Below are 144,179 nucleotides of genomic sequence, written 5' to 3' on the forward strand. Positions count from 1 at the left end.
ACTCCAGTTTAAGCTTAAGACTGGAGAAAATGGGAATCGTGCGAAGATTTCTGAATATAGAGCTTGATGTTGATGTAGATGATGTATTGCCATGCCATTAATACTATAGCGGGGGGTGGGCACTGCATTGTTGAGCAGGACATTTTAAGTTGAATGTCTTGAGTTAAAGTTGTGACACGCCAGGTTCAGCATTTAGCAGCATCTCTCTGTTCCAGCTCGAATGAGGCACACCTTGTTCCTCACTTGATTGGTTGATGGGTGGATTGTGCTACTAACAAGGAGGGACTGCAGTTTCTACCAAAGTGACTGAGGGTTGCTATTTCGGAACATTTCTCACATACATTTCCTCTTGAGTTGGCAGTTTGGTTTTAAATACGACGAGAGAGTTTATACAGGACCAAACTGTAGTTCAGAAGGTATTAATAAGACTATTGTGCTCTTATTTGATGTGATTTGTCTTAGAACTGTTCTGAGGTCTGATAGGAGGCTCCAGATGGAGTGGCTGTTGTAGCAGGGGTTGACTTTGTTCCTCTCTGGGTTGACAGGCAGTCAGACAGAAGTATAGCACGGGCACACTGACTGACTGGGATTTAAAATGTGTCACATCTGCCTTTTTAGCTCACATTTTGGGATAAGAATAGTGTTTTTTGACAGTCCCTTATGGCTCAGCCTAGATTGAAAGACTGTAGTTGCAGTTAGTGTGGCGGGGGGCTCTAGCTTTTTGTCTACTCATAGACCCCATGGAGGAGACCTACATATTAGCACCCTCTAGCCTATGTATTTGTCTGTGTATGAGTCGTGTGTGTGTGTGTGTGTGTGTGTGTGTGTGTGTGTGTGTGTGTGTGTGTGTGTGTGTGTGTGTGTGTGTGTGTGTGTGTGTGTGTGTGTGTGTGTGTGTGTGTGTGTGTGTGTGTGTGTCTATTTGGGATTTTGCTCTGTGCTTATCCTTGGTTGTAACTCTGTGTGTGAACGTTTGCTGTCTTTCTGCATAGCATGCATTTCATATCCAGACAAACATTGCATAAATAAGTACCAGCACAAATGATAGGAAGAAGAACACAACTGCAAAATAGTGTTGGTATGGCACTGGAGGGAAGTATCTACTCCCACTGCTGACAGGTCACAGCTGCAGTGAGGTGGGAGGCATGGATTTGCCCATGGCTCTGTACAGCAGTGAACTGATAGAGCACTCTGGCACAGAGCACAGCTATATGGCACAACACACAAATAACATCAGGAACAGATATGATCTGGTATTCAAACAGGTAGGCTTTATGGATTGGTATGACTGCAATGGGAATCTGAGCTTAGAGGTAGATTTTTAGTGTTGTCAGGATATACAGTACCAGTCAAAAGTTTGGACACACCTACTCATTCAAGGGTTTTTCTTTATTTTTACTATTTTCTACATTGTAGAATAATAGTGAAGACATCACAACTATTAAATTACACATATGGAATCATGTAGTCACCAAAAAAGTGTTAAACAAATCCAAATGTATTTTATATTTGAGATTCTTCAAAGTAGCCACCCTTTTCCTTGATGACGGCTTTACACGCTCTTGGCATTCTCTCAACCAGCTTCACCTGGAATGCTTTTCCAACAGTCTTGAAGGAGTTCCCACATATGCTGAGCACTTGTTGCATGCTTTTCCTGTGGTTCAACTCATCCCAAACATCTCAATTGGGTCGAGGTCGGGTGATTGTGGAGGCCAGGTCATCTGATGCTGCACTCCATCACTCTCCTTCCTGGTCAAATAGCCCTTACACAGCCTGGATGTGTGTTGGGTCATTGTCCTGTTGAGAAACAAATGATAGTCCCACTAAGCGCAAACCAGATGGGATGCCATATCTCTGCAGAATGCTGGGGTAGCCATGCTGGTTAAGTGTTCCTTGAATTCTAAATAAATCACAGACAGTGTCACCAGCAAAGCACCCCCACACCATCACACTTCCTCCTCCATGCTTCACGTTGGAAACCACACATGCGGAGATCATCCGTTCGCCTACTCTGCATCTCGCAAAGACACGGCGGTTGGAACCAAAAATCAAATATTTGGACTCATCAGACCAAAGGACAGATTTCCATCAGTCTAATGTCCATTGCTCGTTTTTCTTGGCCCAAGCAAGTCTCTTTTTCTTATTGGTGTCCTTTAGTAGTGGTTTCTTTGCAGCAATTCACCCATAAAGGCCTGATTCACGCAGTCTCCTCTGAACAGTTGATGTTGAGATGTGTCTGTTACTTGAACTCTGTGAAGCATTTATTTGGGCTGCAATCTGAGGTGCAGTTAACTCTAATGAACTTATCCTCTGCAGCAGAGCTAACTCTGGGTCTTCCTTTCCTGTGGTGGTCCTCATGAGAGCCAGTTTCATCATAGCGCTTGATGGTTTTTGCGACTCCACTTGAAGATACTTTCAAAGTCCTTGACATTTTCCGGATTGACTGACTTTCATGTCTTAAAGTAATGATGGACTGTCATTTCTCTTTGCTTATTTGAGCTGTTCTTGCCATAATATGGACTTGGTCTTTCGCCTAATAGGGCTATCTTCTGTATACCACCCCTACCTTGTCACAACACAACTGATTGGCTAAAATGCATTAAGAAGGAAAGAAATTCCACATATTAACTTTTAACAAGGCACACCTGTTAATTGAAATGCATTCCAGGTGACTACCTCATGAAGCTGGTTGAGAGAATGCCAAGAGTGTGCAAAGCTGTCATCAAGGCAAATGGTGGCTACTTTGAAGAATCTCAAATATAAAATATTTTTTGATTTGTTTAACACTTTTTTGGTTGCTACATGATTCCATATGTGTTATTTCATAGTTATTTCATCGTTTCTACAATGTAGAAAATAGTCCAAATAAAGAAAAGCCCTTGAATGAGTAGGTGTGTCTAAACTTTTTACTGGAACTGTAGTGTGAAGACCACTAGGGTTAATAGAATATAACTAGATTTTGATAGGTTGGGATGAGGCCCTCTCTTGGTAGAGACTGGTACCTGGCTGCCGTTTGGGAGGCCTGCAGGCAGCAGCTTCATCAGGTGCATCTCTTTGTCCAACTTCCTTACTGCTGGATAGATGGGATGTTGTTCCAGCGCTTCAGATCATACACAGAGTGCCTGTGCTCACATCTGGGCTGTTTTTGTATAATACCACAAGCAATACAGGAGGATCTTATAAATCACTTACCTGTAGCGGACATTCAAATCAAATCAAAATCAAATCAAATATATTCATTTAAAGCCCTTTTTCCATCAGCAGATGTCACAAAGTGCTGTTGTGTTGCTCTTACACTTGTACAGTAACAATGTATACTAGTAACAGCAATGTATTAACTTGTTGTGACATGTTATTGTTAGATAGCATTTAAGTATTTGCATTATTTGCAGATTAATTGCATAGTAATGGAGTTTAGACTTTTTGAAGTTTGTAGTTGTAAGGCAACAGGGGTTTGCGGATGTCAGAAAGGCCGCTGTGTGATGGACTGGGGGCTGACTTAGCAGTGGGATCCTCAGAAAGGAGTTGTTATTGATTCAGGTCACACATGATGATCAATGTTTGTGTAGGGTGTTGTGTGTGTTCCCTGGGTGATGTATTTATACACTGAGCCTCGCTGCCTCTTTCCTCTACTCTCCAGGGCTCTGTCACCAGCCAGATGTACGACTGCTAGACCACAAGCTACGGGAAAAGAGGGCAGGGCTATTTTCAATGGTCTCTCTCTCCTCTTCCTGGATCGCTCATGCAATTACACTTACTCACATTGACTGATAGACGTGGAGCCACACAATCTATTACTAGTAATGGAATGAGTCAAAAGGAAACCATAGTGAATGAGTACCAACCAGACCATCAAATGAGTGCTTTGACCTTTGATTAAAGGTCGAGAGTAATTAAAGGTTCAAAGGCATAGTAAGAGCTCCGACGAAACAGGGTTCACATGAAGACACAGGGGTTGTTTATGGATAGTGGTTGTTTTTAGATAATGCCACTGACGTGTTTTCTACCATTGGTGAAGGCTAAAGATGATATCTGTAATGATCCCTGGTTTCTAGTGGAATATACAGTGATTTCCCATCACCACAGCAGTCCTGTGAGTCCATGGTGAGACGGAGTGTGTGTCCAGGCCCAGTGGGATCAGAGAGCTTCTGGGGTTATGAGGGATAAGGAGTGATGCTAGGCCAAGCTTCCATAATACTTTGTCATTGACGAGTTGTGAATTCATTTCCACAATGCTTCAGACAGCCCACAAAGGCAATGCTGTGGCTGAGTGAATTCTGATATGAGATATTTAGATGAATCCATTAGCAGAGCTATGTCATTTCTAACTTGTTGCTTCCGCTGCCAGACCGCAACAAGTCGTTGTAGTAATTCCATATCAAGTTTAAAGTTTTCACCGTTCAACGAAGTGCTTACTTGCAGGTTTCTTCTCGACAATGCAGCAACAATAAGAAATAATAAAAGATTAGAATACGAACGCAAAGTAAATGACTCAGTAGAATAGAATAAACATTTTAGTATAAGTATAATACAGGAAGGCACAATTTATAGTCCAATATTTACACTTGTTTTGGAGAAGAGGGATGGGGGGCAAGTGTTTAAATTGTGCAGTATTAATCATAATAACAAGTCTGGTAGCAACAGTTGTGATGTGTGTGTAGTGTGTGTGTGTGGATGTGTGTATTTCTGTGTGGGTGTGTGTGTGCGTGAGTGTATGTGCGCTAAGGTGCGGAAAATCAGAGCAGGTGGTCAGTCCAGTTCAAGTGTTCAGCAGTCTGATGACTTGTAGATAGAAACTGCCTCTGAGCCTGTTGGTATCAGACCTCACGCTCTGATACCCTCTGCCCGACAATAAGGGAGAGAACAACTCGTGTCTGGGGTGTGTGGGATCCTTGATGACGCTGCAGGCCTTCCTCATGCACCGTTTCAAGTAGATATCCTGGATGGGTGAGAGCATGGTCCCAGTAATGTACAGGCCTGTCTTCACCACCCGCTGGAGGGCCTTATGGTCATGGGTGGAGCGATTCCTGTACCAGGCCGTGATGCAACCGGTCAGGACGCTCTTGATGGTGCAGCGGTAGTATTCGGAGAGGACCCATGGCAGCATGTCGAATTTCTTCCACGGCCTTAGGAAGTAGAGACATTGTTGCTCCCTCTTGACAAGAGTGTGGTGTTGTTAGTCCATGTCAAGTCCTCGGTGGTGTGGACGACGAGGAACTTAAAACTGCTGACTCTCTCCACTGCAGTCCGGTTGATGTGGATCGGGCATGTTCCCCCTTCTGCATCCTGAAGTCAACAATCAGCTCCTTTGTTTTGCTGCCGTTGTTGTCATGACATCACAATGCCAGTTCACTTACCTCCTCCCTATAGGCTGACTCGTCGTTGTTGGTTATCAGGCCTACAACTGTGGTGTCGTCAGCAAACCTGATGATGGAGTCGGTGTTGTGGAAAGCCACCCAGTCGTGGGTGAACAGGGAGTACAGCAGAGGACAGAGGACACACACATGGGGGAGTGTTTTTGCCAATCCTCACAGCCTGTGGTCTGCCCATCAGGAAGTACAGGATCCAACTGCAGAGGGTGGTGTCCAGACTCAGGGCTCTGAGCTTGGTGTCGAGCTTGGAGGGAACAATTGTGTTGATTGCTAAACTGTAGTCAATGAACCAAATTCTCACATAGGAGCTCCTCTTGTCCAGATGTGTTATGGCTGTGTGAATAGCGATGGAAATGGCGTCTTCCGTGGATCTGTTGGAGTGGTAGGCAAATTGGAGTGAGTCCAGTGTGTCTGGCTCGCTGGCCTTGATGTGGGCCGTGACCAGCCTCTCGTAGCACTTCACTATCCCTTTGACTGTATTGGATTTATTATTTTAAGCTTCTTATGTATCACAGTTGTTATGTCGAATGCTCCTTTGCTCCTTTCCTATTTCTTTTGATCCGGACAAACTCCCCAGTCCCTGCCGATGACAATCATACCCATAACATGATGGTACCACCGCAATACTTGAAAATAGAGAGGGTTTCACTCTTTGTTGTTTTGTATTGGATTTCGCCCAAAACTGTCGTTTTTAATTTTGGCCAAAAAGTGTATTTATTTGCTGTGTTGTCTTGCAGCATTACTTAATTAAGAGCCTTGTTGCAAACATAATGGATGATTTGGAGTGGATTTTAAACACTGGCTACTTTCTTTTCACTTCGGCATGCAGGCCAGTAATATGGAGTGAATGCAATGTTGTTGATCCCTTTGTATTTTTAAGTATTAAGGTGGCAGCATCATGTTTTGGGTATGCTTGTCACCGGCAGGACCTGGGGAATTTGTTAGGATCAAATGAAATATGAAAGGAGCAAAGCCCAGGTAAAGAGTTAAAGGAAAACAGTCTTTATTATATTATATTTATGCAAACGACAAAACAGAATGGCTTTCCAAGAGGATTTGAATGTTCTTGAGAGGTCTAGTCTCAGTCCTGACTTAAGTTTGCAAAGAAAATCAGAGGCAAGGTTTAAATACCGCTGTTCATCAATGATCCTAAACCAAATTTACTGAGCCTGAGAAATGTTGACAAAAAATAGGTACATACAGTGCCTTCGGAAATTATTCAGACCCATTGACTTTTTCCACATTTTGTTACATTTACAGCCTTATTCTAAAATGGATGAAGAAAAACAAAATCCCTCAGCAATCTACACACACTACCCCATAATGACAAAGCGAAAACAAATGTATTAAACATAAAACAGAAATACCTTATTTACATAAGCTCAGGTGCATCCTGTTTCCATTGATCATCCTTGAGATGTTTCTACAACTTGACTAGAGTCCACCTGTGGTAAATTCAATTGATTGGACATGATTTGGAAAGGCACACACCTGTCTATATAAGGTCCCGCAGTTGACAGTGCATGTCAGAGCAAAAACCAAGCCATGAGGTCGAGGAATTGTCCGTAGAGCTCCGAGACAGAATTGTGTCGAGGCACGGATCTGGGGAAGGGTACCAAAAAATGTCTGCAGCACTGAAGGTCCCCAAGAACACAGTGGCCTCCATCATTCTTAAATGGAAGACTCTTCCTAGAGCTGGCCGCCCGGCCAATCTGAGCAATCAGGAGAGAAGGGCCTTGGTCAGAGAGGTGACCAAGAACCTGATAGTCACTCTGACAGAGCTCTAGAGTTCCTCTGTGGAGATGGGAGAACCTTCCAGAAGGACAACCATCTCTGCAGCACTCCACCAATCAGATCTTTATGGTAGAGTGGCCAGACAGAAACTTGGTGGTGGTAGCAGCATCATGCTGTGGGGATCTTTTTCAGTGGCAGAGACTGGGAGACTTGTCAGGATTGAGGGAAAGATGAACAGAGCAAAGTACAGAGAGATCCATGAGGAAAACCTGTTCCAGAGTGCTCAGGACCTCAGACTGGGCCGAAGGTTCACCTTCCAACAGGACAAAGACCCTAAGCACACAGCCAAGACAATGCAGGAGTGGCTTCGGGACAAGTCTCAATGTCCTTGAGTGGCCCAGCCAGAGCCCGGACTTGAACCCGATCTGACATCTCTGGAGAGACCTGAAAATAGCTGTGCAGCGACGCTCCCCATCCAACCTGACAGAGCTTGAGAGGATCTGCAGAGAATAATTGGAGAAACTCCCCAAATACAGGTGTGCCAAGCTTGTAGCATCATACCAAAGAAGACTCAAGGCTGTAATCACTGCCAAAGGTGCTTCAACAAAGTACTGAGTATAGGGTCTGAATACTTACAGTTGAAGTCGAAAGTTTACATACACTTAGGTTGGAGTCATTAAAACTCATTTTTCGGGGCCTCCCGGGTGGCGCAGTCGTCTAGGGCACTGCATCGCAGCGCTAGCTGTGCCACCAGAGTCTCTGGGTTCGCGCCCAGGCTCTGTCGCAGCCGGCCGCGACCGGGGGGTCCGTGGGGCGACGCACAATTGGCCTAACGTCGTCCGGGTTAGGGAGGGTTTGGCCGGTAGGGATATCCTTGTCTCATCGTGCTCCAGCGACTCCTGTGGCGGGCCGGGCGCAGTGCGCGCTAACCAAGGGGGGCGGGTGCACGGTGTTTCCTCCGACACATTGGTGCTTCCGGGTTGGCTTCCGGGTTGGAGGCGCGCTGTGTTAAGAAGCAGTGCGGCTTGGTTGGGTTGTGCTTCGGAGGACGCATGACTTTCGACCTTCGTCTCTCCCGAGCCCGTACGGGAGTTGTAGCGATGAGACAAGATAGTAATTACTAGCGATTGGATACCACGAAAATTGGGGAGAAAAGGGGGTAAAATGTATTTAAAAAAAATAAAAAATAAAAAATAACTCATTTTTCAACCACTCCACAAATTTCTTGTTAACAAACTATAGTTTTGGCAAGTCGGTTAGGACATCTACTTTGTGCATGACACAAGTAATTTTTCCAACAATTGTTTACAGTCAGATTATTTCACTTATAAGTCACTGCATCACAATTCCAGTGGGTCAGAAGTTCACATACAGTAAATTGACTGTGCCTTTAAACAGCTTGGAAAATTCCAGAAAATGATGTCATGGCTTTAGAAGCTTCTGATAGGCTAATTGACATCATCTGAGTCAATTGGAGGTGTACATGTGGATGTATTTCAAGGCCCACCTTCAAACTCAGTGCCTCTTTGTTTGACATCATGGGAAAATCAAAAGAAATCAGCCAAGACCTCAGAAAAAAAAGTCTGGTTCATCCTTGGGAGCAATTTCCAAACGCCTGAAGGTATCACGTTCATCTGTACAAGCAATAGTGCGCAAATATAAACACCATGGGACCACGCAGCTGTCATACCGCTCAGGAAGGAGACACATTCTGTCTCCTAGAGATAAACGTACTTTGGTACGAAAAGTGAAAATCAATCCCAGAACAACAGCAAAGGACCTTGTGAAGATGCTGGAGGAAACAGGTACAAAAGTATCTATATCCACAGTAAAATGAGTCCTATATCAACATAACCTGAAAGGCCACTCAGCAAGGAAGAATCCACTGCTCCAAAACCGCCATAAAAAAAGCCAGACTACGGGTTGCAATTGCACATGGAGACAAAGATTGTACTTTTGGAGAAATGTCCTCTGGTCTGATGAAACAAAAATAGAACTGTTTGGCCATAATGTTTGGAGGATAAAGGGGGAGGCTTGCAAGCCGAAGAACACCATCCAAACCGTGAAGCACGGGGGTGGCAGCATCATGTTGTGGGGGTGCTTTGCTGCTAGAGGGACTGGCGCACTTCACAAAATAGATGGCATCATGAGGGAGGAAAATTATGTGGATATATTGAAGCAACATATCAAGACATCAGTCAGGATGTTAAAGCTTAGTCGCAAATGGGTCTTCCAAATGGACAATGACCCCAAGCATACTTCCAAAGTTGTGGCAAAATGGTTTAAGGACAACAAAGTCAAGGTATTGGAGTGGCCATCACAAAGCCCTGACCTCAATCCCATAAAACATTTGTGGGCAGAACTGAAAAAGTGTGTGCGAACAAGGAGGCCTACAAACCTGATTCAGTTACACCAGCTCTGTCAGGAGGAATGGGCCAAAATTCACCCAACTTATTGTGGGAAGCTTGTGAAAGGCTACCTGAAACGTTTGACCCAAGTTAAACAATGTAAATGCAATGCTACCAAATACTAATTGGGTGCATGTAAACTTCTGACCCACTGGGAATGTGATGAAATAAATAAAAGCTGAAATAATTCTCTCAACTGTTATTCTGACATTTCACATTCTTAAAATAAAGTGGTGATCCTAACTGACCTAAGACAGGGAATTTTTTACTAAGATTAAATGTCAGGAATTGTGAAAAACTGAGTTGGAATGTATTTGGCTAAGGTGTATGTAAACTTCCGACTTCAACTGTATGTAAATGTTATATTTCTATAAATTCGCAAAATTTCTAAAAAACAGTTTTTGCTTTGTCAGAATGGGGTGTTGTGTGTAGATTGATGATTCAGAAAAAACAATTTAGTCAATTTTAGAATAAGGCTGTCACGTAACAAAATGTGGAAAAGGTCCAAATTTGGCAAAGGTACTTTGCGAAGGCACTCTATGTTGCCCTAAGAGTTAATAAAATGGTAATGAAAATTATTTACATCTGCAAGTAATTTTAAGGCAGCGAAATGTGAACAAAGTTTAAGGGGATGTAGACTTTCTATAGGCACTGTATGTCCATGTAGAACATACTAATGGCAATTGAGAATAACAGGTCCATATGGACAATATTTTGCAGTTTAACAAACAGGAAATGACCTCACGGTTGTTGATGACAGCTGTCATGTTTTACCTATGCTTTTCTTCTTCACGACTCAGTCATTCTTAGCAGACAATGAAGAAAGCATTGCATTCACCACATAGAGGCAGTATATGATCAGGATTCTTGGCAGCCAGGGGGAAACAGATCAAAAAGTTATTTGATTCATGCTGGAATGTCAGTGAAGCTGTTTTCTTCCCTGCCCCACATATTTGAATTCTACTCTACACAAAAGGAAAACGGTGCCCTAGAGCCAACCTGAATGTACAATCCAGCTGTGGCCACAGGACTTACCTCATTAGCTGTTGGCTGCTTGTACTCTTACACAATCACACATATATTTATTTTAGAAGCAGAATATTCAATTTACTCATTTTTTTAGGGGGGGGGGGGGGGGGGGTATACTGTATATTGTTCATGGAAGGCAACACAGAGAGAGGATTTTACCAAGGGTTGTGTTTGTGTGAGAACGTGCCATTTGTTAGGCCTGTGTACGTGTGTGTTTTTGGCTAAACCTTCAGTCATCCAACTCCAGCTGTGCATTAGAATAGCTGTCAATCATGTTGATCCCTCAACAGCCTTGAAGTTCTATTACAGTAGCCCAAGATATGTTTACCTGTTAGTTTCCCTTCATTTTGTGTTTGCTGCATCCAGTAGCCTGAAATGATTGGCCAATGTCCAGCAGTAGCTTGAAGCTGATTGGCCAGTGTCCTATGGTTGTGCTTATTGGCCAGGCTGCTTGGACTAATTGGCCAGTCTCCTGCTGCTTTCCGAAGGCAACTGAAGTTTACCCTCACTCTTTAATTATTCAGTAATTCTCCGCTATCTTGTGCTGCAGTCCCTCCCTTCACAAACTAGCCAGGGAAATATTGAATCAAATATCCAAATCAACCTAAGTGAGCACAGCGTGGAAGGTCTCACAATTTGTTCCTTTGGAGTCAGAGGTGACTCTGTATTTACTCCTACTGTATGTACAGCTATGGTGCCTATTAAAAGTAGCTGACGTGGTAGTCACTTTATGTGATAGTGACTTAGTGTAGCCATTTCAGAATATTGATTCATTTATCTATAGTCTATTTAAGCTAGTGTTATTGATTAAGGTAAGTGGATGAGAGAGAGCATGTTTCTGTGATTAATTGCCGTTGCGCGTGTGTGCGTGTACGTTCGTGCGCATGCATGCATGCATGTTGCACGTGTGTGTATTTGTTGGGGGCCGGAGGTTTGAGTACGAAGGTAGCTGAGAGAATTGATTTACCCCAGCCAGCGCTTTCTGCCCGGAAGCCGCTCATCAACTATTCATCAGTTACTCTGTGTGCCCGGCCACCCGCCTGCCTCCCCACTGCAGTAGACCTCATCCCCATAGATGCCAGTCAGGTGTCAGGCAGATTCACAGGCAGCTAAAGGACAGCACAGTAGGTGACCTTTCATAACTGACTCACTCACTGCTTTCCCCTCTCTCTCTCTCTCTCTCTCTCTCTCTCTCTCTCTCTCTCTCTCTCTCTCTCTCTCTCTCTCTCCCCTTTCTCCCCTCTCTCTCTCACTCTCTCCCCCCTCTCTCCTTTCCCTTTCCGTCTCTCTCCTCTCTCTCTCTCTCCCCTTTCTCTCCTCTCTCTCTCTCCTCTTTCTCTCTCTTTCTCTCTCTCTCCTCTCTCTCTTCTGTCTTCCAGCCTCTGATGTTATTTCTGCTGCCTGTGTGGCTTTCTGCTTTCTACTGTAGTCTCCTGGTCAAACGGCTTCAAGGCAGTTCATCACTCTTTTTCTCTTTCTCTCATAATGGCTTATCAAAACCAGAACCACGATATTTAACATATTTGAGCTCTTTCACTCAAGCTGCAATCACATAAAATTGTTTTTGCCGAACAGATTAAATGTTTCCTTTAATAATGCACTTTTTCATTTTGAGTCGGTTCTCTCTCTCTCTCTCTCTCTCTCTCTCTCTCTCTCTCTCTCCTCTCCTCTTTCTCTCTCACCTTTCTCCTCTCTCTCTCTCTCTCTCTCTCTCTCTCCTTTCTCCTCTCTCTCTCTCTCTTTCTCTCTCTCTCTCCTTTCTCCTCTCTCTCTCTCTCTCTCTCTCTCTCTCTCTCTCTCCTCTCTCTCTCTCTCTCCTCTCTCTCCTCTGTCTTCCAGCCTCTGATGTTATTTCTGCTGCCTGTGTGGCTTTCTGCTTTCTACTGTATTCTCCTGGTCAAACGGCTTCAAGGCACTTCATCACTCTTTTTCTCTTTCTCTCATAATGGCTTAAGCCAGAACCATGATATTTAACATATTTGAGCTCTTTCACTCAAGCTGCAATCACAGAAAATTGTTTTTGCCAAACAGATTAAATGTCTCCTTTTAATGATGCATTTTTTTCATTTTGAGTCGGGTTTTGTTTTCCAGAAGTGATAATACAGCTATATTCTCTCTCAATTCGAGGAGAAATGCATCAAGGAAGTTATAAGCATAGCTTGAATGTCCTGTAAGGTGAGTTAAATATTTGTGTCAGACGTCTTGGCGTCTCATGCTAATCATATAGCCTACTAATTGGGAATATCAGACTTGACAAAATCAGACAATGCAAAAAAAAAAAAAAAAAAAAAGACTTCCTTGTGACGGTTCAATTGCGGACAGACATGGAATCAGATGTTGCAATTCACTGAAACCAGTTATGAAACCTAGATTTCTATATGTAGTAAACCTCTGCAAGTAACACAGATCCCTTTTCAGGACATCCCCCACTCAATATTGTGTAATGATCTGATCAATCTAATAGGAAGGAAAAACCCCTATGGTCATTCATCCACATGATGCGTGTGCATGCACACATGTATACAGTATGTGCTAATCCTTTGAATAATACTGTTTCATTTCCTGTGGGTATGCGTATGCTTGCTAATATGCGTCTGTGTCAAGGTGCTTACTTGAACTTGTTTGTTCACATTTGAATGGTTGTTTATGCATTAGTATAACCGTGCAGACATGAAAGCAAGTGTGCGTATGCATCTGTGTGTGTGTGTGTGTGTGTGTGTGTGTGTGTGTGTGTTTGTGTGTCCGAGTGTGTCCTCCTGACTTGTAATGATAGATGTTCAGAGGAAGCAGAGAGTGTCAACGACAGGAACTTGACTCCAACAAAACGACAGGAACAAAGGACCATGGGAAGGGCAACAGTGTTTGTGTGCAGCGTGCGGAGGATAGAGGCTGCCGGCACTCCCGCTGGGCGCTTCCCGGTGTGTTTAAGGAACGTGTCCGGCCATGTTCACCCCACACACGCCACATAGCCTGAGAGAGGGCTTGTTTCCTCAGGTATGTTGTAGGTGTGCATTGACATGAAACGGCTTGAAAATGAATGAATGACTGTTGTTAGAAGTGGTAGGAGGTGGACCGAGATGAAACTCTGTTTCTCCTTTGCAGCAGTGAAAGAGACACTTTCCAGCTGGAGGCGCAGCTCTTGTTCTTTATGGAGGCATAAAACAAACAAACGAAAGGTATATTCTTTGCAGAATAGGGGAATTGCTAACTTGGTCTTGTGATATCCACCATATTGATGCTATTGAATGTATCTAAACCTGCCATGGCTCAAGGAGTAGGTGCTAATTGCTCACATCTTTATTGTTGTGTTTATTGGCAGTAATTGTCAACATCCGTGACTTGACAGCCCTTTGCCTGTTTCGCATCATCATCATATCTCTCCGTAGATATCTGCCAAAACAATGGCATGCAGACAGAGACAGACTTGTATGCGCATATCAACAGCTAGCCTTGAGTTTTCGTAATCAGGACCCCAGAACAATTCCTATTCAGGGCAAGCATTCCTGGGTGTTTATGTCTTTTAGAAAGCGATAGCGCGTTTCAATCCACAATGACATAATTGGAAACTCTGCTCTCGCTCTCTTTCTTTTCTCTCTGACATCTCAATGCCTACTATACTTTGCCCTCTCTATCTAGCCTCAACCTGTCTTTTTCTTTATTTTTCTTTCCCTCCCTCCCTCCCTCTCAGTCCTGGGGTTCAGTTATTCTCACACACACTCGCTGTCTGTAGCTACTGTGCCAGAACATTCCTTTGAATTGAGTGGGAAATTCATATACATGCAATGAGAGATATTATTTGAAAAGGTCAAATGAGCAAGTAAGAGTGAGAGTGTGTTTCTTTCAGGGAGCAGGAGGTTACGGTATCATTTCACCTCTCTTTATTCTCTCCCTCCACCCATGGCTCTACCTCATTATTTAGCTGCTGTAATCTGGAGTGGACTGGACTGGCTGCAGCACCGTGTTTATCTTCCTTCACAAACAGGCCCGCTTTCCGTCTGGTCCCTGCTCGGCTTGTTGTTGAAAGATAGAGAGCAGAGCTGCTGTGTGTGTGTGTGTGTGTGTGTGTGTGTCTGTGTGTCTGTGTTCTAGCTGACCCCCAGACTGACACACTGACCCCATCACCTATCAGCGCAGCAGAGCCTACAGATCAATAACACTCCGTTCTATAGGTGGCTGTGTGGTCGTATTGCTTTCAATGGCAGGATGATATCCCTTATAGAGACCTATGGTAACCTAGTCAGAGTTAGTTATTTCAGGGGATCCACAGAGTGAACCCTGTCTGTTTCCCTTTCCTCTTGATTGCATCTGTATTTGCCACACATGGGATGTGTCCTTTTGCTGCTCATTGTCTAGGCATGTTTCTTCTCACCACCTCAACGGCCCCCACTGACAGTAAACGAGCCTCGTATCACGTACCGTGCTTTCGGGAAGTATTCAGACCTGTTGACTTTTTCCAAATCTTGTTATTCTAAACTGGATTCATTGTTTTCTTCCGTCATCAATGCCCCATAATGACAAAGCAAAAACTGTTTTTTGGTCATTTTTGTAAATCTATTCAAATAAAAAACTGATATCACATTTACATAAGTATTCAGACCCTTTACTCAGTACTTTGTTGAAGCACCTTTGGTAGCGATTACAGCCTTGAGTCGTCTTGGGTATGACGCTACAAGCTTGGCACACCAGTATTTGGGAAGTTTCTCCCCATTCTTCTCTGCAGATCCTCTCAAGCTCTGTCAGCTATTTTCAGGTCTCTCCAGAGATGTTTGATCTGGTTCAGGTTTGGGCTCTGGCTGGGCCACTCAAGGACAATCAGAGACTTGTCCCGAAGCCACTCCTGCATTGTCTTGGCTGTATGCTTAAGGTCTTTGTCCTGTTGGAAGGTGAACCTTCGCCCCAGGCTGAGGTCCTGAGCGCTCTGGAGCAGGTTTTCATCAAGGATCTCTCTGTACTTTCCCTCAATCCTGACTAGTCTCCCAGTCCCTGCTGCTGAAAAACATCTCCACAGCATGATGTTGCCATCACCATGCTTCATGGCCAAAGAGTTCAATCTTGGTTCCATCAGACCAGAGAATCTTGTTTCTCATGGTCCGAGAGTCTTTAGGTGCCTTTTAGCTAACTCCAAGCAGGCTGTCATGTGCATTTTACTGAGGAGTGGCTTCCGTCTGGCCACTCTACCATAAAGGCCTGATTGATGGAGTGCTGCAGAGAAGGTTTTCCTTCTGGAAGGTTCTCCCCTCTCCACAGAGGAACTCTGGAGCTCTGTTAGAGTGACCATCGGGTTCTTGGCCTCCTCCCTGACCAAGGCCTTTCTCCCCCGATTGCTCAGTTTGGCCTGGCTGCCTGCTCTGTGCCTCGACACAATCCTGTCTCGGAGCTCTACAAACAATTCCTTCGACCTCATGGCTTGGTTTTAGCTCTGACATGCACTGTCAACTGTGGGACCTTATATAGACAGTTGTGTGCCTTTCCAAATCATGTCCAATCAATTGAATTTACCACAGGTGGACTCTAATCAAGTTGTAGAAACATCTCATGGATGATCAATGGAAACAGGATGCACCTGACCTCAATTTTGAGTCTCATAGCAAAGGGTCTGTTTTTAAATGTTTTATATTTTTGCAAACATTTCTGAAAACCTGTTTTCGCCTTGTCATTATGGGGTATTGTGTGTAGATTGATGAGGAAAAAAAGTATTCAATCCATTTTAGAATAAGGCTGTAATGTAAGAATATGTGGAAAAAGTGAAGGGGTCTGACTACTTTCTGATGTGTACCTGGTGACTGTTGCCGCATTTAACACTGTTTCTGGTTATTTTCCTGCTGGTATATTGTGAGAAAATGTACCTTTTCTCCACTACTATACTGAACCGAGCTGAAATATAGCTGGCTAGGGAACAGGTGGGTACGTTGTTTTAGATACAGTAACAGTATGGTTCTAAGGCTCCCCATAACTAACCCAATGCTGACTCACTCGCTTGTTGGCAGGGCCAGAGATTCTGCCTACATGGGCAATACAGCTATGAATGAACGGAGGGAAAAGTAGTGTGCCGTCTCCGTGCTGCTTTGCCTCCGTGCTGCTGGTTTGGATGGCATGTCCATGGCTCTGTGGATTGGTCCCTCGGTGTAGCTGATATGGGCATGGTGCTGTGCTGTTTCTGGAGCGCCTGCAAAGGGGAGACTGTTGTCTGCCTGTCGCTGTGAGACGGCCCAGCCGCAGCCCCGGCTTCCTGTCAGCCTTGTCTGTCAGATCCCAGAGCAGAGCGGGGCCGGGGTGTCCTGGCACCCTCGTCAGCGTCCACACTCCTACCCCCGGTCTCTTATTTACCCCCCTGTTCATTGTATCTAAGGCCCCTTCACGCTAAGCCAACGTCTCCAGACCATACTCCTGGCCCACACAGGAAAGGTCTGCATCGGTGAAAAATAAACAAAGAGATAAGCGAGAGACCCCTCGATAAGGCAAAGCTGGGCTCAGAGAGGCAAAAGCAGAAATGCAAATATTTTGAGTGAGAAGCTCTCTCTCTCTCTCTCGGTGGAGAGGAGTGGAGAGAGAGAGAGAGCGAGCGAGCGAGCGAGCGAGAGAGAGAGAAAGAGTGAGTGAGAGAGAGAGAGAGAGAGAGAGAGAGAGTGAGGCTTTCTGCAGCTTCTTCACTGTGACATGTTTGTGCTGTTCTCCGAGCACATTCTGGAGATTAAGGATGAGCTGAGAGCGCGTGAGGAATTTGATTTGATGTGAAGAATGCGAAGCGGAGAGCGGACGTCTGTGTGTGGTTTTGGAGCTGGGGGGGGCTGATAAGAACTAGACCTGTTCCCATGTTTCTCAACTTGACACTATTGTCAGTTCAAATAACTCCCAGTTTTATAGCTCCTTGGCTGTGATACGCTGACATGTAAATAAATTCAGTCCAGATTTCATATTATTAACATGACTAATGGGAACTCTCCGGCCAGAAAAATAGAATACATTCTGGACTACAGCTGTACTTTTACTGTAAATCAAAAATGTCCAGTTTGTCCAAGGAATTTATGGCTGTGTGTACTTACAGGTTTAATTGTGTTTACATAGACGGACCTCCTATGCATCTATGTATGATTGTGAGTGTGTTAGTGTCTTTGCGTTTGGCTGTAAGAGGATGTGTACAGCCGTGCGGGTCTGAGGGTACTTGGATGGAGTATGTGTCGCTCTCTGCTGAGAGCCCACATATGTGTTTGTGTGAAGGCCTTGGCCTATGTGGGCGTGTGTTTGCTAAACTGTGAGAGTATGTGGGAGAGTGTTAGTCTGTTTATCTTGGTGAGTGAGGGAGAAAGCAGGAAAAGGAGTAGATCTCCTTCTGCTTCTATTACAACGACAGTCTCCCCCCCCCCCCCCCCCCCCCCCCACACAGGTAGCCAAGCCTCTGTATCTCTCCTTCTTGGGGGGGGGGGGGGGGGGTGCCATCAACTGTCAAGCTAAGGATAGATGTGACTCTTGCTGAGAGGGAGATCACAGTCATTCTCATAGCCTCTTTGATTAAGACTTATTTTAATGCCACGGTGGCGGCGGGCTATTATTGTCCTATGTCGGTTCGGTTGGCAGGGCTGCTTGACAATGCAAATGTATTGCAATGAAGACTTCAGGGACGTTGTCCGTCCTTGACACACAGTTTACAGAGAGTCACTGTTTATGGACCTCTAAAAGTCTAAGCCTTTACTACTATAGCCCATAGAAATGCTCTGAATAACATATTTATAAATGGTAAGAAGACAATAAAAAATGTATCATGAAAGGAAGTGTCTGTCCTATAAGATATAAAAAAGCTCACAAAATATATATATATATTTTTTGGGCACATTTATTTTTGGGGGCACAAAACGACCTCTAAACTTCCATTCGTTTATGTGGGTTACCTTCAGATGAGTCCTGTGACACTTGTAGTTATTTGTGTTGTTATGTTACTTAGATTGACGCACGGGTGCATCAATAGACTCCTAAGGATTAATGGTTAACCCCCTGAGACTACGGTCTGGTCAAGCAGACCCACAGTTGCCCACACATACAGTAGTGCACTGCTGGTTCAAACTGTTTATCGTCAACATCCTCAACAAGCAGAAAATGATCATTCAAAAACAAAATGTTAACTGGCAATTGACATCCTCCTCTTGAATATCTTTATTCTGTGGTCAAAGCATAACCGTACACATCCAAACAAACAAAAGGTTTACCGAGTAAACGCTCATACCCACATACACAACTTTTAAGCACGCACGCATGCACACGAACGCGCAGACTTACACACACACACACACACACTGTAGTTCTGACAGAGCACTGATAGAGGGGTCAGTGAATGTCCAGTGATTTGTCAGAAAGAGGTGAGCGTGCCTTCCCTAACAGGGTAGGTGTGGCTTGGGCCTGCAGACCATCAAACCCCCAGAGAGGCAGATGGGTAGGCGAGGCTGGGGCGTAAACCTCTAGTCAGTGATATCATCTGTGTCTTATCACTAGTTACAGTAAGGTGTAGCACCCTGTCACCAAGAAGATAGTAAACAAACAAACATTTGACCAACTGGGGACATTTTGTTGGTCCCCACAAGGTCAAACGCTATTTCTAGGGGGTTTTGGGTTAAGGTTAGAATTATTGTTAGGGTTAGAATTAGATTTAGGGTTAGTTTAAGGGTTAGGCTTTTAGGTTAGGGTTAGGGTAAGGGTACGGGTTAGTTGTTAAGGGAAATAGGATTTTGAATGGGATGAATTATATGTCCGAACAAGGTCAGCTGCGCAAGAATCTGTGTCTCTGTGTGTGTTTGTGTGTGGATGCTCTGTTGTCCTGTTATTGCAGTAGCACGCCCTATTGGCTGCTGTGTTGCTATGCCCATCTCTTCTCTTACAGCCCAGTCTCTGTCACTAGACGAGTCAGCCGCTGGGCCATAAGAGGGAGACATGTCTTCATCAATCAATCCACCATTAGATCAATCAATTAATAGATCAATCAGTCCATTTTCATTTATTATAGAGCCATTTCCAGGAGATGGAGAGGGCTAGTGGTATGATGTAGTTATAAAGACTGAACTGACAGATGGAAGATGGGATGGAGGCAGAGAGCCGAGTGAGCCAAGAGACTAAAGAGCTGAAATCTCATTTTCTTGCTGGCCTTGAAAGTGGAGCATGCCCAGTGCTGGTGTTTGTCGTCTCTCCTCTCCCCCACTCAGAGATGGTGCTGCTGCAGTGTTTCCCAGCAGGCTCAGCACAGCCCAGCCAAGGCTCCCTCTCTCCTCCTCTCCGTCCTCTCCTTCATGGACAGCTGTGTTATGAAGTGGTGCAGTTGTCAGACTACAACCGCCCAATAGGTCTCTCTCTTTCCCTTCCTCTCGCCTTCCCTGTCCCTGTATCTCTCGCATACACATTCTCTCTCCGCTCTCCATTCTGCTGGTTTCTCACACACTCGCTCCCTTCCTTCTCTCACTCCCCTTCTCTCTAGCCTCTCCGAGTGTGGTTTCCATGGTGACAGCTGTGTGCTGCGGAAACGTCAAAGAGCCGAATCCACCCAGGAACGTTTCCTAATTAAACACTTAAATACTCTCTCCTTCTCTAGCTCGCTTGCTCTTTCTCTCTCGCGCTCCTTCTCTCTTTCTCGCTCCCTCTTTGCTCATCTCTCTCGCTCTCTTTCTGTCTCTCTTGCTCTCCCGCTCTCTCACTCACTCTTCACCTCTCTCCTGAAGCGCACACTTTTTGCTCCCCTCACTAAATGGCCATGCTAGATTGGAATCCATTCACCAGTTTGCAGCATAATAAATGGAGGAGTCAATTTGGTCTGGGTTGTCTTTCCGTCTCTATCATGTCAGCTGTTGCTCAGCAGCTCAGAATCTGAGCTGACCTTGGTGAAACTGACCTTGGGAGAAATAGCCCTTTCCTTTCCTGAGGCCTCCAGATGTCAGTCACATTGATTTGTGTTGTGTGTGTGTGTCTCCCCTGCAGGGCTGCTTTGCCAGCATTCTGACAGACAGCAGCTCTTCTTTTCCAACCTGGTCTCAGAGCATTTCGTATTATTCTGGATGTAAATCCGCGACAATACATTTAGCATGATATGTTACGTTTCGTATAAATATCTGTCAATTTAAACTAGAGAGATCTGGGGGGGGGGGGGGGGGGGGTTGCACTGGATGCATCTCAATCCACCACATCTGCCTATGTTGCACTTCCGCATCTGCGGTGAAAGGTTTGTCAGACCATGAGACATCCCGAAAATCGGACTTCTCACAAAATTGTCGGAAGTTTACATACACCTTAGCCAAATACATTTAAACTCAGTTTTTCACAATTCCTGACATTTAATCAGAGTAAAAATTCCCTGGCTTAGGTCAGTTAGGATGGCCACTTTATTTTAAGAATGTGAAATGTCAGAATAATAGTAGAGTGGGTGAATTTTGGCCCATTCCTCCTGACAGAGCTGGTGTAACTGAGTCAGGTTTGTAGGCCTTCTTGCTTGCACACTCTTTTTCAGTTCTGCCCACAGATATTCTATAGGATTGAGGTCAGGGCTTTGTGATGGCCACCATATTTATATCCAGAAATCTCAGTTTACATTGGCGCGTTATGGGCAGAAATGCATTGTCTCAAACAAACATCCGGTGAATGTGCAGAGAGCCACATCAAGTTACAGAAATACTCATCATAAACATTGATAAACGATACAAGTGTTAAACATACGAATAAAGATAAACTTCTCCTTAATGCAACCGCTGTGTCAGATTTCAAAAAGGCTTAACGGAGAAAGCACACTTTGCGATTATGTTAGGTCAGCACCTAGCCACGGAAACCCATACAGCCATTTTCCAGCCAAGGAGAGTGTCACAAAAGTCAGAAATAGCATTAAAATAAATCACTTACCTTTGATCTTCATCTGGTGGCACTCCCAGGTCTCCATGTTGGACAATAAATGTTCGTTTTGTTCGATAATGTCCCTCTTTATGACCAAATACCTCCTTTTTGTTTGCGCGTTTTGTCCAGTAATCCGAATGCTTAAGTCCACACTAAGTCCAGACTAAAAGTTTTTTTTTTAAGTACAATAAAAGTTAGTAGAAACATTCCAAACGATGTTTAAAATCAATCCTCCGGTTGTTTTTGTCATAAATAATCAATAATATTTCAACCGGACAAAAGCTTCGTCAATAGGAAAGGAGAAACAAGAAAGGCGCGTTCCCGATCAGGCGCATGGCTGATGAATGGAAATTTCCACTGGCCACTGATTGAAAGTGCTGTATCTCCCTCATTTTTCAGACTAAAAGCCTGAAACAATGCCTAAAGACTGGCCACATGTAGAGGAAGCCATAGAAATCGTGAACTAGGTCCTAAGTCTTTGTATGGTGGATAGGCTTTCAATGGAAAAACAGCCTTTCAAAATAATAGTACTTCCTGGTTGGATTTTCCTCGGGTTTTTGCCTGCCATATCAGTTCTGTTATACTCACAGACATTATTTTTAACAGTTTTGGAAACTTTAGAGTGTTTTCTATCCAAATCTACTAATTATATGTATATCCTATCTTCTGGGCCTGAGTAGCATTATTTATTTATGTATTATATTAAGTTAAAATAAGTGTTTATTCAGTATTATTGAAATTGTCATTATTACAAATATATATATATTTTTTTTTAAATCGGCTGATTAATCGGTATCGGCTTTTTTTGGTCCTCCAATAATCAGTATCGGCGTTGAAAAATCATAATCGGTCGACCTCTAAGTAACACATATGGAATCATGTAGTAACCAAAAAAAGTGTAAAACAAATCAAAATATATTTTAGATTTTAGATTCTTCAAAGTAGCCACTCTTTACCTTGATGACAGCTTTGCAGACTTTTGGCATTCTCTCAACCAGCTTCACCTGGAATGCTTTTCCAACAGTCTTGAAGGAGTTCCCACATATGCTGAGCACTTGTTGGCTGCTTTTTCTTCACTCTGCAGTCCAACTCATCCCAAACCATCTCTATTGGGTTGAGGTCAGGTGATTGTGGAGGCCAGGTCATCTGATGCAGCACCCCATAACTCTCCTTCTTTGTCAAATAGCCCTTACACAGCCTGGAGGTGTGTTGGGTCACTGTCCTGTTGAAAAACAAATGATAGTCCCACTAAGCACAAACCAGATGGGATGGCATATCGCTGCAGAATGCTGGGGTAGCCATGTTGGTTAAGTGTTCCTTGAGTTCTAAATAAATCACAGACAGTGTCACCAGCAAAGCACCCCCACACCATCACCCATCCTCCTCCATGCTTCACATTGGGAACCACACATGCGGAGATTATCCTTTCACCTCTCAAATTTGGACTCATTAGACAAAGGACATATTTCCATCAGTTTAATGTACATTGCTCGTGTTTCTTGGCCAAATCAAGTCTCTTATTATTATTGGTGTCCTTTAGTAGTGGTTTCTTTGCAGCAATTACACCATGAAGGCCTGATTCATGCAGTCTCCTCTGAACAGTTGATGTTAAGATGTGTCTGTTACTTGAACTATGTGAAGCATTTATTTGGGCTGCAATTTCTGAGACTGGTAACTCTAATGAACTCATCCTTTGCAGCATAGCTAACTCTGGGTCTTCCTTTCCTGTGACGATCCTCATGAGAGCCATTTTCATCATAGCGCTTGATGAATTTTGCGACTGCACTTGAAGAAACTTTTAATATTGCTTGAAATTATCCGAATTGACTGACCATCATGTCTTAATGTAATGATGGACTGTCAATTCTCTTTGCTTATTTGAGCTGTTCTTGCCATAATATGGACTTGGTCTTCTACAAAATAGGGCTATCTTCTGTATACCACCCCTATCTTGTCACAACACAACTGATTGGCCCAAAAGCATTAAGAAGGAAAGAAATTCCACAAATGTACTTTTAACAAGGCACACCTGTTAATTGAAATGCATTCCAGGTGACTACTTCATGAAGCTGGTTGAGAGAATGCCCAGAGTGTGCAAAGCTGTCATCAAGGCAAAGGGTGGCTAATTTGAAGAATCTCAAATATAAAACGTATCTTGATTAACACTTTTTTTGGTTACTACATGATTCCAAATGTGTTATTTCATAGTTTTGATGTCTTCACTATTATTCTACAATGTAAAAATAAGGTTAAAACGCTGGAATGAGTAGCTGTATCCAAACTTTTGACTGGTATTGTATATATAGTGTAGGTTAAAGGGTTACGTTTAGGGGAAGGGTTAGCTAAAAGGGTTAAGGTTAGGGTTAGGGAAAGGGTTAGCAAACATGCTAAGTAGTTAAAAAGCAGCTAAAAAGGAGTTAGTAGTTGAAAAGTTGCTAATTAGCTAAAGTTGTCCTTGATGAGATTCAAACTTGCAACCTTTGGGTTGCCGAACGTTTGTGTTATACACTAACCCATCCAACCAGACCAACCTTTTTGGCAGTCAATGACTAAAAGCGCCCTCTTTGGCTTCATGGGTGGAATGTTATTCATATTTTTCATAATTTCATAATTAATAAAGATTATTTAAAAAACAGACGCATCCAAAATGTCTGTCAAACGATTATATTTCAGCCTTCTGTGATGTACATAAAGTGTAATATTGGGATGCAAACTCAAAATAGAATACATTTTAAGTCTTCTTTTTTTTGAAGCCCATAACCTTGTGTGTGAGGTGTATACTTTTGTTTCAAATTAGATTTGTTTAAGACTACCAATAATCACTCTGTGTGACTCTGATTTAGCCTACTGCAGTAAACGTTTAAAGTAACCATGTGTCTTATGTAACCATACCAAACGTAACATATAATACTAACTTGAGTGTCCCTGATTTACATTTACTATGTTATGTCTAGCCTATGAGACCAGGCTGCCTCTCCCAAACCTCATTCAACCTCACTGTGTCATTCACAGCTGCACAGATACAGGGACACCATCCGCATCCCCCAGACTGTTAGGGACATGGAGATATATGTCCCGTGTCAGTCTAAGGCCTGAATTTCAAAAGGCTGGCTGATCCAGGTTGTAGAATGGTAATTACATAGTTACCTGCCTGTGTAGTTCGGTGGTTTAACAAGACCATGTCTCAGTGTGTGGTCATCTAAGCAAGCAGATAAATATATTGTTCCAAGGTGGCTAAGAAGCAGCTAGGACTGTTTTATCTGATAACGAGACTGTTTGCTTGTCAAGCCTGTGTCTTACACTGCTTTACCTGATCCTTTACATACTCCCTCTCTATCTTTTTATATTTTTCCCACCCCCTACCTCTCTTTGCGGTGTCCTCTCCCCACTGCTGCCCTTTGCTTCCCCTCTCAAAGTCAAGTCAACAGACAAGTGTTAAAAGCAGGGACTAGTCCCCATTCTGCACCCCCCACAACCCCCACACACTTTGCTTGCAGAAAAGCAGACAGATGTAAACACTGTGATGGGTGTTTTTAAACCATTAGGTCTTGAAAGATAAACCAGTGTGCTTGTGAAAGGGTAAAAGTGCTGATGAGCGGCGTGCTGTCTGTGTGACGATGTGCAGGTATAGGAAAGAGGGGCCCTGAAAGGAGGGGCGCTCCGCAGCTTCATCATACAAGACAGCTATCTGGTCTGATCTGAGAGCAGAGCAGGCTGCAGGAGGGGCTGTGGGGATGGGGATGGGTGTTGGGGCTGGATGTTGGCCCAGGATGCCGTCAGAGATGGGGGTCTGTGCAGGGTTTATGAGCGGGACATCCAGGGAATCCAAGCCAGAACTTTTTGGGGTTCGAGCCAGATTATTTCTATTTACTCTTAATATCAGGCACCCCCCCCCCACCCAGCCCTCTCTCTCGGCCCCGCCACCAGAGCCTGATCCCAGGACTGCCCCGAGGCCTGACTGTTGAGAAACAACAGATGCTTCCTAATGGAATAGAAAAGAGGGTCAGAGTATTCTGTGTGTGCCTGTGTTTTTTATTTAATTTTTTATGTTTAGGGGGTGGATCAGCGTTAATATTGCAGATAGATTGTGGCTTCTATTAATGTAATTGTCGGCATTATTTCCAATCCCCCATATATATATATTTCAAACATATTTTTGTCCTTCTTTATTAATTGATCCTAATCCTACCACCCCACCCCTAATTGGAGTAAAATAATTGACAACAATATTGAGGCTTCTACTTCCAGCTTATACATATATACATTTTACGGACAATGTATATTTTACATTAGTTATCTTTTTTTGTTTTTAGGCCCAACCTTCAGCTATCCTCAACCCCTCCCATCTTCCTTTGAAAACCAGGTTCTGAACCTTTCTATTCTCATAGTTTCTACAGATTGTAAATGAAAGATGAATATTTTTACAAAAACTATTATTATATTATTGATCAATGGACTATGGCTTTTCAGATCACCCAGCAGTGCTGTTTGCAGAGTTAGCTCCAGGTTGTAACGGTTGTGATAGTTTGACATAACGAATTTATTATATCCAGACGAAACACGATAAACACTTGAAATGATTACCAAAATAACAAAACGACGTAGACAGACCTGAACATGGAACTTACATAAATACACGAAGAACTCACGAACAGGAACAGACTACATACACGAACGACAACGAAACAGTCCCGTGTGGTGCAACATACACAGACACGGAAGACAACCACCCACAAACAAACAGTGTGAACAACCTACCTTAATATGGTTCTCAATCAGAGGAAACGTAAAACACCTGTCCCTGATTGAGAACCATATCAGGCTAAATGACAATGAACCTAAACATAGAAACACATAACATAGAATGCCCACCCCAACTCACGCCCTGACCAACTAAACACATACAAAAACAAGAGAAAACAGGTCAGGAACGTGACATAACCCCCCCCTCAAGGTGCGAACTCCGGACGCACCACCAAAAGTCTAGGGGAGGGTCTGGGTGGGCATCTGTCCACGGTGGCGGCTCAGGCTCTGGGCGTGGTCCCCATCCCACCATAGTCAATCCCCGCTTTTTTAGCCTCCTCCCAATGACCACCCTCCAAATTAACCCCACTGGATTAAGGGGCAGCACCGGACTAAGGGGCAACACCGGAATGAGGGGCAACACCGGATTGAGGGGCAACACCGGATTGAGGGGCAACACCGGATTGAGGGGCAACTCCGAAGTGAAGGGCAGCTCCGGACTGAGGGGCAGCTCCGGACTGAGGGGCAGCTCCGGACTGAGGGGCAGCTCCGGACTGGCTGACGGCTCTGGCTGGTCATGGCTGGCTGACGGCTCTGGCTGGTTATGGCTGGCTGACGGCTCTGGCTGGTCATGGCTGGCTGACGGCTCTGGCTGGTCATGGCTGGCTGACGGCTCTGGCTGGTCATGGCTGGCTGACGGCTCTGGCTGATCCTGTCTGGCGGAAGGCTCTGGCTGCTCCTGTCTGGCGTAAGGCTCTGGCTGCTCCTGTCTGGCGGAAGGCTCTGGCTGCTCCTGTCTGGCGGAAGGCTCTGGCTGCTCCTGTCTGGCGGAAGGCTCTGGCTGCTCCTGTCTGACGGTAGGCTCTAGCGGCTCCTGTCTGGCGGTAGGCTCTAGCGGCTCCTGTCTGGCGGACGGCTCTGAAGGCTCATGGCAGACGGGCGGCTTTGCAGGCTCAGTACAGACGGGCGGCTTTGAAGGCTCAGTACAGACGGGCAGTTCATGCGGCGCTTGGCAGACGGACAGTTCAGACGGCGTTGGGCAGACGGGCAGTTCAGGCGCCGTTGGGCAGATGGGCAGTTCAGGCGCCGCTGGGCAGACGGGCAGTTCAGGCGCCGCTGGGCAGACGGGCAGTTCAGGCGCCGCTGGGCAGACGGCAGACTCTGGCCGGCTGAGACGCACTGTAGGCCTGATGCGTGGTACCGGAACTGGAGGTACCGGGCTAAGGACACGCACCATCAGGCTAGTGCGGGGAACAACAACAGGGCACACTGGACTCTCAAGGCGTACTATAGGCCTGGTGCGTGGTACCGGCACTGGTGGTACCGGGCTGAGGGCACGCACATCAGGGCGAGTACGGGGAGAAGGAACAGTGCGTACAGGGCTCTGGAGACGCACAGGAGGCTTGATGCGTGGTGCCGGAACTGGAGGCACTGGGCTGGAGACACGCACCACAGGGAGAGTGCGTGGAGGAGGAACAGGGCTCTGGAGACGCACTGGAAGCCTGGTGCGTGGTGTAGGCACTGGTGGTACTGGCCTGGAGCGGGGAGGTGGCGCCGGAAATACCGGACCGTGCAGGCGTACTGGCTCCCTTGAGCACTGAGCCTGCCCAACCTTACCTGGTTGTATGCTCCCCGTCGCCCGACCAGTGCGGGGAGGTGGAATAACCCGCACCGGGCTATGTAGGCGAACCAGGGACACCATGCGTAAGGCTGGTGCCATGTAAGCCGGCCCGAGGAGACGCACTGGTGGCCAGATGTGTAGAGCCGGCTTCATGGCACTTGGCTCAATGCTCAATCTGGCCCGGCCGATACGAGGAACTGGTATGTACCGCACCGGGCTATGCACACGTACAGGAGACACCATGCGCTCTACTGCGTAACACGGTGTCTGCCCGTACTCTCGCTCTCCACGGTAAGTACAGGGAGTAGGCGCAGGTCTCCTACCTGACTTCGCCACTCTCCCTTTTAGCCCCCCCCCAAGAAATTTTTGGGGTTTACTTTCGGGTTTCCAGCCACGTCTCCTACCTGCCTCCTCATACCACCGATCCTGGGCTTTCGCTGACTCCATCGCCTCCCGAGAGGGGCGATTCTCTCCCACCTTAGCCCAGGGTCCTTCTCCGTTCAATATTTCCTCCCAAGTCCACGAGTCCTGGTTTTTTGGCCGCTGTTGCTGGTTCCTCTCACGCTGCTTGATCCTTGTTAGGTGGGTGGTTCTGTAACGGTTGTCCTCCTCTTCGGAAGAAGAAGAGGAGGAGTAGGGATTGGACCAAAGCGCAGCGTGATAGTTTGACATAACGAATTTATTATATCCAGACGAAACACGATAAACACTTGAAATGATTACCAAAATAACAAAACGACGTAGACAGACCTGAACATGGAACTTACATAAATACACGAAGAACTCACGAACAGGAACAGACTACATACACGAACGACAACGAAACAGTCCCGTGTGGTGCAACATACACAGACACGGAAGACAACCACCCACAAACAAACAGTGTGAACAACCTACCTTAATATGGTTCTCAATCAGAGGAAACGTAAAACACCTGTCCCTGATTGAGAACCATATCAGGCTAAATGACAATGAACCTAAACATAGAAACACATAACATAGAATGCCCACCCCAACTCACGCCCTGACCAACTAAACACATACAAAAACAAGAGAAAACAGGTCAGGAACGTGACACAGGTAAATGTTACAATTCTTCAGCCATTTCTGAACCTGCAACCAAAAACAAGCTACATATGGGCATTACCAAAACAACAGATCTAATGGTTCTGTCTCTTTGCAGCAAAATTTGTATCCCACATTTGTAGTTGTATCCCACATATACACAACAGTCTATTGGTTGCAATAATTTCGTATAATTATTTAAATTGAAAAAAACGTACGTTTTGAATACAGCGTTGTTTTAAGTATCAGTTCATAAACCATGTGCCATGGAATCGGTACATCAAAAATCTCCTCCCAACTATTTTGCAACCTGTATGGCGCAGCTGTCAATTTTTGGGTCCTGATATACTTTTTTATTTATCACAGTTTTCTTGAACCAATTTTGGTCATCAATGTAGGGCCGACAGACAAGTTCCTTACCTTCTTCCCCTTCCACTTGCCTCTTCCAATTTTGCTGTAATTTTGAATAGAGCAGACATTTCCATATACCGTGCATTTGGAAAGTATTCAGACCCTTAACGCGTTACAGCCTTAATCTAAAATAGATTTTTTTTTTATTCACCATCAATCAACACACAATACCCCAAAATGACAAAGCGAAAAGAGGTTGTTAGACATCTTTGCAAATTTATTAAAAATAAAAAACACAAATGCCTTATTTACATAAGTATTCAGACCCTTTGCTAGGAGACACGAAAATTGAGCTCAGGTGCATCCTGTTTCCATTGATCATCCTTGAGATGTTTCTACAACTTGGAGTCCACCTGTGGTAAATTCAATTGATTGGACATGATTTGGAAAGGCACACACCTGTCTATATAAGGTTCCACAGTTGACAGTGCATGTCAGAACAAAAACCAAGCCATGAGGTCGAAGGAATTGTCCGTAGAGCTCCGAGACAGGATTGTGTCGAGGCACGGATCTGGGAAAGGGTACCAAAACATTTCTCCAGCCTTGAAGGTCCCCAAAAACACAGTGGCCTCCATCATTCTTAAATGGAAAAAGACTCTTCCTAGATCTGACTGCCTGGCCAAACTGATCAATCAGGAGAGAAGGGCCTTAGTCAGGGAGGTGACCAAGAATCCGATGGTCACTCTGACAGAGCTCCAGAGTTCCTCTGTGGTGATGGGAGAACCATCTCTGCAGCACTCCACCAATCAGGCCTTTATGGTAGAGTGGCCAGACGGAAACCACTCTTCAGTAAAATGCACATGACAGCCCGCCTGGAGTTTGCCAGAAGGAACCTAAAGACTCTCAGACCATGAGAAACAAAATTCTCTGATCTTATGAAACCAAGATTGAACTCTTTGGCCTGAATGCCAAGCGTCACGTCTGGAGGAAACCTGGCACCATCCCTACGGTGAAGCATGGTGGTGGCAGCATCATGCTGTGGGGACGTTTTTCAGCGGCAGGGACTGGGAGACTAGTCAGGATCGAGGGAAAGATGAACGGAACAGTGTACATAAAGATCCTTGATGAAAACCTGCTCCAGAGAGCTCAGGACCTCAGACTGGGGCGAAGGTTCACCTTCCAACAGGACAACGACCCCAAGCACACAGCCAAGACAACGCAGGAGTGGCTTCGGGACAAGTCTCTGAATGTCCTTGAGTGGCCCAGCCGGAGTCAGAACTTGAACCCGATCGAACATCTCTGGAGAGACCGGAAAATAGCTGTGCAGCGACGCTCTCCATCCAACCTGACAGAGCTTGAGAGGATCTGCAGAGAAGAATGGGAGAAACTCCCCAAATACAGGTGTGCCAAGCTTGTAGTGTCATACCCAAGAAGACTCCAGGCTGTAATCGCTGCCAAAGGTGTTTCAACAAAGTACTGAGTAAAGGGTCTGAATACTTAAGTCAATGTGATATTTCAGTTTTACAATTTTTATACATTTGCACACATTTCTAAAAACCTGTTTTTGATTTGTCATTATGGGGTATTGTGTGTATATTTGACGAAGGGAAAACAAATATTTTATCAACTTTAGAATTAGGCTGTAACGTAACAAAATGTGGAAAAAGTCAAGGGGTCTGAAAACTTTCCGAATGCACTGTATTTTTGTAAACTGCGTGTGTGACCTAACTCCACCAGTCGTATTTACGATATTATTAACAAATATTAAAAACCTTTTTTTTTTTTTTATGTTTTAAATGAGATTTTAACCATAATATGTGTTGTAATATTTGTTATTTGTTTTCTGGTGGATTAAACTGAAATTGCAACCAGCTTTCCATAGCATGTTTTAAAAATAGCGATATTCTGGAGATTATTTCATTTTCAAATAACCGAAAGTGAGTGGTTTTCTGAATAAAGGGAAAAAGGCAATTTTTGAACATGGCGTGAGCCATTACTAACCTGCTGTAAGAACCAGTTCGGATTTAAGTACAAATTCTGTATGACTGAAGCCTTTATTGAGAGGTTCAATCACCCTTCCGAGTATATTACTCAATAATGTTCGGTCCCTGGACAATAAAGTAGACAAGCTCAGGGCGAGGATCTCCTTCCAGAGAAACATCAGGGACTGTAACATACTCTGTTACACGGAATCATATCTCTCTCCAGATATACTGTCCCCATCCATACACCCAGCTGGGTTCTCAGTACATCGCACAGATAGGAATAAAGAACTCTCCGGGAAGACGAAAGGTGGAGGTGTATGTTTCATGATTAACTACTCATTGTGGTAACGTACAGGAACTCAAGTTATTTTGTTCACCCGACCTAGAATACGTCACAATCGACCAAATTTACCTCCCGAGAGAATTCTCTTTGGTCATCGTCACAGCCGTGTATATTCCCCCTCAAGCCGATACCATGACGGCTCTCAAGGAACTACACTGGACTTTGTGCAAACTGGAAACTATTGTAGCTGGGGACTTGAATAAGGGGGGAAAAAACGCTACCGAAGTTCTGTCAACACATTGCCTGTAGTACTGGCGCTTCAAAAACTCTTGACCAATGTTACTCTCCTTTCTGGGATGGATACAAGGCCCTCCCCCACTTTGGCAAATCAGATCAGAAACTCAAACAGGAAGTACTCGTGCTTAGGTCTATTCAACGCTGGTCTGACCAATCGGAATGTTTACGGACATATTAAATATCTCCCTATCCCAGTCTGCATGTCCACCCTTGTTCCTGTACCCAAGAAAGCGAAGGTAAATTAACTAAATTACTATCGCCCCGTATCAATCACTTCTGTCATCATGAAGTGATTTGAGAGGCTAGTTAAGGATCATATCACCTCCACCTTACCCAACACTCTAGACCCACTGCAATTTGCATACAGCCTCAATATATCCACGGATGATCCAATCGCCATCGCACTGCACACTGCCCCATCCCACCTGGATAAGAGGAATACCTATGTAAGAATGCAGTTCATTGACTACAGCTCAGCCTTCAACTCCATAGTACCCTCCAAGCTCATCATGAAGCTCGGGGCCCTGGGTCTGAACCCTGCCCTGTGCAACTTGGTCCTGGACTTCCTGAATGGCTGCCCCCAGGTGGTGAATGTAGGCAACAACACCTCCACTACACTTATCCTCAAAACAGGGGCCCAACAAGGGTATGTGCTAAGCCCCCTCCTGTACTCCCTGTTCACCTATGACTGCATGGACAGGGAGTACAGCCTCTAACTCGATCATCACATTTTCAGACGACATAAAAGTGGTAGGCCTGATTACCAACAATGACGAGACAGCCTACAGAGAGGTGAGGGCTCTGTCAGAGTGGTGCCAGGAAAATAACCTCTCCCTCAACGTCAACAAAATAAAGGAGCTAATCGTGGACTTCAGAAGGAGCACGCCCCCATCCACATCAACACGGCCAAAGTGGAGAAATTGAATAGCTTAAAGTTACTCCGCATACACAGCATCACTGACAATCTGAAATGGTCCACCCACACAGACAGTGTGGTGAAGAAGGCGTAACAGCGCCTCTTCAACCTCAGGAGGCTGAAGAAATTTGGCTTGGCCCCCAAGACTCTCAATTCTGCATCTGTAAAAGTTTGTGAGAGCATCCTGTCGGGCTGGTACGGCAACTGCCCAACGCATCACCGGGGGCATACTGCCTGCCCTCCAGGACATCTACAGTGCCTGGTGTCACAGGAAGGCCAAGGAGATCATCAAGGACCTCAGCCACCCGAGCCATCATCCAGAAGGCAAGGTCAATACAGGTGCATCAAAGCTGGGACCGAGAGACTGAAAAACAGCTTCTATCTCATGGTCATCAGACTGTTAAATAGGCACTACTAGCCAGCCTCCACCATGTACCCTGCCCTGAACTGAAGTCACTACCACCCGGTTACTCAACCCTTCACCTTAGAGGCTGCTGTCCTATGTACATAGACATGGAACACTGGTCATTTTAATAATGTTTACATACTGTTTAACCATTTCATATGTATATACTGTATTCTAGTCAAGGCCATCCTATTCAACTATTGCTGTACATATACCTTTCTATCCTACGTATTCTTCAGATATACTATATATACACATACTGTCCATAATGTCTATACATCCCATCACATACACTATATGGCCAAAAGTATGTGGACACCCCTTCAAATTAGTGGATTCGGCTATTTCAGCCACACCCGTTGCTGACAGGTGTATAAAATATAGCACACAGCCATGCAATCTCCATAGACAAACATTGGCAACAGAATGGTCCTACTGAAGTGACTTTCAACGTGGCACCGTCATAGGATGCCACCTTTCCAACAAGTCAGTTCGTCAAATTTCTGCCCTGCTAGAGCTGCCCCAGTCAACTGTAAGTGCTGTTATTGTGAAGTGGAAACGTCTAGGAGCAACAACGGCTCAACATTTACATTACGTTCAGTCATCTAACAGACTCCCATCCAGAGCAACCCACAGGAGCAACCAGGGTCAAGGGTCGTGACCAAGGGCACGTCGACAGATCTCCCACCAAGTCAAAACGGGGACCCGAACCAAGTAGTGGTAAGCCACACAGAACGTGACCGCCGAGTGCTGAAGCGTGTAGCGCAATAATCATCTGTCCTCGGTTGCAACACTCACTCCCGAGTTCCAAACTGCCTCTGGAAGCAACTTCAGCACAAGAACTGTTCGTCGGGAGCTTCATGAAACGGGTTTCCATGATCGAGCAGCGGCACACAAGCCTAAGATCACCATGCTCAGTGCCAAACGTTGGCTGGAGTGGTGTAAAGCTTGGAGTCTGGGGCAGTGGAAACTCGTTCTCTGGAGTGATGAATCACACTTCACCATCTGGCAATCTGTCGGACAAATCTGAGTTTGGTGGATGCCAGGAGAACGCTACCTGCCCGAATGCATAGTGCCAACTGTAAAGTTTGGTGGAGGAGGAACAATGGTCTGGGGCTGTTTTTCACGGTTCGGGCTAGGCCCCAGTGAAGAGAAATTTTAACTCTACAGCATATAATGACATTCTAGATGATTCTGTGCTTCCAACATTGTGGCAACAGTTTTGGGAAGGCCCTTTCCTGTTTCATCATGATGCCCCCATGCACAAAGCGTGATCCATACAGAAATGGTTTGTTGAGATCGGTGTGGAAGAAGTTGACTGGCCTGCACAGAGCCCTGACCTCAACCCCATCAAACACTTTTGGGATGAATTGGAAGGCAGACTGCAAGCCAGGCTTAATGGACCAAAATCTCACTTAGGTTCCCAAAAGGCTAGTGTGTGTGTGCGAGAGAGAGAAACTTAGCTGCGTGTAGTATCTGTCTTTCTTTCCTTTCTACTTAGTAGAGCAGTTAGTGACTGGGTCTCTGTCTTTGTGAGCTGTACTGACATGAACTGATTGTCACGCACTGATCTGTTTCGCCTGTCCTTGTGATTGTCTCCACCCCCTCCAGGTGTCGCTTATTTATCCCTGTGTTTCCTGTCTCTCTGTGCCAGTTTGTCTTGTATGTTCAAGTCATCCAGCATGGTGTCACGTGCGCTTGCTTTTCTATTCTCTTTTACTAGTCCTCCCGAGTTTTGACCTTTGCCTGTTTTTCTGGACTCCATTCCCGCCTGCCTGACCATTCTGCCTGCCCTGACCTCGAGCCTGCCTGCCATTCTTTACCTCTGAACTGGTTTTGACATTTTGCCTGTCCATGACCATTCTCTTGCCTATTCCCTTTTTGGATTGTTATTAAACATCTTGGACTCTAACCATCTGCCTCCTGTGTCTGTAGAGTCTCAGATAAAGATTTAATACTGCAGGTCTCTCCATAGTAGTCTGCAGATGTGTGTGTGTGTGTGTGTGTGTGTATGTGATCATACATCAGTGGTGGCTGGTGGGAGGAGCTATAGGAGGATGGGTTCATGGTAAAGGGTGGAATGGAATCAATGGAACTGTATGAAACACATCAAACATATGGAAACCACATCTTTGACTCCGTTCCTTTTTGTGCCATTCCAGCCATTACAATGAGCCGTCCTCCTATAGCTCCTCCCACCAGCCTCCACTGTCAAACATAGCCGCGTTTTCTTGTTTGTAAACAGGATGAAGAGTAGGCGCCCTCAAAGTGAGGTTGGTACACCCACAACATCCCCAGGCTAGTACACACTCCCAGGCACACGCCCACACACATGGATAAGTGCAGCCATTTTAGGCAGGATGGACTGCTCTTATCCCTTATTTAATCTTCCACCCATTTGCTTGGTGGTGGCCCTGCCTGAAAACAAGAGTTCATGGGGAGCAAAGAGGAAAAGGTTGGGGGCCATGGGCAGAGAACTCATCAATTTACACACATGTTATTCTTCCTCTCCTTCAATTTCACAACACAGGATTTTCATGTCATGGCAGAAACATAGTGGGGAGGAAAACAGTGACACATTTAGTCCCGTAGCATATTTGTTTTCCTTCTATTTTTGTCAAGATGGCTGAGACATGTCCTTATCAAAGAACACACTGCACTTACAACACTGAGATTGATTAACTAAACCCCACCTCTTGTCTGAGTCATTTTATTCTCCGGTACTTCCTTCTAATGTAACCTGCATTACTTTACATTAGTATTGTTACATTATACACTGACACTGTGACGCACACACACAGATACACATACACACAGACACTAGTGTCAGAGAGGACAGCAGAGGCACGGTAACGAGTCTCATCTTGCTCAACAGAGGGGGAGGAGGAGGAGGAGGGGAGAGGGGGTGAGGAGGAAGAGGGAAGGGGTTGATTCGTGACACAACGAAGCCCTTCAAGTCCTACTTGCTCTGTCATCCCCGCTGACAAATTAGATCACCATGTAGAAACTGTAAGAGAGGAGGAGAAGAGGGAGATGTAAACAGAGGGAGCGATGCTAAGTGTGGGGTAAAGCGAGAGAGAGAGGGACTGGACCAAGTTGGCATTGGGCACCTGGGCTCTATTTGGCGTTTGAAGTTCCCTGAGTTGAGATTTGCGGTGAGCGGGCCTACTTGTTGGGACATGACGAACGGCCCCCTCTTCCCCACCTCCCCCCCGGGAGGGGCCTGATACCAAACCAGAAGATGAGTCATGCTGAGTTGAACTTAAGCCAGTTTCATTGGATGTTCTAGTCTGTTGGTTACAGGGTAGCCCTAACGTTGTCAATGTACAATACTTCCAGACCAGAGTCATTTATTGTATGTAAAGGTGGTTTCGCAGCTCAAATGTACCGTAAATGTCACAGTAGCCCAGTAGCCAGTAGGCTAAGCATGCGAACTATGCATCTACCATATAACACTCTTGATTAATGCAACAAAACCATATTACACTCTTGTATAATGCAACAATTGACAAGCATGTGCAATATCAAGCAAATCATGACATGACAAAAAGCTAAATGCGACTGAAAAAGTTTCTAATTCACTGGCCAGTTGATTGCTTGTCTTCTGAGATTCCCATAAAGCTACAGCATCAATTTCAAAGTAAGCGGATTTTACTGCAATTGGAAGGGGGCAACTGCTGGGCGGGTGTCTTAAGCGATCTCCAGAGGTAGCGTTCGAGACATGACAAGTTCGCAAGTTTACATTATAGTAAACGGTCTATTCTCTGAATTTTTTTTCGATATCTCTCGAGAATCTCCTTCCAATCTCATCAATGTAAAACCTCGCTTAGTCATGGGTGGTTCTCTTTCAATTATTTGTTTCGATATCTTGCGTTCATTAGAAGCTTGAAGAACCAATCACACGTCTATCGGAGACAGACAGGTCCAGTGGCGAATGAGGTGATTCCCTCCCCTCATTATGAGGAGCCACTCACCCACCATCTGATCATTCTCACCTATGTTCTTCATGAAAAGTACTACTCTAAGGGACAGATCGAAATGTACAGAATGGTTACCTGGAGGAAAATGGGGGAGGGGCATGCTTTTAAAATTTCAGTCAAGGGGAGGGTTTAGTATTTTTTTATCTAGTCCAGGGGAGGGTTTAGTATATTTTTTTAACTAGTCCAGGGGAGGGTCAGGGAATTTGTAATTGATGACATTTCAATATTTTTTTTTAAATTAGTTGCTTATCAGGCTATATATCTCGATGTGTGCCCGATACCGCCCCTAATCTCTGATTCTCCACTGGGCACGAAATATCAAATTGCGCCTATAGGCTATTTAGTGTGGTGTCAATCAAATGATCTACATGCTATAGGCTATGAAGTGTATGCTCGGAGAAGCACAGAGCAGTTATATTTCTAAGATAGCTGGGATGGTGTAAATAAAACTAGGCTGCATTACACACTGCAACCGATATTCCAACCCTGAGCCCGGTCTGCTCTGCTCTTTCTGATCAACAACTTGTTTGTGCTGCTTAACCAAAGGTTTCTTCCAGAAATATTTTTTTATTTGATCTGGTCCAAAAAATCTTGCGCTCGGACTAGCCTGAAGCCTATGTTCTGTTCAGTTTGAGAAGGAGAGTGCAAAGATGAGAAGGACCGGAGGTCAACTTTGATAGCTTGCTACTACTATAATAGATTTGATTAAAAACAATATGTTTTCATGCCCATTATGTAGTTATCAGAGTTACTGACCTCACAATAAGCCAGATTCGAGTAACTTACATTGTGGTGCTGAAACTTGAAGCAGCAGCTGCAGCACAATCAATCGGAAATGAACAGCTCATGGTGCTGAAAGTAGGCAAATTCGAGTAGGCATAATTCATTCAAACCATCTTCATTTTAATTAGACTGTTTGACAGACAAAATTAGGCTATAGGTTGCTATATCCATAGATGTGTCTGTAAATTCGTCAACCCACCATGCACTCTTTTTAAATAGCCTTCCTCCATGGCAATGAAGGTCTGTTAAGTTAAAACCAAGACTCCAATTGAGGGGGTATGAGAGGGTCTGCCATAGACCTACCTCTTCTTAAAGAAAATGTCAAAAAACACAGGCCTACCCCTTGTTAGCTTAAGATGTTGAAGAAAATAAAATGGATCCAATTATATAGATCTATAACAGCGCTTTGGTCCACGATGCTTTATGCTAGAAACAAGCTGTAAAATACCCAGGAAAGACATGACTCCGATGCAAATGGGATATCATTGTCAAAGTCAGCCTTTGTAACTTTCTGTACATTAGAAGATTGTTTGTTGTTGTTGTTGCTTAAATGCTCACTGTCTGGGGTGGAAAAGTAGGCCTAACTTTTGAAAGTACCATGTTCAGATTCCTAATGATGCCTCAGATTTTATTATTTGCAAACAGGGACAGTTTCATTGCAAACAAGACACACTGATTTGGCATTGTAGAAATATGATAAGATGAACACATAGGCCCATGTCTCTGTCCATTCTTAGACTGTAATTCCGGTCATTTGTGTGGTATTAAAAAAAGATTCCACTAAATATGTCAAATTACGTAGAATTGCATGAAATGTTTATAACAGGATATTTTTTCTCGGACCTGCAAATACCATGCTAGATTCGTTCTTTTACTATGAAGGAGATCTTTCCAACCCTACTCTTGTCCATTGTGGTCTGTAAACCCACAACCTTCTGGCCCGCAGCTCTGTGTGCAAAAAAAAAAACTCCCGCTTTGGTATGTAATGACAGGACGAAGAACAGTTTCTAAAACTGCATATCTAAGGCTCTGGTCTATCCAAGAAGTGAGGGTAAATGGTAGACATGTTCTCTGCTATCCACTTTGTTTTAATTATTGTTTTGGATATAGAGGGTCACTAGTTTTTTTTCAAGTGTTCAGGGAGGGTTTAGGTCCAAAATATTTTGCTGAATGGAGGGCCATCCATTTTCATTTCAGATATGTCTGATATTTTCCCCCATGTAACCCTTATTATAAATAACCTAAGCTCTCCTCAGCACGACTTGATCTGTTTTCCTGTTCAGTTATTCGCAGCCGCTGTACGCAGGTTTTTCAGCTCTTATCTTCTGTGATGGGTGACTATCGAAAGGATAGTTTTTGCTTCGGGTAAGTTAGTTTTTTCAGTTTTTTCTTCCCTTTGTCTCCTGTGGTAGCTAGCGTCACACAGCTTGATACTGAAACTTGGCTAGCTTAGCTGCACGGTTTAGTTAACCTGGGTAGCGCACCACCGGAAAGGGTAGAATTATTGACTAGACCAACTGTCCTAGCTTCACTGCAAAACTAACAAAGTGCTAGCTTCCTCCGGCTAACATTGTGCTTACTAGCTAGGCTATTACCCAGTGTAGTGGAGTAATGAACTACATGTAATTCAACTAGTAATTTAACTACATTCTGCAGTAGCTTGGTAGTAGTTGAACTAAATTCAAATGTACATAAGGTTTTCAGTAGTTCATGACTTTTTGCCATGTAGCAGTCCATCTAACTACTGGAACTACACAATACTTTGTTTTGCAAAAATCTAATAAAATATGGGTGCAATAATTTCCTTTCTTTTTTGGCTTCAAACATGTCTATAATTCTCACTTGAAACCTAGTTGTTGTGTTTAATAGGCAAAAATACACATTCTGTTAACATATGACCCCAAAGTGATCTGTTTGTGCAATTTGGAGTATATGACATTTCAGACCGCCATACGGTTTGTTTTTCACTTAGTAGTTTGGATGCAGTGAGCTACTTTTTCAAAGTAACTTTAGTTCAGTGAACTATAGTTTTTAAAGGGACGCTTTAGTGTAGCTGAACTTCTTCCTTTGTAAAATAATTGGTAGCTTGGTAAACTATATTTTCAGAGTAGCTTTTCCCAACACTGGTCCTACCAAATCAAAGTAGTGGCAGTACTTCCACACTGAGAAAGCACATGTTTCATCTCCCTCACTAAAGCAGTTAGTAGTAGCGTGTACGTGTGTAAACAGGAACTTGGTGAGAGGACGGAAACAATTAGAATCTGGGGCGGGGATTTTTTTTTACAAATCTTTTTTTATATATTTTTTTTTACATTGCTTCAACAGAGGGAATAATCATCACAAATATTAATTTGGATCAATAACTGTAATAGGAAGGGAATGATAGCAAACGTAACAACCTATTTCTTTGATCAGTAACTGTAATACTGTTCCAATTGGAGTAATACGAACTGTTATATTACTTGTTTCTGCAAAATGCGGTACCCCCAACACTGGCCATGAGGCACCTAATAAGCTAGCTCACGCCTGTCAAGGCTAATTCGCAGCAGATGCTACTAGGTTAGCAGGACTTATTCCACTTATTAGGTACGTAGGAAGGGTAACACTGGCTTGACCACGGTCCAACCTTGACTCCCTGATTTCAAGGTATGATGGCCACTGAGGCAGGCACTCAAACCCCCTCACTCTTGTTGCTGGCACCCAACGATGCTGGGATGTCGGCTGCTACTGGCTCTCCCATCTATGGTGGAATTGCCAGCTTACTCTCTTGTGTAGTACATTTAACTGTTCACTCGTTTCGTTGGCTAAACTGACCGGTTACGCCTCACCTTGCTGCGGTCAAAAGAGACTCCTAGACTGAAAAACATGCTACTTGTACGGCTTTCTTCAGGGTAACGCTGTGCCCTCACACCCCTGAGAATCACGGTGCTGAGAGTCTCCACCTACATAGACAGTTACCTGCTTTGCTCCCCATCCTGGGAGCAAGCAGTAAGAGACATTGCTTCCCTTGTAACCCCCCTCTCCAAGCTGGGGTTCAAGATCAATCAGAAAAAAAGAGCTGTTTAACACAGAGAATAGAATATATAGGCATAATGCTGGATTCTCTCTCATCATTCAACACTCTTAGATTAACTAATTGGGTCGTTTCGACAGTGCCTCTCCCTTTCCACAGAGGGCGCTCGGTCACCATTTCAGTAGTACCTCTTGCCCCACTGAGGATGAGAAAATTCCAGTACTGGGTGTCTGCCCAACGTATGTCTACACGGCATCACCACAATTGTCAGATAAAGGTATCCTCTGCATGTCTCTTGGCTCTCCGTCACTGGAAGAGCCCCTCAATCTTTGTTTCTGGCACCCCTAGGGGTAGTGGCAAGAGGAAGGTGGTGATGACAGACATGCCACTCACGGGCTGGGGCACCGTTCACAAGGGGAATGCAATAAACTCTGCATTGCTCACATAAAATTACCTCAAATTTCTGGCAGTGTTTCTTTCACCGAAACACTTTCTACCCTCCCTTTGGAATTGTCACGACTTGATCAGAACAGACAATACGACTGTGGTGGCTTACATCAACCACCAGGGTGGCACTTGCTCCCTGTGCTTACAGACTATCCATCAGGATTATTCAGTGGAGCAGGGCACACATACTGTCCCTACTCGCAACGCATGTCCCGGGAGTACTAAACGTAGGATCAGACTTATTATCCAGGGAGAATCCCCTTTAAAAGGAATGGAGACTCCATCCCCAAAAGTGGTGAAACAGATCTGGAAGAAATACAGTCAAGCATCCGTAGATCTCTTCATTCCAAGAAAATGCGCACTACCCATTGTTCTTCGTGCTAGCTTTACTCCCCACTTTAGCCAGAGTGAGGGAAGAAGGCTTATCCCTCATCTTGGTAACCCCTCGATGACCAGGCAAGTTCCGGATAACAGAGATCCTTTTTCTGCTGTATGACTAGCCCTGGCATCTCCTGTGACCCAAGCGAACAGAGAGATTTTCCACCCTCACTCAGGAACCATGGCCCTCTGGGCCTGTCCCGTGAGTGGTTCAATCTGGATGTGACAGGCCTACCGCTCGGAGTCATTGAGACTGAGCACCAGGGCTCCTTCTTCACATTCACGATATGGAAACAAGTGGTGTGACCAAAAACAGATAATTCCTTACCAATGTTCTGTGTCAGAGGTTTTCTACAGGACCATATTGACTGAGGGAAGGCTTTCCCACTGTTAAAGACATGCTTCGGTTCTCTGGCGACTCAAAGCATTTTTTTGAGCCTACCGCTTTGGGCTGGATGTTTCAATGTGTAGTTCAGACATACATAATCTATGAGAAGAATTACAGTCCCCTAGCAAATTGAGTTCTAGCCAATGAGCTTCAGCCGCTTCGCAATTGAGTGACAGCTAGCGAGAGGCCTACCCAGCATTATCCTATGAGGTTGCAGGGAGGGCCCAAAGGCTCAATGGACACAGCAGAGAGAGAGCGAGAGCAATGGCATCGTGCACATATCTGCATATACTGTATGTGACGTACTATGCAATTTTCAAGGACCACTTTTGGCTTGTGAGTGCGATAACAGATCTACTGACTAAAAAGTATACAGAAGTACTGGAGAATCTCTTTAAGGTCTATCTAATCACTATCTTGGCCTGTCATATATTCTTCGACAATAACACAGTGGGAAAATACATTTCATGAAGGGGGAACATCGCGTACGTCCAGTTCCGAAGCCTTTAGTCCCATCATGGGATTAGTGGGCTTGAGGCTATTTCACAGGAGCCTTTTGAGCCACTGGAAATCATGGATGAAATATCTCTCCTTTTAAATCGCTTTACTACAAAACGAGTGAATGAGCTACATGCACTGTCAGTTCACCATTGGTGCCTGTATGCTGCGATACGGGAGTTGGCTATATATTTCATGTGAGATGAATAATTGAATAACTGAAAGAGAACTTAATCCCGGTTCTCATGAGTGAGATATCTCACTGCATACCCTTACTCGCAAGAGTGTGCGGAAGTTCGGCATGCTCGAGAATGAACAGAGGGCGGGCGAGTGGCTCTTTTTAATGAGGGGAGGGGCTCACCTCATTCGTCACTCGACCTGTCTGTCTCCGACAGGCGTGTGTGAGTGGTTCTTCAAGCTTCTGAGATCAGAAAAACGTTTATTTTTCAGGCTATTGGATTTAATTACATCGCTATATCAGCAGTAATTTATACTGTATGATTGCTGTGCAGTGTTGCTGGATGTGTAAAACAGACTGCATGTGTGTGTGTGTGTGTGTGTGATTGTGAGAGACAGACAGAGCTCGCTCCTCAGGTTGGTGATGACGATGCGCCGGCAGAGAGAGACGCAACCACAGACATGCTGGGGCTTGCTAACAACACGGCAGGGTAGGAGGACACAGGGAGGAGAAAGGGAGAGGCAGAAAGGGGGCAGAGAGTGCGAGAGAGAGGAGGGAAAAGGGGAGAGTGAGAGGTGTGGAGAGGAAATTGATGTTTGTGTGTAAGGAGCATGCATATATGTCATGCATTGTGACGTTTCTAGTTTTCATTGTTTTCAATGCATATCCTCTTGTTAGGTTTCAGTGTTTATTACCTAAATCAGAACCAGATTATGTGAGTTTGGGGAGCATGTTATTGTGTAGAGACCCCCTCACCAACATGCACAGGGCAGACCCAAAGGGAGCTGGGTGGTCAGCATGGGGGAGGGGTTAACTGGCCCCTCTCCAGGGGTGCATGGGTCAGTCATAAAGACCAGATATGCTCCAGGCTAGAGGTATCTGGGGCTGGGGGAGGCTACAGGTGGCCTGCTATATGGGCCATCTCCTCTGTTCTGTGGTCTCTGTGAATCTCAAACCACCCCCTTGCCCCTATCAACTCGCTCCGAGGGCCCTCTGTTGTCACGTGTTGCTGACGAAACTCGAGGGTGACTTCCTGACAGTGGCGAGGGGATCAATAAAACTATCAACTTCGGGAGACACTGGTGATTTGAATGATGCAATTCATGTTCTACTTTTAAATAATTAAACAAGCATGAAATTGGAATAAACAAATCCCACCTGTCGTTTTACAAGATGTAAACCTCAGTAATAGTTAAACATTTAATCAGGGAGGTATTTAATCTTATACACGTGTCAAATGACGAAATCAGACATAAACAAATGCACGTGGCATATCATTAGGCACGCCTCTGCATATTTTTTTTTTATTGCGCAAACTCAATAATGTGGTGCCTTATGTGATTCCACTTCGCCCTGAAGCCGACAGCGTTGCTGGCATGGTCGAGGTGGCTAACGTAGGGTCTAGTTAGCCCCTACGCGTGTGAACACGCAAGTGTAGGGCAGAGGGGCGAGAGAGGAAGGCTCCAGCTTGAGGGCCTAGAAGAGGCTGTGTTTATCGGATAGTTCTAGGCAGGGAACAGTTAATTGCCTATACAGCAATGAGAAATGCCTCCCTGCTCACCCCCTAGGTCTCTCTTACTACCCTCCCCTTTCTCAGCGCGGTCTCCGTACTTTTCTCTCCCCTCTTCGGTCGTCTCTTTCATTCTCTCGCTCTCTTTGCCTTGCTGTAAGTAGGTGTTTCCCTACTGTGGGTGATTGGCGCGAGTCTATATAGGAGGGGAGACGCTCTGACAAGCTTAGAGTCTAGCGTCACACGCTCCTCACAGGACTACCTGTTTTTGTCAGCGATTTTTTTTCTTCCTGAGAGGATTTACACTTTCAACTGACAGCATGTCGGAGGGCAGGAAGAAGGAGAAGAAAGGGAAAAAGAGTGGGGGGAAAAGGGCACGGAAAGAGGAGAGAGAGCGCAAAGAGAAAGAGGAGAGCGAATTGGATCCAACAACAGGTAAAAATGACTCGATGGAGAGGACATTTGTAGGTGTATGTGTGTGGTGGAATGGTGGGAGACTGCAGGGCCTGTGAAAGAATGTATCACCTTGTCTTGTCATAGCTTGCCACATGGAAGTGATTCCTAATGTGGGCAGCATACATGCAGCAGCACATCTGTTGGTGTGGTCGAATGTGCCTTTTGCGTGCGAGCCCAAATCAAAGCCCTCAATGAGCTGGGGACCTCACTGCGCACACCACTGCAACACACAGCTGGTTTGGGAACATCTTGACAGTGGCCGCAGCGCGGAACAATTGTTTTCGTCACATTTCACTTTCGCAAACGTGTCTCATACAGCAGCCTGAAACGATTGTTTAGTTTCGTTTCCCATGTCATCAAGGGAGTGGGAAAACGAGGCTTACGAAGCAAAACATTTCGCTCATACGGTGTATAGTGAGGTATAGTATTACACAGTAACCATGTTCCTCAGTGTACAGTAAACATGGCCCAACAGAACAAACCCAGGACCGTCCACTGTCTCTCAGCTTTAGTTCCTAGTGGCAGTGTTTCCCTTGTCAAGTGGTTCTCTCATTCCTCGCAGGAAAACCCTCTGCTATTTGAATTGCACTGCAGCTGCTGTCTTCTGAGTCACAAACGCAGCAATGTGCTCTCTCACTGGTTGCTGCTGCAAGCCGCAACATGCCACTGCAGTTTGACACGCGGTTCGCAGGTAATGCCTGCCCCAATCTCAGTCATACTCCACTTAAACTATGTCCCACACTAAAGGAATGATTCAACATTCTCTTTAGATACCATATTAGAGGTCTTCTCCGGTCCAAGAAGTTGGATCCGGACCTAAACAGACCGAAGGACAATCAGATCCAGAACCGAACAGACCAGAACTTTAAAAAAAATTGTGACCTGACCCGAATGGACCCGAGAACAATCAGACCTGAACCCAAATGGACCCGATGACAACCAGACCTAGACCCGACCCTAACAGGTCCGGGTTTAGACCAGACCCGATTGTACAGGAGTGAAATAATGTTAATCAGCCAAGTTGCTCTTCTGGTTTACAAATAGGTATTTATTTATATGTTGGCTAGGCCTTATATAATTCAGTAAATTCACCTTATTAGCGTAAAATAAATATGTTATAGGCTATGCATAGCTGTGGTCAGGTGCTATTGACTGTAGTTACATAGACCCGAGAAACAATCAGGCCCAGAGTTTAGATGACACGCCTGGTGCCCAAATTGATGGCATATCAAATTGATGACGTATGTCGCGCAGCGATAGTCGAGGGGAGACGAACGGATTCGGTTCAGTCAGTCGTGCTGATGAGCCCTTCCCAGCTAGCTAGTTTGTCCTTGTGGCTAGAAACTTCTGTTAGACATTTGTTTAATTTCTTTGGAGTGTGTTCAGAATCATTCCGTTTCTATCAGAGTAATTATATTTTACGGAAATGTAGACGTTAATGACTTAGTTGTACAAATCACTAGCCTACAATAGATGTGCTTTAGCTGTCTCTCTGGCCTGATATTGGCGACACTATCCTAGCTACTTTCATCTCCTTACTGCGGCAAGCGGGAGTGAAGGAGACCGTGCCCTGTGTTGTGTTCCCAGCTTGCAGCGCAAACTCTCCCCATTGAGCAGTGTAGACTGTATCACGGTAACATCCAGATGGTTACTACCAATATTACACGAGATTTCTCATGCAGGCTGCTATCCTACTCTAAATAAAATGAACAAATTGGCCACGTTAGATACCGCCTGCGACATGTAATAGCCCGGTGGGATGCAACTCACGTCAGCAAAGCACCTCCCAACACCGTTGCACTGGTCATTAACACCGGCTTGTTACTTCAGCTAATTGGCATGTCACGGTGACATCCAGATGGTGACCAATACTACAATTTATTTCTCCCTCGCCCTTCAAAATGAACATAACTTTCTTTTACAAGTTTTAACCAGCGCCATGCTGTTGTTGTTGCCAGCTAGCCAGCCCAGCATATAAACTAGCTAGCTGGGAAGGGCTCATCAGGATGACTGACCATTCGTCTCCACACTCGACTCTCATTGGGCGACATACGGACATGCCTGGTACCCAAATTGATGACGTATATCCTCTCCCTTACCTGCATGCAGCTATCCTTTTAATCTGTCATCCTCACCTGGTGTTATGTGGACTCCATGACACTATCCCTTTTTTCAAAGACAGTAGATTTAACTAACTATGGCTGATTGACCCGTGTACTGTATAACGCCAAGTAAGCAATACTGATTCTCTATTCATTCCTCGTGTTATTAATTCTCTGATTTTCTCTCTGCATTGTTAGGAATGAGTAGGGGAGAACCGGGACAAAAGTAACAGTTTTAGTTTTTTTCCTAATTACTCAGAGATCGATAGAGCTTGAGACACCATATTTTATGACAAACAACTCTATTATTAGTAAATGTAACTTCAATTCTATGGTAATGGACCGAGAACAGAATTCCTGCAACGTTACTTTGTACATGCGTTAGGGCGGACTTAACTTCATGTTTCTAGTTTTTCATGCTCTTTGCTTTCAACAAATTTAATTGTATTATTTATTTTTTCAACCTTTTATTTAACTAGGCAAGTCATGTGCTATCAGCCATAATTTAATGTTTCCGTCTATTTGAATAATTAGTGCTATAGGTTTGAAATGTATGAAAATGAACCATGCGTCAACATCGCAATGTTGCTCAACCACAATATTTTTGCCTTACAATATTAATCAAACTAAAATGGATTACATTATAGCTATATTAAACAATTTTCTCATCTCACTTTAAATGGGAATGTAGTTGGAGATGTTTTTCACCATTTTTAATTACTATTCATGCTTAGCCCTACCAATCAGGTGTGCTCCAACTGTCCTTGTCATGCGCGCTCCTCGTGTCTTGATAGAATAAACGTCTTTATTCTCTTCCCAACGGCAAACTCATCTTGCTTATCACATGTCCATGGCTTGACATAACGTAATTGACCCCCAGAATCAAAAATATATTTTTAACCACTAACCTGTCGATAAAAGCTTGTGAGAAACTGATCCACCAAGTCGATTGATTAAGACATCATTTTAATGATGTCATATTTAATTTTGTAACATTCGGTCCCTTGTTGATATTTGCTAAAATAAAAGCAATATGTGGCCTGTGCTTAAACATTTACTTAATTTTATTCCAGGTCATCAGTTTACATTATGTTACTTTTGTCTCTCCTGTAACTTCTCCCAGGCTAACACCTAAGACTAGCTAGCATGATACGTTAAACATATGCTGTCATTTAGTCACTAGATAGGGTAAGAAAATGCATATGTTTGGAACCTTAAACAACTAAACACAACTTTACAACTGAGAAACACTTCCGGGTCAGTGTTTTACTTCCGTCGCTCAAAACCAAATGTTGTTGATAACTCTGCGAAACATGGTCAGACGGGGCTGTTTCTTTGCAAGGAGCTCACCCTCCACCTTAGCAAAGTGCTGACTTTACTACGTCATTCTAGCTTCTGTGTCATCTGAGAAAATGGCCATGTTACTTTCACCCCGTGTTACTTTCGTACAGCTCTCCCCTAAGCATTTCACTGTTAGTCTACACCTGTTGTTTACGAAGCATGTGACAAGTAACATTTGATTTCTTCTGCTAATTTAAAATTGCCCTTAGGTAATAGTTCTGCATTTCCCAGGTCCATTATGAAACAGCTGTTTTTTCCCCCGTTTGGTGGGTCAGTCGGCCTGTTATTTTACAGCATAATAACAATTATTATTAGTACAGCCCGTTTATCTGTGTGCGTGTGGTGTTCCTGTCTATCTCTCTGGTCACCAGTCAGACAATGTGGCTATTGACTCAGAGAGGAGCGTTGTGTTATAGTGAACCTGATGATAATCGGCAGTGCTTTGTCTGGAGGGGCGGGGAAACCACTAAAACAGCACCTCAAAGAGAGCCTGCGACTCCGTTTGAAGACTCTTAGGGGAGGGAAAACGACTATGTTAAGCTTCCAAGTAGCACACTGTTTCTTCAGTTTGTGCCACCTCACTTTTCATATCTGTTGTACTGTACTGCTTGTGACTACATTTCTTCTACACACGGTTGTAGTTTGTAGTTTTATCCAAGTCTTCCTGCTTCATGCTGTATGGCTTTGGGGTATTTGAAAGATTTTTTTCTTTTCTTTTTTTTTTCTGAAAATGTTCAGGCAGTTTTTTATCTGCTTTATGTTGACATGAAAGAGAAGAGAATGCCACACACGGAATGTATGTACTTTTTCAGCCATTTTGAAGTCTTTCTGTATAGTGGTCCAATGTTGGTGGATCATTTTGCCCCGTTTTAATGTTACCCCTGAAGCACTATGATCAATGATCATGAGTGTGTGCTTTTAACACAGCCGAGATTTACTTCAAAGTGCATTTCAAGAAGACGATGGACAGACACTCAGCTATGTAGAATGAATCAAAACGGATCATTTATGAGCGGTCGTGGAAATGTGGTCATCGTTTGTGCTGAAAGGGTAATCCTACTGATTCTCATCTTTCGACAAGGGACTTATTTTAATTAGGTAAGTTCGGGGTGTTGTAAATATTGCCAAATAATGACATTAACATACTGCTCTCGCATTCTTAGCAATATACAGTATGACTCCCCGAGGAGGTCTCAAACCCAGGCCACCAGCACCGATGACTAATGCCCTAACCACTGTCCCAATAAGGGTTATCCCTAAGGCGTGTGCTTATTAGGCCAGTATAGGCCCTGTCCAGACACAAACCCTAAGCCCTTCTTCCCAGGCACTTGTGTAGATCTGAAATAACTGGATAGGTGTAAGCAATTTGGGTGAATGCACTTTGATGTACATCTCAGCTCTGGTAAAAGTACTCAAGAAAAACTATTTTCATTCAGGAGTAACATTAAATCAAAGTTATATGCCCCCACCAACATTAGACCGCTATACAAAAAGCCCTAAAATTGCGGAAATAAGTCATTCAAATCAATGATGAGAGAATAGTCAGAAACTGACACAGACATGATGGTGTAGCAGAAAAATAGGAATGCTGTGAACCAAGAGGTTGTGAGTTCAAATCCCAGGGGAGGACATGTTGACTAATAATTACTGTATATAAATGAACATGTGCATTGTAGTCATGTGTATCAGATATGTAAATTGAAAACACTGTTAAAATCATTCTGTGTGTCCCTAACCTTGCCAACAAGGTTAGGGACAGACGCACAGGAATGTTCTTGCAACGTTCCCATGGAACGTTTCTAGAGCATTAATATCTTATATTTTGAGAACATGGCAACCGTGTTTCATTTGACATTAATAAACAGTCGTTGCGCATCACTGGAACATATGAAAACGTTAGGTAATGACCTAATGAGACTCTAAAGTTATGGGAACGTTTGTTGTTAGCTGGTAGCAAGGGCAGACCTCTGTATCGGTACCCGAACATTCTGTCGTACTGACTGACTGACTCCCAGAGCCTGGGAATATGGCTTTCTAGGCTTTCCTCAGGCTATGTGCTGCTCTGAATTGGGTAGTAGAAGCGGATATACTGTATGTAAATCAAGCACAGTATTTTCCTCTAGACTGTTTTCTTTACAAGTCTCGATTTTAACATTAATTTCCTCAATGCTCATCCTTTACAAAACTATGTGCTGAACCAGACATAATGAGAAGAGCAGGGTACAGGAGTACGCCGTTGGTAATCTTGTCATGGGTGAAGATTCCTTACTGTTTGTCGGCTGGGGTTGTTTATTTTGTATTGTGGTTGGTTTATCTTGTTATCGGGAATCACAAGGATACATGGAGCCTACAGCAGTAAGAAGCTGGGATGTTTTCAGCCAAGGATTAGTCTGAGGACATTACATAACGAACAAAGTTGGCTGGAGATCCCCATAACTTTCCGCCAACTCTGTCGCCATTGCAGCAAAAACACCTTGAGGTTAAACCCGAGGATGAGCTCCTATCTCCCTCTGCCTCATCTGGCTGGCTGCGATAGCTCACTCTGTGTGTGCGTGTGTGAGTTTACCCCCTGCAGTGAGAATGATCATTAGCCCTCCTTTTTTAACCTAACAGGAAGTTGTTGACAGTTCTGAGGCTCTGTCTTCTCTAAGTGTTTTCTAACAAGGCTTGTGAGAGATGTGTGCAGCTGGAGTTGGACTAAAAATAACGTGTCCTATTGATCTATGATGCATGGTCTTTATTCTGATTTAGACATTCCCTTGTTTGATTCCAGCAAGTGCAGATGGCACTGACAGCTCTTCTTGAAATGGCTCAGATAATTTAGAGATAAAAATGTATTTTCGACGTTCTAAACCCTTAGCCACTCCCTGCAAAACTTGGTATATACACAGGTGCTCCAATCAGCAATGGATTAGGAGAACTTCTGAGAATGTCAGGGTAGAATGGTGTTTACAAAATTGGGCAAATTGTATTGATGGCCCCTTGTATAGATTTGTATATAAAGTGCATACGGAAAGTATTCAGACCACTTGACTTTTTCCTAATGTTAGATTACAGCCTTATTCTAAAATGGATTAAATAGTTTTTTTCTCATCAATCTACAGACAATAGCCCATAATGACAAAAAAAACTGTTTTAAAAAAAAAGAAGAAATGTTTGCAAATTTATACAAATAAAATAAATGTAATATCACATTTACATAAGTATTCAGGCCCTTTACTCAGTACTTTGTTGAAGCACATTTGGCAGCGATTACAGCCTGGAGTCTTCTTGGGTATGACTCTACAAGCTTGGCGCACCTGTATTTGGAGAGTTTCTCCCATTTCTTCTCTGCAGATCCTCTCAAGCTTTGTCAGGTTGGCTTAGGAGCGTCACTGCACAGCTATTTACAGGTCTCTCCATAGATGTTCGATCGGGTTCAAGTCTGGGCTCTGGCTGGGCTTCTCAAGGACATTCAGAGACTTGTCCCGAAGCCACTCGTGCATTGTCTTGGCTGTGTGCTTCGGATCGTTGTCCTGTTGGAATGTGAACCTTCGCCCCGTATGAGGTCCTGAGTGCTCTGGAGCAGGTTTTCATCAAGGATCTCTCTGTACTTTGCTCCGTTCATCTTTCCCTCGATCCTGACCAGTCTCCCAGTCTCTGCCGTTGAAAAACGTCCCCACAGCATGATGCTGCCACCACCATGCTTCACCGTAGGGATGGTGCCAGGTTTCCTCCAGAGTTCCTCCATTGACGAACTCTGGAGCTCTGTCAGAGTGACCATCAGGTTCTTGGTCACCTCCCTGACTAAAGCCCTTCTCCCCCGATTGCTCATTTTGGCCAGGTGGCCAGTTTGAGGAAGTTCTAAACTTATTCCATTTTAAGAATGATAGAGGCCACTGTGTTCTGGGGGACCTTCAATGCTAAAGAAATGTTTTGGTACCCTTCCCCAGATCTGTGCCTCGACACAATCCTTATCTCGGCGCTCTACGGACAATTCCGACCTCAATGCTTGGTTTTTGCTCTGACATACACTGCCATCTGTGGGACCATATATAGACAGGTGTGTGCCTTTCCAAATCATGTCCAATCAATTGAATTTACCACAGGTGGACTCTAAGTTGTAGAAACATCTCAAGGATGATCAATGTAAACAGGATGCACCTGAGCTCAATTTCGAGTCTCCTAGCAAAGGGTCTGAATACTTATGTAAATAAGGTATTTCTGTTTTATTTTTAATACATTTGCAAACATTTCTAAAAACTTGTTTTCGCTTTTTTTATTATGGGGGTATTGTGTGTAGATTTTAGAATAAGGCAGTAACGTAACAAAATGTGTAAAAGGTCAAGGGGTCTGAATACTTTCTGAATGCACTGTAACTAGTGTTCCTAAAGATTGACGCCAAAAGCATTATGGTATCTGCATAATAGTGATATTTTCAATTTATTTTCAATGAAATCTGATTAGTGAGATGGCACAACCTGGACCTTTTTGATTAGTTGTTAGTTCCCCCAGATTTTATAGAGCTGTCAATGGATGTTTCATCAATGGGAATGTTGTACATGATAGAAGCATGGTAACTCAGTTATTGTCAGATCTTTTTGTCACGGATTTCCAATGGACAGAAAAAAGGATGAGCTACTGATGAGTTAAATTCACCAGTATAATTGCTGGTCACGTATAGTTGTTTCCTGATACTCTTTTGATTTACGTAACTGTTCCTTTAAACTAACAGCTTCTTGGCCTCTTCTTATTAAAGAGATACTGTGACATTCTGGCAATTAAGGTCGTTTCGATTACGCCAGCGCACCTGTAGACTTTCAGTCATTGCGCTAACGCTAGTTAGAATTGGCTCGCAAAACTATTTGTAACTGCCTTCATACTGCCATCAGAGACATAAAAATGGTATCCATGAGTTCATCTGACTCTGGGTAAGTTGAAAAAATGGCCCACTTGCTGGAATCTCGCAGTATCCCTTTAAAACTGAAAATTTAATTGATTTTTAAATTATAGATGGAACCCCAGAAAGTGCATCTTTGTTTAAAGTATAACACTTTTGGGGTTGTTTAGGGAAGCTGTCTGGATCTAGGCCTGCTCCAGTACAGTCCAGGTCAGACAGGCATCCTTATGAGAGCAGTTCTGCCACGTTAGACTGGACTAACGAGGGGGGGACCACATAGGCTAACCCACAAGAACAGGTTCTACCCTGGGATCAGAACAATAATGTTCCATCATTACTTGGCTCATCCCGCTCTAGCGAATCCTTGTGCATCATGTCTGGGCTGTGCAGGATGACCGCTGGCTCCGCATAGGGATCTCAGAGCCAGGCAGGGGTGTAGGGTCTGACTGTCATAGGACATGTAGCCTACATAGGACAGAGCAGCTCCCCTCTCTTCCCTGTAGGATGCAGGGCCAAGCTATTCTGCTGTTACTCCACACTGTACTAGAGAGAATAAAGCTTGTACTGTATCTGTAATCCTTCAGAAAGGCCTCTGCTGTTTCTATGTACATAGTCATTCTGACAAAGGTATGGCGTTAGAGAGCATAGTCCGTAGCACGAGTATAAAGTACTGTCAATATCTTTGCAGAATTATCAAGGCTAGTTCCAAATTCAAAGGCTGACTCAGTGAACACTGAGGGGTAGTGAACAACAAGCGTAGACTGTCTGAACGTAGACCAAATAGTTCCTTACTGCACATTATAAGTGGACTGTCCGAGCACACTGCAGACTGAACACTAGTACTCTGTGTTGTGTTGTAGTGGACCATCTTTATTTGCAATCCTTTAAAGGGAACTCGCATTACTGCAATAAACATTCCATCAAACCCCACTACATTCTGAAGAGCTCAATATCACTTAGCAATTTCCACAGAGGGATATTGAAGAAATATTAGTCATTCTCTTCCATATAGGTTTTTAGGACAGACAGCCTGTCTTTTTTACTAGGTCGGGGAAGTGGGGCAATCCCTCCCCAATGAGGACGTCCGGTGATTATTTTGGTGCACCTACATGTTCAGTTTTAATTGAAGGCATTACCTATTATTTATTTAGTATTTTTGATTGTATTGGATAACGTAATTGTATATTTAAAATAAAAATCCCAACCCTACCGCTCTCCCCTGATTTAAAATAAACTAATGGACAACAGTAATGCTACTTACAACTATTTTCGCTCGAGTACATGTAGTAAAATAATTATATATACACACACATATACAGTACCAGTCAAGTTTGGACAGACCTACTCATTCCAGGATTTTTCTTTATTTGTACAATTTTCTACATTGTAGTATACGGTCTGATATACCACGGCTGTCAACCAATCAGCATTCGGGGCTCGAACCTCCCAGTTTATAATGCCAAATAATAGTCAGTCCACCATCAAAACACTAGCTTACTATGTATCGTTTCATTATGCAGTGTATACTATCTACAGCTATATACAGTATTAAGCTGCTAAACTCAGCAAAAAAAGAAATGCCCCTTTTTCAGGACCCTGTCTTTCAAAGATAATTCGTCAAAATCCAAATAACTTCACAGATCTTCATTATAAAGGGTTTAAACACTGTTTCCCATGATTGTTCAATGAACCATAAACAATTAATGAACGTGCACCTGTGGAACGGCCGTTAAGACACTAACAGCTTACAGACGGTAGGCATTTAAGGTCACAGTCATGAAAACCTAGGACACTAAAGAGGCCTTTCTACTGACTCTGAAAAACACCAAAAGAAAGATGCCCAGGGTCCCTGCTCATCTGCGTGAACGTTCCTTAGGCATGCTGCAAGGAGGCATGAGGACTGCAGATGTGGCCAGGGCAATAAATTGCAATATCCGTACTGTGAGACGCCTAAGACAGCGCTACAGGGAGACAGGACGGACAGCTGTGGCAGACCACGTGTAACAACACCTGCACAGGATCGGTACATCTGAACATCACACTTGAGGGACAGGTACAGGATGGCAACAACAACTGCCCGAGTTACACCAGGAACGCACAATCCCTCCATCAGTGCTCAGACTGTCCGCAATAGGCTGAGAGAGGCTAGACTGAGGGCTTGTAGGCCTGTTGTAAGGCAGGTCCTCACTAGACATCACCGGCAACAACGTCGCCTATGGGCACAAACCCACCATCGCTGGACCAGACAGGACTGGTAAAAAGTGCTCTTCACTGATGAGTCGCGGTTTTGTCTCACCAGGGGTGATGGTCGTATTCGTGTTTATCATCAAAGGAATGAGCGTTACACCGAGGCCTGTACTCTGGAGCAGGATCAAGTTGGAGGGTCTGTCATGGTCTGGGGCGGTGTGCCACAGCATCATCAGACTGAGCTTGTTGTCATTGCAGGCAATCTCAACGCTGTGCGTTACAGGGAAGACATCCTCCTCCGTCATGTGGTACCATTTCTGCAGGCTCATCCTGACATGACCCTCCAGCATGACAATGCCACCAGCCATACTGCTCGTTCTGTGTGTGATTTCCTGCGAGACAGGAATGTCAATGTTCTGCCATGGCCAGCGAAGAGCCCAGATCTCAGTCCCATTGAGCACGTCTGGGACCTGTTGGATCGGGCCATTCCCCTTATAAATGTCCAGGACCTTGCAGGTGCCTTGGTGGAAGAGTGGGGTAATGTCTCACAGCAAGAACTGGCAAATCTGTTGCAGTCCATGATGAGATGCACTGCAGTACTTAATGCAGCTGGTGGCCACACCAGATATTGACTGTTACTTTTGATTTTGACCCCCCCTTTGTTCAGGGACACATTATTCCATTTCTGTTAGTCATGTCTGTGGAACTTGTTCAGTTTATGTCTCAGTTGTTGAATCTTGTTATGTTCATACAAATATTTACACATGTTAAGTTTCCTGAAAATAAACGCATTTGACAAGTGGGGACTTTTATTTGTTTTGCCGAGTTTATAAATGTTTCATAAAAATGACACGTCAAATAGCCTATCAATTCTCCTGAAGTATTCCTTGCTGCGTTTCTCTCCTGTGTCGGTCTTTTTTTCTCTTTCTTTCTCTTAGAAAAAGTTGATCTGTGTCTGTGCTTGTCTAATTTTTTTTCTACCCAGAGGGCTATAGCAGTTACAGTATGCGACTGCATCGCCTTGCATTTTTGCGTGCAAATGTTTTCACTATGGCCTGTAGGCCTAGGTTGCGGAAAGTATTTCCTGGGACATTGTGCATTATATGTCCACTGCGCTGCACACAATGTAGTCTTAAATTATGCATGCCAAGATATACCAGAGATAAGGGACTGTTGATATTGCAACCGCACAACTCAAACGCTGGTTCACCAGTAGGTAGCCGCGGGATGATACAGGTGCCAGATGATGTGTGCTCATGATATGCTCTTATCTATTCAGTTGTGTGGGTTTGGAGTTGGACACACGCTCTGCTGTACGACAGACAGTTTAGTTTGAGTTGAGTCGGGTCTCCCTCTCTGTCCCTTTCTCTCCCTCTTCTCTCCCCCATGTGGTGGATATCAAGTGATCTGGAGAAGTGCTCGCAATAGTTTCCTACTTCTATTTTCGATTAGTTTACAATTCTAAACTTAGGTGTAGGTGTACTAGCCCACTAGTCTAGCAAGCAACACAGTGCTGGGCGCAGCCCAGTGAGTGGTGCTTTACAACCACTGGTGCTGTAATGCATAGCTGTCCCTTTGTGCTCAGTTTTAATAGGCACGATCTTAGTTACAACACCCCTCTCGTTATCTCTCGCTCTCTCTTTCACACACACCCATTGTAATTATGCAGTACAAAAAACTGTGCGCTCTGTTCACAACGTTCTATTCCTAGGAAGCGTTTGGGGAAACTTACAATTTATCTTACAGTACCATTTCTACTGATCTGCGTGCCAGTTATGATATTCATATCCACGTTTTCGTGGGACAGTATAATTTCAATAGTTTTTCATTTATTTTCTTTCTCAAAATCAATGTCACGTGTTTTTAATAATACAAATCGGAATGAAAAATGTTAAAATATAAAACTTTCAAATCCTCTAAAGCGAGAGCACCAGCCTCTGCTATATGGACAAACTGATTCACAGTGGGCCATTGGCGGCTAAAGAAATGAGCACATGCAACTAAGAGATAGTTTAGGCCAATGTAGCATTAGGCCTATAACCTGCAATGGAAGTTCTCAATCTCTACTGTGCCTGTCTGCCTCTCCTTCTATCTGTCTTAACTTGAGCTATCGCTAGTGAAGCGCAACATTGTATCAACTCATTCAAATCAACTGGGCCCGGACCAATGACTGTACATAGGAAGGTCAGGCCAGAAGCTGTCGCTGGCGAACTTGCAACATTGTATCAACTAGCCTATTCCGGTCCCTCAGTTTCCCACGCCAGTGAGTTCAGGACAGACGCAGCTGTTTTTGCGCAAAGGGAAATGTGTTCAGGTATTTTATGACGTTTCCACTGGATATATGGGATTCTCAGAGCATGACATTTTGCTCTTTCACACCGAGGCCTAGAGATTATCGAGGGAGAGAATTCTCGAGCTATTTTTCAAATACTGTGAGGAACTATTGTCATTCACAATGGATAATTTTTTAAAATACTGACTTCGTTGACTTTCTGTGTGAGGTGAAGAAAAAATGTCAGAAAAACAAGTTAGTTAAGAAGATCAGAAATCAGACATCCCCAAATGGGCACTTTCCTACATTTGTGCGCAGCAGGGCAGTTAGTCTACTTCTATGCGTGCTCAGGCACGCACTCCATCGAGGACACAAAGCAGACACATGCTCATTGCTTGGAGCGCTCCAAGCAAAATACAATGAAAACATTTAAATGATGGTAGGGAATAAATCAGAACGTGTTTGTGTAGCAGGTTGTGAACTCTGCAAACAATGTTTCCACTCTGAGAATGGTAAATGACTGTAGGCCTAATTGATCCACTCATGAACGGAAATTAATGTAACTAAATGACAGGAATTAACAGTAAATGTACGACTGGTGACGACTGGTCCAAAAATAATGGATGGAGAGGTTTTTTGGGGGGATTGGGGGGGTCTCGGATGGTTGAGGGGCAGCTCACGGGGGAACTGTGTGTGTGTGTGTGTGGGGGGCTTGGTGACTTGGAGATTGGAAGCGTGGGCCAGTGGCCGATAGGTCGTTGGTTCGGGTCCCCGTTTTGACTTGGTGGGAGATCTGCCCTTGGTCACGACCCTTGACCCTGGTTGCTCCTGTGGGTTGCTCTGGATGGGAGTCTGTTAGATGACTGAACGTAATGTAAATGTTGAGCCGTTGTTGCTCCTAGACGTTTCCACTTCACAATAACAGCACTTACAGTTGACCGGGGCAGCTCTAGCAGGGCAGACATTTGACGAACCTGACTTGTTGGAAAGGTGGCATCCTATGACGGTGCCACGTTGAAAGTCACTGAGCTCTTCAGTACTGCCAATGTTTGTCAATGGAGATTGCATGGCTGGGTGCTTGATTTTATACACCTGTCAGCAACGGGTGTAGCTGAAATAGCCGAATCCACTCATTTGAAGAGGTATCCACATACCTTTGGCCATGTTGTGCATCTTGCCTATCATATGAACATCCTTTTCAGACTCAGTGTTCCTTGGAGATTGGTCTGCTGTCCAAAAGATTTCAAATAGAAATGTCTTGATATGAACATTTTAAGTTGCAGGTATTTGAAAATATCTACATTGGTCAGTCTAAAATTCCTTTTGAATTCTGTCATGGACATTCATGTATTACTTTCTATGCCTTTAGTTTTCCATGTAGACCAATTTATCAGTCAATTCCAACTTGTCCAGAATATTCGTAATCTCTCGTCATACTTGAGTCAAAGTAAAGATACCTTAATAGAAAATGACTCAAATAAAAGTGAAAGTAACTTGTGTAAAAGTCGAAGTATTTGGTTTTAAATATACGTACGTATCAAAAGTAAATGTAATTGCTCAAGTATACATTTCAAATTCCTTATATTAAGCAAACCAGATGGTATGATTTTCCTAGTTTATGCATAAAAATGTATGCATAGCCAAGGGCACACAACACATAATTTACAAACAAATAATTTGTGTTTAGTGAGTCAGATCAGAGGCAGTAGGGTGACAAGGGATGTGAATTGGACCATTTTCCTGTCAAAATTCATTTTGCCACTTCGTCAGAATATATTGAATGAGTTTCCTTTTTAACAATAAATTAGCCATGTAAAAATTGCTCTTCTTTTCCTATTATCAGCCAAACCATTGGAATTATAGCTAGCTATACTCAATTCACCAATTACCATGATGGGGTGTATTTCAGATACTTGCCACGATCCTAGCCAACATTTTGAGATATCCATGCCTGCCAATACCACCAGAATCAATGCCTGTCAGTTATATACCTAGCTGTACCATGATAGATGCCCTGCTAAACATACTGTAGCTCCAACTGGCTCTAAGTAGACCTCCAATTGTGCTCCAAGAGTCAGAGATTGAGGTACTTCATGATGACTTACTGTGATAATGTGTCTGAAAGAGAAGGCGGGAGAATGAGCGGGGGGGAATGAGAAAGACCGCAACCTCACCTTGAGAAGCCCCTCCCCTTCACCCTGTTCACCTCTCTCCTCTGTACCCTGGGGGAATCCCAGTCCTCAACTAACACGAGTGCAGCTGTCAGCAGAGCAGGCCAGAGACCATAGGGAGGGAGAAGACCGCCAACTGTACAGCCTATCCTCCCTCCCTCTACCCATCCATCCATCCTCCCAGAGCTGGGCTGACCCTGTTGTCTAGCTTGGGGTAATTCCATGGTAACGGAATTACGCTTTGACTCCGATTTTTGACTTTGAAATCAACGGTTTTTGATTGGCATGCATTTTAAAGTTAAACGAACCATACAACTCTATGCACAAGGACTACTTTGAACAATTTCCACTGAACTCTTTACAAAAACACATTTACTTGAAGAACAGTGCAGATGCAAAGTTTGGAAACCGAATGACTGTAAAGTCTCCCTCAGTTATTTTGCGTCCACATTTTCCCAGAACTCCAAAGTTAAATATCTGCTCCGAATTAAGATTCAAAGATGTCTGCAGAAAGAATGGAGGTGTCAGCTATAACATGACACCTTGAGTTTGGGAAAGAAATTAAATAAAGATTTTGCTTATTGAACTACAGTGGATTTACACCCGCTAACGGAATTGAGGTAACAGAATTACATCATGGGTCCCTGATCTGTCCTATATAGAAATGCATAATTATAGAAATGAATATCATTCTCTTCGTGGTGATGTATCCTGAATAGGTACACAAAGGTAGAAATATGCAATATCCTTCTTTTGCATATTTGGGTATTATTCTACACACTGGCTATTATTGTATTGAGCTCTGCCTCCCAACAAGACCACATTTGTTTGTTCCGGACCACAACAAATCTGAACCATTCCATAGATGTCTATGTTTCAGAAGATTGGACTTGTGCTCTATGTACTGTTCTCTACTGTACTGTCAAAACTTGTGAAACGTAGACCTCTGTGATTGGTTAAGATTTGGTCCGGCCAGGGCGGAATGACCAAATTTCAACTACTTTTGAACCAAATTTCAACTACTTTTTCAATGGATATGTAGTGTCGTCGGTATTCAGTGGGTAAGGTTGCTTGTTAGGGTAAATGGAAAGAGGGTGGGTTGTAGGTGTCAGAAAGAGCCAGGAGAGGTGACATTAACTGTAGAGAGAGAAGAGCGAGAGAGTGAGGGTTTGTCCAGACTGTTTTCAGAAATTAAACGGTTATGAGCATGTAACAGTATGCCAGTGGAAGGGAGGACTGTAGGTGGCCCAACTGTGGTTTATAACTACTATTTCTAATTCCATTACAGATTTGGTAACAGAATTACGAGTTTTAATTACTTAATCATTCATAAACGAACTTGATATCAGCAAAAACACTAACTAATTGATAGGTCTACCTTTGCTTGTTACTTCTGTGAACTTTCATTATCCTCATGAGGAAAATAAATGAGAAAATATCTTAGAGATGTGGGTTTTTGGTAACGGAATTTGAAGGCACGAGGCAATGTTTCTAAAACTTATAGAAGGGAAAAACATTACTCATAACATTACATTATATAACATTACATAACATTACATTATTCATAAAATGAATATGTGTTGATATTAGTTGGCAGGGGTCTTTATTTTGTAAGACTTTTTCTGGTAGGTGTTGTCTAAGACCCTTTTCCATCTGTTTGACCAGAAATCAAAGCCTTTGCTTATTTAAAAATGTTATGATGGAAAAAGCTTCAAATGTGTATATATGCCTTTTTTAAATTTTAAATATCAACTCTCAGCTTTCATTTGACACCCTATTTTAACTGGTCCTTTTTTTTAGATGGAAATGCCGCTAGCTAACTAACCCTCCAAGCATCGGTCCTGCTGCACACCTGTAATAGTCTCTGGTCACTAAATGACAAGCCGTGACAATGTGATCTATGGTTTAACCCTGGACATTTGATGGACATGTGTTGTGCGTTCATCAGCTAACTCGGCTTCGTTACCCCCTAGCCTTTTAAATCAAAGTTCCTTACTGTGGCTCAGTGGAGAACAGAGGTCATCCCAGTGATAGACGGTAGCTAACAGAACTACTTCTGTCTACACCGAGATGGACAAAAAGATAAGTACTTGGCTGTTATAATTGGTAGTAAAATGGTCATTCTGTCCTGATAAAAGATAGTTCACAAACATGTGTGTGAAAGTGTTACACTTTATGCCCATCGTGTATAGTAGTTCATTTAACAACGTTGGTGGCAAATCCTCCATGAGTGCACATCTAGCTACATCTTTGGTAATACTATTTATGTTACTATACTATTTCTATGGACAAAAATGTCAAAATATAGATGAGGGAAAGAAATAGATCATGGTTTAATGGTCGTAGAGGCCTTAGCAGCGGTTACTAGTTCTTGCATTTTTTTTTTTCTGAGAGCGATTGTGAAATTCTGAGACCCTGCTGGGAACAGTTCATCTCTGTCCTGATATTTATTGTTGTGTTCGTTGGAGCATATCATTCCAAATAGCTCTTTTTTTGTGTTTGGTTTCGTTGTGAATACTTGAAACGAGCTCCTCTTTTGATTGAAGACGATGTCAAATGTACCCTGTTTGACAGCGATACCCGACTTTGTCTAACTGTATGAGAGAGGCTTAGCTGGCAGTGGCTCTGGTGACCTCATATGGCCATACGAGAGTGTTGATGGATGGCTGAGCACTTGGTGACCTGACATGTTTGTTTTTGTCTTTCTGTGTCTCTGTATTTCTGTCTCGCGTCTTAAACTCATTCCAATAAGTGAACACCAATCGGTAGCAAAATGTATACTTTTAACTATTTTTCCTCTGTCTCTTTTCTAGCTATTGCCCCAAAGTTAAAGCGAACGAGGAACCCACTGATGGTGGACGAGGGAAGCAGGCTCATGGTCAAATGTGAGGCTACAGGGAACCCCAGCCCTACCTACAAATGGTTCAAAGATGGCAGTGAGCTCAAGAAAAGCAGAGAGGTCAAAATAAAGTCCAGCCAGTAAGTACATCTACAATCCCTTGAAGCTCCTAACACATTTAGCATGTGGTACCATTAACAAAACAGACACATGTCACAAGTCGCGGCGTGGCAGTCATTTCTCCTTCAGTAGTTTTCTCCTAATGCTTTTACCAGCTGACCCAAAGGATGAAAAGCATTTTAGAAAGTGAAACATCAACGTAGAGACTTCAACATTTATTTATGAGATGATAATGTGCTATGCCAGGGGGTTATGAGCAAATTCATTAATTAGTGAAATAACAGAAAGTATACTTTGCGGCATAGAATTGTTTTCAAGACTAGGGGGGCTTTTTAAAATCAAAGTTAGTTACTGGGTTGATGAATAGGCCGGGGCCCTAGATTCCACGCACCGTGTTCCATATCGCAAATCTTTACGTTCCTATAGCCTACATTACTCCTGTGTCCATAGCTTCTCTCGGCTATGTATTTTAACAATCACTTCACTTTGAGGGTGTGTGAGTGCTTATTTCTGGTACAGGGAGCAGGTATCATAAAACCAAGGATCCCTTTTATAACACACTTGATAACTGTCAGATTCTACCCTGCTGAAAGTAACTGCATCTAACTGGCTTCTATCCCACTCAAATCTGGCTTGTACGGAGACGCCCCGTTCCTGTTGCTAGGCTAGGCGCCTCTAGCCCTGCTGTGTTGTCTTTCTACATCTCCGTCCCCAGCCACGGGTTATGTTTCCATGTCATTTTGGTTCCCCCGACTAAGCTGTTTGTGTCCCCTCTGCCACAGGAAGAACTCCAGGGTCCAGATCAGCAGAGCCAAGCTGGAGGATTCTGGGAATTACACGTGTGTGGCAGAGAACCTTCTGGGGAACTCCAACTCCACCAGCACTGTTCATGTCCAAAGCAGTGAGTACTGAGGCATGGCCTAACTGTCTGTCAGAGTAGGGGGAATACTGGCATGCTGCTGAGTGTTTGGCTGGAACATAGATTAGCAATGAGATGGCGTGTTGGATTTTGTCGATGTGGTTTCTGTTGTTCTTGATTCATCCATGTAGCTGAGTTCTCACGTTCTGGCAAAGTTTCAGAAGTCTATGTCCCCGCATAAGAATGTTGGTTCCCTTTGATAAGTGTGACACAACAATCTCTTTTGTGTGTGTGTGTGGCCGTCTGTCTATCAGCGGTTGAACTTCCTTGAATCTCTTCTCCTAGTTCTTCCCAACAGCGGCATCGCGGTCTTCCTTGTGTTGTGCCAGGACGAGTGATTGGCTGCTAAGAGGAAGGCTGTGTGTCTCTCGCACTCTGTATAAATACTAGCTGTCTCACAGACAAGTCTCATTCTGTTCCAACTGAACGCCTAGTTCCGCCGTGCTCTAGGGGGGAGGCAAGACAGGGTCATCAGGGTAATATGCCCACAGGCTGAGGGAGGGGCTCACCCAGACGACATCAATAAACAAATGGCAGCAAATATGGTGAATACGGAGGTAAACCTGCCTTGCTGTGTTTAGCCAACAATGTGGCAGGAAGCTTGACGCGAACAAAGGTGGCAAAAAACTTGAATGTCTATGTGAATGAAAGAAGAAGGCCTTGAACTGAATGTATGTGCTAAGATCTAGACCTATTATAGTTTTTTGTGCTCCTTGGCTTGTCTTTTGACAGGTGGGTAGGAAGGAATGTTTCAAAGGAAACCTTTATCGGGTACAACATGCTTTCTTGTTCATGTGAACAGAGGGAAGTAGGATTCATCCCAGTCACTGCCTCGGTTGCGTTTCATCCTAAGGTCATAAGAGAAATGGCTGCAGTGGTGAATGGCTACTGTGGTGTATGCCTGCCTACCTGCTGCAGTGTGTTGCTGTAGCAGTGTGTAGCCGCGGTATTACCTGCGTATGTGTGCCTGCTAGAGACCGAGAGAGAGCGATAAAAGCAAGGTAGATGGAGACCGAGCGAAAGTGAGTAAAGGGGGAGAGACCGAGAGGGAGTAAAGGGGGAGAGAGAGTAAAGGGAGAGAGATTAGGAGTAGACCCCAGCTGCTTTGCAGAGTTTCACGCCCATTTTAGAATGCAGTCCGAGTTTGCCGGCTTTGTCCACAGAGGCAGCCAATAACATGTTGTTTCCACTGCACATAGCTAGTTAGGCGCTGGGATAGTGACACCCAGTCTCATTTTCTCACCTTTGCACTAGCGGCATCATGGTACACATCTTTCTGAACCCTCCCCCGCCGTGTATCACCTCACTCCAGTCCAAACACTCACACACGTCACGCACACCAGCTTTTGCAGATAATTGCCTGTGGTAATTGAGATCATTAGTAATGTTGGCCGTCACTCCGGTTTTGCTGTCCCATAGAGGTTGAACAAGGCTAGGGTAAACACAGAGGGGGACGGGAAGTGTGTGTTTGCGCTCGCCATTGGATCCCCCCCGGGCGCGTGTGTGAGACCCTGAGATGTAAGGCTTATGGGTAATGAAGACAAACAGCACCTAGCTCTAGAGAGCCATCATTCCTCTCCCCCAGAGGGATCCAATAGAGCACATGGCTGCCTCTGAACAGTCTGCTCTGTTGGAGAAAACCAGCCCCAACACAACACACTCTGCCCTCCCTCCTCCACCATCCAGCCCCGGACTGCTCCCCTGTGCCAGCCCATGGCTTCCCTCCCTGTCTGGGGTCAGCCGCTGGGGAGGGCCCTGAGCATGGTGGTCCGTCTGAAGTCTGTGTGTGTGCATGTGGTCCGAGGCTGTAAGGTCACAGGTCAAGGAAAGGGCAGCCTGGGAGTAGCCTGAAATATGGTGGAGCGGCCACTTCAGTGAAGCAAACCAGCTAAATTGAGTTTCACTTTTTACAAGGGAAAAAACTGGAGAGCACTAAACATCACTAACCACTTGAGCAATCTGGATTCATGACTTAACAAGACATGAGAGATGGGGAATAGAGTTAGTGAGATTTACAGGCATAATATTGTAGAGCCCTGTAGTTCTCGTGGAGCAATGTTTTATAAAGTAAAGCATTAATAGACCTATTCCCTATTCCTTTTTATAAACTGGGTGGATCGAGCCCTGAATGCTGATTGGCTGAAGGCCATGGTTTATCAGACCGTATACCGCGGGTATGACAAAACCATTTTATTTTTTACTGCTCTAATTACATTGGTAACCAGTTTATAATAGCAATAATGCACCTCAGGGGTTTGTGGTGTATTGCCAACATTCCACGGCTAAGGGCTGTATCCAGGCACTCTGCATTGCGTCGTACATAAGAACAGCCCTTCGCCGTGGTATATTGCCCATATACCACACACCCTCAGACCTTATTGCTTAAATATATGCCCTAGACAATAAATGGTTTTTATTTATACTAAAAAACCAGCTGTTTGATATTACCAATATAGAAAGCCAGTATCGATGATAAACCACCATCGATAAAAAACAGTACTGTGCAGCCGTCTTCATCGACCTGGCCAAGGCTTTCGACTCTGTCAATCACCATATTCTTATAGGCAGGCTCGACAGCCTTGGTTTCTCTAATGACTGCCTCGCCTGGTTCACTAACTACTTCTCAGATAGAGTTCAGGGTGTCAAATCGGAGGGCCTGTTGTCCAGACCTCTGGCAGTCTCTATGGGGGTGCCACAGGGTTAAATTCTCGGGCTGACTCTTTTCTCTGTATATATCAATGATGTCGCTCTTGCTGCAGGTGATTCTTTGATCCACCTCTATGCAGACGACACCATTCTGTATACATCTGGCCCTTTTTTGGACACTGTTAACAAACCGCCAAACGAGCTTCAATGCCATACAACACTCCTTCCGTGGCCTCCAACTGCTCTTAAACGCTAGTAAAACTAAATGCATGCTCTTCAACCGATCGCTGCCCGCACCCGCCCGCCTAGCATCACTACTCTGGACGGTTCTGACTTAGAATATGTGAACAACTATAAATACCTAGGTGTCTGGCTAGACTGTAAACTCTCCTTCCAGACTCATATTAAGTATCTCCAATCCAAAATTAAATCTAGAATCAGCTTTCTATTTCGCAACAAAGCTTCTTTCGCTCATGCTGCCAAACATACCCTCGTAAAACTGACTATCCTACCGATCCTTGACTTCGGCGATGTCATTTACAAAATAGCCTCCAATACCCTACTCAATAAATTGGATGCAGTCTATCAGTGCCATCCGTTTTGTCACCAAAGCCCCATATACTACCCACCATTACGACCTGTATGCGCTCGTTGGCTGGTCCTCGCTACATATTTGTCACCAAACCCACTGGCTCCAGGTCATTTAAGTCTTTGCTAGGTAAAGCTCCACCTTATCTCAGCTCAGTGGTCACCATAGCAACACCCACCCGTAGCATGCGCTCCAGCAGGTATATCTCACTGGTCATCCCCAAAGCCAACACCTCCTTTGGCCGCCTTTTCTTCCAGTTCTCTGCTGCCAATGACTGGAACGAATTGCAAAAATCACTGAAGTTGGCGACTTATATCTCCCTCACTAACTTCAAGCATCGACTGTCAGAGCAGCTTACCGATCGCTGCAGCTGTATATAGCCCATCCAACTACCTACCTCATCCCCATATTTATTTATTTTTCTGCTCTTTTGCACACCAGTATTTCTACTTGCAAATCCTCATCTGCACATCTATCACTCCAGTGTCAATTGCTAAATTGTAATTACTTCGCCACTAAGGCCTATTTATTGCCTTACCTCCCTAATCTTAGTTCATTTGCACACACTGCATACATATTTTCTATTGTGTTATTGACTGTACGTTTGTTTATCCCATGTGTAACTCTGTGTTTTTTTTGTCGCACTGCTTTGCTTTATCTTGGCCAGGTCGCAGTTGTAAATGAGAACTTGTTCTCAACTGGCCTACCTGCTTAAATAAAGGTGAAATGAAAATGTTATATATTTTTTTAAATGAGGGTTTGCGCTCAGGCGTAAAAGAAAGGTGGTCGGTGTGTCGGAGAATAAATGTATAGGGTTCAAAAGGTACTCGTACCATGAAAAGGAATAATAACCCCAATGAGGCAGAGATGCAAAAAGAATCTGCCTATTGAATCCGTGCTAGGGAGAATACGAACGGTCACAGGGGGCGCTACAAGTCAAACACAAAGGCACATGTTTCAGCCTGATGCCTTCGTCAGTGCTGTACAAAGCAGCATTTTCAATGTGACCATGCCACGCCATGCTAGTGCCATTTATCCAATAGGAAGAGCTGCAGAACATGTTTCACAAAATCTGGTGTTGGTGGGGGGGGGGTAGAACAACTGCTGTGTTTATCTGCTAAAACTACGCCGCCGGTGAACTTGCTCTTCTCGTGCATATTTAAAAAGAGGGTGAAGGTGATGTACGGTGGCACTAGCTGCTCTTCTATGGAGATTTTGACCAACGTCGCTGTGTTTCACCAGTAAAAAAAACCACATTGTACCTGGACAAAGTGGCAATTATAGTTCTCCTGCACAGATGGCAGAGTGGGTGGCTGGTTTTAATGATTTAGTTAGTCCATCACTATTCTGGTATGCAGTTTAAGCAGGACTTGCTTTTTTGTCTGCAGTCTGAGTCTGTGCAGTTATACAGTGGGATGTCCATATGCAGTACATATTTCCCTTCTGTTTTAATGTCATTGATAAGGCCTTATCTGAATACTTTACTGGCTTTCAGGTGAGGTGTACGTTCATGTTTTAAACGTGTCACAGACCACTGCAGTGGTGCACCGGTGCATGTGACTCCTGGTACAGGACCGGTGCATGTGACTCCTGGTACAGGACCGGTGCATGTGACTCCTGGTACAGGACCGGTGCATGTGACTCCTGGTACAGGACCGGTGCATGTGACTCCTGGTACAGGGCCGGTGCATGTGACTCCTGGTACAGGACCGGTGCATGTGACTCCTGGTACAGGACCGGTGCATGTGACTCCTGGTACAGGACCGGTGCATGTGACTCCTGGTACAGGGCCGGTGCATGTGACTCCTGGTACAGGGCCGGTGCATGTGACTCCTGGTACAGGGCCGGTGCATGTGACTCCTGGTACAGGGCCGGTGCATGTGACTCCTGGTACAGGGCCGGTGCATGTGACTCCTGGTACAGGGCCGGTGCATGTGACTCCTGGTACAGGACCGGTGCATGTGACTCCTGGTACAGGACAGTGGTGGTAGACGCTGCTGGTTGCAGTGCTCCACATGGCAAGGGAAGCTCATAGAGAGGGAGAGAAGCCCCCTGTGCATCTCCTGCAGGCTGCCCTGTTGTGATGAGCGTTTGCGAGGCGCTCGTGCGTCCGCGGGCTAAGGATCGCTTCCCTAGGGGTGGTTCTACACAGCCCCACAGAGAGAAAGGGAGAGCGTGTGAGCTCCCAGGAATGTGTTGATGGAAAACGCAGCTGGGCGGCGGATTTTTGTTCCAACCTCCTCAGTCATGCTGGGGTCTACCAACAGCAGTTTACACACACACACACACACACACACACACACACACACACACACACACACACACACACACACACACACACACACACACACTCCCCCCACCCATGTAAATGTTTTAGTCAAACATCTGCCCCTCTCGTACAAAACCATATAGATTCAGTTTATTAGGTACACCCATCTATAGAGTACCGGATCGGACCCACCTTTGCTTCCAGAACAGCATCGATTCTACAAGATTCTACAAGGTGTGGCGTTCAAACGTTGCTCAATTGTTATTAAGGGACTTAACAGGAAAACAGTCCCCACACCGTTACACCACCGCCACCAGCCTGTACCGTACCTTTGACACCAGGCAGGATGGGGCCATGGACTCAATCAAATCCTGACTCTGCCATCAGCATGACGCAAAGACAACTGTGATTCGTTAGACTAGGCAATGTTTTTCCACTCCTCAATTGTCCAGTGTTGGTGATGGCGTGCCCACTGGCGTGTCTTCTTGTTTTTAGCTGATTGGAGTGGAACCTGGTGTGGTCGTCTGCTGCAGTAGCGCGTCCGTGACAAGGATCGACGAGTTGTGCGTTCCCGAGATGCTGTTTGCGCACAACTGTTGTACTGTGCCGCTCTGTGTTTGTGGCCCGCCTGTTAGTTTGCACGATTCTTGCCATTCTCCTTTGACCTCTCTCATCAAAAAGCTGTTTTCAGCCACAAGACTGCCGTTGACTGGATGTTTTCTGTTTGCCCCACCATTGTCGGTAAACCCTAGACACTGTTGTACATGAAAAGCCCAGGAGACCGTCCGTTTCTGAGATACTGGAACCGGTGCGCCTGGCACCGATCATACCATGCTCAAAGTTGCTTAGGTCACTCGTTTTGCCCATTCTTACATTCAACCGAATAGTAACTGAATGCCTCAATGCCGGTCTGCCTGCTTTTTATAGCAAGCCACTGCCACGTGACTCACTGTCTGTAGGAGCAAACCATTTTCGTGAACGGGGTAAACTGGCCGCTGATGGTGTTTCGCCATGACTGCTCTAGCAACATCTAGTTAGTACTATTTTTAACACATTTAGCCTTTTCTGTCTCTCTCTCTCTCTCTCTTGTATATTATCATTCTCTTTCTTTCCCTGTACTAAACGTCCTGACATGTCATTCTAATATAGGCTACAGGAAACATTAGAATGTTTAAACGAGATAAACCGCCCCTTTCTCTCCCTCCTTTTTCTGGGTTGTAAAAAACAGACACCTCACTCCCCGTGACATCACAAACGACCAGATTAACTGGGCTCAAATGACGCTCCAAATCTTTTTGGGATGTTCGCTGCAACCGTGGCTGAATGTGAAGTACCTGTAAGCCAATCGATAGGCATTGATTGGTGTGGGCGAGCGGCGGTGGCCATGTCAGAGTAGAGCAGGCCCTCACTCAGGGAGATTCATGCCAAGCCCCCTGTATTTACAGTCCACTGGAGAACACCCTGACAGGGGCCCTCAATCACCACAAATGGATCCACTTCACTTAAACGCAACCTAACAAAAAGTTGACTGCTTTGTTGTTTCGACCACTGGTTTGGTGGTTTTATAGATTTCCGTGTGTGTGTGGTGACATTCCCAGAGAGTTGGCCATTGAGAGGCCTGTGTGACTTCTTGCTACTCTGATCAGGCCCAGTGTGTTCAAGGCGTGTTGCACTATGGTGGGCAAAGGTGTCTCTGGTCACGAGGAACAGATATTTACCATTCCACTGCCTAACGCTCAGGACTGTTGCCTTTTTGTAGTTTGCCTGCCACAGCTGTCCCCCTACCCCCACCTTTGTTTCCTCATGCCTCTGTCTCTTGTTGCTGGTGAAAGGATTCATCATTTCATTAAGTCTGCTGGGGCGGAGTGGATGATTCTTTCCCGGGTCTTGTTTTCTATATCTGCAGAGAGAGGGAAGCACTGATGGGAGCTACACTATGTTATGCTGCTGGTCAGTGGACACCAATGGGTTTGAGTTGCAGGGCTGTGTGACCGTGGCCCCTTGAGTGTGACTGGGGCTGGTGCTGGAGCGGAGGTTAGGACTAGAGCCGGGGCTGGAGCCAAGGTTAGGTGGACTGGAGCCCAGGTTAGTGCTGGGGCTGGAGCCCAGGTTAGGAGGACTGGAGCTGGGGTTAGGACTAGAGCTGGGACTGGAGCTGGGGGTTAGGACTAGAGCTGGGACTGGAGCTGGGGGTTAGGACTAGAGCTGGGGCTGGAGCCCAGGTTAGTGCTGGGGCTGGAGCCCAGGTTAGGTGGACTGGAGCCCAGGTTAGTGCTGGGGCTGGAGCCCAGGTTAGGTGGACTGGAGCCCAGATTGGGGCTGGAGCCCAGGTTAGGGCTGGGGCTGGAGCCCAAGTTAGGGCTGGGGCTGGAGCCCAGGTTAGGGCTGAGGTTAGGGCTGAGGTTAGGGCTGAGGTTAGGGCTGAGGTTAGGGCTGAGGTTAGGGCTGAGGTTAGGGCTGAGGTTAGGGCTGAGGTTAGGGCTGAGGTTAGGGCTGAGGTTAGGGCTGAGGTTAGGAGGACTGGGGCTGAGGTTAGGAGGACTGGGGCTGGAGCACGGGTTAGGACTGTTGCTTGGTCTGGAGCCCGGGTTAGGAGGGCTGGGGCTGAGGTTAGGACTGGGGCTGGAGCACGGGTTAGGAGGACTGTTGCTTGGTCTGGAGCCCGGGTTAGGAGGGCTGGGGCTGAGGTTAGGAGGACTGGGGCTGGAGCACGGGTTAGGAGGACTGTTGCTTGGTCTGGAGCCCGGGTTAGGAGGGCTGGGGCTGAGGTTAGGAGGACTGGGGCTGGAGCACGGGTTAGGAGGACTGTTGCTTGGTCTGGAGCCCGGGTTAGGAGGGCTGGGGCCTCATTTATCAAGTTGCGTGCGGAAAAAAATATATACTAAACCTTGGAGTTTTCCCACAAAGGTTGGTATTTATCAATTTTGAACTTGATGAAAGTGTGCGTATCATCTCACGATTCTCAAACCATGCATGTGCATAACTTCTAGAAGGTTGGTCAACTGTGTTGCAAGCAAATAGGCTTATTGTTTGTTTGGGGGAAATGGGATGTGTTTAATGGACAGGACTTATAATAATGGCTAATAAAAACGTTCAAACAGGCCTAATGATAACACCGATGGATTTGCCATAGCAGCATGTCATCTAATATGTTTAGTTTACTCTTCGACTAGGTGGCTACCATTTATCAATCGCTCGTTCAATAGCAAAGCATGCTCGAAAGTTAGACGGTTGAACGGTGTTTCCTCCGACACAGTGGTGCGGCTGGCTCCCGGGTTACTGGCGGGTGTTAAGGAGAGCGGCTAGGCGGGTCATGTTTCGGAGGATGCATGACTCCGCCTTCGCCTCTCCCGAGCCCGTTGGGCAGTTGCAGCGATGAGACAAGATCGAAATTGGGGAGAAAAAAGGGGTAAAAAACACAGTCATGTATTGATGAACAACATATTGAACAACAGTTCAAAAAGTGTGGGCAGTAGCATTTACTTTTAAACTGTTCAAAAGAACAATGGCCCTTGCAGAATGCTCGGCCAGTGTTTGGCACTAGCTCGGTGGCTAGCATTTTTAGTTTGGAAAAGCCACTGCAGCGTTCTGCCCACATCTCTACAGAAATGTGATCAAATTTGCCATTGCGCTTTCTTTTAGGAACTATCATGGCCCAGTTAAAACCACACAACAAATGTATGGTTGCCATAAAAGGTGATGGAGGGTGTTTTTGTTACCATAAAAGGTGATGGAGGGTGTTTTCCATCTGGGGTTGAAGCTCTTTCAAGACCGCACAAATATAATATGTCTCTGATTTTATCAATGAAAATGTATATGTTGCAAATCCTATAATCTCCACGTACGCCAGAATTTAATATGAAATGTACTCATAGTTGATAACTGAGGCCCCTGGTGTTTGGTCTGCTGGGATCTGGTTGGGGCTGGAGTAGGAGGTGGAGTTGTCATGGTGCTCCTGGGCTGGGTCAGGTTGCTTTGGCCTCTCTGTGCTCAGTGACTCCCTCCACTGTTAGTTTGTCCTCTGGCCATGGAGTGGACCAGCACCATCTGCTACCACGCAGCAGTGCTCTGATGTCCAATTTCATGGCCGCCAGAGTGCGTGGGCAGTGCATGTATTTGGGAGGGACGGAGGGCTGAGGCATGGGCGAGGTGTGATCCAGAGCGGACATGCTTCCTTGCGCATGAAGCACGAAGGGGATACTTTCTCATGGGGACTCCAGTGGATCTAACAAAGAGATGGGAGTATTTTGAATCTGGTTCAGGGTTGCAAAGCCTTGCTGCTCTACCACTGTTACCAGGGCAAGCTGCTGTGGGAAGGGACAGTGCATTGAACAGGCAATGGGATGGATCTCTGTGTGTATCCAATCCCTGTGCTGCTGTCTGTTGGTGAGGAGGGGGCTGAGGGTGGCACCAGGTTGGGTTGCCCTGCGTTGTGTGGTAATCCCCGGCTGGGCACCCGGCTGGGCTCCGGGGCCGGAAGGGTCCTCCTCTTGCTTCTTCCCACCCTCCTCCTTCTCATCCTGGGCCTGGGTGCCTGTCTCCTGCTGCTGCACCGGGTGCTAGCTCAGGGTTCCACATTCACATGCTCCAAAACCCCCGGTGGCCTGGATCTGAGGAGGGTGAGGAAGAGGAGAGTTATCCACTGTCATACACTACAGCTACACCAAACAGAGCAGGGACGGCAGGGGGGACCGCAAACGGGGCCCCTGGGTCCTCCTGAAAGTAGGACACTCTGGGGACCATCCCTCTCCGCTGCAGGCCCTTTGCTCCAGCCAACACCTGGCCTGACTATACCCATTCTGCTGCACACCCAACCTGCCCTGCTGCCTGACAGTGCCAGCACCCAGCCCCTCCTCCTCCTCAGTATGTTCACTTTGCTTGTTTACATGACTGGCTGTTGTGCAATCGCATGCTGTGGCGCTCTTTGATTTCCCCTTAATGCAGAGATGACTGTGGCAGGCAAGACCAGGCATATCAGCTATGCTGTTGAGAAAGGGCAATAAGAGGCAAGAATATAAATGAAAACATGATGAGAGGGGAGATTAGGATAAAGTTCAGAACGGACTCCATTTTGTACATTTCAAGCACTCCGCCTCTCTCTATCCAGCTGGATGGCCCTTGAAATAATGATGGTCACTTTCCTCTTGAAACAGGCTTTTAGTGAATTATCATTAGTAATGTTCTGTTTATGTGTCTCTCAAATTCTTGGTAGAGATAATGTTCTGTTCTGGCCTTTTGCCTAGACAATGATCGAGTTCCCCTCAGGCTGTTGATGGTGGAGCAGTCTCATTGAACTTGGTTCAACTTGTGAAATGTACGAAGACCCACACGATAGATACTGGCCTTGTTTGTGTGTGTGTGTGTGGGAGGTGGGGGGGGGGGGGGAGGGCGGTGGTTGGTTAGCGCACTATTTTGTGTTCGCCGTGTTTGCGTAAGTTTTTTTTGGATTTGTCAAAAGCTCCTGCTGAGCTTCGCAGCTCAGCTATTCCAACAGAGTACAACAGTGAAACACTTTTTTAGAACCGCTGCCTTGAGACAAAGAAGATGCAGCTCATCTCCTGCCCCTCGACCTTACCCACATACACAAACACACGCACTCTCAACACGCGTCAGACGAGCACCAAACTGGCAACCAGTCATATTATCATTGAGATGTGAAACCGGGGTGCCCTGTGGTGTAAGAGAACCATTGCTACCAAAATGTTGTGAACTACTTTTTTTATTTTTTGTTATCAGCAGCTACCATATTATGTATTCATTTATCTTCCCATAATATATGTACCCATGCACATTGAGGACTGAAATGGAGAGACTGCTCGAATCTCTCTGGGGAAAGAAAACAGGGATGTTACAGATAATGGAAACCACACCGATGCAGGAAGAATGCATGCAGTATAAATTGACCCCTAGCAAAGTGATAAGAGATCCCAGTCCCAGCTGTAACAAGAGACATGTCTGAAATTCCCAGCCAGGACTGAGGAGGGGGTTTATGTAGGGCTTTCTACTCTGCTGCTGGTATATAGACTTGACTAGCTGTAAAATATGTCAGGGTTTTTGGAGATACATTTGTCAGTTGACGCTTGGGGCTTGCACTTTTGGACCTTTTCTCTTACCAACCATGTTCTTTCCCACGACCTGGACTTTGTTCATTCAAGTTAAGATGTAGGCTATGATGACTAGTGGTGACTTATATAATCGGACCTGGGTCCCACCTAAACTAGACATCTCGAGTCTTTCCCCAGTGTTTTAAGGTTTTTGGTTGTCTCGCTATGCTGTGTTCAGAGCTAGAAACATGTTTGTTCTTAGCTGCTTATTCCATCTTTAATAGCTCTCTTGCCCGAAACAGAACTGGATTACTTCATGCTATTCACGGAGAAGAGTAATGACCAGAGCCTTACGGAATCTGCTGCTGAGAATATTTAATTACAGTTATTGTCTGCATCTTAGTATTGATTCTTGCTTTGCAGCAGTATTTGCATCCTTTCCAAACAGTATCTTTTTGATTTTTTTTTTTTTTTACACAAGACAATTTCTGGGTTGGTAAAATTCAGATTCCTCCACTGACTCTGTGTGGCCCTAGTGATGAGGACTCTGTTGATGTGCTGAATATACTGTAATCACTCCCAATTGTTGAGAGGTGCCGAACAGGGCTAGCCTCCGGAAGAGAGAAGAAGAAGAGGAGAAAAAACACAGCGGAACAGGGCCTTTCATTTTTACGGCCTTTCTTTAGAAGCCTGTAGAGAGCGCGGAAAGACAGACATGTTTATGAAGGTTTCCAGATGGCCCCTCTTGCACCCCCAGTCTTTTTATTTTCAGTTCTCTGGCCATTCAGGATTAATCAAACTCCGGGGTGAAGCCTGTTGGCCAAACCACTAGGCTCGAGCTAACACCGTGGAAAATCCAGTCGGCACAAGACTGGGGAAGAAGAAACCTGAGGTTAATAGACCAGGTAAACTGACCTAACCCTACGGGAATGAGAGCACATCATCGAACCCAGTCTTCGACAGGGGAACTGACCTTCACTTGGAGTTGGAGGATCAGGACCAGGATGTTCCTGTGCTGAAGGGAGAACTAACGTGGTCATGGGGTTGACTTACTCAGCCACATGGCTACAAAACAGGAGAAACCAGGCACATGAGAATGCAGTTGCTCCCTGATTGGTTAACTGCCACAGGCTCTACGGGCTCCAAGGCCAGTGGACACCATTCTGACCCAGCCACGGTTCTGTGAGACAGGAGATACTGACCCAACAATATGGGCATGCTGTACAGAGAGGGAACGCTCCCTATTTCTATCTCCTAGACCCCTCAAACTCAACTCTGGACCTGGAAGCCAGTTCCACTGCATGTGTTTATTGTTCCCCTCTAATCAGGGACTGATTTAGACCTGGGACATCAGGTGCGTGCAATTAATGATCAGGTAGAAACAGAAAACAGCAGGCTCCGGACCTCGTAGGGTAAGAGTTGAATACCCCTGCACTAGACGCTGTGATCAGGATGAAGCGTCTCATCTGTCACCCATTTATAGCAGCCCCATTCCTGGACTGTCTCCTGGGGATAAATGCACATAAAAGCACTGTCAGTGTCTTCTGCTATAAAGACGACAGCACGCAAGAGGCAAAGAGAGAGAGTGGAGAGATCTTACAATCCAAACTTCCTTAGGTAATGAGAATCTTTTTTTTTTCTCCCATTTCCTTTGTGTTTTGTAGGAAAATAGTGTTGTCCACTTTCTCCCTGTCTTGATCATCAGTTGGCATTGAAGAGAATGCTACTTTATTTAGATGCATGAGAAGCAGTTGGTTTTCTCTGTACACTGAGCTGTCTTAGCTCAACATTCCCTCTCAGACAGTCGGCTGTGAATACCATGCTGCCTCAGCAGGTATTCACAGTACAGTCGACAAGCTCAGGAAAACGTGTCAGAATTCTGGTTGTATGGATAGTGTGTTGGTACAATATTCAACCCTGCACCAGTCAGGAGTGGCAGGTTGTCTGTAGCGGTCAGAACAGGAATAGACCTGGCCTCAGCCTCACCATACTGTTACTGAGCTATAACCATCAGACGTTTCAGAGACCTAAAGGCACCTTGAACATTTTTCTAAAATAACACCCAGATTCAGTATTGATTCCGGTTCCTTTTCCCTGAAGCTACTGAATGGTTGTATTGAATAGCTGAATTGCAAGATCAATGGATTGAAAATCCACAAAATGATGATATTGTCAGACATGTTGATATGCTGTATAAACAATACAGGGCCTTCAGAAAGTATTCACACCCCTTGACTTTTTCCACATGTTGTGTTACAGCCTGAATTTAAAATATATACAATTTTAGATTTTTTGGGGGGGGGTCACTGGCCTACACACAATACCCTATAATGTTAAAGTGGAATTATGTTTTTTTATTAATAACAAATGAAAAGCTGAAATGTCTTGAATCAATAAGTACTCAACCCCATTGTTATGTCAAGCCTAAATATGTTCAGGAGTAAAAATGTGCTTAACAAGTCACATAATAAGTTGCATGGACTCACTCTGTGCACAATGATAGTGTTTTAATATGATTTTTGAAGGACTACCTAATCTCTGTATCCCACACATACAATTATCTGTAAGGTCCCTCAATCGAGTAGTGAATTTCAAACACATTTTCGACCACAAAGACCTGGGAGGTTTTCCAATGCTTCACAAAGAAGGGCAGCTATTGGTGGATGTAAACAAAAAATAACCGACATTGAATATCCCTTTGAGCATGAATGGTGTATCAATCCACCCAGTCACTACAAAGATGCATAACTTAGTTGCCGTACAGGAAGGAAACCGCTTAGGGATTTCACCATGGGGCCAATGGTGGCTTTAAAACACTTTAGTTTTCTCCTATCACAGCTATTAAACTCTGAGGATGGATCAACAACATTGTAGTTACTCCACAATACTAATTTAAATGACAAAGTGAAAAGGACGCCTTCTCAGAATAAAAAGTATTCCAAAAACATTTATCCTGTTTGCAACAAAGCACTAAAGTAAAACTACAAATAAAAAATTGCAAAGAAATTAACTTCATGCCCTGAATATAAAGTGTTATGTTTGAGGCAAATCCAACACAACACATCACTTAGCACCACTCTTCATATTTTCAAGTTATGGGTATGCTTGTTATCGGCAAGGACTAGGGAGATTTGTAGGATAAAAATAAACGGAATAGAGCTAAGCACAGGCAAAATCATTGAGATAAACCTGGTTCAGTCTGCTTTCCACCAGACACTGGGAGATGCATTTCAGCAGGACAATAACCTAAAACACAAGGCCAAATCTCAACTGGAGTTGCTTACAAAGAAGACATTGAATATTCCTGAGTGGCCAAGTTACAGTTTTGACTTAAATCTACTTGAAATTCTATGTCAAGACCTGAAAAGGAATACTTTTTTTCCATGCTTTGTGAAATGAGCTCTCTTCCTTCACCGATTATCAAAGGCACTTAAATCACCTACAATCCAATAACCCAACATTGCGACTAATAAAAAATCCCATTGGTATTTAGTCGTCTATAGACGGGTTAGTAATGAAGAATGGAGTGCTTCTGAATGACAGGATGACGTTAACAGTGTGGAAGTATTACTCAACTGTCTACATTGATCATCACAGGTAGGCAAGGACATATTTGGTGTTCTACACTAACTCAGTCAGACGCTGAATTTATTCCACAAACACAGTATGGTGCAAAATGCACACACTGTCTGGTTCATTATAGTCACTTCCCTGAACAGCACAGTTTGTGTAACTATACAAAACAGCTAGCTATTTGTCCGAATAAATGTTTTCTCGTAAATCACGATTACACATTTCAGATCCTCTCTCAGAAGAGTTTAAGGTCTAAGGTCTAATTCAGCCATTTTTATGTCAATATCAATTAATTTCTGGATAACAGTTAAAGTACCTTACTGTGATTTGTTTTCAATGAAAATGGTAAAATAATAAAAGGCTTCTTAGCTAAATGCAATTTCTCAATTTTGCTACGACTGTCTGAGAGAGGCGCCTAATTGGAGGGATGTGTAACCTGAAAACTATCAGAAAGGAGGGCAAACTCTTTGTTATTGGTCTTTTTTAACTTAAACCCACGTAGCCAAACAGGCTGAAATTTCTGGCAGCCTTTTCCAACAGCTCTTACACTAAACGGGCATCAACATCATTTTCACAATCTCACAGTATTATTCCAAACTCATAGTGTGGAAATATATATAAAACACAGGACAAATTAAGCTTTTGACTGCACTGGGCCTTTTAAGTCAACAAGGAAATAAGAGGATCATTTGATAAAACAGACGAGGGAGCGTGTGAGAGAGTGATTTTAAAACGAAGCTGTCTTTAAAGAGACAAGTGCTTTCGCCCACTTGCGACAATTAAGTTTAATATGCAGTGGTTAACCCACGTCATTAGTTCCCCTCACAGATAAACAAGTAGTAGAGCCTGGGTCCTGTAAACTCTCTCCTTCCTGGCACGGTGGGAGCAACTCCGCTCCTCTGACAGACAGCACTATACACGCTCTGCTACAGCTGGACCTGGGCCAACGGGCGCCTCTCCATGTATGAATTGAGGGAGCTGTGAGAACACTATTATTAGCAAAGTGTACAGTGCTTTTGTTCTTGTATGTTTTCTTCCGCTTCCCTGCCATGTCATGCAATGGATAGTGAGTGAGTTAACTGGAGAGTTGAGGGGCCGGGGGGGGGGGGGATCTGGCTACAGGTATAATTTGTCCTTCGCACAATCTGTTATTGTATGATTTGCTGCAACAGGTTTCTGCAAAGCTTTGTGCACTTTCGGAGAACGTATTTGCAAAGCTTTGTGCACTTTCAGAGAAAAAGCATTCCTGTTGAGTTGGCGGATTCCCCCCCCCCCCCCCCCCCCCCCCAATTTATTAAAAACAGTTCCTGCAAATATATGTATTTTGCTTTAGAATAGGTTACATGTGCTATCCAACAGAACATGTGCAGCGTATTCAGGGCTAAGTTCAAATGGATGTTTAGTTGACCACAGATGTGCAACGCCCTTGTTCATCACATGCTGATCACAGGTCAGGTTAGCAGCAATGTCTTTCTCTCTGTCCCGTTCTCATCCTCTACCTATGTATCCCTCTATGTATGCCAATAGTGATAATTGAAATCAATAGCTGGAATGAATGTGTGGACAACACCGTGACGAAAGGTGACGCAGCATTGTTTTGTGTGTGTGCGTTCGTTCGTGCATGCATGTGTGTCTGGTGCGTGTGTGTGTGTTGTGTAATATTGTTTTCACCATGGCCACCACAGCACCAACTGAATTTACTACGTATCAAATTACACTGCACGCAGGAATTGAATTTGGGTAGGTATTTTGATAAGTGAATTGAGTTAGTATTGCAAGTATACCAATGCACTGTTTTACGAAACCCGTTACTAGCCTACGGATATTGTTGCACTCGCTTTGTCTAGGGGTTGGATGCACATATATGCCCAGGAGACAGCAACTTACCGAGTTAAAGGCTTACCGAGCTTAAACCTCTTGGTCGGCCAGTCCAAGTGGATTCTTATTGGTTCAGATGGGGATGAAACATGAATATGTACAAAAAGGAAAAATGACAAAAGGCATGCCCCAACTAAAAACTCAAAAACAAACCTAAACAAAACCAGCAGCCTCACGACGTGCCAGCTGGGACGCTGACTGACGATCACCTGATGTGCTTATCAACCAGGCTCAGCACCCAGACAAGGTTGCTGCTCCCCCCTGGGGGAATGGAGTGTGGACGTGTAACCTAGACGTTATGTTTGTCTATGTCTCAACACTAACCTTTCCCCCCCATATCATAACAATACTGTATGTACGGAAGTAGGCTACACATTCACAAGTATGCATTTGTCAATCAATCTCCAGTTTGGCAAACACAAACATGTTGTCACACCCCAGCAAGGTGCGGGTTGAAGTCTAGCCCGTGTACAGAGGCTACATCCCAACGTTTGACAGAGGAGTCCTCCCTCTTCTCCCTCTTCTCCTTGCCCAGTCCTGCCACTCCTCAGGCCTCATCCCAAAACCTCTTAGCACTATTTACATAACAGTGGAGGATTAGTCGGCATGACATTTAGGCCATTTCATTCCAAAGATCTGAATCAAGGGATAAACAGGGACTCCTACGCTCTTCAGGGGGAAATATTTATCTTTGCACATAGAGCGTCTTGAGTCCGTGTCAACACTACTAAGAGACACAATGCAATTCTTGGAAGGAAAGATGTGACCGTTTTATGTGGAGGATGAGTGATTGAATGAGAAGTCAGTGTTTATGTCTTGTATTGTGTATAAAATCACTCACAAAAGAGCAACTGGTTGACCACGCCATCTGGAGTGGAAAGTTCCTGCACCTGTCTTTATACAGTACAAGTATACAGTACCAGTCAAAAGTTTGGACACCTACTCATTCAAGTTTTTATTTGAATTTTATTTTTTTACTATTTTCTACATTGTAGAATAATAGTGAAGACATCAAAACTATGAAATAACACGTATAGAATCATGCAGTAACCAAAAAAGGGTTAAACAAATCCAAATGTATTTTATATTTGAGATTCTTCAAAGTAGCCACCCTTCTCCTTGATGACGGCTTTACACGCTCTTGGCATTCTCTCAACCAGGTTCATGAGGTAGTCACCTGGAATGCATTTCAATTCAAACAGGTGTGCTTTGTTAAAAGTACATTTGTGGAATTTCTTTCCTTCCTAATGTGTTTGAGACAATCAGTTGTGTTGCGTCAAGTTAGGGGTGGTATACAGAAGATAGCCATATTTGGTAGAAGACCAAGTCCATATTATGGCAAGAACAGCTCAAATAAGCAAAGCGAAACAACAGTCCATTACTTTAAGACATGAAGGTCAGTCATTCTGGAAAATGTCAAGAACTTTGAACGTTTCTTCAAGTGCAGTTGCAAAAACTATTATGAAACTGGCTCTCATGAGGACAGCCCTAGGAAAGGAAGTCCCAGAGTTACCTCTGCTGCAGAGGACAAGTTCATTAGAGTTAACTGCACCTCAGATTACAGCCCAAATAAATGCTTCACAGAGTTTAAGTAACAGACACATCTCAACATCAACTGTTCAGAGGAGACTGCTAGAATCAGGCCATCATGGTCGAATTGCTGCAAAGAAACCACTACTAAAGGATACCAATAATAAGAAGAGACTTGCTTGGCGCAAGAAACACAATGGACATTTAGACCGGTGGAAATCTGTGAGTCCAAATTTGAGATTTTTGGTTCCAACCACTGTTTTTGTGATACACAGAGTATGTGAACATATGATCTCTGCATCTGTGGTTCCCACAGTGAAGCATAGAGGAGGAGGTGTGACTGTGTGGGGGTGCTTTGCTGGTGACATTGTCTGTGATTTATTTATAATTCATTGCATACTTAACCAGCATGGCTACCACAGCATTCTGCAGCAATACGCCATCCCATCTGGTTTGCGCTTAGTCCCACTATCATTTGTTTTTCAACAGGACAATGACCCAAAACAGACCTCCAGGCTGTGTATGGGCTATTTGACCAAGAATGAGAGTGATGGAGTGCTGCATCAGATGACCTGGCCTCCACAATCACCCGACCTCAACCCAATTGAGATGGTTTGGGATGAGTTGGACCCCAGAGTAAAGGAAAAGCAGCCAACAAGTGCTCAGCATATGTGGGAACTCTTTCAAGACTGTTGGAAAAGCATTCCTCGTGAAGCTGGTTGAGAGAATGCCAAGAGTGTGCAAAGCTGTCATCAAGGCAAAGGGTGGCTATTTTGAAGAATCTAAAATGTTAAATTTTATTTTATTTGTTTAACACTTCTTTTTTTTTTTTGGTTACCTCATGATTCCATATGTGTTATTTCATAGTTTTGATGTCTTCAATATTATTCTACAATGTAGAAAATAGTCAAAGTAAAGAGAAACCCTTGAAAAAACCTTTGACTGCTAGTGTATATTGTAGCATGTTCCGTACTGTTTTTACTCTTCTACCTATGTCCCGCGAATGGAGCCGTCTTAGTTTCAAGTATTATTTAGATGACAGAATATACATTGTACTCTACTCCAGTAACGGAGCTCTAACTGCCTATAGTACTCTTATGTCTGTGTTGCTAACATGTCGCTCTTTCTTCCTCGACAGTAACCACCACACTATCGCCAGGCTCGGGCCACGCCAGAAGATGCAACGACACCGAGAAGGATTACTGCGTGAACGGCGGCGACTGTTACTTTATACATGGTATCAATCAGCTCTCCTGCAAGTGAGTCCTCGCCGCTATTTCTGGAATCGTCCCATGGCAACATTTTGAATTCTACTTGGACAGTTGTCTTTTGTTTTTCAGCCGCTGTCTCCTTTTGCTCTTGTAATGACAGATCGATTGCAGGATCAAGACTCCGGTCATGTCAAGTGATTTCTAACCCTCTCCTCCAGCATAGCAGAGGCCTTTTCTCTATCCTCTTCGTATGGTTGTAATCTCCCTTTATCCCCCCCATCCATCTTCCTCTTAGAACACCTTCCAGCTCCCTCTCTCTTACAGGAGGCCCGGCATAGCTGAGGATTACAGGAAGGCATTGCCAGTATGTGCAGATGTCTATTGCAAGGGTTTGTGTCTCTTTCATGTATACTTTGGTTGCTGATAAGGAGGCTAGATTGTGGTCTGCTCGTCGTTCTCAGCCTACGTTGAGCGTGCAGGAGCCTCGCACATGAAAAGGCCTTTTTATAAATGTCATGATTCACTGGTAGTGTAAGGAACAAATATTTACGCCAGTCGGAGGCCTCTAGCGAGCTAAATAGGATCGTTGCTTACATCACAAGACCTTTGAAAAGAGGGTCAAGATGTACAACATTGGTTTTAAATCAAGTGCGCAAAGTCCATTTTTGTTTTTAGAAGAGAAATGTTTTTCTCTTGATTGTGAATGTGGCCACGGTGAGCTGATTGACCTTTTCTAGGGATCAGATTTTGATTCGCGCGTGTACCGGATGTACTAACTATATGCTAGTGTGAGCGTGTTGATTTGCCTTTTGACATGTGTAGGTGTGCAGAAGCTGTAGTATAACAGCATATGCAAGAATGTACACAGAGTACATGCCTTTTGTACACTGGGTGTCGTCTTCGCAGCGGTCTCAGAACAAGTGAATGTTTACGGCGCGGTCTTCCTGCGTAGTAACAGTTTGCGTCAATATCACAGCCTGTGCCAGGGAAAGAGTGGGGGGATTGTTGTGTTCTACATCTTTATAATTACGTTATCACATCCTATTATAGTGAGCTTTGGTCCATTTATGTAAATATCACATATGCTTCCACGTTGGTCCACGGTGAAGAATGGTGCGGAGGGCCACTGGCCAGCCATTGTGTGTGTTCAGCTGGCCCCAGGAACACTGTTCGGCAAGCAGTGCTGCGTGGCTGCAACAGCCATTCAATAAGCTGTGTACAAATTGGCGGGAGCAATAATTCAATTGCTGCAGCTAACTCACTCACGGTCGAGGCACGGGTCCAGAAAAGTTGAATAATGCAGGGGAGGCCTGCAGGGAATTGTTGCCCCCAAAGCCATCTCATTCAATATAGGCCAGGCTTCGGCGGGTATTACTCACCATCTGAACAAGTCCAGCCGACAGCTGGCCCTATTTTTATGCCCTTCACTTTGAAGTATAAAGTTCTTTAGAGGGAAGGGAAAGTTTAACGAATGACCCTGAAGGTAATTATTTCCCTGACATGTAGTGCCGGATTTCATACTACACAATATCAGCCACATCAGCAATGTCTGCTCGATAAGGATTCCTGCAAGTCGGGGACAAAAAACACCGAACAGTGAATGGCATGAATCAGGATAGAGTACACAAGCTCTGTTATGCTCTGCACTATAGTTTGGAGGTACTGTACATGGAAGACTCAACAGGCCATTATTCTTCATGAAGGATAAGGGACTCGCTAAGGAGAACACTCATCAGAAAGCTGACTGCTAACTGCCTTTGGGTTCAATACTGTGTCTTTTAGTCTAAGGGGTTTGTTTTGCCTAAATGCTAGTCGGCTATGTGTATGGGTTTGCTTGGTTTATGTTGACAGATATTTAATCCTGTTTAAACACTAAAACCGATATTGATTTGTTTCAATATGCGCTCTATCAGTGTGTTCTTTTATGAGGACAGATTTCAACATTTTGTTGATTTTACAGTGACAGAGCATTGTTCTTTGTCATTTCTCCAGAAGCCTTTGTTGTGTGTTCACCAGGTTAACATATCACTCAGCATGAGTAATTTGGCATGGAATAGCATAATACTCCTGGGAGGCATTTTATAAATCTCATAAATCATGAGGAATTGCCTCTGTTGGATTGGCGGTCCCGTTGGTGGAGAGAGAGTGTGAAATGCTGCTACCGCTCAATGAACAGCACATCCTGATTTGATGAGAGGGAGGCAGGAGACAAAAGAAGAAGAAGAAGAACAGAATGATCGTGAGAGGGGCCGCTGCAGCGTTTTGATTAAGTGGACAGGTGTCCCCATAAATATGGTTGTGGTGGTTAAAGAGCAAACTCAACAGAGCTTTCCAACATGAGCCGTGACACCGTAACTCTGTGAGTCAACTGTCTTGACCAAATGAAATGCACTCCTCTGAACCTGACAGGTAGAAATTGGAAGGAATGTCATGGCCAATCTATGCGGTTGCTATAAGAAGGAGTGCGGAGGCCGGGAGCCTCCTGCTTAAAAAATTAAGTTCAAAATATGTAACAGACTGATTGCTCTTCTACACGTGACCCAAGTCAAAAGATGGAGGGCTCTTTGCAACCCCATGTGAAGAAGGAAGAGGTCAAGAGGGTAGAAAGAGAGAAAGCGAGGAGGATGGTGTGATTAGTGGGGGTTGTTTTTGTCCCTGTGGGTTTGGCACCTCCCCATGGGCCACTTGAGCTCACATGTAAGTTGGGAACTTTAATTTTTTTTGGTTTGTTTCCTCAATTGTTTTTCACTGCCGTATACATGTATGTTTATTTTATATATCTATATGTGTGTGTGTGTGTGTGTGTGTGTGTGTGTGTGTGTGTGTGTGTGTGTGTGTGTGTGTGTGTGTGTGTGTGTGTGTGCATTTATAGTGATTATTATTTTATTTTGCTACAGCAAATAGTGTCTTATAAGCCCAGGTGAGCTGGGCATCCTGAAAATCCATGACCCTATAATAAAATCTATCAAATCATATAGGCCCACCCCTCTGGCACTCTCCATCAGGGCAACATTGTTTCCATGACCTCTGACCTGTCAGTTAAAGCCTGTCTGCAGCACGGGGAGGGGGGGGGGGACTGGCGCCGTAATATCGGCAACATTTGATCTATTCAGAGAGGGAGTGGAAGAGAGACTGGGAGGGAAAAAAGGGAATGCTTCTGTATTTTGAACAGTGTACCCTCCTACTCACTCTGCCTAGCCATGTTTTATAAAGTGCCATCCAATGCAGAGGCACAGTTTTGTTATTAAAGTGATAGTTAACTCCAGAATACGGATGTTGTCAGCGCTTCAAGAGTTGTCTAATGTTGAGATTGAGGCCATGTGCTACAGTGTCTGTTGTGCGATCCAGCTATATGCCTCAATCCCAATTGTTCTATTTCGATGCTTCCAAGTTCCTGATTATTTACCAACAGATGCCGTTGGGTACTACTGCTGCAGTTTGTTTGCTAAGAGCTGGCGGTGTGGAAATGTTGCCTTCGTGAGTGGAAATGTTCTCGCACGGGTTAATATGTTTGAACTCGTGGCACTTGATTGATAAAGGATACAGCCGAACTAGGATGGTAGAGAGAACCATTGGAAAAAGACGTCCTCCTGGTCAACCGCCTTCTGTTCAGCAAGAGACTTTCCACCCTTGTTGAGCGACACTGATTGCTAACCCAGTTAATTTACTAAGCAAGTAAACCAAAAACCTAGCAATGTTTTTGTAATGTCTAGCACACTGAAGCAGGGATGCAGGTAGAAGAACGTTTCTGCCCCACCATAATATTGCATATTGTAATATAACCTCTATCAGGCATACAGAGTTCACTGCTGTGTTTTCCATATTACGTTGTACCTCTCCTCCTCCCCCCAGATGTCCGGATGGATACTTCGGCCCGCGGTGCTTGCAGACTGAGCCGTTACGATTGCGCATGCCCAATCCTTACAAAAGTATGTTCACATGACACCCACAGCTGAGAACAGAGCCACGGTTGTCACTGGGTTACCTCCTATAGTCCTCCTCCTTCCTTCTCCTCCTCCTCCTCCTCCCTCTCAGGTCAACCAAAGCCGTGGGTGGTGTGCAGCACAATGGTGTCACCAGTGGGATCACTCTGCTTCTACTGTCCGTGGCGTTGCTGCGGTTCTAATTCGGTGTTTTTCTGCTTCTCTCTTTCTTTGTCTCTCTCGCTCTCTCTCGTTCTCCCTTCACCTCCTCCCTGTCTCTTGTGCATATCCTCTCCTCTCGATACCCCCCCCCCCCCCCCCCACCCGTGCTCTCTCTTTCACTCCCTCATCCCTCCCTCCTCCCTCTCTTTTTGTGGTTTTGTTTCCTTCCATCAGGTGTCCGAATGACTTTACTGGCGACCGCTGTCAAAACTACGTTATGGCCAGTTTCTACCGTATGTCCATTTCCTCTTCTGTCGGTCTGTCCTGTCTTGTCTGTCTTGTCTGTCTTGTCTGTCCTGCACGTTGACATGTGGCATGGGGCGCCGTGTTGTGTTGCCCTTCATAGTTGTTATTCTACCATCTGTGTCTGTTGACTCATCAAATTCAACTACCTTGTCCCGTGGCGACGCTCCCCTCAGACCAACACCGTTAATTTGTTGATGTTCTAATTTTAGAACAAATTACTGCATTAGAGAGAATTAGCATAGCGACGCATACACTGGACGTCTGCGTGTGACTTGGTACTGAATGTCCTTGACGTTGATATGTACAGTAATTGCACGTGCTCTGCTGGAATGAACCCGAGCTGAGTTGGTTTGCTGAGTGTACCTCCAGCTGTTTGAAAACCCTACTACTAGTTGACTGCACGCCAGCGCAGTCTAATGACAAAAGCACGATACAACATCAAACCCTCTCTAAACAACGTGACAATCACGCTTGTATGAAATCGAATCAAACAGTCGTCTGTGATTTTAATATTAGTGCTGATCCATGGACAGAAAGACCCTGATTCATATTGCGTTGGTTATCCAACATGAATGTTAGGGTGACACGGCTGTTAAGCATTAGGCTGATGACACCTGATCTAGCCTACGGACATTGCTAATTGTAATGCAAATTGCCTGACGACGTTAACTGGTCATTATTCACGTTTCTTTGTATCTTTTGTCAATTTGTTATTGTTAAGACTATCCGCCCATGTATCATCTCTAAATCCCATGGGAATACAATAAGCCAAGTAAGCATGTGGGCATTGCATCACCTTTATACGGAACATGCTGGTAGGTATAAAATGCACAGGCAGTTTGCAATGACGACACCTACCTTTTACTAGTCACATCATGGATCAGGACATGTGTGGAGAATGCAGTTTTCCCTGACCCCCCCCCCCCCCCCCCCACATACACACTCTCTTAGCTTTCCCTGCACTTAGCTTTCCCTCCCATACTCGTCGCTGTTATTGTATGGACAAGTCCAAAGCTTTAGCAGCAGCAGAATGCCATCCACACAGTAAAACAACAGACCCTGGCTGCCTGCTCTCACATAGGTCCTCCTCAGCTCTGAGTTCCTGCCCTGTAATTGCAGTGCGGTATTGAATAGAACTAGTGGCCCGGGGCTACAGACTTCAACCCTGTACCGGCACTCCACGTTGGCAACCCCCGCAAGCATGTCCATCAACCTCACAATTACACCCAGATTAGAGAGAGGCATGTGGAGAACTTGAGCTCGGCAGGTCGTGCCTCGAAGCTATAGGCTCTGATGTATGTCCGCACACTATGTGGATCATGCCTTTCTGCCCCAACTCAATTTTGCTATGTTCCCCAGTGTCTGCAGTTCAACATGACTCCTATGTTGTTAACTAGTATTTATCCGTGAGTACTTTTTTTAAAGGGCAGTTTATGTATCCAAAAGAGATTTAGATTAACAAAACATAAATCTGTGTCTGCTTACTTGTAGCTCTTCAAAATGTCACGTAGGGTTCTCTAGTTTTGCATGAACAAAAGGGGAAATTTACGATATGCAATTACAAAAGTACACAGTATATGATTAAACATTGGGCCTGTTTCCAATGTCATGTCATGGCAAATGATTTATAGTATTGCAATATTGTAGTAGTCTGCAGTGCATATCTGTAAGCATCACAGAGCCCCACAGTGGAGGTGTCATAATACCCATTAAACCTAGCGGTCAAACAGGGAAATAGTTCCAATTGTTTTTCCACCATTCATTTTTTCCCATAAAGAATTTTAAAAACGCTTCAAAAAAGGTCTGTGTTTTGTGTAGGCTTACCCTGGCGTAACGTTTTCATAACCATGTAAATCTCTCTGACAAGATGACTTTTATCAATATATTCGGCTCTATTTACTCTCAGATTTGAAAATGCTAATTAGCATCAATGTAGACATAATGCAAGACTACAAATCCCTGCAAGCTCCTGCATGTCATTTCTAGTTGACACCTTTGCTAAAAGATATTGTGTCAATTTAAAACTTGTACAAGACAGTTCACAGAATTGTCAATTTAAAGAAATGTAGCCAATTTAGTCATTACTAAATGTAGCTAACATTAGATAGTTGATCCAGAGATTCTTACCTTTGCCTCGATTCGGCAGTCTCGTCCAGATGATCATGGCATTTGTAGTTCTTGGTAGCCACATTAGCAGCTAACTAGCATTTCGTTTTGGGGGGGTAAATACAGGTGAAATATATTGATGATAATAGTCACCTTGTCCTAGAGAGATTTACACGGTTATCAAAATGTCACGCCAGGGTAAGCCTACACAGAACACAGCCCTCAAGTGTTTTTAAAATGAACGGTGGTTTTTCCAACAACCAATGAGCAACTCTGCCGTAAATCCAAGTGCATTTAGATGGGTTGGTTGTTTTTGCAACAAAACCGACGCGTGCGCAACTATGGGGTAAAACTGGGTGGGTCGGATTAGAATGTTGACATATCAACTATATTTAGTCGCCAATGTTTATTGAAGACATGCATATATGTGCACAATGACCACTTGTTGTCTCTCAAACACATCGATACAGTTGGTTAGCTAGCGAGTGAATTGTAGCCATATTAGCATAGACATAAAATAACTCAAAACACCTCAAAACAAGACATGGTATCAAGAACAAGATGAAACTAGCTGAAGAAAGTCACTTACGATTTCCCCACGTGGCAGTTTCTTGTCATTGTTGCTAGCAATCTGGCCATCCTGAATCACGACAACTCACCCATTCTGAAGCGTGCGCATTGTTTACGGGACGTTGTCAGCTAACCCATCTATTGAATGTTGAGATTGCCCGAAAGGCCAGTCTCTTTGGCAATGAAAAGGAGTGGAATGTTAGCTAAAGAGACAGACTACTCATGTACACTGTTCAGTTGTAAAACGTATACCGTATGTAATGTCAGCGCCTCCAGACCTTTCCCAGAGTCCATGCATTACAGCCTGGTACTGTAGTCAACTGTACTGAGGTGCTAGCCCAGAGCAGAAGGCAGTGTGTGGGAGCCCTCTCACTCTACAGCTACATCTATCATACTGTAATGTTATGTTTAACCTTAGTGGAACTGAGATTTAACACAATTGCCTCTCCTTTTCAAGAAGTGTATTCATTGACAACTCTAGTCAACCGAGCGAAGACTTTTTTCCCCCTCAAATAACATTCTGAGATGACCTAGAAAGGATGTGTGGGTGATGCTTTCAAACCTCTTCCATTAAGATATCCACAATTTTAAAATACTGTAAAGACATCCGACCGGACCAAATATTTCATTAACGTCGCCACCAACCAGGGATGTAATTAATTCATTAGTACATAAATGCTTTATCTTAATCGGATCTGTCGAAATTTCTCCAAAAAGTTCCCAGTCATGCGTGATCCCTTTTGAGAGAGGATTATGCGTGTACACAAGAGTAGCAGTGGGAACAAGCTTAAGGCTCCACTTAATAACAAAGTGAATGAGTGAAAAGGCAGACGGAAGGGGTGGCGCTCAAACCCTTTCTCCACCCTCTCCCAGTGCGAGATCTGACATGTCATTAAATTCAGAAAGCACACTGGAGAGGTCATTTCTGGGCGCCAATTTTCTCTAAACGTGTTCCAAGTGTGCACAGACAATCGAGGTCAGGACTACTCCGGTGACAGCATTGTATCAAAACCATGTACATCCGAAATGTACTTACTTTACTAGTCAGCCAGAGAAGAAATGCATCTCGTAACCTACATTTGCTTGTTGGCTACATTTTCCAAACGGTTAACTTGACCTGCTAGAACAGGATTCTCCCATTTCGAATGACTGTATCGATACTCGTGTGATTACCCTAAACAGTGTAGAATAATGGAGGAGACTGTAGAGCCACTGTCATATACAATCAGCCTCTTCAGCATTTCTGGGCTAGCAATGTAATCCTTATCATGCTGTGAAGTTAGTTTTGAGGCCAAAACAGAACTATATAGAAGCAGACAGAATCCTCTCCACCCCTCCACACTCACTTCCCAAACCTCATCCATCCCACGTATGAGTTCCCTTCCCTTCTCCTATCAGGGTGTCTCCCCTACCCCAGAGATCTCGTTGACTCCTGTACAGAAAGCTGGACCCCCTCAGCCAGGCCGGGGCTTACCCAAGAGCATGTTGTCATGACAACAGCAGGGATTTGCTGCGACCTGTGTAGAGCGAGTGAGCTTTCAGATGTACTGTATGGGCTCAGAAGCTTGAATGGTGCAGGCAGCCCTTCTCCACTTCTCCCCATGGCCTTGATTTCCCATGCAATATAACCCCCCCCCCCCCCCCCCCCCCCCTTTGTTTGTGCGGATGAGGTGAAGCATCATCTTCACTTTGTCAATAGTATCAAGGTGCTGGTCCTTAGACGAGGTTGAGTGACTGATTGCTGAGACGGACTCGTCTTCAAATTGACACGTATCCCTCTGTGAGTGCAATCGCAGGTTCCACGTCTCCTACAGTACATGCCCTTATTGTCTAGCGGTCAGCCCCTCCCTCACCACCACACAGTTCTAATGCCAGACCATGTGAATTGATCAGATGTTGTATTCCAATTGCAAACAGGTAAGGTTTTTCTGTTAACATGTCACGTCCTATCAAATCCTCCCTGAACGGAGTTGCCTGTGCTGAATGGAACGGTAACATTGGACTGTGTAACGTCTAACATCCCTTTATAGTCAGGACGATACATTCTAATCTACTAACTGGACGTCTAATCTATACTTTTAAAACTATGTTCTTGTACTAGAGGCCCATTTGTAGCGGTAATAAAATGTTTCATTAGCTAAGTAGTGCGCTGTGTCTTAATCTACCCTTAACGGTTGGCCCAGAGATCCCATGTAGCAGTGGATGTCTGGTTTTGCATGCCATAGTCTAGATTGACTAACTGCTTGTTGCTGTCTTGTGTCTGTGTGTGTGTGGCGCTTGTTTGGATGTTTTGGTCGTCTTATCTTGATGGTTGTCCAGCTCCATCCCGTCACTGTAACTGTTGACTCACCGTCCATGTCTCCGACTGTCCCGTCAGTCCTGTTGCTCAGTGCACATACTGGATATATCTGTTGTTTATCTATGTTGGAAGGCGTCTCTCCTAAACTGGTCTCTTCTTTTTTTTCTTCTTTTTTTTCCTTTGTTGTCGATGTTGTTTCCCCAACTGTCAACTTTCTGCAATGGCAGAGCATCTTGGGATTGAATTTATGGGTATGGAACAATCCTTCCTTTTAATTCCCAGCTTGACTAGAGCTGTGTATTTGATCTCCTTCCGTTCTGTTTGACATTGCTTCCATTCCCTCTGGACTCTAAAGTAAATGGCCCCATTGATTGGTTAACCAATCTGTCAATCAACCATAACCGTAACTCACTGGGCTGCCCCGTGGAGCCGAATCTCCCTCTAACATTACCACGGGTGTCCTAACCTGCAGCCCTCATCACCACACGCACAGTACATTCGGCCATGTAAACAATCTGACAGGAACGCATGTACCAGTTCTCCTTGATGAACTGGTTTTAAGGGACTATAGACCTGTAGAGCAGGTAGAAATCAATATGGAAGCCTGCTTGATTCATGGATCCTCCCTTTATGGAGTTTGCTAGATCCCCCCCCCCCCTCCATCCATCCTCCACTCAGGGAGAAGTGGTGTCCTACTAGAGTCTCGACTCCCTCTGGAATCTTCTCTCCGGGGTTGATGACTTCAGACTTATCTGCGTAAGCCTCCGTGGCCGTCCGCACGCCCGCTGTTTACGACAGGATAAACAGTGCGAGTGCGTAGTTTCATGTGTTTCTGTTGGCACACACCCTGGCTAGTGTTAACACTAGTGTGAATTGAATTACATTACTCTGGAAGAGTTGTATAACCCCCCAGCCCTCCTTAGACACACACACACACACACACACACACACACACACACACACACACACACACAAACAAATACACCTCCCTCTCTCGTTCACACTCTCCCTCCATCTCTCTCACTCTTTCATTCTCTCTTACACACACGCACACACAGGCACACACACTGTTCAGTACTTCCCGTACTGTACTTTTAATTGATAGTGATGGTACATGTTTTAATGATCCACCTATTATAAAGCAGGAACTGTACCATGTTCCAACTTGTATTAGCCGACACCAGAATCCCTCGCCACATCCCTGAGACACAGACAGGAGCTCAGGAATGAGTGCTGCAAATAGGACACCCCTGTTCTCCTCTATCAACCAAAGCCTTCAGGATTTGCTTTCATGTTCTCCCCTCTACCTCTGCCCCCTGTTAGCATGCTATGCCAGGTTTACAGTTGACTACCCCCCCCCCCCGCCCCCTCCCCCAACATCCATGCTGCCCACCTTAACTGTGTCATTCTCCTCCTCCCCTCAACACTTCACCTCTATCCTCTAACCTCTAACCTCCTCTCATTTGAAACCTCACTATAGAGTTTTGCAAGTCAACCTGCTCTGTTCTACCTGCACCCATCCGTTTCTTTACTATGGTCGAGAATTGTCTGTACCAGTAGAATGCTTTGTGTGACTGGACTCTTTTGAATGAAGTTACTGTGGTATGAGCATGTCATACCTTATTTAGAGCGTACAGACATAGTCTGTTCTTTCAGTACCTCCTTTCCCGAGGAATTGCCCGTGATGCTGGAGTTTTTATGTTTTCTTATGAGACCTCACTGTAAAAAAAAAAATCCAAAATCTAATTTGGAACTACATTCAGGTAAATTTGTGTGAGGCTCCGAGAATGTTTCTTCTCACTGTTGAAAATTCTTTATCACTAGATAACAACCAATATGGTTGACCTATTGCTCTTTTCCACCATAAATAAATTCTAGCCTTGTTGATTTATTTATTGTGGCAGAAAACAGAGTTGCAGCGACAGGCGGATGTAAAATTGCCCGTGCTGCCGGTGACTGAAGGGAGTGGGTGAGAGAGAGGCAACCTCCGATGGGTGGAGCAGTACAAATACAATTCATTTTCATGACATTATTTATCATAGGCCCACTACTACCATCAGTATTTCCCCCTGGCCTGCTCCCTCTTTCCCTCCACTCTCCCCTGGTTAAGCCACGTCCTCCTCTCCTCACAGGAACATTTCTACGGGAAAGGAAAGCGGTTGAAAATGTGTCTTAGTTTATTTTTAGTTGATCATAAAATAAAATAAAACGCGTAAAACGACATGCAATAACAATAGTTTCACATTTATTTTTATTTTTTTGCGTTCATTTGTGTTATATTTATAGCATTGAATGTAGAGCATGTTCAAAGCCTTACCTGCGATTCTGCTTGTTTGAGTGCCTCTGTGCAAAATGGTCTAGCAGAGCGGGCCGGTTGAGCAGCCTCTGTCTAGCTGTGTTGATCTGATGGGCTTTCAGTCAGACGCCATCTCTTGGATGAATGCACTCTTACAATCAGAGCAGCAGATTTGGGACAGCTTTTCTGTTTTCAACCTGTTTTGAGCAGACCTCCGTAGAGCGATGCCTCTAGAACAGTGATCCAGAACAGTGACATGAGTTACAGCAAACCCAGCCCAACAATTCACACTGCATTTGCGCAACACATATATATGCTACAGCGATTAAAATACATTTCATGTCAATTGAATGTCAATCATATACATGTCTAGAGAACGCTGTACAAATTCCCAGTTAATGTCAGCCGTCTAAATAAAATACCCCAGGCTTCTTGTTTGGATGTTGAAACCACAATTATTCTTGTAATAACTCATATTCATATTTAATTCATATTTACTAGCTTTAAAACTGGCTTTTATTCATTAGCCATTATAATAAGGGGCTGGAGTTGGACTCAGCTAACTCATGTTTCCGAACGTTCACAACAGTCCTACTGTTTGCTGCTCTCCCTCCGCACATGTATCAAAGCAGTAGACGTACTGTCTACTGCTTTGATACATGTGCGGAGGGAGAGCAGCATCTGCTGTATTGGTTAGTGTGGGAGTATAGAACCTGTGGAGACAGGAGCAGGGGTGTGGGATCAGGATCAGGATATGGTGTGATGGGATACATACACCTTCGACTTCAAGGGGCTGATGTTGTTTTGTTCTTTCTTCCCCCTTGTACTTTGCGTGCCTGTGTGCCTGTGTGTCTGTGCCTGTGTCCACAGAGGCGGAGGAGCTCTATCAGAAAAGAGTCCTGACAATCACGGGTATCTGCGTGGCTCTGTTGGTGGTGGGAATCGTGTGTGTAGTGGCCTACTGCAAAACCAAGTAAGTCAGCCCAGGGGCAGTATACAATGGGTTTAGTTGCGTTTGATAGACCCTGGCATAGACTGTTATCCCTGGAGCGGAGATATGTGAGTGACTGGGGTATTCTCTTCCACAGGAAACAGAGGAAGAAGATGCACAATCACCTGCGGCAGAACATGTGTGCAGATCACCCCAACCGGAACCTAGCGAATGGACCCAATCACCCAGGACCTGGCCCTGAGGAGATACCCATGGTAGATGTGAGTCACACATTCATTGATTATTTTACTGACTGATCTGTTACTGGTTTTAATGAATGGGTAAGTTGATTTTTTTTATTTAAATTTTTATTTGTGGAATTTTTGTACCATGGGATCCGAAATTGTACTTTCCTATAGTGGACCATGTGTACTCTCGAAGGGTAGGGATGTCACCGGTTAACTGCCTTCAGTAACTCAGCCTCTCCTTCCAGAACACACCCACGTGGTCAATCAACAGCGCTTCACATCTGTCAACACAGTCTTTGTGGTAGTAATGTGTGTAAAGTTACACGATTTCGTGCCATCTCTCCAAGCCCCTTTTCCTCTGTGTGGTTTTTAGTACATCTCAAAGAATGTTCCCGCAACGGAGCGTGTCATACGGCACGGAACAGTGGCCTCCTTCCCCGGCAGCCACGCGTCTTCCAGATCTCACAACTCCTATACCCATGCCCGTTCATCCACTCACAGGTAACCCGTCACTCAACGTCCACAGCTAAATGTTTTGACATGCACACAGGAAAATTATTCACACATGTGCACACCGGACTATACTCCGGTTCAACCCTACGTTTTGGTCCTCTCTTGTCTCAGACACGAGGAGCGGACGTGGAGCCTGGAGCGGACTGACAGTGTCCTCTCGGACTCGCCGGGCATGATGTCGTCCTCCGTGGGGACCAGTAAATGCAACAGTCCTGCGTGCATGGAGGCCCGGGCCAGGCGTGCCGCACACTGTGGCTTTACTGTGCCCCACCGGCCGGGATTGCAGTACGGGGACTCGTTCGACTCGCTGGGGGACTCTCCACACAGCGACAGGTGGGAAGGGAAGGGAACACGGCCCATCTCTGTGGTTATGGCACCGGGGCATTTTCTAGTGCCCACCATAGGAGGCCTCGTTTAACAGCTGGCTCTCTATCAGCCCCTAGAGGCCAGCAAGGGCACTTTGAAAGTGTCAATGGCAAATACTATATCATAGGCAGACATGATGAGATAAGCCTACTGTAGGACAGACGGGTCTCAACATTGCTACTGTTCTTGTGTCTTGTTCTGATAAAGGATATTGTAGGTATATACAAAATGAAGTTATATCCAGTTGTATTTTCCTGTGTTTAAGTGTGAAGTGTTTTGCGTGTCAAAGCCGGTCGACAGGAGAGATCCCACAGGCAGCTGTATTTCTTGTGAAGAATCTGCTGTGTCAAGCCCGCTGTTCTGTACTGTACTCCCCTAACTCTGTATGGCAGCAAAACAGGAGGCTGAATACCGTAAGGGCTTCATTAAGACACGGAGGGCAGAACAACAGATCGGATCTCTGGGGTGGAGCTCTAGCTAGCAGGTCTCTGCTGTGGTTGTCAACTCTACTGTGACCTCCGGCCTGGGTTGCTGTATGCCTAAAGATCGCGCACCGGTGTTATTGCAGGGACACGTCTTCATCGCTTCCAGCCGTTCAGAGACGTTTACAGAACGTTGGTTTCTATTCACTCAGTTCAGCTGGAAACCAATGACCACTCATTTGTTTCAATTACGATGTTAAGATTTTAGTTTGAGAGTGTTTAAGTTGGTGAGAGTGCGCTCATCCAATAGCTACAGTAGGCTATAATTAACGTTGGACTGAACAATGCTAATCTTTCCAACAGGATTACAGTGGAACAGTGATTAACTTTATTTTAGATTTGCCATTGGATCTTTCAGATGCTTTTTCCTAAAGTGTGTACTGTGTTTTTCCCCCAGTGCCATAGAACATACGAAGGAAGAGGGACTGTACTGGGGGAGAGGGACACTAGTTTAATGGGACATGTCAACACATTGTACAATCTAAACATTAAAGCATCACAAAAGTCAGCGCAACACACACACACTGATGATTTTCTGAGGTATAACCCTCCCTAAGGCGAAAGGCAGTGTTGGGGAGTATTGAACTACATGTAGGCTAGTCTGTCTTGCTATTTGTAGTATATGACATATCAGATTGACGTCCGATCATTTTTCACAAAGTAGTCTGGATGTAGTGAGCTACTTTTTCAAAGTAACTCGAACTATTGACCCCCACCCCCCCCCCCCCCCCCTTTGTTTTCACACTGCTGCTACTCGCTGTTTGTTATCTATGCATAGTCCCTTTACAAATGACGTCGACTAATCTGTACCCCCCCCCCCACATTGACCCCCTGTATATAGCCTCGTTATTGTTATGTACATTTCTTGTGTTACTTTTTGATTGATTCGATTTTTTAAATTATTTTTTGAACTTGAGTTTATTTACTAAATATTTTCTTAACTCTATTTCTTGAACTGCATTGTTGGTTAAGGGCTTGTAAGTAAGCATTTCGCCGTAAGGTCTACTACACCTGTTGTATTCAGCTTATGTGACAACATTTGATTTGATTTAATTAAGTAAACGATATGTTTCTTAAGTGTAGCTGTAGTGTGCCATAACTTCTTCTAGTGTGAAGTCATTGGTAGCTTGGTTAACTAGATTTTCAGAGTACCTTCCCCAACACTGGCTAAATGTCACATTAACCGATAAGATCAACACATTTATTAACATAACAAAGATATAGCAAACTGACTGAATGAACAGACAAACAGGGATGTCACAAACACCATCCACACACAACTGACAAACCTCTGCTCAATAACTCAACAACGTCTCTTACTGCTGTTTGTGGATGGTGGGTCCCTGTCCCACGTCACTCTGTTAGACATGACATCTAACTCCGCTGCTGCTGTTTGGCCTGGTCCTCTCTCTCCTCTCCCCGCCCTTCTCCTCCCCACTCCCATCTTCACCCTCACCACAGGTATGTGTCGGCCCTGACGACGCCGGCCCGCCTCTCTCCAGTGGACTTCCATTACTCGCTGCCCCCGCAGGTGCCTATCTTCCAGATCACCTCCCCCAACACCAGCCAGGCCATGTCCCTGCCGCCAGCCGCCCACACCCCCTACCCCCTGGAGGACGACCAGCCTCTGCTGCGGCGCTACCAGGTGCCCCTGCACGACATCCAGCGCCAGGAGCCCTACCGGCAGCAGCGCCGCACCTACCTGAACGACAGCACGGGCAGCCTGCCCTCCAGCCCCTACCGGCTGGCTGAGGAAGAAGACTACGAGACCACGCAGGAGTACCTGTCCTCCCGAGAGCAACCAAAGAGAAGTGGGCCTGGCAGCGGTGGTGGTGGGGGTCGGCGCTTGCGGAGGTCCAGGCTGAACGGCCACGTAGCGCCGCGAGGATACGAGGCATCACGGGACTACGGCTCTCGCAGCTGCCTGACGGACAGCGAGTCGGAGGAGGAAGAGGGCGAGAACACGCCCTTCCTCAGTATGCAGAATATGAACGCAGAGCCCTCCACCATCTACAGGCCAGCCGACAGTCGGACTTCTCAGTCGCACTCTACGGGGCGGCACGGTGCACGCGGGAACGTACAGACCAGACAGACGCACTCGCGGTCCAAACCGGACAATGCACCCCACTAAAGAAAGAAGTCGACCTACCAACAAAAAATCTATATACTATAAACCTGCACCTATAAGAAATATTTTTATTTTATATAACTGACAGATATTCTAAACAAATGAAATATTTATTTTCATTTTAGCAAAAGTTGTCTACTAGTTAACAGCAAAGACTTTTTTATAGGGAAAACTCTATTTATATGTACATTTTGATTTACAGCATCAAAACACGTGCCAATTTTTTCACTACTTAAAAAATTGAGTAATATTGTGGTGCCTTTTGCTGTATGCCGATGCCAGAGGGCCAGTGGAGGTTTTTGCTGTGTGCCGATGCCAGAGGGCCAGTGGAGGTTTTTGCTGTGTGCCGATGCCAGAGGGCCAGTGGAGGTTTTTGCTGTGTGCCGATGCCAGAGGGCCAGTGGAGGTTTTTGCTGTGTGCCGATGCCAGAGGGCCAGTGGAGGTTTTTGCTGTGTGCCGATGCCAGAGGGCCAGTGGAGGTTTTTGCTGTGTGCCGATGCCAGAGGGCCAGTGGAGGTTTTTGCTGTGTGCCGATGCCAGAGGGCCAGTGGAGGTTTTTGCTGTGTGCCGATGCCAGAGGGCCAGTGGAGGTTTTTGCTGTGTGCCGATGCCAGAGGGCCAGTGGAGGTTTTTGCTGTGTGCCGATGCCAGAGGGCCAGTGGAGGTTTTTGCTGTGTGCCGATGCCAGAGGGCCAGTGGAGGTTTTTGCTGTGTGCCGATGCCAGAGGGCCAGTGGAGGTTTTTGTAGCCTTTTCTTATATGGACATCATTTTTTTTATACACGTTTTCTCTTTTGGCTTTTCTTTTTCTTTCTTGGAGTCCAGCCCCATTTGAACATTACTCCTCCCCTTCCACATCATGCAATATAAACCACTTAATCATAAGGTGTATGTTTACATTAATATAATTTGCCTATAGGGTTTATCATTTTTGGCATCCAATGGAAAATCTGATAAATGCAACGCAGGTCCTTTTTGCTCTCTGAGTGAAGGAGTGTGTGTGGGCGTGTGTGTGTTGTACCAACTCATTGCTCTATTGGGCACCAAAGCAAGCTGAATCAGTCAAGGAAAGCTGCTGATGCACAGTGAGGCCCAACCTGGGTTCCAGGGTTGTGCTGCTGTTGGGTAGAGAGTTCTGTTGGGTAGAGAGTTCTGTTGGGTAGAGAGTTCTGTTGGGTAGAGAGTTCTGCATGTTGTTGCTTGATGTGTGTTTACAGCTGCCTCACCTAACCTGCCCCACCCCACCCCGGCCATCCTTGTCCCAACAGGGTAAGGTTTTACGTCATGGCACCCCCTTGCCCCAACAGGGTAAAGTTTGTCTAATGGCCCCCTCCTTGTCCCAACAGGGTAAGGCTTGTCTAATGGCCCCCTCCTTGTCCCAACAGGGTAAGGTTTGTCTAATGGCCCCCTCCTTGTCCCAACAGGGTAAGGTTTGTCTAATGGCCCCCTCCTTGTCCCAACAGGGTAAGGCTTGTCTAATGGCCCCCTCCTTGTCCCAACAGGGTAAGGCTTGTCTAATGGCCCCTCCTTGTCCCAACAGGGTAAGGCTTGTCTAATGGCCCCTCCTTGTCCCAACAGGGTAAGGCTTGTCTAATGGCCCCCTCCTTGTCCCAACAGGGTATGGCTTGTCTAATGGCCCCTCCTTGTCCCAACAGGGTAAGCCTCCAACATCCTGGCCTATCTGTGATTAAGAAGAAGAAATGCCACTTGTCAGTGTACAGTAGCAGTTAGTCTGCCATCAGTGATAGTGGCTCAATACAAAGAGACTTTCTCCCATGACCCCCATGCCGCCTCCTCCTCTTCCTCACCTGTCCATTGTGTCCCTGTGGCCAGAGTAAAGGGCCGCACAGCGTCTCAGGACTTCCACCCACCCCTCTGCCCCCCCCCCTCCACCATCAGACCTACCTAAGACTAAGGTCCCCCCAAGGACATTAAGGTCACACCCAACTTGCTATTCCTCTGAGCACTCCCATCTAGAGAAAAGTAAAGCAGAGTGTTGAACAGAACAGAACACACTACACCAATACAAGATAAATAGCTGTGAAACTTTGGAGGGTCATAAAATGCCAAAATATGCAAACTTTCCATTTTGCTCTGTTTGATGACATCATTTTCGAAGAGGTGACTGTAGTGTGTTGTGTGAAACCTATGTAATGCCTGTAGTGTAGAAGAAGAAACATGATATGAATACATATTTACATCATTATTATATTTCATGCAGTTATGCAGCCATTGCTCAAATTGTCAATTTTCCTCATTCACAGATTCATGTTCATAGATTTTTTTGGGGGGGGGGTTCATGAATTATCTCACTGTGTCGAGACCAAGCAGACAACACGCAAGTCTACAGGAATGACTAACCACTTTAAAGGGTTTCATACACTAACGTTGAGTGCTGCTCAGTTTTGTGGATAAGGATAGTGATTTGTTGCCTGTTATGAAGTATGTCACTAAAAGTTAACAAATTGTTTGTTCAAACTTCTCTGTCCTCCACTCCCAAAAATATTGCAGGAGCTTGTTTTGGCTATGCATTTGAATTGTGGTGACAGAAAACAGTTGATAATCTTGCAGAACTGGTCATATACATTTTGAAATACAACCAAAAAACTCAAATGACTGTACCAGGACAAATCATCAGGTTAATCTAGATGACAACCAAACTGACAAGTAGGATTTGAAACCGAACGTGTAACTGCGGTATGATGAAGGCAGAGTGACATAGACACATAGACAATGGTTTTCTGTCTCATCTCCCCTATGGATTTTCTCTCCTTCCGTTTTTTCAGTCTGGGTCTAATTTTGTGTTTGAAAAATGCAAAAGTAGACAGTGCTTCCTTAGTTAGTTGAAATGTGATATTACCCCCCATTTTGCCCCTCTCCTCACTCGATAGAAGTGCTGCCAGATTCGTCCTGTTTTTATTTTTCTTCCCTCCCCGCTTGAAATGTTTGAACACCTCTCCTCTGCATGTGCTTGTGGTCAAGGTTAGATGCGTGCATGGTAACAAAGCAGCAGACATTTATTTTTTTTGGTCAGTGAAAGTGTATTTCATTTCACATTCAGCAATAAAAAAAAAGACCCCCCCCCCCCCATGTCCATTCTTGGAATATGCTAGAAAAAATGTGAGATTGTCATAGATTGTTAAATAAAATGGAGAAAAAAAATATCCACCTGTTCATATGATAAAATAAATCTTTATTCATATCATTTTAACATAAGCGGTCATCCTCTGTGCAGGGCTTTGGTGTGTGTTTTGAGATATCCTTAGCCATTGGGTTGAGGTATGACTGGTTTTGGGGAACTTCCTGCTTGTGACACACTGTTTGTTTCCAGTATCTGAAGTGTGTGTGTGTGCTGTGATACGTCTGTTGGACAGTAACACTGAGCGTGCCATTTCTCCAATATCTTGAGATATGGGACCACAGAAACCAGGGGAAACATTGTTCGTTCTCTGTTACACAAAAGGTAAGAGTTAGGAAAAATGCTCCTTTGTACACACAAACTAATGAATAGTGTACTAGACTGTGTCTGCTAAGGACACTGTCTATAGTTTAGGTAGACTGTTGGTACTGTCGAGTTTATGAGTGTCAAAATGTGTCTGATGTACACACTGGAAACATGAAACGTTTGACACTGTAGTACTCCAGCTGCTCACACGGTGGTTCAATGTCAAAACAACAATTCTTTCTGACTTCTCGCAAGACTTTTCCAAGACATTCATCTGGCTTTCATCATCGCTAACACATTTATTTCCCTTCGATGACCCTGATCAACTATCAGTTATGTGTCGCTAGTTCTCACCGGTAAATCCTGACATGCTAAAATTTGAAACACGTGCTTTCATATTATTTCACTTCTGTCAAACCAATTTTAAAACAAGCCAGTGAGTGATTTTTGGAATACACCTCGATACTGTGAGAGGACTTCTTGGAATATACCGCTGTAGATTTGATCCTATTCCAAATAGTGATATTATTGGCGACTGTGTTTCCAACTCATTTAAAGCTCAACACGCATTGCAACATGTTGAACTGGCTCACACACAAATCCTGCATTCAGGGCCCTTTTTCAAAGCGACGCTTGAAAGTCAGTGTCCCAGACTGCCAGCCTTTGCAGGGAGAGCGAATGCTTGAGAAACCGCATTTTGTTTTCTCAGAAACTGATATGCATCTCTTTAAAGATATCTGTCATGTCCACTTTATAACAGCCTTATGAAGGCTAATGGAGGGTTCAAGAAAAGAGTAACCAATTTTCACCACTTTTTAAAATATTTTGCAAAAAATGTACTTTCTGACTTTTCACATCCTTGGAAATCAATCTGAATTGTGGCGATCAAAAGCTAGAGAAGTGATTGCTTCCTAGGGAATATTGTGAGATATTTCTCCATGCTTCATTCAACTGTTCAGATCAATTTGGCATCTCTGTGCTCTCTGTTCCAGTACATCTGCTTTGCACGTCTTTGCAAGGTCAAAAGCCCTGTTAAAACAGCATTACAGTAAATATTGACGGCCAGCGGTAGACTCTTTGTCCATTCGCATCAATTGTCACGTCAGGGAGTACTCGGCCTTTTATCTGAAGAATATGGAACTGAACGAACGTCTGTCTCGTCAGTCACGGATAGAACGCCATCTATCTTGTATTTCCAGTATGCCTGGCCTTAGACATGACTCACTCGCAGCACTTATGGGGAAAAGAAGCCCTCTCTTGGTAAGGGATTATTATTTGTTAGTCCATTGGCAGGTGAAGGGTGGATCTCTGGGAAAATAAATCGTACCGCTGCATTACCTCATCCTGTTCCCATCAACTTGGGTCAAGAAGCCTCGTTCACCAATTTGATAGAAGACATGATTATCCATGTTCACTATTTTATATCCGATAAAACGGACCAGACGGTGCATGTCCATTGACGCACATGTTCTCTTATAAAACACACACACACACAGTAATAAACCTTAACTGCTTCCTATCATTATTCGATGCTTGTAAACCTCTGATGGTATTTCCTTGGCTAATAGTTTGGTGTGGAACCCTTCCAAGTGCATGCCGTGTCAAAGCAGGCCGTGTGAGGGAGGGCCTTCCTTCTCCAGCACCGTTAGAGCCGGGTGTGGCCGTGGAACCTGACCCTCCACTGATTGCTCTGTAATTGCAGGTCAGCTCCGCATGGATTCACTTTGTAACAACTGAATGAGTATAACATGGAAGGATAACATAGTCATTCAGTCAGTCTCCCCTCTGTCTCCCAATGGAGTTGTGCATAGTCTGACCTGTTACAGGTCCCAGTCTAGAGTCTGGTTTTACATTTCCTCTTGAAATGTGTATTCAGGTAATGTATTCCAGCAAAACAAACCAAGGTCAAGAATACATCCGATTTTCCTTCCTAGTGTGGATCAGGCAAGATGAGCAGACTGCAGACAGTCTACGAAGGTATATGGAAGGTGAAAGGCTCTTGAGTCCTACACTGTATCTCACACACTAACAATACTATCATCTGCAATGAATGCCAATGTTCCTTGCATTGAAGACCACTAGATGGTAATAGGTCTTTCAAATATTGCTAAATGTTTTTGTTTAATTGGGATTACATTTGAATGCAATCAATAATCAGTGAACTTTTTGGTATTTTTATTAGGATCCCCAATAGCTGTTGTCAAAGCAGCAGCTACTCTTCCCGGGGTCCACGCAAAATGTGAAACATGACAATACAGAACATTTAATAGATGACAACGGCTCAAGGACAGAACGTAATCATTTTTAAAAAGGCAGACGTAGCCTACAGTACATATCAATACATACACAACAACGATCTAGGTCGAATAGGGGAGAGGCATTGTGTCGTGAGGTGTTGCTTTATCTGTTTTCTTTTTGAAAGCAGGTTTGCTGTTCATTTGAGCAATATGAGATGGAAGTTCCATGCAATCATGGGGGTAATCAAGCACACGGCCACACACTTCAGAGATCAGAAGAGTCTTCCATGTCAGGTACCGTAAGCCATCAACCAAGCAAAAATAAATACCTATGATACGCTAAACCCGGGAAAGTGTATTTAAACCATTATTGCAGTGTTTTGTCAAGATATAACACAGATTGCAGTACATGCAGTATGCTGGTACTACAAAAGCAATAAGGTCCTCAACAACTCCGTCATATGACTTTCTTCTGTACTTGTACATTGCCGCATCACAACAGGGTATGGATAACATTTAAAAAATCCTTTAATCTTGAGAAGGTATGACACTTTGACCTTCCTCACAATTCCCAACAAAACACACAGATGTTAAACACCCCTGGAAGCTGACTTGAATTCACAGTCACACACAAAGTGAAAGCACATTTCAAGGGTTAACGTACATCAACCCTTTCAGGTGCATTGGAGAAGGGGAAAAAATAGTTAAAATCAAAAGAATCCCCTCTACACTGTGCTTGCAAAGTAACACTATTTATTTATTGTACTACGGTTTCTGCCTTTTGGCCTTTGCCAGAACATCTGTGTTCTGATCTGGGTTGACAATTCATGGTCAGTCCTTACACCTATAGCTCCATCTTTGAAATTGATAGTGGTTACATTTTCAAATGTACATTTACAAATCTCTCTGAGGTCGTTAGGTGTTGAGTTAAGGTTGCTACTGCTTCAATGCCAATGCTTGCCCTCATGCTTCTCTCTCTCTCTCTATTTCTCTCTCTTTCAGTCTCTTTCGCTCTCAATTTCTCTTTTTGCCCTCTTTCTGTCTCCTCTCGCTCTCTTGCTCTCTCTGAGGGTAAACCTTTAAGTTTAGGATTGGCCTTAGCGAGAGGTGTGTGTGTGTGTGTATATATATGTTTTTTTTACAGTCTCACCACCATTGATGGACGGCATTGGCAATACGGTTCGAGGGGGTGTGGTATATGGCCAATATACCACGGCTAAGGGCTGTTCTTATGCACAACGCAACGCGGACTGCCTGGATACAGCCCGTAGTAGTGGTATATTGGCCATATACCACAAACCCCCAAGGTGCCTTATTGCTGGTTACCAATGTAATTAGAGCAGTAAAAAAACAAATTGGGTCATACCTGTGGTATACGGTCTGATATACCACGGCTTTCAGCCAATCAGCATTCAGGGCTCGAACCACCCAGTTAATTATAAACTATCCATAAGTATATTACTGTATGTATGTTTGAATCTGATACCTACAAAAATAAATAATCTTTAATTAAAACATGATGTTTTTGTGAAAATTTCTAATATATAATCTCCACGATGGTATTCAAGCCAAATACGGCTATTCACCCACAATCACAACACCATCCACTGCTAGCTGGACAACCATAAAGATCTGCATACTACACAGCACAAAGCATGCTCACTGTATGGAGCTGCAGCAGACATAATCCTCTCCCCAGCCTCCCCTTACAAAGCTACTAGCACAATACCATCACACACCAGGCCCCAAGGTTCACTTCCTCCATTTTATAACAGGCAATGATAAACTACTCAAACAATTCCCAGACAACATAAAGGTTGTTCAAAGGCATGGGATCTATTTCTAACCTCCCTGTTCCATAACCTCCATTCAGTTCCAGTTGTCCATTGTGTGTGCTTCAATGAAATAGAAAAATACTCCGTACTGGACCATGTGTCTTCATCTCCTCCACCAATGCACCATAGTGTCAGTGCAAGTCCTGAATCGCCGAATGACTCAGACCCTCTAGTTTACATACAGTAAAAGGTTCCATGATCCAGTCCTCTCTGACATTCTACTTCTCGTCCTCAGTGATGACTCACTCTATGCCGTTAGTCTGTCTTTTATTTTGGTCGTTATGCTTCTAGCCGTCATGACACACACCACTCCGTAAATGATGCTAGGTCAAATTGATGACAAAACGAGAGATTAAGGATGGTTCACGCATAGTCTCATCTGACCAGAGTGCCTTTTGGCGAACACCAAACATGTTCGCTTATTTTTTTCTTTAAGCAATGGCTTTTTTTTTTACTGCATGATATTACACCTGCAATAACTCATGAGGAAGGCTCAAACAAGGTTCATGTTTAATGAGTGTTAAATCATACAAAACATCCTAAAATGGAGATTGTGTACCACTTACCTTCGAAGGGTTTGGTGCTACAGGAGCACTGGTTCAGGGGAAGATCCTTGGGTCAATGTGGTTTGAGAAGGTGAGGAAAAAGGATGTGAGGAATAGAGAGAAATGAATTGCGAAAGAGCCTTTTGTGACCACCTGTCTTTTTGATCCTCAGTATGTCTTTCTATGACATGGTGCTCGGACTGGAGGAACCTGACATTTTCAACCCTCCTTTCTGTGACAAAGCTGAGTTGAACAGCGATCATGCACTGCAACGTTTCTCTGATGCCCTCATTTCAGTTAATCATGATACATCAGATCATTTTCCACTTCCTACTCCACTATGATCATTTAAGTAATTACAATAGATTCATTTAGTTTATGAAGTAAACAAACTTCTTGACTTCTTTTGTCTGTTTTAACCTGATGGCATTAGCGTTAAATACGAGACCGGCATATTCAATAAGTACTTCAGGGGGTCATAGGAGCACAACTCTGTAGATAATTTCAAACTTTCAAATGTACAGACTTAGATATGAAATCCAAATCTACACTAACAAATGAAACTGAGCCATACAAAAGCAAACTCCTTGTCTCAATAACTGACATAGCACAAAGGTGCACAATAGTATGTTCATTTCTATAGCAGCGTATTATATTGTAAAAGCAGCTATTGGCCAACAGATGGTGGTATTGATAGGGGCTGGATGAAATCATAATTGAGATGACAACTTGACCCTTTCAAGAGTATCAGTGCTACAGTACTTTCTTACATCATAACCCAAAAAGAACATTCTTGCAGGTATGTGAAATGGTTTATAGCTTGGTTTATACCCATAGTAAAGCAATAAGAACCTGATATACTGTTGGTGGCCACTGATATTAAACAGACAGCTCTTACATACTATTTTTCTCTATTCTATTTAATGGGTGGTGTTGGCATGAATGAGAATCACTTAACATGCACATTTGATACTAGACCATTTAAAGTTTAAATATGTTTATTATCATTATCGTAACATACTCCTTGTTTGAAGAAGCCAATTAAAATTCACAAATCTTGAGATGTTGTGCAGCCATTCTATTGGCAGACAGACTGGAGTGAAGAGGTAGTTCATGGAGGTTGGGGATTTGTTCCATGGTTTTAAGAGGAGTTTTTGAAGTGATGGTCCCAGGAGGGTCTTGAGTAAGTAGAGAATGTACGGGACGTCCCAGTTAAGACAGAGTCCATGTTAAGTTATTCTTTCTTCTTGTAGTTCTCAATGTTGGCGAGAACCCAACCGGAAGGTCCCAGGATAGCCACTGCGAACATCCCCAGTCCGATGACTGTCTCCTACAGAAAGGGAGAGAGCGCAAACATGGTTACATTATTCCAGGCAAGGTGCCATGTTGAGGGTGTTGTGTAACGTTACACAATGATCAAATGTATAGAACAGATTGCCTCAAATTGAGGCTCAATGTCATGTGGTGAATCATCAGTGACTAGCAATGTTACCTAACTAGCTAACGTAGCTACATAGCTAACACGACCTTGGAGATTAACGCAATAAAACGTTAGCAAATTATCACAATAGCAATAATATAATACCGTTTTACATTATAAATACCTAGAGTTTCCTATCAAAATATGGAATATAGCCACAAAACTGCAAAACAGAACCGCGATCTGTCAGTGTCAGCCGGCGTTGGCAAGGTAGTTATGCATCCTTGCCTGTCACGAAATGACCTAGCTAGCTAACGTTAACGTGACCTTCCAGTCCAACTAAAATGTCCAATGGATTTTTGGCTAAAATAAGACACATGTCTCGTTGCGATGTTACCCCACCAAAGTGGAATTAGGACAATAATTACTTGATAAAAATTCTGCTAGATTTAGTTAGTTAGCGGGCTAACAGGCCCAACAACATAGCGATGTATGCCATCACAGCTAGTACGACGAGCTAGCTACTAATGAGTTTCTTGTCTGTATGAAAAATACAGACACAATTACTTACAGCAGGGCCGAGAGGGTCTTTAGCCGGTCTGGTGAAGACACTGGCCCTCTGGGTGATCATAGGTCCGCGCAGAGCTGGAGCAGTGCGGGTTGAAATAGTTCTGATGAGCCCAGACATGCCTGCTGTTTGAGTAGAGGTTCTTGATTGAATACTGGGGAAGTTGGTTACGGAGGAGGGGATCCGCCGGTCGGTTCTGGGATATCCCAACGGCAATGTGGGAGTTGTAGTTGTCACACAAAAGGACTAACGCGTGCGCATCGCCATGTCTCAGATAGAAGAATGAGCCAGATATTTCACCGGATGTATAAACGTGAAGCCAGTGGCGGGTTGCGGAAGAAGATTGAGCGAGAAGGATTTTGGCCGATTCTGCTAATTTTCTCATCGAGAAACATTTGATCTCCATACAGTTTCCTGTTTCCTAAACTAAAATCTGTAAGAAACAGTGTGGGCTGCGTTTTGTAGACTTTGCCAAAGTTTCTTAAAATGGTGTTGTTTAGAAGGAGTCCATGCGCGAATTGAGTTATTGCACACTCGCACTCATAGCGGGCGTTCCCTAACGGAAATTATGCATAAACGTGCTAAAACGCACCAATAGGATCTTACTAGTTCGTGCTTGGCTCTGCCCACCTCCTTGCTTGCTCTGCCCACAATGATTAATTTACTCCCATTGGAAAATACAGGCTCTGGTCTATCCTGGCTGCATGTTTTGGTTTTTGCCGAAACACTATACAGCTGATTCAAATAATATAAGCTTGAGGATGAGTTGGGGGGGGGGAGGGCCAAACAAAAGTTTCAATTTTAAGTTTATTCACCACGTGTACATGATACAACAGCTGTAAAACAGTACAGTGAAATTCTTACCTTAAAATTTGTAGGGAAGTTGGTCAGGGAGGATGGGAGGCGTAATCCGTGACAGTCTAGCAATCCAAAGGTTGCATGTTCGGGTCAAGTTAAGGACAACTGTAGAATTTTAGCTAACCCTTATTCTACATTTAACCCAATTCCCCTAACCTGCTACATAATTTCACCTAACCTTTGTCGTTTTAGTTCACCTAACCTTTGTTGTTTTAGTTCTAACCTTTGTCGTTAGTTCCCCACTGTTAGCAGTTGATGTTACTCTTCAATAACACAGACCCCAAAGCAAATCAGGGGGAGGAAAATAGGTTTATTCGAAGAGGACAAATCATGTGGGGAGGTAGATGTTCATTCTCCCCTGTCCTCAGTGATTCTCTCCTCAGAGCAAAGGGACAGGTATGTCGTTTTATAACCCAGCCCTAGCCTGTGGTTGACCAATTGGAATTCCTTGCAATAAAACTGGGCCAATGGCCATATAACCAGTATCCTATTTCAGGCTCAATATATAGACTTATTCCTCCCATGTCTCTGACCCATTGATCATTAATCCTCTACTACAGAAAAAACACTATTTCCATGAATTGCTCGTACTCTATTGACTTTTAGTCCTCTTGACCTTTAGTCCTCTATTAACCTCTCATCCTCCGCGTTGTGTATTTATCTTCAAAATGTTCTCCCCCCTAGACCATTTAAAAAATAAATATACTTTAAATGTATTTTTAGAAAACATGAAAAAATAGACAGTATAAAAAACATTAGCTGTAAGCATAAAGTCATTCACATGAAACACCTTGCATTTCTATAAAACACAAAGGGCATATTTTACATGCTGTTACAATAAGAAATAGATTTCAAACAAAGTTATAGAAACAAGTATTAACAGGTGTCATGATTCCTACCACATCCTGTATTAGGAGGAAACTCACAAAAAAATACTTGTCTACAAGACAATAATATTCAATCGTCCTATTGGCAAGGGAATCATTCACCAAGTCCTTTAAAAGTGACCAGCTCTTCCACACTGGTATCAGTCCCACATAGATAACTATTAGAAATTATATTCAGACAGTCTGCCGGTAGTGAGGATTTTCTTCTTCCGTTCCGCCAGTTGATAAGGACGTCTCTAATGAACACTTCACCGGTGATCTTGTATCATTTCAAGTACAGTCCTTGGATCAAGGAATATTGCTTCAGATGGTAGATTCTCATAACCTGTAATGAAGGAAACAAAAAGGTGAAAGTAACATGTCCTGGTTTGAAGAGAAATGGATATTTTACATAGATTTCCCAAAGTAAGCATGTCCCGATTTTCAGGAAAAAGTTGGACATTTCGCCTAGATATCCCTAATATGATGACTGTGGTGTACAACATAGAAGCTTATCAGGTTCTGATCATCTTACTATGCGTCTTCACCTGAGATTGGTCCCCAATTGCTAATCAATCAGTTCTTTATTCTCCAGGCTCCGCTTTGTCATCAAAATGGACAACCTTGCAATGAGTGACATGTATCCATTGTGATTTTCCCTGGACTTTTACTGCTGACCTCGTTATGAGTAAAACTTGATAAGGACCTTCCCATTTTCACCCTAATGTATCTATTACATATTTGTTTACCATCACCCACTGTCCTGGTACTACGTCATGCCCCCCCTCGGGACTTATTCCCCACGCCTCTTTTACTTGTCTGTCTGCTTCCCCTACCACATTAGAGAGTTGTATGCAATAGTTAAGCATTGTGTCACTCATAAAGTGAATGTCTGCTTTTGTCAAATTTAACGTGTCTGTCACTATCACATTGTCCATTGTAGTACCTGCCCAGCCTGCCTTCCTCACACTACCCCCCCCCCCCCCCCCCCCCCCCCCCCCCTCCGCAATGCTTGAACCTTCTGTGCATAAGATAAACTCAGGGTTTTCCAACAGATGACTCTTAATAAACCCATCAGAGAGCAGATCCAAAACCGACTCACAACAGTCGTGTTCAAGTAATGTGGTATCTGGAGGAAGCATCAGAGTAGCTGGATCACATGGTGTCTATGGTCTAATTTGCCTGTAGATCCCTGCAGCTGAACTGTAGATCCCTGCAGTTGTCACCTTTCCTTCAGAAATGTTCAGCGGAGAGTCAAGTTGCATAATAACATCAAGGCCTAAATTAGGTTGTTCAAATGAGCCTATCCACACCCCTGCATCAATCTTCATTGGTCCAATAGAAATTGATAATGTGGTTTGGTCTGTTTCATATCTGTCCCCCCCCCACTCCAGTTGCTCTAATCTTTTTGCCCGTGTACTGAGGACATATGTTTTGTATAGGATATGGGCAATACAGTGACTTCAGCACCCGTATCTACTGCAAAGTTGTTAACCATAATGTTCAAATGTATTCCATCCGATTTCATATGTACACCAGCTGAGATGGGACGTAAGAGTGGGTCTATTAGTTTACCTCTACAGCATCCAGCAAACTCTGCTGCTGAGCCGGAGAAAGCTTCTTCAATTTCTACATCAGCATTGTGTCGTTGGGACTGTTGTCTTGATTCCATTCTCCCTTAGACGGACCCTGCTTCTCCTGGTCATTCCTCATAAGAACACGTTTTCTCTTCCGACATTCTCGTTGCCAGTGACCAGAAATCCCGCAATCATGACATACAGCAGGTTTCTCTTCTGCTGAACGAATAATGTTGTTGGTTTCACTCGGAACCTGCGCAACTCTGATAACAGACGGTTTATTATGTTGATTGATGTCCCTGTCCAGTAGTGACAACCTGTCGATGATGTCGCCATAGTTTTTTTCTCTCCCAGTCATTAGTTGTGGAAACAAAAGTTTTCGCAAATCATCATGTATGGATTGCATCAGCTGATGAGTGATTGCCCCATTTTTGGAGGAATTGAGTGCATCTTCATCTTCCATGTCAGTTAACCCACTGTGTCTGACAATTTTTGCTCTAAACCTTTCTTCAAATTCAACAAGCGGTTCTTTCGGTTTTTGAACACATTTGGTTATCTCTCCCCAATTGGTGGTTGCATTGGTCAGACCCTTAAGGAAAACATGTCTGGCTCTCCATCCATCAGCCACATCTTGCTCTTCACCACCCACAGCTCTATAAACCTTTTCTCCAAGTACACCATGTTCATGGTTGTTCAAAAAATATATATAGGGGGGTGCCGGTACAGAGTCAATGTGCGGGAGGCACTGGTTAGTTGAGGTAGTATGTACATGTAGGTAGAGTTATTAAAGTGACTATGCATAGATGACAACAGAGAGTGGCAGTGGTGTGGAGGGGGGGGGGGTGCAAATAGTCTGGGTAGCCATTTGACTAGATGTTCAGGAGTCTTATGGCTGTTTAGAAACCACTTGGACCTAGACTTGGCGCTCCGGTACCGCTTGCCGTGCGGAAGCAGAGAGAACAGTCTATGACTAGGGTGGCTGGAGTCTTTGACAATTTTTTGGCCTTCCTCTGACACCGCCTGGTATAGAGGTTCTGGATGGCAGGAAGCTTGGCCCCAGTGATGTACTGGGCCGGTCGCACTACCGTTTATAGTGCCTTGCGGTCAGAGGCCGAGCAGTTGCCATGCCAGGCAGTGATGCAACCAGTCAGGATGCCCCCGATGGTGCAGCTGTAGAACCTTTTGAGGATCTGAGGACCTATGCCAAATCTTTTCAGTCTCCTGAGGGGGAATAGGTTTTGTTGTGCCCGCTTCACGACTGTCTTGCTGTGCTTGGACCATGTTAGTTTATTGGTGATGTGGACACCAAGGAACTTGAAACTCTCAACCTGCTAAACTGCAGCCCCATCGATGAGAATGGGGGCGTGCCGGGTCCTCTTTTTCCTGTAGTCCACAATCATCTCCTTTGTCTTGATCACGTTGAGGGATAGGTTGTTGTCCTGGCACCACACTGCCAGGTCTCTGACCTCCTCCCTATAGGCTGTCTCGCTGTTGTCAGTGATCGGGCCTACCACTGTTGTGTCATCAGCAAATTTAATGATGATGGTGTTGTAGTCGTGCCTGGCCGTGCAGTCATGAGTGAACAGGGAGTACAGGAGGGGACTGAGCACGCACCCCTGAGGGGCCCCCGTGTTGAGGATCAGCGTGGCGGGTGTGTTGTTACCTACCCTTGCCACCTGTGGGCGGCCCGTCAAGAAGTCCAGGATCCAGTTGCAGAGGAAGGTGTTTAGTCCCAGGGTCCTCAGCTTATTGATGAGCTGAATAGCATTTTCACATAGGTGTTCCTTCTGTCCAGGCTGGAAAGGTTGTGTGGAGTGCAATAGAGACTGCATCATCTATGGATTTGTTGGGGCGTTATGCAAATTGGAGTGGGTTTAGGGTTTCTGGGATGATGGTGTTGATGTGAGCCATGACCAGCCTTTCAGATCACTTCATGGCTACAGACGTGAGTGCTACGGGTCGGTAGTCATTTAGGAAGGTTACCTTAGTGTTCTTGGGCACAGGCACTATGGTGGTCTGCTTAAAACATGTTGGTATTACAGACTCGGACAGGGAGAGGTTGAAAATGTCAGTGAAGACACTTGCTAGTTGGTCCGCGCATGCTCGCAGTACACGTCCTGGTAATCCGCTTCTTGAAAGCGGCAGCTCTAGCCTTTAGCTCAGTGCGGATGCTGCCTGTAATCCATGGCTTCTGGTTGGGCTATGTACGTACAGTCACCGTGGGGACGACACCATCGATGCACTTATTGATGAAGCCAATGACAGATGTGGTGTACTCCTCAATGCCATTGGATGATTCCCAGAACATATTCCAGTCTGCTTGCAAAACAGTCCTGTAGTTTAGCATCTGCTTCGTCTGACCACTTTTTTATTGATCTAGTCCCTAGTGCTTCCTGCTTTGATTTTTGCTTGTAAGCAGGAATCAGGAGGATGGAATTATGGTCATATTTGCCAAATGGAGGGCGAGGGAGAGCTTTGTACGCGTCTCTGTGTGTGGAGTATAGGTGGTCCAGAGTTCTTTTCCTCTGGGTGCACATTTAACATGCTGATAGAAATTTGGTAAAACTGATTTAAGTTCCCCTGCATGAAAGTCCCCGGCTACTATGAGCGCCGCCTCTGGGTGAGTGTTTTCTTATGGCGGAATATAGCTCATTCAATGCTATCTTAGTGCCAACCTCTGGCTGAGGTGGTCTGTAAAACAGCCACGAAGAATACAGATGAGAGCTCTCTCTGTAGGTAGTGTGGTCAACAGCTTATCATTATATACTCAACCTCAGGAGAGCAATGGCTCGAGACCTCCTTAGATATAGTGCACCAGCTGTTATTTACAAAAATACATAGTCTGCCGTCCCTCGTCTTACCAGACGCCGCAGTTCTATCCTGCCGGTACATTGTATAACCAGCCAGCTGTATGTTGATATTGTCGTCGTTCAGCCACGACTCCGTGATGCATAAGATTTTGCCGTTTTGAATGTCCCGTTGGTAGTTTAATCTTCTCCGTAACTCGTCAATTTTATTGTCCAAAGATTGCACATTTGCTTGCAGAATTGAGGGAAGTGTTTTTTTTTTTTTATTGCCTTCGAATTCTCAGAAGGCAGCCCGCTTTCCGGCCTCTCCACAATCACCTGACCTCAACCCAATTGAGATGATTTGGGATGAGTTGGACCGCAGAGTGAAGGAAAAGCAGCCAACAAGTGCTCAGCATATGTGGGAACTCCTTCAAGACTGTTGGAAAAGCATTCCGGGTGAAGCTGGTTGAGAGAATGCCACGAGTGTGCAAAGCTGTCATGAAGGCAAAGGGTGGCTACTTTGAAGAATCTCAAATATATTTTGATTTGTTTAACACTTTTTTGGTTAATACATGATTCCATATGTGTTATTTCATAGTTTTGATGTGTTCAATATTATTCTACAATGTAGAAAATAGTAAAAAAAAAAATAAGAAAAACCCCTTGAATGAGTAGGTGTGTCCAAACTTTTGACTGGTCCTGTATGTGTGCATGCCATTTATAAATACATTAAGGGCAGCAAATAATTTGGAAGGCACATGGTTTCCATTTGCAATGTGTTGCACTTCTGTTTATGGGGTTACTTATCAACACACAGTCTGACAATGTTGACCATGTCAGTATGACCAAGCAGATTCCCTTTCAAAGTAGGTGGCCACTATACTTGTTTCATCGTTTGAGCTTGTGGTCTTCAATTCTAAGATACAAACATATCTCGAGTACACATGCTGACAGTGGAATCTTTGTGTGTGATGAACAAAAGCCAAAGGTCTACTATACTTTATTGTCTTAGTATGAAGAACATCCTAAAAAGACGGGGAGATGTGGCTTTCTTGGCCACAGTTGGCATCGTTGATTACCATAAGGTGAAACAAAAAGATGTCTGGGAAGGCCATTGTGTGGGTTTCTCAACAACAAATCACTGACACTTCCTCCGTCTGTGGAGCAGCTGTGTTATCCCGCCCCTCCACGGCTCTTCTTCTCTGGTTCCCAGGCTGACCCTCAGAGGTCTTGAAATGGACTATATGCATACGTCAATTTATTTAGGTCAAAACATTTACACAGGTTGACAAATATACAGCTGTTTAACATTTGGTTTTCTATCTGATTGAGTAAAAAGACTAGACACGGATCAACATATTAATGCAGGCCTATGTCCCCGAAGAGAGTTTGCACGGAGGTTGTCCTTTAGGCACCATACATATCAGGTTGATGGGGTGGGCAGATGTAGGAGGAGCAAACACGTCACAATCATGGCAGTTCCTTAAGAAGGATGGTTCTCATCATTGACTAGAGCCTATGCTATGAGAATGCATGTACAATATTGACGGCATTCAAGCTAAGATAAATACATATAGCTCAAACTGCAGAAAAAAACACAAACTCTTTCAGAAACGGATCTCCATAACAACAGCGGTTAAGACTGTAATACCTGCATGGTCTGATTAGTGACAGAACAGTGAATACCGGTAAATTCATGTCTCTGTTGTCACTAAACAGAAGGCATTGCTTCATTTCTCATTTACTGCTATTGTGGGCTCAATGCATGTCATGATAAGGGGTTTGAACAATGATGGTGTGAGCCATGTGAACAGCCAGAACTCTATGTATGAAACAGACTAGTCAAACGGACATCAATCACTAAAGTTATTCAACCCACTGGGCACAGACGTCCATTCAACGTCTATTCCACGTTGGTGCAACATCATTTCCTTGAAATGACATGGAAACAACATTGAAATGACGTGGAAACAACGTTGATTCTACCAATGTGCGCCCAGTGGGAAGTGCTTTATTAATGGTGCTTATTGTGGGGTGGTGGGGTAAGTGGTGAAGAAGGGAACTGTGTGGAGTGGACGCACAGCTTATTTGAGTTGCTCGTCGGGGGCAGGGATCTTCTCCAGGCTGGGCTCCATGCCCCAGATCTCCCGGGCGTACTGGGAAATGGTGCGGTCGCTGGAGAATTTACCACAGCCTGCAATGTTATGGATCACCATCTTGGTCCATTCCTTGGGTTTCTGTTTTTTAGAGAGAAGGACAGACAGGACGGAAGGAACGATAATGAGGAGATGAATGATAAGGTATGGACGGATACCTGAATCAGGCAGCCTATGTTGTTTAACCATAACACTGACCTTGTACAGTTCGTTGACCTTATCCTGACATTTGATGTAGGCTTCGTAGTCAGCAAACACCTTGAACCTGTGCATAAAACATTAGATAAGAATACATTGAAGAAAATACTTGCGAGTGTGTGCGTGCGTGTGTGTGTGTGCGTGTGTGCGTGTGATTACCTGTCGTGGTGCATCAGCAGGTCCACAAGTTCCTTGAAGAGGTCTGGCTGCTTATGGCTGAAGAAGCCGCCAGCGATCTGGTCCATGGCCTGTTTCAGCTCGGGAATACGGTTGTAGTACTCAGAGGCGTGGTACCTGTGCAAGACAAAGGCCAGTGTTTAAAGCCCGCTGTTCTGATTGACGCGCTCTCCAGGAAAAACATACAGTATGTTGAGTTTGATATTTCTTAAACAAGGGAGACCAAACAGTATCTACAGCTTGCCACTTGTGTATCGGACTATGGCAGAGCCTGTCCCCTCTCTGTATCCCCCTCCTCCCCAGCACTCCCATTCCCGTGGATCAGTTTCTCTTTCCCGCCCTGTCCCTACCCTAACCCGCTGTCTCTTCTCCCTCCCTGTCCCCATGTCCATGTCTTCCCGCTCACCCTTTGCCGGCGTCCATTGCGTCCACATCCTCCACTCTCATGCCGAAGATGAAGAGGTTCTTCTCTCCGGCCTCCTCGGCCATCTCCACGTTGGCTCCGTCCATGGTGCCGATGGTCAGAGCGCCGTTCAGCATGAACTTCATGTTGCCAGTGCCAGAGGCCTCTGTGCCAGCTGTAGAGATCTGCTCAGACAGGTCAGCAGAGGGGATGGCTGGGAGGGGACAAGGAGTGTGAGGGAAATGATAAGCATGGGCAAAAACAGAAAGAGAGGGAAGAGAGAAAAGGAAAGATGGATGGAGGGATACAGTACAAGAGGAGAGCATTGTAGATTGAGGACGAGGGCAAACTACACATTATACCAGACGTTACGTCTAGTCAGACGTTACAACAACAGAGACCCATGGGGTTTTGGGTTAGTCGGTCACCTTTCTCAGCCAGGGTGACTCTGTAGTTCTCCAAGAAGATGATTTTGAGGCGGTCGCCAATCACGGGGTCGTGGTTGACAACCTCACCAATAGCTGTGATGAGACGGATGATCATCTTGGCTGTGTGGTATCCTGGGGCAGCCTGGGAGATGGGGGAGAGGGTGTTGCATAATGAGTTGTGGATGTAAGTTATTGTTCTATATTTACTTCCCGTAACTACATGCTGTTACTGTGAAGGCTGAGGGGCGCCAAACATACCTTTCCTCCGACCATGATGGTTCTTGGGGTCCAGTGCTTGTTTGGCTCCTTCTTGATACCTGAGAAAGAGACAGAGGGGTGTATAGTATTACAGAGAAGGAGAAGCACAGAGCGAGAGAGAGAGAGAGGTAGAAGCACAGAGAGAGAGAGAGAGAGAGAGAGAGAGAGAGAGAGAGAAGCACACAGAGAGAGAGAGAGAGAGAGAGAGAGAGAGAGAGAGAGAGAGAGAGAGAGAGAGAGAGAGAGAGAGAGAGAGAGAGAGAGAGAGAGAGAAGCACAGAGAGAGAGAGAGAGAGAGAGAGAGAGGTAGAAGCACAGAGAGAGAGAGAGAGAGAGAGAGAGAGAGAGAGAGGTAGAAGCACAGAGAGAGAGAGAGAGAGAGAGAGAGAGAGAGAGAGAGAGAGAGAGAGAGAGAGAGAGAGAGAGAGAGAGAGAGAGAGAGAGAGAGGTAGAAGCACAGAGAGAGAGAGAGAGAGAGGTAGAAGCACAGAGAGAGAGAGAGAGAGAGGTAGAAGCACAGAGAGAGAGAGAGAGAGAGGTAGAAGCACAGAGAGAGAGAGAGAGAGAGGTAGAAGCACAGAGAGAGAGAGAGAGAGAGGTAGAAGCACAGAGAGAGAGAGAGAGGTAGAAGCACAGAGAGAGAGAGAGAGGTAGAAGCACAGAGAGAGAGAGGTAGAAGCACAGAGAGAGAGAGAGAGGTAGAAGCACACAGAGAGAGAGGTAGAAGCACACAGAGAGAGAGAGGTAGAAGCACACAGAGAGAGAGAGGTAGAAGCACACAGAGAGAGAGAGGTAGAAGCACACAGAGAGAGAGAGGTAGAAGCACACAGAGAGAGAGAGGTAGAAGCACACAGAGAGAGAGAGGTAGAAGCACACAGAGAGAGAGAGGTAGAAGCACACAGAGAGAGAGAGGTAGAAGCACAGAGAGAGAGGTAGAAGCACAGAGAGAGAGGTAGAAGCACAGAGAGAGAGGTAGAAGCACAGAGAGAGAGGTAGAAGCACAGAGAGAGAGGTAGAAGCACAGAGAGAGAGGTAGAAGCACAGAGAGAGGGGTAGAAGCACAGAGAGAGGGGTAGAAGCACAGAGAGAGGGGTAGAAGCACAGAGAGAGGGGTAGAAGCACAGAGAGAGGGGTAGAAGCACAGAGAGAGAGGGAGAGAGAGAGAGAGGTAGAAGCACAGAGAGAGGGAGAGAGAGAGAAGGAGAAGCACAGAGAGAGAGAAGGAGAAGCACAGAGAGAGAGAGGTAGAAGCACAGAGAGAGAGGTAGAAGCACAGAGAGAGAGGTAGAAGCACAGAGAGAGAGGTAGAAGCACAGAGAGAGAGGGAGAGAGAGAGAGGTAGAAGCACAGAGAGAGAGGGAGAGAGAGAGAGAGAGGTAGAAGCACAGAGAGAGAGGGAGAGAGAGAGAGAGAGAGGTAGAAGCACAGAGAGAGAGAGAGGGAGAGAGAGAGAGAGCGCCAGGGAAGTACTAACGGTTGTAGTAGGTGATCATGTGCAGACAGTTGAGCAGCTGTCTCTTGTACTCGTGGATTCTTTTGACTTGGAAGTCAAACATGGACTGGGGGTTGATCTTGACCTTGTAGTGCTCCTCCAGGTGCACAGCGAACTTCAGCTTGTTCTCCTACATTAGGGAGGATATGATGGGGGCGTGAAGTAGGCACATAACTTGTCAAATTACTTACAGTACTACCCACAGGTGGCTGATGGCACTTTAACTGGGAAGGACGGGCCCATAGTAATGGCTGGAACAGAATTAATGGAATGATAGCAAACATATCAAATACATGGTTTCTATGTGTTTGATATCATTCCATTCACTCCATTCCAGCCATTATTATGAGCCGTCCTTCCCTCACCAGCCTCCTGTGACGTACTACAGTATCTTGGTAAACGACGTGTCGGTGACTTCGTGAGACTCACCTGCTTGACTTTGGCGATGTCACGGATGAAAGCATCATCATCAATGAACTTTAACAGTTTCTTCAGCTGGTCAAGGTCACGGACAAACTCCTCTCCAATTCTCTGACAAAAGAGATGACATGAGAAATGTTAGCGTGCAAGTATCAGGTTACTGGCGCTCTCATCATGAACAGAAACATCTATTTTGCAACACTGATATTATAAACATACGGTCAAAATGATTTCAAATGTATGGCTACATCCAATGCAAAAGTCGTACTACTTTCGAACTGTTTTTGCAACAGTTCCCCTACCTCTGCGATGACCTCAGCCAAGCCGGGGTTGCACATAACCAGCCAGCGACGGGGGGTGATGCCATTGGTCTTGTTCTGGAACTTGTGTGGGTCCAACTCATAAAAGTCCTTGAACCTGCACACAGAACACGCAGTAGCCCAAAATATATCAAATTAGTTTGCTTCAGCTCTTCAAACGAATCCTTTGAAAATGTGCATTGAATGACTAATCCATCAATTGACACCTGATGCGTCTGTGTTACTTTGAAATATTCGGATTTAAATGTGTATTTAGCTACTTATTGAGGGGGGAAAAAACGGCTTATGACCGTGATAGGTGGTTGTCTCTCTTAACTACCTAAAGCTGAAGGCCCTAACTGTAAGTCACGCTGGACAAGAGCGTCTGCCAAATGTGTAACACGTAATGTAGCCTAAATGTGATGCGTATGCGTTTTGTGTAGGACACGTACAGCGTGGCAATGAGGATCTCCGAGTGGATGCGGGCTACGCCGTTGACAGCATGGGATCCAACGATACACAGATGAGCCATGTTGACTTTCTTGCATCCGCCCTCCTCAATCAGGGACATGCGGCGCAGACGGTCGTGGTCGCCAGGGAACTTAGAGGCAACATACTGGAGGGCGGATTTCAATCAAGTTTAGCCTCTAATAACATGTTGTGGTACAATAGCTCCAGTTAGACAAAGCGTAAGGAGCGCTGATCTGTAATAACACTTCCTATGCGGCACCTTTAGTCTTGCTGCCACCTGCCGCACGTACATACCTGCAGGAAGCGCCGATTGATCTCGAAGATGATCTCCAGGTGACGGGGCAGCAGGTGCTGGAACAGGTCAATGGGCCAGCGCTCCAGGGCCTCGGGCAGCACGGTGTGGTTTGTGTAGGCACAGGTACGGACACACACATCCCAGGCCTGGAAACACACAAGGACAGAGGTACGATAATACGATGTATTTACCTGGTGGTTCATGATCCTCTCTTGATAGAAGTCGGATAAATGAATGGTAGTCTTAGCTTCACATTTGTGCTAAATATTTATTTGTAGTGTGTGCCAAAGCAGTAGAGAAGGATAGAGGACTACTCTTTTGTAGCTGTCCCATTATGGCGTCTTCTTCTACTACTTCTGAGTTAGTAAACAAACTGAAAGGGTGCATACTGCCACCTGGAATGTGTTGTTTGAACAGGTTTAAAGCCAAGGTTGGCGACTTAATGCCACCTGCAGTTATGGAATGTTTGCTCAAGAGCATCATTCATTGGCTGATCCCTCCTGATGACCCAGATGGAATTATGTGATCCTTCTTTAACCCATAGGAAGTCCCACCAAGTTGAATATTTCAAAATGGTGAAAGTCCTCAATGGCGCTGCCCATGCTAAAACAGGCTTTTGGGCCCTAGTTTTCTATGTATCTCGATGGCCCAAGCCAACACATTCTACTATGCTGGTCTTTGTTGCCCCCTCCTGGTATCATTACTAAAGTACAACTACATATGAAATGGCGTGGGCAGTAATACCGGATGTACTACTGTCCAGGGCAGTAGAGAGCAATAGTAGTTGTGTCTTTTTGTAGACACTAACTCTGCCATGGCTCTTGGCCAAAGTCTGAGGAAATAAATTGAGTTTGAGGTGTTTGGATAAACGCTGAAAATAAGGTCTGTGGTAAACACAGGCTTAGGAGATCTGATAGGTTTTGTTCCATGACATCATCTTCATCAGCTAATGTCACTTTTTATGAATTTTGAAGCATTTTTGTAATACATTTTAAAAATCACAGACTTCATAATTCATTAAAGTCTGGCTAACTGACTGATATCTCATAGAACATACAGTATAAGTTCTCATAAGCTTGTGTTAAACACAGAAAATAAGATTTAAGGTTATCCCAAAACGGTATTCTTTCCCCATTCATTTGCCCCATAGGGATGACTTAAAGAACCAGAGTTAACTCATTTCCGTTTTTTTAGGACTACAAGCTGGCGAGCCCTATGAAAATAATTCAGTCTACCTAGTTTGACACATCAGAACCCAGTCATCTCCTCCACTCACCTTGTCCCAATCCAGCTTCTCCTCATCAACCAGTACCCTCATCAGCTCAGGAATGGCCATGGCAGGGTGAGTGTCATTCAGTTGGATGGCAACCTGGATGTGACAGACATTAAATCACAGTATAACTATACTGATACAGTATAACTTTAGAAAGTACTACCAATATAAATACAGAGATGCACAAGTATGAATACAAAACCATCACATCAGAACAAGACATCAACAAAAATGATACTTAAGCCAGTGACATGAAGACATAAGTGAAATGGAGACAATTAAGTATACGTTTGAATCACCACCAGGGAGTTCTCACTTTGTTGGGCAGCTGGGCGAAGTCTGTGCGGACGATCTCCCTGGAGCCAAACTTGGAGGCCTTGAAACGACGGACGATGTCCTGAAGGGTGGCGGCCACCACAAAGTACTCCTGCTTCAGACGCAGCTCCTTGCCCTCAAAGAACTGGGGAGGAAGACATATAGAGGTGAGCCCAGACTGACCTGTATATCTGTCTGTCGCCGTCTTGAGTGCGTCACAATCAGTGGAGGCTGCTGAGGGGAGGGCGGCTCATAATAACGGTTGGAGCGGAGTACATGGAATGGCGACTATTTGATACCATTCCACTGATTCCGCTCCAGTCATTACCACGAGCCCGTCCTCCCCAATTAAGGTGCCACCAACCTCCTGTGATCACAATACATAAGATTTCAAATTCCAGTCAATGCCAGTTCTTTTTTGAAGAGAAGAAATACAGAGTATAGAGCAGACCTGTTACAATGTATTCTACAGTGTATCTATAATATATTTATACAGTAGAGAGAAATTCAGATTTATTCTTACGTTATCATTGGGGTACAGCACACGGGAAATGTTCTCGCATAAGTTTCTGTCCAACACAGCCTGAATGTACCCACCGACGTTGACTGTTGAGACAAGGAACAATACACCCTCAGGGCAACGGTTCCCAGTAGCCAATTACGTAACACGAGTTACATGAGTAATGTTAGCAATTTGCTGATCTAACAAACTAAAGCACATGAAATGGTGGATTGCAGTCAGTCAAGGCAAAAACATTTATTCAAGCAACGCATACATAGTGCCTTGGCCTCTGTAAGACACTTACAGTCTTTCAGGTTGAAGTCGCATGGGGCCTTTGCAGACCACAGTCTCATGGTGTTGACAATGTTGTTTCTGTAGCCGGGGATAGGGGTGTCGTATGGCAGAGCCAGCACTATCTGTCAACACAATTACAAGAGACGGAGATTAGAGACACCTGCTAACGGAATCCATGTTCATTGATGATTGATTCATTGATGGTTCATTGATGATTTAATGATGGTTTATTGATGATTCAATGATAGTTCAATGATGGTTCATTGTTGGCATCCAGTGCCATATCAACACCTTGTTTTTCATCTCCCTTCTCAAACTCACTCACTCACTCACTCATTTACATTTAAGTCATTTAGCAGACGCTCTTATCCAGAGCGACTTACATTTTTAACTAGGCAAGTCAGTTAAGAACAAACTCTTATTTTTTTCAATGACGGCCTAGGAACAGTGGGTTAACTGCCTTGTTCAGGGGCAGAACGACAGATTTGTACCTTGTCAGCTCGGGGATTTGAACTTGCAACCTTTCGGTTACTAGCCCAACGCTCTAACCACTAGGCTACCCTGCCGCCCCACTCACTCACTCACTCACTCACTCACTCACTCACTCACTCACTCACTCACTCACTCACTCACTCACTCACTCACTCACTCACTCACTCACTCACTCACTCACTCACTCACTCACTCACTCACTCACTCACTCACTCACTCACTCACTCACTCACTCGTCTTCCTCATATGCACCCTCAATCTCACCCCAAACCCCTGTCCTTTATTCACCTGAGTGTCAACCCATTTCACACCCTCTGGGGTGTGCTCGGTTCTGCCATAGAACTTGACGGGGCGCATGTACTCGGGTCGGGCCTTCTCCCAGGGGTTGCCGTAACGCAGCCAGTCATCAGCCTCCTCAACCTGTCAATCATTTGGTTATATAACAGTCTGTCGGGCACTTTCAGCAAAACAAGTTGTTTCACAGTACTTCCTTCTGTCTTATGGTCTGGAAATGATGGGGAAAAGCCCCCCAAAAGCATTTGAGCGTATGTTACCTGCCATCCTTTGACGATCTTCTGGTTAAAGATGCCAAACTCATAGCGGATACCGTAGCCATACGCAGCCAGACCCAGAGAAGCCATAGAGTCCAGGAAGCATGCTGAGGAAAGGCTTAGGTCAGGGTTACACTGGCCAACTGAACTTATGTTTCTGATCCTGTTATACCACGTATATCATGTTTAGATCCTTCTGGTGATCTAAACGGTCTAAGGCACAAGAATGTCACACTCTCCGTGAGAGAAAGTAGCGAGGCAGCTTACCGGCAAGACGTCCAAGACCACCGTTTCCCAGGCCTGCGTCCTCCTCCATGTCCTCCAGCTCCTCCATGTCCAGACCCAGCTACGGAACAGAGGGGCTCAGGTCAAGCCAAGTTCAAACCACAGATCTGTGGCAATGGCATTCAGTTTAAACAGAGCCGGATTGGTGCCAACAATATGGTTAAATGTTCTTTGGAATCTTGTCCTGGTCACTCTCTTACTGGAGCACAATTGGCGGTTAAAGGCCAAGTGCAGTCAAAAATGTGATTTTGCTGTGTTTTATATATCTTTCCACACGATCAGGTTGGAATAATACTGTGTAGTTGTGAAAAAGATGATGCCCTTTGTGTAAGAGCTGTTTGGAAAGGCCGCCTGAAATGTCAGCCTGTTTTGGTTGGATGGAGTTTTGGCCTGCCTGGTGACAACACCAGGCGGTAAATACATGAATAAACCAATAAGAAAGAGAGTTCCAAAACTCTCTGCCAATAACTCTCTGCCAAGCTCGTTTTCAGTTTTCCCCTGCCCACTCAAACCCCTCCCAGACAGTCCTAGCAAAATTATTGCTTGAAAAATTGCTCTTTTCTCAGAAGCTATTTTTGTTTCTTTTTGACCATTTAAATTGAAAACAATCACGTTAAGGTAATTCATTGTTACCCAGAAATGATTTGATATTGAGATAAAAATGGCTGCATTGGACCTTTTAACATCCACCCACAACTTACAGTCTTTAGTCTAGGCACACTACAAACTCTTCTTCAGTGTATTTCGTTCAGCTAGACCTTTTGACAAATTTGAAAATGAAGTTGTTTGTTACAACGAGGTGCAGTCAGTTTGACTGCCACGGGTTAGCTACAGCAATGAAAATCCCATTTCGCTATGTTGGCCAGAATCCATGACATGATGTATGGATGTGAGCATCCCTCACCTGGTATATGGCCTCATCACAGGCATTCTCCAGCGCCAGGTTCACCATGGTGTTCTGCAGGGTGCGACCCATATAGAACTCCAGCGAGATGTAGTACACACGCTGAGGGCAGGAGAGGAAGGGGAGAGAGAGATGAGAGGGATACCATAGGACAGCTAACAACCACAGAAGAGACAATATTAAAAGTATGACCATCTTATTGATGTACTGCATCTCTAGCCGTACAAGTAATACCCAATTAGTCACAGTCTGTTGCTGAACCCAAATGTTGACACAAGTTTTATGAGTCAGACATAGCAATGTTTCACCGTAGGGGCACCCATTCAAACGTTCAAGGAAATTCCTAGAATACTTCTAGACTTTTTATGTTCTGCCATTAGAAAGGAGCATGTGGAAATCGGACACCTGAGCCTTAGTTTAGCCTTTGAAATGTCACGTTTTCTCTCTTGGTGTTTTACAGGGAGGTCTGACACTCTCGGGCAGAGGAAGAAGAGGTGCAAGAGGCGAGAGAACGGGATAGAGGGCAGGGAGGAGGGGGGGGGGGTGTTACGTAACACTGGCATTTTGGCTTAGGTAAAAATAGGTTCAGCTGGGGTTGTTGTAAAGGTTAGTCTGAGTGTGATACCCATGAATAGTGAAAGAGAGGTCTGAAAACATAACTGTATCAGGGAATTGATACAGTAGTGTAAGTATGTAGAGAGCTAATTTACCAAATGTAATAAATTACTTAAAGGGACATTTCAAAAATTCATCATCTCCAGCACCACCCCAACATCAACATATGTGAAAATGGCAGGCCTCATGGTTGTAACTAATTATGAGTAGGCATTGGATACACTTGTTTCCCTCTAAATGTTTTACTACAAAACGCACCATCTTGTACAAATGTGTGCAAATCGAGCAAATGTGTACGAAACAAATATGACCATCTATCATAAAATTGGGAGTCATTTGGATACATTGGGTTAAAGCTGGGATCCGCATTAGGAGAAATAGCGCCTCTGGCCGCCCATGTGCATTTGTTATTGTTGTTTTATTTGTATTAAACTTCGGAGAGGAGCTCCTACATCAAGGTATGAAACAATCTTTGCATGTACCCTTCACACCAAAAACCAATGATTCTATATAGTGCCAAATAAGGGTTCTTTGACTTATAGCGGAAGCCTTTTTGGTGCCATTATAAAGAACCATGCTCATAAGGTTCTAAATGGAACCTGCATGGTGCTGTAAAGAACCCTTTCCTAAGGTTCTATAAAGAACCATTAAAAAGAGTTCCCTGAGGAGAGAATTGAGAAGTACTTTGTCAATTGTTCTCAATAGACACAAGGCCATACATGAGTCTTTCACAAGACACCGCCACTGGCAATAAACATATAGTCCATGTGACAGTATAACAGATTACATAAACTGGAAAGACACTCACTCACGGTTGCACAAAAAAAATAAACTGAGCGAAAACCATGCCCCAAAAGATTCTAATGAGCCGCCGCACCTACATTTTTGCCCAGTGGGTTAATGTCTCTGTTTTCCCATCCAATAACACATCATATGCAGATTTATTAGATGCATTAGAATGTGCATATACATGGTCGTTTTTGGCATGTAAGGAGAAGAGCTCTCTATGTTCTCATACATTTAGACTCTAACCAGCCTCCTGTTTTTTTCTCAGATTAGGTGTCCTCTTGCCCCCCCTGCTCATATGGGTTTCTATCTTGACCTTTCTTTGAGAGAATAACTTATGACCTTTCAGCGAGGGACACCATAACCACCAGCTGACCTTGGATGAGGTGATAAAATAGAAGGTCAGAGGGCATGTGCTGTACAGGCAGCACTTTCTGATGTAGAGTAAAATTACCCTAGTTGGTATAAACATGGTATTAACACACACAAATACCTATTTTACAAAGATAATATTATATATGATATTTGTGATACACATCTTTTTTTGTGTCAACATTTCTTCCGGCTTTTGATCTTGTTGTACTGACTATGTGTCACTGTCTGTAAGGATTTAGCATAAATAAGATAGATATGGAAGAAGCTGATTCAGAACGAGATAGAAGGCTCCGTCTGATAAAACGAATCAATGAAGACGTGGAAACAAAAGTTGTTCCCCGTTACTTTACATTTGTTGATGTCAATTGGTATCTCTGCTACTCCTACAACTGTAGCTACAGTATATAGGCTCCTGTATTCACTATAGTGTGTGTACAGGAGAGGAGGAGACAGAAGGTCACAGAGAGGTCTAGAATTACAACTCCCGATGGCCGAGGAGCGCTAGGGGCTTGGAAATGTCATGGCGTAACATTACAGTGACATTAGAAGGTGATACCGCTTGCACGCAGCAATGCAACATTTGGCAAAGAGATTTTACCCAGGGACAGGGTCCTTCTGTGGACAGCAGTACTTTGCTGGGGTTGACAAGGGAAAACCTAAAATCAGGCTTCAAATCTGTCATTTTCACTCAGTGTTAAGTCAAGGGTATACATTATGTGTAATATGTATCATATTAAATTGCCATGGAGATCAGACGATGTTTTAAACCCATTTGTCCTAAATTGGCATGGTTATCCTGCCAATACGTCTGGCCACTGGTACAGTTGGCTTCTTACCTGAGCTCGGAGGTACACAATAATATATTCATAAAATATTGTGGGGTATATAAACGCTCCAGAAATCTAAATGATTCAACAACCTCATTTCACTTCCGGAATTGTTTTAATTAAAATATTTACAGATTAGGCAGTAAAGCGTTTGTTACTTTATTTTATGTTACATTTAATTGAAATACGACGTAAGATATGTTTTTGGGGATGCATTTTCAGGATACATGTGAAATATAAAACATTTGTAAAATAATACATAAAATATGTATTTAATACATATAAAATGCGTTTTCAGATGCATTTGAAATACGTTTTGCAATATATGTACAAATGTATTTCAAATGTATGATGTTTTTTTTTTACCTGTATGGGATACCCAGGACCACTACAATATGTTATTTACTTGCTTACAGTATGCCCCATATATTGCCCATTGAATTCTGCATTATTTCGTGAAACCAAATGGAACATTTTTACATTTTATTCCATTTGTTATTTTCATTTCTATATGTTTCTTGACTATTACATTCTATTCTATTTCACACTTTTTTTTAAATTCTGTTCTATGGGTTTTTGTAGGCTACAGGTGATACGAACGTTACAATAGTTTAACTTACTTTTGGATCTTTCTCATAGTAGTACTGCTGGGTTCTGATCCACCTGCCCACCAAGTGGTCGCGCACGGTGTTGGCGAGAGCAAAGTAGTAATCCCGTTTGGATGCCACATTTCTGTCCTTGACCAGCGTAAAATGGAGATGCCTGTTGAAAGCGAGCTTCAGTTCTGCCACGTTTTCCACGCCGGCAAGACCTCTCACAGAGATCTGCTTCTTTCTGTCGTGGTCTGACAACGGTTTTGACATAATGCTACTCTTGTGTCGGCTCTGACACCGGCTCCCTTCTTAAAATAAAAGGACACTTCCACCCAGTTCAGACACTACTACAGAAGACGCCACATGGATGGGTCATGTTCCCCTATTTATAGGAGTGATCATTACTATTGAGAAGAAGGCGGGGCGTACTCAAAATAGAGAGCCAATTACTACTCAGTCCCTATTATTCCATAGGAATACGTGTAGATTAGGCCTGTTTCACATCTTGCAGTCTAGAAACTAAATGAATATGAATTGAATTGTAAAGCATACAGTACTTGTTGCAAATTAAAATCATTTATTTCGAGGCATATAAAAGAGACATGGAGATGCAAAAAGTTTTCAGCTGGTTTAAAATGTAAAGTAATAGCTATTAATTTGTTTTACTAGTCTGTGGCCAGACGCCTCTGGTTATTTCTCTCTATTACACTGGGATGAAGAACTGTATCCTATTTGTGTCTCTTCACTACAGCCCCCAGCGTGCTTTGCTCCTCCTCTGCAATTTTCAAGAGTCACTGCAGTACTATCATGGAGCCCTGGTCCATTAATAGCAGCTCTAACCCAGTCCCAAAGGCCATGATATTTGAAAGGCATGTGTGGTTAATGTCAGGAGCCAGTAGCCGACACTTGTAGCCTGACACAAACCGAGCAAGACCACAGCTTTAGGGGAAAGGCAATATTTGTTTCAGTGACCTTTCTACATTAGGATGGTGTAATCATTATTGCGTCTTGTCCCTGCAGTGAGGTTACTAGCAGTAGAACGTTTCATACTGAAAACCAAATGAAGTTTTAAACTCTTAAAATATGTTAACCATTTCTGAAAGACCTCAACAATTCAATATCTGAAAAGTGTAGAAAATAACAAGACGCAATACTTCACAAAAAAAAACATGTTACAAAGAAGAGAAAGGAAGGTTTACATCCGGTAGAGGTACTGGCAGGGAATGAGCCAAGCCTTCCACATTTCCAACAACACAAGACCACTTTAAATGTACATAAACGATTGCGTTTCTTGTGAGATTAAATTATATTGTTTTATATATAATATACAATACTTGCAACAAAAAACATGATTGTATTACATTTCAATTGCGGTCTTTGTCATTAATATCATGAAAGGGTATAGTACATGTTGTACTCCAATGACTTCCAGTAATCAACACCCTCCTTCACTGTAAAAAAAAGTTGTTGATTCAACTAATTATTATTAAGTAACTGGTTCCACAGGGTTTTTTCTTGTTTACTCAACTTTTCGGTCCAAGTGTTAGCTGAACCAAAACATTTTTGGGGAGAAAACATTCAGTCAACTTAAAATGATGTGTTTGCTTGTCTCATATGTTCATTCAACTAGAAATGATTATTTGGGCATTTTCCCTAAAAAAAAGGATATGGAACTAGTGACACACACAGTGCTTTTAACATAAAATGTTTTCAACTTACATATTTGACAAACATGATTACAATGGGCATGTTAATTTGTAAAGTAATTTCCTCACTTGGGATCTGAACTCACGATCTCTTGGTTGACAATGTTCCAATCTTCCTCCTACGCCACAACTGTAGTACTCACTGTAGTAGGAAACAGTGAGTACTACAGACATCAGTAGAATAGGGTCATGGGAAATGACCCCTTGGCCTGGACAGAGGGAGCAGGATTTTCTCTGAGTACATCAGCTCAAATGGAATTTGTGTTATTTGATCATCTAATTGACTTTATCTTTATAGTTATCTTGCAGATGCATTTAAAATATGTGAGAATACAAATATTCTCCAAAAATGTTATCTCGTTGTCATATGCATATGTTGGCATTTAACCTTTATTTAACTAGGCAAGTCAGTTAAGAACAAATTCTTATTTACAATGACGGCCTACAGAAAGGCAAGTTGTGAATCTGGATGAACAAGCATATGGTGAAAACACACAGACATACAGTACCGGTCAAGTTTGGACACCTACTCATTGCAGGGTTTTTCTTTATTTTTTACTATTATTCATTTTAGAATAATAGTGAAGACATCAAAACTATGAAATAACATATATGGAATCGTGACATCAAAACTATGAAATAACATATATGGAATCGTGTAGTAACCAAAAAAGTGTTAAACAAATCAAAATATATTTTAGATTTGAAATTCTTCAAAGTAGCCACCCTTTGCCTTGATGACAGTTTGCACTCTCTTGGCATTCTCTCAACCAGCTTCATGAGGTAGTCACCTGGAATGCATTTCAATTAACAGGTGTGCCTTGTTAAAAGTTAATTTGTGTAATTTCTTTCCTTCTTATTGCGTTTGAGCCAATCAATTGTTTTGTGACAAGGTAGGGTTGGTATACAGAAGATAGCCCTATTTGGTAAAAGACCAAGTCCATATTATGGCAAGAACAGCTCAAATAAGCAAAGAGAAACGACAGTCCATCATTACTTTAAGACATGAAGGTCAGTCAATCCGGAAAATGTCAAGAACTTTGAAAGTTTCTTCAAGTGCAGTTGCAAAAACTATCAAGCACTATGAAACCGGCTATCACGAGGACCGCCATAGGAAAGGAAGACCCAGAGTTACCTCTGCTGCAGAGGATAAGTTTATTAGAGTTACCAGCCTCAGAAATTGCAGCCCAAATAAATGCTTCACAGAGTTCAAGTAGCAGACACATCTCAACATAAAGTGTTCAGAGGAGACTGCGTGGATCAGGCCTTCATGGTCTAATTGCTGCAAAGAAACCACTAATAAAGGACACCAATAATAAGAAGAGACTTGCCTGGGCCAAAGCACACAAACAATGGACATTAGACCGGTGGAAATCTGTCCTTTGGTCTGATGAGTCCAAATTTGAGATTTTTGGTTCCAATTGCCATGTCTTTGTGAGTAGATGATAGGATGATCTCCGCATGTATGATTCCCACCAGGACACATGGAGGAGGATGTGTGATGGTGTGGGGGTGTTTTGCTGGTGACACTGTCAGTAATTAATTTAGAATTCAAGGCACACTTAACCAGCATGGCTACCACAGCATTCTGCAGCGATACGCCATCACATCTGGTTTGCACTTAGTGGGACTATAATTTGTTTTTCAACAGGACAATGATCCAACACACCTCCAGGCTGTGTAAGGGCTATTTGACCAAGAAGGAGAGTAATGGAGTGCTGCATCAGATAACCTGACCTCCACAATCACACAACCTCAACCCAATTGAGATGGTTTGGGATGAGTTGGACCGCAGAGTGAAGGAAAGCCAAGTGCTGAGCATATGTGGGAACTCCTTCAAGACTGTTGGAAAACAATTCCAGGTGAAGCTGTTTGAGAGAATGCCCAAGAGTGTGCAAAGCTGTCATCAAGTCAAAGCGTGGCTACTTTGAAGAATCTAAAATCGGAAATATATTTGAAACACAGATTTGCAACCTCAAAAAAATGGAATAACTAGAAAGGAAACGATTACACCCCCACCCTCAGGATGTGTGTGCGTATGTGTGTTGACAGGAAGAGAGACAGGGGAGACAAACGTGTTTCCATGACAACACGTAAGTGCTTTGTTATTTCAACTGGCCAAGGACACCTTAATAATAATTAATTTAATTCACACCCCACCACAGCAGTACTTTGCTAGCGCATTTACTTTATTAAGAGGAAAGGTGTTTGACACTGTGGCACGGTCAAGAAAAGGGAACGTGACCGCACTAAATTGCTCAGCGAAAAGAAAACAGAGCAAAAGACAGCTAAAGGGATATATGTAACTGTCACTTAGTCAGACAAACTGGGTTGAATATGCTATGGAATGGAGGGGTTCAGACAGCTTTTGTAGTCTTCTGATGGAATCCTAATTACTTTTAATATACAGCATGAACATTTACATTTAGTGAGATAGTTAATGAGGTCTTAACAGGGTCAAGTAAGTACTCTTGATGTTTGCTATTCACTTGATGACAGACAATTTTCCAGTTTTACACACCTCATGACAATACTGCTGGGGTCAATTCAAGAGGGTAAGACATTTTTATGATCTAATATAAATTGGTTGTTAGACTGGTTGTGGTGTCAAGTGCTGGGAATACCGTTGTAATGACTCATCTACTGTATCTAATAGGTCAGGAAATGTATGCAAAACAGAGCAATGTCAAATTGTGTTTGAGATAACTTGACATTTATTTAATATGTGGGAAAGATTGAACAGCCACCAACACACTTTGATCTCTGTCTGACGGGTAATCATTTGGCTGGGATTATCTTTTCCTTTCATCATTTATAATCAGATCAAACATTGATGTGGAAGCATGAATTATCACACCAAAATATTGCAATATTGCAGGTTCTTCTGTCACAAAAATAGACCATTTTGTATTAACATCAGTAAGCGAACAGATGAATACCAATTTGCTAGGCCTACTCTCAGATGGGTAGAACATACCCATCTGAGAGTCTTTTTGTTGTTTTCATGACCATACCAACGTTCATGTGTTAGGGTGAGGCAGAAAGCACACTTAAACTGAAATCCTCATGAAAGAGGAAGAGTTGCTTGGCTTGTTGACTGGAGCAGGGTAGCTGCCTGCCCGAGGACTAACAGACTCATCAGAGGGCTCTGTTGGAAGGTTGCCCAACAGAATAGCAAACACACAGCCTTTCTTCTAAATCCCACACCTCATCACAATCTCACTGTATGTGCGAACGGAGGAGACAACAGGAAGAGGCGTTGGAGAGAGAACCAGAGGAGGATGAAGTTCCTCAAATTGGATCAGTCAGCGACAGCGGATGATCTTACGGATGCTTGCGTCAAAGCATTTGGTAAGGATTCACTAATTGCCTCTCTTTTGGTGTAGTGTCTGATTTAGTTGAAGACAGTGCTTGCTTAGATAACATTTTGATCGTTTTTTTTTTGTGTGTGTGTGCACAACTACAGCAGTTTGCATTTAAATTAATCACACAATATCTGGCGGCTTGTCTTGTACAGTGAAGCTCATCCATGTATCTCTGTCTCTCCTCTCCTGGTAGATAATGAAGGCAGGCCTCTGGTCCAAATGTTTCTCATGATACATCCCTGGTACATCTCCTCTGCTGACCTGGCAAAGAAACTCTCCAACAAGTATCCTTTCAGACAAATGACACACTACTATTCTCTTTAAAAAAAAAATATGTGCCAGATGCTAGCAGAGGGTTATTTTTGACATATAGCGATGGCCCTAGGATTTAGCAGACAAAGGGAGTCTAATCAATTTTGGTGGAAAAGTCATTTTGCTCCTTAACCACGCAAACAGGTCTCTGGAGGAAAACTGTCCGCCTGAACGCGGGTCACAAATCTGCCATCTTATCAAGTGAGTGAATATAGAGCACTACAAAGAAAGAACTGTTTCAGGTCTTAGTTGTGAGATTCTTGGCTTGTGTTTCAACACCAACCCATGTAGTGTAGGTCCAGTATAAAAAGATCATCAAGGACAACAACCACCCGAGCCACTGCCTGTTCACCCCGCTATCATCCAGAAGGCGAGGTCAGTACAGGTGCATCAAAGCTGGGACCGAGAGACTGAAAAACAGCTTCTATCTCAAGGCCATCAGACTGTTAAACAGTCATCACTAACATAGAGAGGCTGCTGCCAACATACAGACTCAAATCTCTGGCCACTTTAATAAATGGACTTAATAAAGGTATCACTAGTCACTTTAAATAACACCACTTTAATAATGTTTACATATCCTACATCACTCATCTCATATGTATATACTGTATTCTATACCGTCTACTGCATCTTGCCAATGCCGCACGGCCATCGCTCATCCATATATTTATATGTACATATTCTTATTCATCCCTTTACATTTGTGTGTATAAGGTTGTTGTTGTGAATTTGTTAGATTACTTGTTAGATATTACTGCATAGTCGGAACTAGAAGCACAAGCCTTTCGCTACACTCGCATTAACATCTGCTAACCACGTGTATGTGACCAAGAACATTTGATTAGATTTATATGATTTCCCTGTAAGCAATAGGCTTACATATATTATAATATGGTATAGGTATAGTATTTCCGTGAAGGCATATGATCTCAAGTCAAATCAAAAACAAATCAAACTTTATTTGTCACATGTGCCGAAAACAACAAGTGTAGACTTTACCGTGAAATGCTTACTTACAAGCCCTTAACCAACAGTGCAGTTCAAGAAAACAATAAGAATAACAATAATGAGGGTATATACAGGGGGCACCGGTACCGAGTTAGTGTGCGGGGGTACAGGTTAGTTGAGGTAATCTGAAAATATAGGAAGTCGGAAGTTTACGTAAACTTAGGTTGGAGTCATTAAAACTCGTTTTTCAACCACTCCACAAATTTCTTGTTCAAAAACTATAGTTTTGGCAAGTCGGTTAGGACATCTACTTTGTGCATGACACAAGTCATTTTTCCAACAATTGTTTACAGACAGATTATTTCACTTATAACTCACTGTATCACAATTCCAGTGGGTCAGAAGTTTACATACACTATGTTGACTGTGCCTTTAAACAGCTTGGGAAAATCCAGAAATTATGTCATGGCTAGAGACTTCTGATAGGCTAATTGACATCATTTGAGTCAATTGGAGGTGTACCTGTGGATGTATTTCAAGGCCTACCTTCAAACTCATTGTCTCTTTGCTTGACATCATAGAAAATCAAAAGAAATCAGACAAGACCTCAGGAAAAAAATTGTAGACCCCCACAAGTCTGCTTCATCCTTGGGAGCAATTTCCAAACGCCTGAAGGTACCACGTTCATCTGTACAAACAATAGTACGCAAGTATAAACACCATGGGACCATGCAGCCATCATACCGCTCAGGAAGGAGACGCGTTCTGTCTCCTAGAGATGAAAGTACTTTGGTGCGAAATGTGCAAATCAATCCCAGAACAACAGCAAAGGACCTTGTGAAGATGCTGGAGGAAACAGGTACAAAAGTATCTATATCCACAGCAAAACGAGTACTATATTGACATAACCTGAAAGGCCGCTCAGCAAGGAAGAAGCCACTGCTCCAAAACCGTCATAAAGCCAGACTACGATTTGCAACTGCACATGGGGACAAAGATTGTACTTTTTGGAGAAATGTTGTCTGGTCTGATGGAACAAAAATAGAACTGTTTGGCCATAATGACCATCGTTATGTTTGGAGGAAAAATGGGGAGGCTTGCAAGCTGAAGAACACCATCCCAACTGTGAAACACATGGGTGGCAGCATCATGTTGTCGGGGTGCTTTGCTGCAGGAGGGACTGCTGCACTTCACAAAATAGATGGCATCATGAGGATGGAAAATTATGTGGATATATTGAAGCAACATCTCAAGACATCAGTCAGGAAGTTAAAGCTTGGTCGCAAATGGGCCTTCCAAACGGAACAATGACCCCAAGCATACTTCTAAAGTTGTGGCAAAATGGCTTAAGGACAACAAAGTCAAGGTATTGGAGTGGCCATCACAAAGCCCTGACCTCAATCCCATAGAAAATGTGTGGGCAGAACTGAAAAAGCGTGTGCGAACAAGGAGGCCTACAAACCTGACTCAGTTACATCAGCTCTGTCAGGAGGAATGGGCCAAATTTCACCCAACTTATTGTGGTAGCTTGTGGAAGGCTACCCTAAATGTTTGACCCAAGTTAAACAATTGAAAGGCAATGCTACCAAATACTAATTGAGTGTATGTGAACTTCTGACCCACTGGGAATGTGATGAAAGAAATAAAAGCTGAAATAAATAATTCTCTCTATTATTCTGACATTTTACATTCTTAAAATAAAGTGGTGTTCCTAACTGACCTAAGACGGAATTTTTGCTCGGATTAAATGTCAGGAATTGTGAAAAACTGAGTTTAAACGTATTTAGCTAAGGTGTATGTAAACTTCCGACTTCAACTGTAGGTACAGTATAAAAAGATCATCAAGGACAACAACCACCCGAGCCACTGTCTGTTGTAGGTAGGGGTAAAGTGACTATGCATAGATAATAAACAGCAAGTAGCAGCAGTGTACAAACAAAGGGAGGGGGTCAATGTAAATAGTCCAGGTGGCAATTTGATTCATTGATCAGAAGTCTTATGTCTTGGGGGTAGAAGCTGTTAAGGAGCCTTTTGGACCCCCCCTCCCAAAAAAGGAGCCTTTTGGACCTAAACTTGGGGCTCCGGTACCGCTTGCCCTGCGGTAGCAGAGAACAATCTATGACTTGGGTGTCTGGAGTTTTAGACCGCCTTGTAGATGGGTCCTGGATGGCAGAAATCTTGGCCCCAGTGATGTACTGGACTGTACGCACTATCCTCTGTCGCGCCTTACAGTCGGATGCCGAGCAGTTGCCGTGCTAGGCTGTGATGCAACCGGTCAGGATGCTCTCGATGGTGCAGCTGTAGAACTTTTTGAGGATCTGAGGACCCATGCCAAATCTTTTCAGTATCCTGAGGGGGTAAAGGTGTTGTCGTGCCCTCTTCACAACTTTCTTGAATGATAGCCATTATTGCCATGAATGCACAGTATATTATATACTTAATGTATGTATTGCTATATGTAATATCCATGTAGGTATCTGATTTCCATACTCTCTGGCTCTGCGCCAGAAATGACAATACTAACTTCTTCCTGTCTTTCTGTCCTTTTAACCCTGTCTCTCCATAAGGTACTGGATCAGTGAGTTCCCAGCAGTGTTGATCTGAACCCAAAGCTGGCAGAGCAGATCAGAGGGCTGAAGGAGCAGCTGGCCCAGCAGGGAGAGGAGCACCAGAACACACTCATCAACATTGACAGTGTGTAAGTGCCGCCTGTCTGCAGCCAGGCAATCATACAAGCATAGTAGCAGGCAAGCAGCCAGGCAGCCATAGTCTTCTCACAGTGACAGCTTAGCATACCATTTAAATGATACAGTATAAAGAATTTCAGAGTGCATGAGGGCATCTACAACCGGCCACTCTCACAGTAGTTCTACTTCTACAGTTTATGTTCCTTTCTTATTCTCTCTAGGCCGTCATATGAGTGGAGAAGACAAGGTCAGTCTGACTGAAGAAGAGGAAGACATCTCTCCTCTTTCATCACCTGGACTCATCTGAACTAGCAGAGCACCTCACCTACATGGAGTATATGTCCTTCTGTAGGATACTGGTGAGTGTGGCTGGCCAGCAGGTGGCTCTGTTCGCCAGCTTCTTTCTGTGTCTCACTCAGTTGACTTATTTGCTTTTGGCTGAATTATGCAGTATACGTTGTATTTGTACTTGTGTGAGAGAGACAGTGTGTTTGTGTGCACGTTTGACCGTGTGTATATGTATATATTGGACAGTGTGTCTAAAATGGTTCCTCGTCCTCCAGTTCCAGGACTACCACCGTTTTGTGACGCATGGCTGCACAGTAGACAACCCCATCCTAGAGCGCTTCATCACCCACTTCAACAGTGTGTCTTAGTGAATCCATCTGATGGTGCTCAGCAAGCCCACCGCCCCCCAGAGGGCTGCAGTAATCTCCCACTTCATCAGGGTCGCACAGGTCAGTCAATCAACTTCCAGGTCAGTGAGACTCAACCCCCAGGTCTGTAAGAGTCAACCCCCAGGTCTGTGAGAGTCAACCCCCAGGTCTGTGAGAGTCAACCCCCAGGTCTGTGAGAGTCAACCCCCAGGTCTGTGAGAGTCAACCCCCAGGTCTGTGAGAGTCAATCGCCAGGTCAGAAAGAGAGTCAACCCCCAGGTCAGAAAGAGAGTCAACCCCCAGGTCAGAAAGAGAGTCAACCGCCAGGTCAGAAAGAGAGTCAACCCCCAGGTCAGAAAGAGAGTCAACCGCCAGGTCAGAAAGAGAGTCAACCGCCAGGTCAGAAAGAGAGTCAACCGCCAGGTCAGAAAGAGAGTCAACCGCCAGGTCTGTGAGAGTCAACCCCCAGGTCTGTGAGAGTCAACCCCCAGGTCTGTGAGAGTCAACCGCCAGGTCAGAAAGAGAGTCAACCTCCAGGTCTGTGAGAGTCAACCCCCAGGTCAGAAAGAGAGTCAACCGCCAGGTCAGAAAGAGAGTCAACCGCCAGGTCAGAAAGAGAGTCAACCGCCAGGTCAGAAAGAGAGTCAACCCCCAGGTCAGAAAGAGAGTCAACCCCCAGGTCAGAAAGAGAGTCAACTCCCAAACTGCCTCTTGACGTTGGTCTGTCTTGTGTTCCCTGTTGTGCTTTTGTTGGCGATGTTAGTGCTCAGATGAGTTATATTTTTTCTCTGGTCTCTCTGTAGAGGTTGTTACAGCTGCAGGACTTCACCACTCTGATGGCAGTAGTGGGGGGTCTCAGTAACAGCTCCATCTCACGCCTCAAAGACACACAGTCCCACATTAGCAACGATGTGAGCAAGGTAAGGACTTTTGATAATATTTTAGTTAAGAAGACTGAAAACATACATTTATCAGTTACAACTAAACGTTTACATTTTGAATGTAGGTCAATGTCAAAATGTGGCCCAGTTATTTATATATCCACTGTATTCTGCTCGACAGGCTTTGGTTTTTCCATTTATCTTTTGAGGTTGGACTTTAGCATGTATAGCACTTTAGCGCACAGGGCACACTGGTTGGTGTCACCTCGTTAGTCAGTATGTGTTCCACCTGTGCTGGTTGCCATCACGTTAGTGGGAAGGTTTTTTGCCTGCCCAGGTGCTATTTAAGAGTAGCTGGCCCAGTCCTCTTGAGAGATGTAGCGGGACTCTCCCCATCTGATTTCTAGAAAAATAATCCTTTGTCTGATTGAGTTTTGTGCCACCTTTTTGGGTTGCTTCCTGTCTTTAAGTTTTTTATTTTTTTTTGGACAGATTTAGTTAGTGCTCATGGTAGGTGTCTTTTAGGTTCCAGCTGTTGTTGCGAGTCAACTTTTAGTGGACACCCCCATGAGTGTCTTTCACAACCCCTCCTAAACCCCCCCACCTGTTTCATTTTGGTTGTTGGTCAGTGAGTCTTTGTTAGTTCACCCTTCTGTTTGAGTGAAATGTTTCTTTTTCTTGCTGGCGAACTTAAGTGATGTCTATCATTCTGTGACATCCCTATTGTCTCAGGCATTCAACAACCTGGTGGAGCTTGTGGCCTCCTGTGGGAACTACCGCCAGCGTATCTCAGAGAGCACGGGCTTTCGCTTCCCCATCCTGGGAGTGCACCTCAAGGACCTGATAGCAGTGCACGTGGCCCTGCCCGACTGGAGCGATTGTGAGAAGACCCAGGTCAACCTGGCCAAGACACAGCAGCTGTATGCCTGCTCATGGTTTCAACCTGCTCATGGTTTGGCCCGGGTGACTGATACTGAATGACTTGATAGATTTGTTTTACCGGTTAGCGTAAGCATTTTATTTTTGTGTATTGTTCCTGTCTGGTATCTCTGGACCAGTACCATTCAGAGGAAAATATCTATCAGCTGTCCCTGCAGAGGGAGCCACGCACCGCCAGGCGAGGTGAAATTGTGTGTAATCTAGAGGAAAGTCCTACTTGCCACAATTCTGTTTTGGTTTGTCCTTCTTCCACGAGCCTGCCTGTGATAGAGGAATGGACATCTTCAGTGAAGGCCAAAGCCAACCTTATCAGCAGCAAACACATACAGAAGATGGTTGAGGTAGGCTGTTCAACATATTGAACTTAATTATGAAACATGACAATGATCCTTTTATTTGGTCATATTTCAGTCAGTGTTTAAGAATTCCGACGCCGATGAAGACTGCTACATCTCTCAGGAGGAAATTGAGATCATTAGGACCAACTTCCCATACCTCTGCAAGTTTGATGACCTGGACAAGAGTCGGTGAGTATCACAAGTCATAACTATTCATGATAGATATAGTAAATTAATAATTCAAGCTACGGTATTAGTCATAACGGCCAGCATTTTAACTAAACAAAGCAAAAAAAAAGAAAGGTTCCTTTCTCTGGGTCTTTCAAAGATAATTTGTGAAATAATCCCGCTCAGGGATGGTAGAATCAGTGAGGAGATGATCGACTACATCACCAAGGCCAGCTCTTTACTGAACAGCAAGATGGGGGTTCATAAACACGTTTTCAGAGATGACCTGCATGAAGCCTACACTTTGCCATCACTGTAAAGGCGTTGTAAGAATGCCTACGCTTCAACTATGTACGACTCCATGTAAAAGCTATTTTAATCATTATTGAATCATAAGTGAATACATATGAAACAATATGGTGTAAACATTTAGTACCAAGACCTGTGTGTACAAATTATGTATAGATCCCCCCATATCAGAGGATGCTCAAATTATGACTAGCGTGGTTGAGCTTGTGGGATAAGATTTTCAGAGAACACCATTTAGGATGTAGAACAGTAAGGGTGCTGATAGTAATATTATGTAGCAAAACACACCGGTTCTGTTTCCTATTTTTAAAAGTGCTTCTCTCACATTTAATCTCTTTCGGTGGACACTTCATTTTCTGTTTCATACTTTAGGTCTGTTCTGTACTAATGGTTTTGAACCAATCAAGTTGTCTGCAAATGACTTGACTCCTGAGAATGCTGAAAAGGATAGTTACAAACAAGACTTAACTGCTCACTGTTGATTTACGATAGACTTGAATTGCTTCGTGCAATCTGGATAAAATGATCATTCGGCAATCGGTATCATTTTGAAAGTCACCACCAACCTGTCCTTTAAACGCTAAAAGTGACCGATCCGGGGGTTTTACAAGATGTGTGAAGGTACAGTAATGCACGGATCTGTCAGAATTCCGCGCCTCCTGCGCCCCACGCACAACGGTATGTAATATATTAATAGATTATTATACTGAACAAAAATGGAAATGCAACAATTTCAAAGTGTTTACTGAGTTACAGTTCATATAAGGAAATAGGTCAAATTAAATAAGTTCATTAGGCCCTTTAACTATGAATTTCACATGACTGGGCAGGGGCGTAGCCATGGGTGGGCCTTGGAGGGCATAGGCCCATCCACTTGGGAGCCAGGCCCAGCCAGTCAGAATGAGTTTTTCCCCACAAAAGGGCTTTATTACAGACAGAAATACTCCTCAGCACCCCTGCCTCCCCTCCGATGATCCCGTAGGTGAAGACGCTGGAAAAGAGGTCCTGGGATGACGTGGTCTGCAGTTGTGAGGCTGGTTGGACGTACTGCCAAATTCTCTAAATTAAGAGGTGGCTTATAGTAGAGCCCTCTCTACTTTAAATCTGTGGCATTGTGTTGACAAAACTGCAAATTTAAGTGGCCTTTTATTGTCCCCAGCAGAAGGTGCACCTGTGTAATGATCATGCTGTTTAATCCGCTTCATATGCCACATCTGTCAGGTGGATGGATTATCTTGGCAAATGAGAAACGCTCACTAACAGGGATGTAAACACATGTGTGCACAACAATAAGCTTTTTGTGCATATGGAACATTTCTGGATTTTTAAAAATGTATTTAATTTAATTGCCAGCAGCATACCACCCTGCATCCCACTGCTGGCTTGCTTCTGAAGCTAAGCAGGGTTGGTCCTGGTCAGTCCCTGGATGGGAGAGCAGATGCTACTGGAAGTGGTGTTGGAGGGCCAGTAGGAGGCACCCTTTCCTCTGGTCTAAAAAATATCCCAATGCCCCAGGGCAGTGATTGACACTGCCCTGTGTAGGGTGCCGTCTTACGGACGGGAAGTTAAACGGGTGTCCTGACTCTCTGAGGTCATTAAAGATCCCATGGCACTTGCCGTAAGGGTGTTAACCCCGGTGTCCTGGCTAAATTTCCAAGCTGTCCCTCATACCATCACGGTTACCTAATCATCCCCAGTTTACAATTGGCTCATTCACCCC

General features: G+C 44.3%; 3 protein-coding genes and 1 pseudogene across 3 annotated transcripts; 2 read left to right on the plus strand and 2 right to left on the minus strand.

Annotated features, from left to right (window-relative positions):
* The first annotated feature begins 44,375 nt into the window (after window positions 1-44,375).
* LOC120057313 (pro-neuregulin-2, membrane-bound isoform-like) lies at window positions 44,376-102,784 on the plus strand. Its single transcript, XM_039005888.1, has 10 exons — window positions 44,376-44,677; window positions 62,464-62,629; window positions 63,392-63,510; window positions 83,196-83,316; window positions 87,121-87,197; window positions 95,801-95,903; window positions 96,019-96,142; window positions 96,483-96,610; window positions 96,734-96,955; window positions 98,932-102,784. The coding sequence occupies exons 1-10, from the start codon at window positions 44,563-44,565 to the stop codon at window positions 99,599-99,601; spliced, it is 1,845 nt and encodes a 614-aa protein (XP_038861816.1). The 5' UTR covers window positions 44,376-44,562; the 3' UTR covers window positions 99,602-102,784.
* Window positions 102,785-108,640: 5,856 nt separating this feature from the next.
* Window positions 108,641-109,845, minus strand: LOC120056635 (cytochrome c oxidase subunit 8B, mitochondrial-like). The gene is made up of 2 exons (XM_039004835.1): window positions 109,652-109,845; window positions 108,641-108,990 (listed from the first exon to the last, which is right to left on the minus strand). The coding sequence occupies exons 1-2, from the start codon at window positions 109,766-109,768 to the stop codon at window positions 108,895-108,897; spliced, it is 213 nt and encodes a 70-aa protein (XP_038860763.1). The 5' UTR covers window positions 109,769-109,845; the 3' UTR covers window positions 108,641-108,894.
* Window positions 109,846-116,500: 6,655 nt separating this feature from the next.
* On the minus strand, window positions 116,501-130,448 carry LOC120056636 (glycogen phosphorylase, muscle form-like). Its single transcript, XM_039004836.1, has 20 exons — window positions 130,175-130,448; window positions 126,952-127,053; window positions 126,030-126,108; window positions 125,766-125,869; window positions 125,500-125,631; window positions 124,730-124,841; window positions 124,447-124,529; window positions 123,925-124,068; window positions 123,612-123,704; window positions 122,335-122,481; window positions 122,022-122,185; window positions 121,573-121,687; window positions 121,280-121,381; window positions 120,833-120,980; window positions 119,359-119,417; window positions 119,101-119,242; window positions 118,676-118,886; window positions 118,252-118,386; window positions 118,093-118,159; window positions 116,501-117,975 (listed from the first exon to the last, which is right to left on the minus strand). The coding sequence occupies exons 1-20, from the start codon at window positions 130,415-130,417 to the stop codon at window positions 117,823-117,825; spliced, it is 2,535 nt and encodes an 844-aa protein (XP_038860764.1). The 5' UTR covers window positions 130,418-130,448; the 3' UTR covers window positions 116,501-117,822.
* Window positions 130,449-135,134: 4,686 nt separating this feature from the next.
* LOC120057588 overlaps window positions 135,135-144,179 on the plus strand; it is a 9,649-nt pseudogene continuing 604 nt past the window's right edge.

This window comes from Salvelinus namaycush, chromosome 12 (genome assembly GCF_016432855.1).
Source record: "Salvelinus namaycush isolate Seneca chromosome 12, SaNama_1.0, whole genome shotgun sequence".
In the NCBI taxonomy this organism is placed as follows: Eukaryota; Metazoa; Chordata; class Actinopteri; order Salmoniformes; family Salmonidae; genus Salvelinus; species Salvelinus namaycush.

Coding starts and splice junctions, on each gene's coding strand:
- LOC120057313 (XM_039005888.1), top strand. CDS start 44,563: ATGTCGGAGGGCAGGAAGAAGGAGAAGAAAGGGAAAAAGAGTGGGGGG. Junction 62,630..63,391: donor GTCAAAATAAAGTCCAGCCA/GTAAGTACATCT, acceptor CCTCTGCCACAG/GAAGAACTCCAGGGTCCAGA. Junction 63,511..83,195: donor CACTGTTCATGTCCAAAGCA/GTGAGTACTGAG, acceptor CTTCCTCGACAG/TAACCACCACACTATCGCCA.
- LOC120056635 (XM_039004835.1), bottom strand. CDS start 109,768: ATGTCTGGGCTCATCAGAACTATTTCAACCCGCACTGCTCCAGCTCTG. Junction 108,991..109,651: donor AAGACCCTCTCGGCCCTGCT/GTAAGTAATTGT, acceptor CCCTTTCTGTAG/GAGACAGTCATCGGACTGGG.
- LOC120056636 (XM_039004836.1), bottom strand. CDS start 130,417: ATGTCAAAACCGTTGTCAGACCACGACAGAAAGAAGCAGATCTCTGTG. Junction 125,632..125,765: donor AGATCGTCAAAGGATGGCAG/GTAACATACGCT, acceptor AATGATTGACAG/GTTGAGGAGGCTGATGACTG. Junction 118,887..119,100: donor AGTCACCCTGGCTGAGAAAG/GTGACCGACTAA, acceptor GTCCCCTCCCAG/CCATCCCCTCTGCTGACCTG.